Source organism: Melospiza melodia, chromosome 1, assembly GCF_035770615.1.
Source record: "Melospiza melodia melodia isolate bMelMel2 chromosome 1, bMelMel2.pri, whole genome shotgun sequence".
In the NCBI taxonomy this organism is placed as follows: domain Eukaryota; kingdom Metazoa; phylum Chordata; class Aves; order Passeriformes; family Passerellidae; genus Melospiza; species Melospiza melodia.
Window position 1 is genome coordinate 161,708,117 of NC_086194.1, and position 126,516 is coordinate 161,834,632.

Sequence of the window (126,516 nt, forward strand, 5' to 3'; positions counted from 1 at the left end):
ACCTGCAGAGTGGGTGTGCTGGTTTTGGCTGGGCTAGAGTTAATTTCCTTCACAGTAGCTGGTCTGGGGCTGTGTTCTGGATTAGTGCTGAACACAAGGTTGATCATGTAGTGATGTTTTTGTTATTGCTGAGCAGGACTTAGACAGATCCGAGGCTGTTCCTGCTTTTCCTATGGCCATGCTGGTGAGGAAGCTGGGTGTACAGGGGAGGCTGGGAGGAAACATAGCCAGGACAGGTGACCCAAACTGACCAAAAGGATATTCCAAACCGTATGCTCATGATCAGTAAATAAAGTGGAGGGAAGAAGGAGGAAGGGGGAGGTGTTTAGAGTGATGGTGTTTATTTTCCCAAATAACTGTTTTGTGTGATGGAACCATCTTCATGCTCTCCTTGAGATGGCTGAACGCCTGGCTGCCTATTGGAAACAGTGAATTAATTCTTGGTTTTACTTTGCTTATGTAATTGGCTTTTGCTTTCCTTATTAAATTGTCTCTGTCTCAATCCACAAGTTTTCTGGCTTTTACCCTTCTAATCCTCTCCCTGATGCTGCTGGTGGGGGAGTAGTGAGCAGCTGCCTGGGGCTTGGTTGCTGTCTGGGATGAAACCATGACAGTGGGTTCAGCCAGGCAGATCCATGTCACTGAAAATATTGTCACATATCACTGTCACTGAAAATACACATCATAAAAAATGTGGATCACTTGGCAACTCTGAAGTGCAGTTGGGTCTGATCTGCAGAAGGGGATGAGAGAAGTGAGTGCTAGGATAGGCAGATGCAAGGTTTAATTTCTCCTGCCTTTTAAAAAGCCATTGTGGTCTGTCACAGTAACCACAAACACCATCAGCCCTTGTGACCAGCCAGGGAGCTGCAACAGGCAGTCAGCTGCTGACTGAAGGCACCGTGTCAGACCAGCACCCAGTGAGAGCCACAGGTTCAACAGAGCAGGTGGTGTGTTAAAACCTTTAGAGATTTGAACATGCTGTGGCAGGAGAGCTGCCACCACTGGCACTGTAGTGCAGCCTGACTCAATAGTAAAAAATGTTTATGACTGAAAAAAGCCCAGAGTGAAGCTCGCTGTGCAGACATACAGGTGCAGAGCCAGGGCTGGCCAGGCTGGGCCCACTGCAGGTACTGATGTTGTAGAAATGGTGTCACAGAAGGAAATTGGAGATACAGGTCCAGAGCACAGACCCTTTTCCTGCAGGCCAGAATGGATCCTGTCGTGGCTGAGCTGCTCTGCTCCTCCTCCTCCTGCGGGGCACAGCAGCAATGGTCTGCAAGGAGCAGGTCATGGAGGGGTGGCTTCCTCGAGGGCGTCTCTGGCAGTGTGCTTCCACACTGGTGTGTTGTAGGGCAGCCTCCTTTATTTACTTCAGCCTTTACTTAGCAGCTACCACAGGTGCTTGAACACTGCCCTCAGTCCTCCACAGATCATTGGTATGCAGGGGTTAGTGAGCAGGGCCAAACCCATGTGCTGACCTGGGAAGGTGCAGAGATTTGTAAAGGAGCTGGTGGAGGCATCACCCTCAGTTTTTGCCCAAAGCTGATACACCTGTATCCAGTCATGGCCCCGTGTTTACAGACCTGGGTATCAGCAGCAGAGGGATTAAAAGCAGAATGCTTTGCTGTGAAAGAACATCCCCATCCTACAGCAGTGTGGTGGTTCCTGTGGGTCCCTTGCTGCAGCATGTCCATCACAGCTGGCAGCTGTGGAAGCCAGCTGCATGAGCTGCCTGCTGTGCATGTGTGTGTGCAGACATCAAATGTTGCACAGACATCAAAGCAGCCCCTTACATGCCCTCCTGGAGTCCAACCTTCAACCAACTTCCCCCACCTTGAACCCCTTCAAGGCTGGGCTCCTCTTGCCAAGGAATGAGTTTTATCTCAGGATAAACATGGAACGGCTCAGGGTGGCTCTGCCATTGCCCAGTGCTGGTTGGAACCAGGGGGAATTCACCACACCAGAGTTTCAGAAAAAAACCCTATCCCTGTTTTTTGGGGACAAGCTGGTTCAGGGTGGCATTGCAAAGTGGTCTCAGGTTGCAGCTGTGGTGGTGCACCCAGTCCTGGTGCTGCCAGTCTGCATGGGAGGGTGGTGAGGATTTTATTCCAGCAGTATCTCAACATCAACCTTTATGGTCAGCACATACAGATACCACAGGGGAAAGTTAACAGTGCAAATCAGCTCTGGTTGCAAAAATGGGCTGAGGCTGGGGGTGAAGGGTGCTGCACTGGGCAGTGCAGAACAAAACCTGGCAGCACTGGCTTGCAGAAGGGCCATGAGTGATTCTGTGACCCATGTGGGTTCCCACAGGTAAGTGGACATTGGGAGAATTATTGATGTGTCATCACATTATCAATGTATGCATTAAAGGATGCATTACCCTTATGAGAATAAAGAGAGAAACATTTATTCAGAACAAACTCTGGGCAGCAAACCCTCACTTGCTACACCTCACAGGATCCTGCCCATGCAGGACTCCGGCCATCCCAAGTGTGCTCCCACCATCTGACACAGAGAGGTAGGGAAGCCATGTTTGGCTGTGGCAGCCTGTGCTCTCAAACCTCAGAAACATACCCATTCCTCTTCCCTAAAAAGTGATCCAGCTGACAGATACTTCCTTAAAGAGGCAGATCTGGTGGCCTCCATGCCCGTGTCATTCCCAGTGTGCTGTGGCTCACAGTGCTGTGGGAGGTTTTGCCATCTGGGAAAGCCATGCAGTGATGATGAATGGCATCTCACCTTGAGGTCAGTGAGTCATGGTAGGCCCAAGCTTTATTTTACCACACCTCTTGTCTCTGAAAGTAGCAACTCACTGACTGAGAGCAAATGCCAGAAATAAGCTTGGCTCACTGGCCTGTGTGCTCCAGGGATGATTTAGGGGAACTGGCTTTACCCTGAGACTCTCTGGATGCTCAGAGGTGTCCTGTGGAGCCTTATCTTTCAAAAAATTCAGTAGCTCTACCCTGGGTCAGGCCTTCCTTTGTCCTTAGGCATGGGAGGCGACCCTCATGCCCCTGCCCAGTAACCTCCTGGAGACTTCCTGGTAGATCTGAGTCCTTTGAGGCACCCAACAGTGAATTCCTTTGGGATCCTTTCAGGAGAGGGATGTCACACAGACACCAATGGCACAAATGCCTCTCACCATGGAATCCTGATGTGAGCATTACCCAGGCCTGGGCTGAGCACAGGTCTAACAGCAACAGCGGCACCCGGCGATGTCTGCTCTTCTTCTCATCTTCAAAGCATTTTCTGCTGGGAATTAATCCTCATACCAGGCAGGCAAGTCTCATGACTCTCACTCCACAGAGAGGCAGAGTAAATGATGTGATGAAGGGTGAATCAGGTCACAGCTGCGATGAAATCACAGCAGTTCCTGCCTGCCCATCCCATGACCATTAGCCCTTATGTACTCATCCAGGAGGTAGCTGGCATGCAAGGAAGTGCAGAAGCCAGCCTCTCCTTTGCACAGCCTGCAGGGAGGTGCTGGGCCATGACTCAACTTTGAAAGCAGGTTCCAGTGTTAGGTGAGGTCGAGGAGTCTCTGAGTGCATCCTCCAGTGACTCACTCCAAGGGTCTGGCAGTACAAGGACACCCAGTAAAGGATGCTGAAGGGCTGAGGGAGGCAGCTCTGGGCAAGGTCAGAATGACAAACTTTTTCTTTGTTGCCTTTGAAAGTCTGAGCTTCAAATTTTAACTTTCTGGGTGGGATCTAGGCCCCTGATATTGGGGTGAGAGGGCCATTTGTGTTAGTCACTAGTGGGAACTTAAGCCAGGACACTGGCCCCAAGGGCAGTCGGCAGCTGCTGTACCTTGAGTGAGTTACCTGATCTCAGGGGAGAAGCCTGCTCCACACTGGAATGGGAGCAGTGCTGAGCAGCAGCTCCTTGGGAACCAGAGGGAGAGGAATACAGTTTCCTGGGCAAATACCTGTAAGAGGGTTTGGTGTGAAAATAAAAAACTTTTAGGAGAAGTAAAATGATGCTTCTCTGAACTTCGATTCACAGGAATGTACCCCTAAACACACGGTGATGTGCTTAGGACTGACAATAGAGAGGAGAAAGCCACAATAGTACTGGCAGTTCCCCATGCACAAAAGACAAACAGTGGGGTGTTGTCTGAGAGCCAACTTCTCTGTTTGTTGTGTGCAACGGCCAGCCCATCCTCCCTCTTCCCCGTGCTGTAGGTGGATCTGAAGGAGGCAGGAGGCTGGCAGCAAATTAATGTCACCAAACCAACTGAGAAGAGGAGCAGCCCGAGGGACTTGTATCTTGTAATTTTAGGAATTATTCCTTGCTTATAGTAAACTGTGCATGATGTAGCTGACAACAGGCTTTGGGATATGATTTCATAGAAAATATATATTTTTCCATGTGAAACAGTGTCTCCACCCCCTGCTCACTGCATTAAGCCCAGAATTTTGCAGTCAGGAGCTGTTAGTAGTGGACATTCAGTTCCACAATGCAGAGGATATGGAGTACAGAGCTGTAGTGGGCAAGAGGCCAGTGGCATCTGAACCAGTGTGGCAACAGTCCTACAGGATGCAGGTTACTCTGTGGGACAGCCACAAAGCAAGCCAAGAGCTGGATCAGCATCAGGGCCTCCCCAAGGTCCACAGCAGTGTTTGTGCTGCACTGCCAGTGCTGGGGAAAGCAGAAGGCACTGAAAGGCACTAAGCTCGAGGCTATCACACCTGCAGAGATCAAGTCAGCAGGGGGGTTGGCTTGGCCCGGCTTTGTAGTGCAGGTGAGGATTGATGTCCTAGAATAAACAATGTAATTATCCTGGGGACATCAAACAGTGGCCATGCCTTTCATCTCTTCTGTCCTCTCTCTGGCAGATCAGGGCTGTGGCTCTTACAGTAAGTCTGAAGTTTGTTCTTGGTGCTGCAGTGTTTTCTGTGGCTTTTGTGGCCCCTGTGTAACAAGCATTGCTGCCTGGTTGGCCACAGCCTCAGTGCACCCAACTTGGTGCACCCAAATTCTCAATTTTTTACCTCAACTCCTTCTGTTCTCTGGCTGCCTGTTGCAGGGAGGTGGTTAATGTCAAGTATTCCCTTTTGCAGCCTTGTTGCATCTTCATTTTCCTGTCTCTTAAAGTGACTTGGAGCCTTCTGAGGTGGAAAGATGGTGCAAACCAAGGGCAAGCCTGTTACAGAGGACAGATGTCCCTGGAAGAGAAGGTAGGAACACAGATGGAGGGAATGGAGTGTGAAATCTCCACCCTTCTGTCCCTCCAGCAGCTTGCAGAAAGCAGCTGTTTCCATCGTGTGAAGCGGCATCCCTGGGCAGGGCAGTTTCTGAAGGTGAGAGGTGGCCCCAGGCGAGGCCTGGGAAGGTGCCCGGGCATTACAGGCATGCTGCCTGCTCCAGGCCTCCATTCAACATGAAGAGGGAGAAAATCCAAAGGTAACCCCTTGCTGTTAGACCACACAGCACATTTACCCTCCCTCACAGGCTCTGGAAATAGCTGTTTCTCTCGCTGTGCAAGTGCACACTTCATGGTCATGCTGCAGAAGGTGGTGTGGGGGAAGCAGCCTAAGAAGCTGTTCCTGGCTGGCTTTGAAGGTGCCCCTTAGCTGACCTCTTGTCCCTTAGATGTTTCTACCCAGAACTACCTGTTTTACAGATCAGGTCATTTTCCATGTGTGAGAAAGTCCTCTCCTGCACCAGCAGGTGCTTCCATGAAAGCCAGAGCTTAACTGCTCAGTCTCAATGAAGACCCCACAGGAGTTTCTCTGGATGCTCACCTCTATTTCTGTAGAAAGTTCCATCCTGGGTTGCTCTGCATTTTGCTTGCCTCAACACCACCTGGGCAGTGTCAGTGGGGCACACTGAGCATCCCTGCCTGAGAGAGGAGCTCTGTGTAAAGCTGCTCTGGGGTAGCTGCATCTCGTGGGTGGCCAGGGCCCAGTGCAGCCTCAGGAGCTGGTTGCAAGGGGCAGCAGGGTGATTTGCTGTGTAAAAACCCCGTGGTTATTAGAGAGTTCCGATCCTCCACGCTGTTGGTAGGTTACACAACTTTTCCTAAACACAGCCTGTCCAGCCACATTCCTGAAGAACACATTCCTTGCCAGCAAAGCTCACCCAGAGTGTGTCCAGGAATAGCACTGCAGCTTCATGTGGGACCTCTCCCAAATACATCTTTACTTGAATGGGGCCACTTGGCCCATGTGCTTGAACTCAGACCAGGACCAGTATTGTAATTACTGGTCTTCCTGCCATTTCCTACCCAAGGCCATCTATTCTTTATCTCTCGTATCTATGACTTATAAGCACCACTATTTCAGCTTTGTTTTCTGTATCACTGCCCTGGTTATGGCTGTCCCTTGGGCAACATGGGTGCCAGTGACCAGGGACACTGGTGGAGTCACCTTCTTGAGTTCATATAGTTAAGGCTTGTTGTTGTGCAGCCAGAGGTACTAATTTCTGTCTCTGAAGCCACATAGCTGAGATTCAGCTGGCTGTTTGTAGCCACAAAGAATGCTTTGCTGGAAAAAGAGTTGCTGGCTCTCTGATTTTTATCATAAGCCTTGTGATAGCTGGCTTTCTCTTGACAGCACCAATATCTAGAGCATAGTTTTGGGGTGAGCAGCTCAGCTTTCAGTTAAATCCAGAATGCACATTTGGAGCCCTGACAATTGCAGAGAAGACACACAGTAACTTCCAAGCATGCTCCCATGACTCAGAAAATGCAAATTACCCCGTATTTTGGTTAAGAAGACAATCAAGAAGGAATATTATGTTTTTTAAGGCTGCACAGTGCTCCTAGAGTATTTGGCACTGGCAATCTCAGGGAAAGATGCCTGTTTATCAGGCCTTTTTGTTATGGAGAAGTTCAGGCATAATTTTGAGAACCAGGACTGCAGAGATTTAGGTGGCCTGGAACAGATGACAAACTCTTCCTTCGCTACTAGGCCATGCTTAGCAGGGCACAGCTTCTCAGAGGGCTACCTCTTATGCCCAGGACCTTTCAGAGGAGCAGATAGGAGCCATCATACTAGCCTGGGTCCTTTCTCTTGCTCTGCTTCTCACTGCCCACAGACAACCTTAATGCCAGCACTCCTAATCTAAATACATACAAGATATTTTTGTAATACTTTTCTCTTTTTATGAGCAATTGTAAAACGGAGCTTTTTCTTACCAGAGCTCCTGCTGAAGGCCCACTGCACATGTGAGTTTTCCCCTTCCAGTAGGTACTGAAGACATAACTTATGGGCTTTGGCTTCATCTCAAACTTGGTATTGCTCCAGTACAGGCAAAGACTTTAGGGCTCAGCAGCAACAGATTTAAATACTTATTTTGTGCTTCTCTGTGCTGTGTACAGACACAACCACAGTGGTCAAACCCTGCTTTCAACTTCCCCTTTGGTGCCCTGTGATGTTTACATGGTGTGCAGTGTTCTGCAAGCATCAGACAAACAGAAATAAAAATCAGTGTTGGTTTGCTTTTAAGGAGTAACCCCTGGAGTCAACAGCCATTCATTCCTTGTAACCCTTAACTCTCACAACATGAAGGGGCTTTACAGAAGAAATAAATAGTGTATCAACTTAGGGTCCCCATGTGTTTTCCTATGAAAGCATTAAAAATCTCAACACAGCATGAGAATGAAGCAATAAAGCATCTGGACTTTCTTGGCCAGGCACGGAGCTGAGCACGCCTGATTTTTCCACAAAGCAAGTGGATTTGCAGAGCAAAGTGCCAAGTAGTCACAGCAGTGTCACTGTTATTACAAGGATAGATTTTTCAGCACACACTGTGCTGAAATGATGATGGGTGGCTACTGCATTTTTGAGAGCTCTTTGATTTTCTGCATGCAATGGGAACTCAATTCCTAGAAGACACTGGCAAGGGGGAGGCAGTCCTGAGATAACCCAAGGGAGATACTCTGCAAGATGTTTTTCATCAGTCCAGAGCTGGTAGCTGCAAAGAAAGGGCACAATACTGATACCTGCAAAAGGAGGAATGAAATCAGACTATTTCTTTGGGTGCAAAATCTTTTCCAAGACTTAGCTGAGAAAGAGGAAGTCTTCTTCTTGTAAAATAGAAGGAAGATCTTAGTACCAGATCTATCCTTATAAATACATATCTAGTGGCTTGTTTTTTAAATTTGAAAATATCACTAAAACTGCAGGAAATAAAAAAACCCTGCTGCTTTGAGGGTCTTCCCATTCAGAAGACAAGAATTATACAGACTTGTGCAGAGTTGCTCATCTCAACACTTGATTGATGGGCAGAAGCTTTTTTTAGAGAGTATCACAGGTTCCTTTCACAAAGGCTGAGGAACAAGCCATGATAATACCTCAAGGTCACAAAAGGCCCGTTTATATTCTGCAGGGGTTGAGATGGTTGAGGTTGATGGGAAAAATTATTAATTCTGGCCATAATAAAATTGTGATACAGGACTGCAGGACTCTTAATAACTCAGCAAACTCAGTGGGTTTGTAACTTAGATGTCCAAACAGGCCACCTGCATAGCTGGAACATCGATTTTGGCTTTTATTTTGGCAAGAGCTGCTGCCCACTAAGAGCCTCTGAGCTCTGCAGAAACAGTCAGGTGCTTTACTCAGCCATTGCAAACCAATCTTAAAGGGGAGAAAAAGTTACCTGTCATTCTTTGTTGGCTCATGGTAAGATATGTGAGCTGCCACATTACAATTAAAGGCCAGTTGAGGAGAAAATTTTTTTCCTCTGATCCAAAATGCACCATCTGGCTCAGAAGAGGACTTTTCTTCTGTTTTATGATAGCCAAGGTGCAAAATGGCCTGGGTTTAACTAGTCCCTGGGCACAAGGAGAGCTGGAGGAATGCTGTGGCTCCATGCTTCTTGTGTGCACCAGCTGTAGAGTGATGGAATCAGCCTCCCACTCAATCAGATCACCTTGGTTCCATTGGAGTCAGAAGGCTGCTCTTAGGGCAGTTGTCCTGAATCAGCTCACAGGATGGAGATTCTTACATTTCAGTAACTAACTTCAAGAACAAAATTATCAGCTGAGTCTGTCCCAGCCTGCTCTTTAGGTAACAGGTTCCTGGGAGCAGGAGTAGCTTTTTTTTCAGATCTATATTCTCTAATTGGATTTCCCACCCATATTTTATCAAAAAAAGGTGAGTTCTCATAAGTTTGAATTTAGTTTTGTGGTTTTCCTGCTCTAACTCACGAGGCATTTGCCCAGGCTAGGTGGGACACAGTATCTGTATCCATCTGAGAGTTCAAAACACTCTCCTCTTCAGCTGCCAGAACAGCTAATGTGGCATCTGCAGCTGCTGTTGGCAACTTTCCCACTGATATCAGTGCAGCAGGTTTTGATCTTAAATTTGCTCTGTGTGTCCCTAAAGAATACTCTAGCTTGAAACTCTGTGGTGGTTCAAATGAGGCTTTTTGCTGATGGCTGCAGTCCCCTTCCTCCAACCCTGCTGCCTGAGGCAGAGCTGGTGGTCAAGAAAAAAGATTTCCCAGAAGATATTGTGCTATGTGTTGGAGGGTGCTGAGCACTGTGCAGTGTATGCTGACTTTTAAAGTGTGACCACTGTAAGTTCACCAGCTGGAACACAGGGAAGGGAAATACTTCTGGATCCAGGTTTAGTGATCAGCTATTCCATTGAACATGAAACTCCTGTGAGTGCTTATAGCATTCATCTTTTGGTTGAATATCCAGCAAGAATTGCAGCAAAATTAGTTTCAAGTAATACAACTGAGGCTAACTTAATGGAGAAAAAGCCTGGAAAACTTTTCTGGAAGGGGATGTGTTGCATGTATCTATATATCCATATCCATTATGGGAAGGACATTAGCTCTGGTGTGGGAGGGTAATGACAGACACATGGGTCCTGACAGAGCTCCTGTCATGTGTCTGTGGAAAGTACGAATCATCCAAGGCAGTATGCAACATAGGAGAATTAGGAAACCTTGAAGAGGTGACAGCTGATTAAACAGCTGAAGTTTTACATCTCTCTGAGCTATTTGAGATGCAAAGATACATCATAAGACAGCTACCTTAAGCTGCCTGATACCAGTTTTCCCCCCGCTGTTCCCAGGCACTGCCTTTTACCTTGTACAAAGCTGTTACTGTTTAGTCTGTGCAGAAACAGCCTTTGTCATCATATCCTCCAGCTAAATTAGATCATTGTAGCAGTGTAGACAATATACAGCCCCTCAAGCCAGAACATAAATTTATCCATTTTCCCATAAAACTAATTTCATAATGTCTTTGGAGCAAGCATCCTTGCTGTCTTTAATACAGAGCATTTCATTTGAAGAAAGAAAGGGAAGGTAAATTCAACTTAAAATCTTCAGACCCAAGATTAGCCCCAAAGCATTCATGTCATCAGAGTAGGAAGCCACCTTATCTTCTGGCGTGGTTTCACTGTAGCTGAAAGCTTAAAGAATGACTGATCCCATGAGAACATTTGATCCCTTTTCAACCTTCCCCAGTGCTGGGATTTGTGCAAGATCACAGTCAAATGTATTTCTCAGGAAAAGTCAACTGGGGATAGCACTCAACTCCCTTATCTTGATGGACCTTCAAAGCCTTTCTCCATCCCAATACTCAGCCTTATCTGGATATAAACAGATATGCTCAGTGCATCTCTGGGCCATCTTCCCCACATGGTCACACTGTACCATCATCAGCTGCTTCAGCAGAAGTCAGTGTAACACCAAAATGGCTGAAAGATTTGTAGGCAGTAAAGAAGGGACAAAATGCAAAGCACAGATGGATGCTATTCCCAGAGAGGAGGGGAGTGCCTGGGGGGGAATTTGTGCTCCATGTTGATCCTTCTTTACTGAGGTGTATGGGGTCTGGAGGGACCTTCCTGAGGGAGCCTTGGGTAAAGCCTTGAGGATTTAGATGATGTCAATTGTGCTGTGAATTTGTGAGCCGCTGCACACTGTTAGGAAAACCACAGTCCCTCTAGAAAGGGGAGCCCATTTTCTGTCCTGGCAGGGTCTGAGATATGGAGAGCAGAGGATCCTGCCTGATCTGACTAAGCCCACATAATAGGCTTCACCTCAGAGGCAGACAGTAATTGCAGTAACATGGGCTTAGTGGTGAAAGCACAGATTGCTACAGGTACACCCCAGATGTGGAGAAGGGCATTGTCTCTTCTTATTGCTCCTCACCACACAGGACTTCATTTTATAATTTAAAATTGTAGCAATTGTGATTGGCACCACAGATCAGAACCAACAGATGAAACGAAACCTGATAGTCCCTCCCTGCTTTTTAAAATAATATTCCAAAAATATCCCCCTGTTTCCCAGACATGGATATCACAAAGGGCAGAAGAGGACATCGTCTCCCAGATTTTCTCTTTCCTCCATCTGTAGCCTATGTGTTGTCTATACAATGTGCCTAAATATTTCCATCATTAACAACAGAAAGGAAAAGGAAAAGGGGCATTCTCTCAGCAGGCAAAAGGTCTGGCTGCAATATTTCCACCAGGAAAAGGCTACATTCAACTGTATGACATTTTTCATGAAGTACCTGCTTTCCAGGGAAACTCTGGGGTTAGAAACATTAAGAGGTTGCTACACTTGTGATGTTATGTCAGGATGCCCCAGGATGCAGGTTTTTTGATTCTCTGCCTTTCTGTCCTTTTCTATGGGCTGTCCTTATGAGACACCTAAAGTCATCTGTGGTGTACCAGCATAACATACCATCTCGTAACATACCATCTTTCTTCCCTGGGAGGACAACTCCAGTGCTCCCTGGGGATTTTGTTCCTAACCAGTGAAATGGCTCATACAACTGGCAGCATAAAATGCATTAACAACAGGTTCCATAATGTTTAATGGGGACACTGAAAGGTAGTCCTGGAATTATGCCTCTTCACATGGAAATCTAATTTTCTGACCAACCACCTTCATGGTTTTAATTTACTTCATCATGCTATCAGCAGCAGTCAGTCTGGTAGGAGGCTATAGGTTTTTTTCCCTTAAAAAAAGCTACACAGAGATTACATACAGGACTGGGACAAACTAACCTGATGCAAAGGACATTCAAAACAACAAAAAAATGAGCCTGCACATAAAAGTTTTAAAGGATGCAATTAATTCCTGCAAATAAACTGTATCAGTCAGACCATCGTTCTGGTTTGCTGGACTAACAGAGTGAGATGAAAACTCAAGTGTCAGACACCACATTATGGCCTAGAATGTACTTCTTGGGCTAAATTCCAAGACTAAAGTACAGTGTCAAAGGCAGGAGCTTATCCAGTAACAGGTTGGTTTGTTCTTCTGGAAAGACATTGCTTTTACCAGTGAACCAGGACATCTTTTCTCAGAAAACACTGCTGTGAACTTCAGAGACATTGTGTTATATCCAGTGCTCATCTCTCTGACATGTTGGACAAAAATACTCTATCCAGAATAATAAGGTAATTGTCTGCAATTTTGCATATTAAGCAATCTGGTCTTAAAAGCCATCAGACAGCTTATGGGAGGACTTAGCCCCTATTACAGGCAAACATGGTGAGTGTTTTAGTGGTACAGGTAGCACCAGAACTGTCCCCTCTCAAAGAAGAGATAACATTATGCCCAATACAAAATTGGCATCAATCTACTGAGACCAATTTTCTCAGTATTTAGTATTTGGAGAAGAATCCTGCTGATCCTCCATTATGTGTCCCAGATATTTTTCATTCCCTCCCAGATAAAATGCCCTGCTGATCTAATGGTAGAATTTGGCTCTCAAAGCTAGAAAGCTCCAACTGTAGCCAAAATAATATCCTAAAATAGAAAGAAAAATGAGAAAGCAGAAATGTTATTTTCCTCTTTCAAAAGTTTCAGCAGGAAGCTAGCAATGAGAAACCACTAAAATGGCTCTCTCCCAGCTACCTCTCCCAGTCTGGGCATTGCCTGAAACACTCAAAATATTCCTCATCCTAAGGTCCAAAGGCACCTTGGTTTCATGCCTTTGTCTCCAGTGTCACTGGAAACCACCTTAAGTTAATTGAGCTCAGGATTTGGTCTTTCTGTGTGAATCAGCTCTAGGGAAGCTGACAGCTACAAATCCCTGTGTTTTTGTTCTGATGAAAACAGCCTGAAGATCTAAATTTAACATTTGGTTTCACAATGCTCGTTTTTGACTGCAAGTAAAATCATCCTGGAAAAATAGCTTAGAATAGGAAGAGATATGTTTTCCGGATGCTGGAAAAGTGAATGAAGAAAAAGCAAGCACGACAAATTTATCCTCATTCACAATTTAGATTGCTCTTTAGTCTCTGCTTGGTACCTTTGGATAAATACTGTGAATAAAAATTGCACTAGTTACAGGAGAGATTCATAATTTCTGACCCCATTTCAGAGGAAGATGCAGCACATATCTGTGGTGTTTGGGTCACGGGAAACAATGCCTGCAGAGCAAATCTGTGTTGTGAATGGGTTTTTTCACATGAGGAAACCAGGCAGAATATTTTCCAAGATGAAAAAGATTCTTCTTCATGCAAATATTTATTCTGATTAATTTCTTCTTGTAGACAAATTATCCTTTTCACTTACTCTACGGTTACATTACTACACTTTAGCAATACAAAGAGATCACGGAGTGGATGTAAATATAATTTATAGATGAAGAATGGCATAAATCACCTGCACATTATGAGGCAATCTAGTCTAAATAAGACTGGGGCCTCTACAATGAAAATCTGCTCCCAAGAGTGACAAATGGCATTTTCTACTCAGCTTTTTGTATTTGAAACAATGTCTGCTTCCAAATAAGCCGGATGGATTCCAGAGGATGACCTGATCCTGCTCTTCCTAGTGCATTGTCAGCAGTTCACCGGGCTCTAGCCATGCAAATTCATGGAAGATGTTCATATGCCCTTGGAAACAGGATTTTTATTTGGGAACATCCTGAACCTTGGATGCCAGCAGCATTTTCTCAGTCTAGCATTACGGAAAAAGGCATTGCACCTATAAACTGAGAGCAGCAGAGACCTTGAGCTACTTGAGAAATTACACACAGGCTTTCATAATACAGTGCCACAGCCCCCCCAAAACAGGAGATGTGGCAAATGGACGCCCTGTGGCTCAGGGCCTGCCTGTGGTCATGTCCTGGTGATCCAGGGGGTGACAAGTGTTCCCTCTGCCTGTGCAGGTGCACATCTGCACAGACACCTTTGGGGACCTGGTTGGGAAGTGGGTGCCAAGGGCACAGGTGTGGTCCAGGCTTCTGTCCTGGTCTGAGTCCTGGGCCTCCCTTGTCCAGGGTTTTTTGGGCTGTGTCCCAGGCTGGTAGATGTTTGAGCATGAGTAATCCTCATCTTGCAATTCCTTGGAAGCAGCTGTCCCAAAACCATCTGCCCACAGATGAGGAGCAACACCACCTGTCCACCACCTCTGTGAGCACCTTCTCTCCTGGAGGAGCTCCTCCTGCATTGCCCAGCAGGGGAGCTGCTGGTGGGAGGGCTGGCACTGGGACAGATGTGCCTTGGCAGGAGCTGGGTGCGGCCGGACGAGCTGTGCTCATGGCAGAGGAATGCAGAGGAATGTGAGGCACCTCCCTGGGCTGCCAGGTTGCCTGGGCAGGCTCAGCACTGCTGCTGCACTGCCCGTGCATTGCTGTGCCTGCATGTGACAGGTGAGCAGGCAGTGTGGCATGAGGCTGCTCTCTGCACTGGTGTGGCCCATTGGAGCAGCCATGGGCTGCTGCCAAGCAGGAGGGACAGCCCATGGTCAGGTCCTTGTAGCAGTCCCACCAGCTGTCCCGCCCCCTGTTGCTCTGCTCTGACCTGCCCTCTTACATCACATTTCTGCTTTAGCTAAGTGTTTGATTCTCAAGACAAATACAGGAATAAAAATAACTCTTTTTCCATTTGCTTCTTTAGCACAATTGTGCCAATCACTTGGACCTTTGGTTCAGAGCAGACTGCAGCTTGTCTGGTCAGCCTTGTGGCTGCCTTGAATGTCAGCCTCCTAATCCTGCCTGGCTCAATCCTGGCCCTGCTCTTTGAGCTTCACTCTGCTTAGAAAGACTTAAAAGAGAATGTCTTTCTCTGTTGGGCCATGGCTCTTTCCTTGGAGGACAAATTCTTCCCACTCTGAGGACTTGGTATCTGCCTTGGAGAACCCACAGGCTCAGGCTGGAGCTCCAGGCACTGGCAGCCCCAGTCTGCCAAGGAATGCAGAATTTATAGGGCCAGGAAGTCTGGAGACACTCAGCACTGGACCTGTTGTCTTGGGTGTTTCTCAGGCCATGTTGTCTACTCCTTGTTCTAGAGCTACAGTTTGATTCCTCTGAACAATCTAAAGGGAGGCTGTTAATGAAAATTTTAAAATATAATTTGCCATGGGGGACTCCTTACAGTACAAGAATGGTTTGGATGACAGAGGCCAGCTCATCAGCAGAATTAATCAGAGCAGCATCAATTTAGCATCAGTAAGGCTTTGTTGATTTGCAGATGCAGAGGATTTGGCCCCAGTGCCTGGTCTATATTATTTTACAGCAGATAATGAATGCAGCATGCCATGCTTGCTTTTCTTACCCTTCTCGGAAATTGCAGTTTTACTGACCTGAAAGTATTTTCCCACTATTAAACTTTCAGTCAGGACATAAGTCTTTTTTAAGATGCTGAACACCACAGGATGCCCTCTCCTTGTGTGGGAACAGCTCTGCTGTACCAAGAGGAGGTGTGATCTTGACTTAGGGGATAGAGATTCCTTGTGGCACTGACTCATACACTGTAAATTTGTGCTCATTTTCACATCTTCCTCCTGATCCTCTTTTAGGCTGCGTTTCCATTACTCCTCCACCCTGGGGGAGGAATCCTCAGCCAACACAGCTCTAACCCGGAAACCACAGGGGATGAAAAGACCTTTCATAGCAATAATGATGCCATGTTCCTCTCCTCTGCAGCTGCATTTTGAAAACAAAGGATCAGGAGGCAAAGTCACCACCCACGAGCAGAATCTGCAGCTCTGCAGCCATCGGGGACTGGTGCAAACGGGCCTGATGCAGATGCCAGAGAACATACTTCCCATTGACAGCAGGGAACAACAAGAACTGAAAGTATAACCTAATCTAGGGTGAGAACAATGTCTACTTTTGCATATTTAGCAGGGATAGCCTTGGGCCATGAGCTGAGGCTTAACTTTGCCCACACCATAATTTATCTTTCATATTTTTGTAATCAGCTGTTTGGATCAATCTATTGTAACGACCATGTAATATCTGCAAAATAAGGTGGTGGATGCACTTCCAGCTTGATGCCCCTTAGTAGATACCCATGCCTGGATGCACATTCCAGCTCCAATGTCCATGAAAGATTTCCCATAAAACAGATAGGAGGACACTTGGAAGTACCTCCAGTAATTTGGTGAGTCTGTAGTTCAACACAAAGCGTAGGAAAACAGGTTGAAGGCTTTGGATTATGACTTCTTTCTACTACAGCATATTGCTAGGCCAGGTTTATCTGCATGCTCTGGGCTGAAGCACTCCTTGGGATTTGCCTTTGCAGCATGGATAGTACTTTTGAACTGGGAAAGGGTAGGTGATTGACATGAGACAGAAGGCCTGATTTCATCAAGGCTTTGGCATGCCACTTGCTGGAAAATGTATTCCAATAAGTGCAACCCAGAGTTATTAAATGTGGCACCAAAAGGTGAACAAAGTTCCTGCCAAGGAACTGCCACTCTGGGCTGGTTTGGTCTCTACTCCTACAGGCAGGCCTGATGTTAGTCATCAATAGGAAAAGGTCAGTGGGACTAGGGAGGGTCTGGCTGCACCTTTTGAAAGCTCTGGGCACACGGCAGCAGTGTAATCCTGTAAGCTTAGTATGTTAAAATACAGCTCTTCCTTCTCTTGGGCAGCCTTCAGAACATGAAGTGGAGGTCAATGATGACAGTAGTATTTTGTGGTTACTTTACGTGCCGGTGCTCACATGAGGTGGAATGGTGGAGAGCCCAGCTCAGTGTCCATATGAGACACTGAAATGCCTATGAGAAGTCTTTCTGAGCTTCCCCAGAGACTGTTTCAAACCTTGTGCTAATTGTTTTCTTCTTGACTGCTCTGAGTTCACTCCCAGAGCTGCTAGGCCTTGATAATCTCTGGATCACAGTGCTCTGTTTGGGTTTCTGTCACAGTCTCTGTGTGACCTGTCCTCTGCTAGGCAGAAACTTGCAGGGTCACATGAGGTGCCTCTGCTGGGCTGGAAATGGGGATGGGTTATTTCTTCTGAATTGAGTGGGCCCCTAAAATACGAACCTCATTTCAAATAGCATTTGATACAGATGAGTGCATTTGTCTTCTCCAACATGCAAACTAGAGACCAGCTATTTTCTGCTCAGCATGGAAACAGGAGAACTGAGACAGCAACACCCACGTCTGTGAAGGTATTTAAGCACTTGTTGGGATCCATGCATCGTGGCCAAGCTGTTTGTTGATAGTAAGACATAGTCTGGGCAGCAGGTGCCTAAATCACATTTTTCCAAAGTCCTAAGGTACAGTCTTTATCAGTAGGTCGGATTTCTCCCAAGTTCCTTGCAGGACCAATTATAGGAAAGGGTTGATGCTCCATGTGCAGGTTCCTCTGTTTATTTTCCATGGTGCCCCATCCCTGCACTTTTCCACCCCGTGTTGTGCAGGCGTCTCAGCAGAGATTGCTCTCAGCACCCTGCACCACTCGTTCCTTGTGGATGCCACAGAGGAACCACCTGTTACTCTAAATCTGGCAGTGTTTCCTCATCTTCCCTGCATCCCCATTTCAACTTCTGTAACTACATCTGTGTGACCTGTTTTCTCCTGCTATGTAGAAACTTGGGCAGTCACATGGGGATATGTGGGGTCACTCGTACTCCCCTGACCCTGTAAATGTAGAAGGGTTAGTTTATTTCCAGAAAGTATGGTTTACATATGGTTTTCCTTTCATTATTTTGGATGTCAGCTAGAAGGGTTCTGCTTGTTCCCCTCAGTAACAGCAAGTAAATAGCCGACCTGTTTAGAAAAACTTAACACTGGAGACCTGGAGAAATCCTTGGATGCAAGATGCATGCTGAACTGTGTGTGACCCTCTGTAGAGAAACATTAGCTTAATATATTAGTAATTGTTTTTTAGTGAAGATAAAAGAATATTAGAGAAAATATACAAGGCTTGAGGTCCAAGTTCCCTGTGCAGTCCATTTCCCATTGAAATCAAATGGCCAAAATGAAGAGGTCAGCAAAAGTTTGCTTGAATTCTGACTGAGGAAAACAAGGAAAGCTCTTTGCTCACTCCAGGCAGTGCTGTTATCAAGAGGATCTGGTCACAAAGACCAAGGCCAGAGTTTTCAAAGGCAGTTGCTTGATTTGCTAGCCCTGCTTAAAGCACACTGACTGGAGCTGCTTTTGGGAAGTTGTGAAAAACGGGGGATCCATGGACCCCCGTGCTAGTTCTGGGAGACTTACCCAAGGCCACAAGGCGTCTTTGAAGCCTTTGACCTATCTACTGTCAGGTCAAGCTGCAGGGCAAAAAGTAGGAATTCTGACTTGCACAAGCGCTGACGAAATTTATGCTGTTGAGCCCCCTGGGTTTCCAGCTTGGGCATCTTCACACTGTGTCCCCTTTTGTACTGAGACACACATGCAGAGGCCAAAGAATGAAGATGTCTCATGTTAGCTGTAAGATTTCAGGCTGAGCTGAGCTTACCAAGACAGGTGGTGAGTGCAGGCACCCAAGGAATCATACTTGGAAGACAAGATTGAAGGACTCCTGCAGTTCACAAATGCTACTTGGGAACCGGATAGTCGAGTACTGCCAGTTCCTAGGATCAGCTTAAAGTTAATAGAGTGGTGGCAGGTGCCCAAACATCTTTGCAATCCTACATTTGCAGAGATGTTTTCATCACAGAGCAGACAAAATAAAATGGTTTTTAAAACAACACACCCTGCAGGTCTCTGTCTTTGCCATTGAGTATATGAAATTTAAACAAAAAAAAAAATTCCCAACAAAAAAAGGGAATGAATTCATATGAATAACATAATTAGAGAAGCTTGAAAGCAGCAAGAATGTGTGAGACTTCAATGCATTTTTATCCTTATAAAATAAAACAGACACTGAGAGGATGTTATAAGAAGGCATCTCAGAAATGCTGGTGTAAAAACAGTGAAAAACCAGAGAAATTTGATTTTTTCCAGGAAGACAAGCAGGGACCTGGTTCTCCAGACCTGGGATGTAGAAATGGATGTTATGGAAATGCCATGTTTTGGCATGATCAGAAATTGCAGATTCTGGAATTCATTGAGTGTATGGAGTGCTCCATACATCCATACATCATTATGCTGAATTTGGAAAAAAGTTTCAGATGACCTCCAAGGGATGATTTTCAAATCTTCAAGCTTATTGGAGCTTGCCGCCAAGCAAGAAAGCCTTTGTTTAAGTGAAAGCATCACTAGCCCATGGGCCCAATCCACCTGCAAATCCTGCTAGTGTTTGTGTCCTTTTGGTAAGGTCCTGTTTTCCCCATGGGTCTACAAGTCCATAGTCAATACATCCTCAATTTCTATGGAAAGCAGTGTTGAAACCCCTACATCTTAGGAAAAGGAGATGGGGGCTGACTTAAGCACTCCAGCCCTGCTAGCTTTTCTTTTTTTTTTTTTTTTTTTTTTCCCTGGGGTGGTGGGGGGTGTGTGGCCTCAGTCAAAATCAATCCCATATTCCTTTCATAAGTCTTTGTGCTTATCCAGATGAATTCATTTAAGATCATAATTATATTAATTAAGAGCACTGTTTCTACAGGTGTAGTTAGTTCTTAAAGAGCAAGTAGATGCAGTAGGATTGTACAAAAGCAATCTTTGGCAATTCACAAAAGGCAGAGTTTTTTTAGGCTTTTGCAAATTCATTTAAAATGCCCTTATGGGCTTGGTATCATTGTTATTTTAATGATGTGGCATTGGAGACATGAAAGAAACAATATTTTGCCCACAATCACTCAGCAAGTCACATCCTTTCTCACTTACTGGTGATGCCACATAACTGCTCTGCTGATCCCCACTAGCAAACTAACTCTCATTTCACCATTAGTGATAACCAAGAGGGTTTCCTCAAGTTAGACTTTAGGCAAAATTCGAAGCAGGCTTTGAGCTGATTCTGCTGTGAGGCATCATCCACAGGCAAATGACATGACCAGAATGAAAAGGGGTGTGATCTACCACAGGACTGTAGGGCTAATAGCTCACAATTTGTCTGTTCAAGAATGTTTACTTCATTTCATGTCACTAAAAGAGCAAAATGCTGTCCCCTTTTAATAATAAACATTATATTTCACTAAAGAAGAAGTAAGACAAGAAGTGATGACAGAAATGCCTCTGAAAATAAGCTATTTGTTTCCTGGCAGATGCAAATCTATTCTGTCTCTCCCTGTTTCCCTGTTCAAATGCACTTGTGTGGGTCCCACCTATGCACCAGGCAGGGAGATCAAGATCTGGCTCCACAGGGATGCTTTGTACTGTCCTGAAAGCAAAACTTAATCCAGGGAGAGGATAATGCACTCTTGAGTTACTGACTCCTTCATCCTTGTCTTGCACAAACTTCCTCTCATCTCCAAGGAGTTATCTGAGTAAAGATCTCAGTATTCTCCTCCCTAGAGTTTATTATGAATTTATTAAAAAAAAATACAATCCCTTCAGCTATGAAAATTACCCTCATTTGTCTATAAATAGGCTTAACCTCTTAAACTGTGTCAGATGCTACAGATTCACCAATTTGATCTAGATCTTCAGATCTTTTCTGCTCCTACAGCTTCAGGGCAAATGACTCATGCTGTTTGCAAGTGCCTATCCCACTGAGCCTGGCAGTATCAGTGTGGCTGAAGGTTTCTACTAAAACCTGGGCAGGGATTTGCTCCTCATCAAGCTGAGCTCACCAACATACTGACGCCACAAATCAGTGTGTTGTACTTACATGAAAATCCATGCATTTGCAGTGGTCCAGCCACAAATCAGTAGAGGAAAATGTGTTCTAGAGTCAAACAAATATGATAAAGGCAAAATCCTATTGATCCATGTAATCATTTTCCCAGCTGCATTTCCCTTCACCAGTGGCAGTCCTAGGAAGATTGGTCTGCACTACCTATTACCTTACCTTTGAAATTGCTTTGGAAATCTGAAAGAGAAATGTCAAATTATTTTCAGACAATCTAAATGACTTTTATAGTTTGTTCCTGGAAATCACAGTTCCCTGAGCTGTCTGAATGTTTGGTCCTTACTCTATAAATCACTTGTTTTTAGAAGCAGAAGGGATCCAATTTCCCAGGTGTGTGCCCATTCCTACAGTTGTCCCACCCCTTCTGCTACTTTTCCCGGGGAAGAGAAAAATCTTGACATTGAAAATTAAGGGGAAAACCTCTTCTTCTAGGTGAAGGGTAATGCTTCCCTTCTGGCTATGAGGTAGCTGGGAATAGAAAGGTTGATGCAGCCAGTTTTGCCCAAGTTTCCAGAAAGTCCTGGGCCTTGGCATGTATTTGATCATACTTGTGTGCTGATTTGTGGACCAGGGAGACACATGGAAGAGCTGAATTTTATTTTATTTTATTTTATTTTATTTTATTTTATTTTATTTTATTTTATTTTATTTTATTTTATTTTATTTTATTTTATATTTTATTGTTTCATTTTGTTTCATTTTATTTCACTTCTACTTCAGTTATGAAGTTTATAGCATAAGGTGTTGCTCTTGCCTAATGAATGAGCTGGATGCTTTGGAAGTCCAGCTGATGGAGCTCTGAGGGCCATCTGCGTCCTCAGCTCCCAGTTTCTCATAAGCTCTTTGGAGTGAGGGCCTGTGTGTTTTATGTTGCCATCACAAATAACACACTCTCAGCTTGATATCCGTGATTGACTGTGCATGTCACATTTCATGCCATAAAAAACATACGCACGAGGTTGGAAGGACAAACATGCTTTTGGCTTCTCTGCCAGTTGTAGTTCAGTTTGCCTGCAACCCTTCTTCCATTGTGTGTTGCTACTTTTCCCCTGAAAAAATTTCCAGAGCCCCTGGAAGAAAAAACAGGCTCTATTTACTGACATTTGTTCCAAGTTATTATGAGCAGACAACTCTTGTAGGCTATAAACAGCATCTCTCAGCCACAAGCCTTCAGTCAGAACCTACCAAGGCCAAAGACTTCCTTCATTTAAAAAGGTCTGAATTAGCCATTAAATATCACAGCAGCTTGAAGAACATCCATAGGACCTCTCTGCTTTCCTCCTTGGTCAAGGTTTGAGCTGGCCCTCTGTTAAGTTGCTGGGAGTCTTCTCTGTTGGATGCCCTGCGTGCACACACATGGGTTAGTCCACACTGTGAATTAATTCATTAGTTAATGAATTAATTCAGCTGCAAGTTCCACTGCAAGGGAGTGCCAGGGCTGAAATGTGCCCTGAAGCACTGAGGCATTGTTGACACAGCCTGGGTGATGAGGAGCCTTTCCATGTTTCTGCACAGGATGAACTCAGGGTCAGTGGGATGAGGAGGAATCATTCTGTGCCATCTGCTCCCTCTCTGGCAAACCTCAGTGCATGGCAGGGAGTGTCCTCCCGTGGCTCACCCCCCTGTGTGTCTCCAAGGGACACAGCCCTGACAGGCTGTGGGACACTGTCATGTATGCCTGGACGCGCTGGCTTCCCATTTCACATCTGCTGATGGTCCTCATGCCAGAGGCCAAGTTTCCTTCACAGAGGCTATATTCTGCAGTGCTCAGGCTGTCTCCAAGATCCTACCCAGGGAATAGATAAACAGAACAATGTTTGAGCCTCTGGTACATTTTAATGTCATTTTCAGGGAAATATATGTGTCATAACAACACAAAGCAGGCACAGTTCCCTTGCTTTCGATCTGCCTGGTGCCAGGGTCCACGTCATTTCAGCGTTGAAACAGATCCAGCAAGATCATGGCAACTTTGCTTTCTGCAGAAGTGCCTCTTTTGCCCCTTGGTCTGTACTTGTCTCTTGTCTTCCAGCAGTGTTCCTTACTCCTGTCAGGGAATGTCACGTTCTGTTATGTTAATATCTGATTTTCATTGGAAACCCTAGGGAATTGGGCCCTTATCTCCACATACCATGCACATCAAAATAGTTTAATCAAGCCTATTAATTCCAGGGCTTGCTGCTGATCTGGATAAAACACTGCCCTTTCCCAGCACTGAAGTTTTGTAGCCAAGTTTCACATGCAGCATTCTCCATTAAGTTTGTTCTCTGCTCTTTGGGGCTGAACACATTCCCCTATGGTCTCCCAGGTCTTAAAGAGAAGTGCCAGAGTTCAGCTCTGAGGACCAGATTGATTTGGGCTGATTTTCCAGACCAGAAGCATCCCATCAGTTTGAAAATATGGACTTGAGAGCCCTTGGTGTCACTTCCTGGTGCTCTGGGTGGTCATTGCCACATCCAAATGTTGGTTCAGGGCCACTGCAGAGCCTAGGAAGGCATCCAAGAGCAGAGAGAAAACTCAAAAATGTGCCAAGACCGGGGCAAAACTCAGGGGATGTCATTACAGAGTGGCACTGGGGTATCTGAGGAGGCAGACATGCCTTTGTCCTTGTCCCAGCATGCCTGCTTTAGGGAGGGGTGGAGGGACATGGCTCATTCATCAGAGGGCAGAGCCTGGTCAAAAATAAACTTCAGAGAACTGGACATGGGAAGGTTAGATATAGGAGGATGGTTACAGGCATCTTCCTGACCAGATGAAGAAGTGGACCAGATTATTCTGCCTTTTCCCACCTCCAGCAGGGTTTTACCTCGTGGCTCACCCCTGACTCTTAAGGCAGAAGTTTCCAGCAGCTGTAGAGATGCCTTGTGTTTAAAGCAGCCACAAGACATGTGCCTGTTGGCCCAGGGCTGCTCAAGATGTGCTGCTGCTTGCTTTTCTGGGAACGGGTTCTTGCAACATGAAAGAAGTGCAGGCAAACAAAGAGCTCTGGGGAGAGAAGTGACAGGCAGCAGCTGGAGCCAGTGGGTGACTTGCAGAGTGACAGAGCAGTTGGGCTCCTCGCTACCCTGCTACTATTTTGGAAACATCAATAAACAGAAGAGGCCACATCAATCTCTCAGGGCTCCAACACAAACCCTGAGGAGCCCTGTGGACACTGGTGGCACCAGCAGCCTGAGACATCAGTTTGTCCATAAGAACTCTGCTTAATTTGGACTGTGGGCAAACTCATCGAATTTAGCCACTGAAAACATCATTAGCAGTCCACTAATTAGCAGATCTCAGCTCCTTTGCAGGTGAAACTTTGCACTGAGGAATTCATGCTCATTGTGCCATGGAGAATATGACTTCAACTTCTGCCGGGGGAGCATTCAAGCTGCTGGAAAAAAGTATGGATGTTTATGTTTTTAAAAAGGGATTGTTTTTGCTGCTGTCAATTATTAATGGCTCTCAGGTCAGGCTAAGGAACAATGCCAGGGATAAATTACCCTGTATGCTATTCAAATATGTTCTACCAATTGTTTCCTTCTCAACTACAGGATTCACCTCGCAATGAACTCCTTGGCATTTGGAAAAAGAGGACTGACAAAGAAATGAACTTGGTGTGCCCATTTATTTATGCATTGACATCTTTCCTACTTTGTCAGGTGTGTTTAATCAGAAAGAAGTAGGAAATGCATTATAATTATAAACATATTACTGCAGAAGAAAAAGGCTGCCCCTGGAAAAGACTGCATTGTTTGATAAATGGTTACAGTGAAAAAACACAGGCTTAACCTACGACTCTTTGCTGAGATCAAAGCAAAGTTGCTGCCACAGGCTCCCTGTGCAGCAGGACTCAGCTCTGGGTATGCAGCAAGGCAAGGGGAAGAAAGTTGAAAAGAAAATGCAATCTCCTCCCTTCCTTTTCTTTTTTTGCCTGAAACTTTTCCCCTAGTACTAAAAACAAAAAAAAAATTTAAAAATGACTCAACCATTAAATATTTGCTGTTAAAATTAATAGAATTAGTGAAGAACCCAGCTGTGAACACAATAACTAGGGTCATGTCCAAAGCCCCTTGTTGAAGCCATGGAGAGACATTATTTTCGACAGGTTCTGACTTGGGATCCTGGTGGGCCAAAGCAAAGATGGAGTTAGGGAATAACCCTGGGAGATTCTGGATGTTCTGCAGTCTTTCCACGTGACCTTGCCCAAACTTGCAAACATTCCTTAACAGCTGAGCCCCAGTCAGTACTGTGCTGCTGCTGTGAAAAGCAAAATCCTTCTGGGCTCTGAGAGCAGGAATGATGTAGGTAAGATGCAGAAAGGGTTTATTGCCCTTCTCAGCACTGCAAAGCTGAGCCATGGACCTGCACTTAAGTAAATATAAAAACCACCAACAGACAAACTGAAAATTGTCCAGAGGAGAGCAACAAAAATGATCAGAGGTCTAGAAAACATGACTTATGAGGAAAGATTGAAAGGGCTGGGTTTGTTTAGTCTACAGACTTTGAAACATTCTAATAAATTCTAAAGATGTAAAAAATATATCGCATCTAAAAGGGGTAATCAATTGCCCTTTATCTCTGTGGCAGAAGGTACAGCACAAAGAAGATAGTATTAAAAGCTCTGAGGCCAAAATACCTCAAGTTTGTTACTTGGGGAAGGATGAGAGCATCTCGTGGCAGATTTTCAGTGTTTTGGACAAGTACCATGAGGAACTGGGTAACTCACTGTCCCATGGAACAGGCTGGTTTCAGCCATGTGGTCCTACAGTTTCCTTGATCTAGTGACTGTGTCAGGGTACCTGAGGACAAGGCCTTGGAGATTATGAACTTTTAGAGCACTCCCTGATTTGAAAAAATGTGTCAGGTGCTCAACCTTTATAGAAGTTGCAAGAAGAAATCTTTTTAAAAAGCCTCTTTTCCATGGCTTCCATGGTTATTAAATGAAGAGCAACAAATTCCCACATTTTCATGGGGCCATCATTGCATTGTGTAGAACCTTGCTGCTCTCCCATAGGGGATTCCCATCTAGGTGAGTACTCAAATGCTTGAATATTTAGATGATCAGACCTCTGAAAAAGCATGTAAAAGTGCATCAGGTGGTGACAACCTTGCAGATCCTGCTCCAAACATTCCCTTCCTGACAATGGAGAAAGAGGTACCTTGGCCAACCCTTGCTAGGAGTGCTTTTACAATTGTAGAGCAGTGAGGATGGTATTAGGTACTGGTCCAGGTGGTGCTCAGCACCTGATCAGAAAAGCAACATCCCTTCTCCCCATCGTGCCCACCCAGAGCTGAGTATTCCATCCTGGAACTGTGTGTGCTTCTCCCCACCTGTGACTGAGCAACTTTGTTACCCCTTGTCTGTCTTGGAAAGGCTCAACACTGTGTTCTGATTTCAACCCCTCTTCTTCAAAGAGCCCCAAAAGTTTTGTCAGAGTCTGCATCAAAACTCACCACAAGACAAAAGCACATTAGAAACCAGGTTTTGAATTTAATGCCCAGCAATCCCAAATTCCTTGAATTATGGGCACGAGGCAAGAGGTTTGGGAAGGAAAGGAGCACAAGGTTGCAGCCAGAGCAGAGCTGGCCATAGCCCTTGGCATCTCCAAGTACCTCTGGGTCGAGTGGGGGCTCCCCAAGAGATGGGGGAAAGATGCTGTGCTCAATCCTGCCACAACCCTGCCTCTTTTTGCACTCCCCATTTCCTGCCCAGCTCTGCAAGGTACTGCTTGGTCCCACATGAGCACAGAGAAAATCACTAGTTATATGATATGGGAATTAAAAAAAAATCTCTTTGCTTCTAAGTGTAAACCTATGACTGAGGCAATGGTTTGCAAACATGGGATTATGGCCCCAAGTCAAGTTTTTTTTCCCCTCAGTTTTGGGTACAGTCACGAGCCTGGCAGGAATATGTGTCAGCTAAAATGCATGGCAGCAACTGGCGTCTCCTGGAGTTTGGAGCTGAGTAGGGTCACAACAGGATGGAGTTTGGGAAGGCAGCACTGCAGGGTTAGGAATAAACATCTCCCTGGGGCAGACTTTCCATAATTGGCCATGACAAGGCTTCTTTCTCCAGAGAGCTGGAGCTGGTCTGTGAGGAAGCAGGATGAATCACTGCTCCCGCTCAATTTGGCAAATGCCATGATTTCGTTCTGCTCTGCACAGGGAGGAGATGATGATATAGACTGAAGGACAGAAGATAAATCTAGCCAAAGGCTTCTGAGGTGGGAGAGGAGTTTGAGTTCCCACTCATTTTTCACAGGTTTACTCAGGCCCTTAGAAGGAAACCCTGGCAATACCCACTGGTGCAAAAACAATTCCCTTTATCAACAAAGGGAGGGAACAATGGGGACTCCTGAACACAAAGCTCATGCAAACAATAATAGCCCTTTTATTTTCCATTGTTAAACCAGCAGTTGATACTAAATACTTCCTTCCAGCCCTCTACTTTGTTAACTATTTCTGTCACTCTTCTGCTCAATTTATGGGACGGGATCTTAGTGTCTGGAGCTGGTTTTCTGCAACGTGGTGGTGACCACATGGCTGTGCAGCCTTTTGTGAAGAGGAAGTTGAGCACGGTTTCCCTCGTGCCATCCTGTATCCTTTGAAAAGTTCCACTTTTTTGTCAAATATGAAGAAAAAGGGGTGTTGTTTCTGCTGGCCTTTCTCTGGATAGTGGTCATCTGTAAAGCTCCTTGCTATCTCAGCAATCTTACCAAGCCCAGTGACCTAACAGCAGTTCACGGCCTGTTCAGTGTCTGATGATTAATCCCCTCCCTTTCAAAGTATGCACTTAGTGGCAGAACCCCACGAAAATATTGGTGGAGCAGAGCTGTTTTGCCAAGTGGCAGATTTAGACTTGCTCTTCTTGGAAAGCTGGCTTCCTGTCACTGGCTTTGTCTCATGGGCTTTTTTCCAGTGGTTTGGAGAGAGGAGAAAGGGAAAAAGAAATTGTTCCTCCCAAATACCTCTTCTCTTTTACATCCCCTTTCCTCTATGTGTCCTCTCTGCTATTCTACATTTCAGGAACTCCATCAGCAAAAGTCATCCTAACTAACTCCACTGCTATTCCTCATGCCAAAGGAGAAGAAAGATCCCTGCAAAATAAGATCCCTTGAAAAAGAAGGTGCAGACTATTTTGATTTCCATCCTGTCTTCTCCTGATTCTTCAGAGGCCAGGCAGATGGAACAAAATTCTTCCCTCACTGTGGAAGAGTGTTAGCTCAAAAAAGTCAAATCTGCTTCTTGTTGCAATATGAGAGTTCGGATCAAGCATCAGTCTTTTGCCAATTTCTAATTAGCTGATAGGAACATTAAAATTTTATTTCTTATGAGCTGACCACCACAGCGAACTCAGGCATCTGCTCCTGGGCTGGTTACAAGACTGCAGCTTGAGGCTTCCTATTCTAAACACTGCCACCACTGGAAAGGAAAGCTTGGTCAGCAATGAGCAGCAAAGGGCTGTGGCAGGCAGCTGAGTTTGCATGACAGCAAAGATCTTACTTTCCATGGAGACAGCAGCATCCCCCTTCACTTCTGAAGTCAGTACAAGAACAACTCCCACAATGGGTTCTTAAGCCATTCTTTCTCCTGTTTCCTCTTGAGATGCTGGGTGAGGCCTCCAGACTGGACTCAGCAGCACCACATGCAATATCAGCCAGGTGAACACAGTGTGAGCAAAGCTCATGGCCTTTCTGGCACAGGGTCTGGAAGGACTAATGCCGCGGGTGCCTTCAAGGTCAGGACTTTGTGTGACCCCAGGAAGACTCCCCAAGTGCTCTCTGCAGAGTGAGGTGGGCTCTTTCTGGGAAGAAAAGCACAAAATATCAAGGAAGTACCAAGAGTTGTTTAGAGAAGGTTAGAACAGGGGACACACTGGAGTGTCAGGCACCCATGGTCAAAGAGTCTGTGTGGCAGTTTCCCCTTTGGTGTCCATGTGTCAGTCTCTGGATCATAGCAGTCCAAGGAATCCAGGTCCTTGATGGCATTGTCTGAGGTGAGACACCGTCCTCCTGTGACATACAGCTTGTTCCTGATGACAGTGGCCCCATGATGCATTCGTCTGTCCTTCATGTCTGCACATTTAACAAACTTGTTGCCTTTTGTATCATAAGCAATTATTCTCCGGGTGTACCCTGAAGGCAAAGTCAGAGGTGGAAGAGACAGATGGGAATTAAGCACTTATGGCCAGACGGAATAATAATGGTATATTTCATGCTGGTCTTCAATAAAACATATTATAGCAGTACATAATTTGGAAGAATTACTATATCTAAACTAAGAAGTGATGATATGTCACAGGGATGCCTGGCTGTCTATCTTCCTTTCCTGTCTGTCCTCATCCTGTCTCGTAGCACCTTGGCAGCCAAGGCTTGATGAGTGCCATAAAGCCCACCCATCAGGCAACCAATCTATCAAACAGAGTTGGGCTTGCAGTTACCTGCATATGCCTTCAAGCATCTGAAAATATTTCTTTTTACCAAACAGACTCTTAGAGCTTCACTTGGAAATACAGAAACCAGTGGCACATGGGATGGGCCTTGTTGGGTTGGAGTTGTAGCTGTCTGCTGACTGGGGCTGGGTATGCAATAGCATGGTGCCACCAGTGCTCGCTGCACTCCTGAAGCCCTCTGCACCACATCTGTGCTGCCACCATGCCACTGAGCCACTGGGCAGCTCCTCCTCTGAGGGGTGAAATAACCTCTTATCAGCTGAGAGGCCAGTGCTGGTGAGAGGGCCACTGCACTGCAGCAGTGGGGGTGTGGAAGCCTGGTACCCAGCAGGACCTTGCCCACGTAGAAAAACATGAGTGTGGTCTGAGGTGAGGGCAATCTGCCTGATATAAGCCTGATAGTCTTGGACCTTTGGACTCAGCCCTCCCCTCTTCTCACTGCAAAGGATAGCACTGGTCTCTCCCTGAGGGGTGACACTGCCTTGAAGTCCCGTGCAGTTTGGGTTCAATCCTCTGCTTTGCTAAAGATGCTATGTGTCTCATTTTTCCTTAAAAAATTCAACACATGCTTAGTCCCAGCAGTCTGTAGTCAGGGAAGAGGCATTAAGGATTGTAGAGGGCCCAGTTATCAATGACATGATACTCTTGACTGCCACAGGCAGAGGCTGGTCCTCAGGTTGAAAAAGACACAGAGAAGTTTCCTCTTTCCAAGTGTTTCACACTGCTTTTGGGATATTTCACAGTTAACCCCAGGAGGCAGCTAAAAGACCAACCAACACCTCATAGACCTACAGCCCACCCATCCTGGCAAGCCATCCATGGCCTTGTGGTAACCCTGCTTTCCATTCTTCCAAGTGAGGAGACAGGGAGGACCAGGCTGTGAGTCAGGAGGGGACGGTCAGGACCCCCATGCTCCTGGCTTCCTCCCAAGAGCAGTAACTTCCATTGGCTTTTCCTCAGTTTTCTCCACCCAGGTACTGCTACTTGGGGTAAGAAAGTGCCTTATGGAGAATTTATCTCCACTTCAATTGCCATGAGGCTCCAGAAGAGAAGTGGGCACACTCCATGACGCTCCAGAAGAGAGTGGGCACACTCCTCCTTTCCTTCCCAAGATCCAGGTGCTTTTTGAGGGAGCACCCCAAACAGTGAGGCTGCAAAAACCCCCAGGATCTGGGCAGGGGGAGGGAGAGGGAAGGTGAAACAGAGCCCTTACCACCTACGATGATAATCTGGTCTCCAATCACAACAGCTGGTGCACAGACATTCTTCACTACTCTGGTCTCCATACGAAACCATGTATTCCTGGAGACATGGTAAACCTGGCAAAAAAATATTCACACAGCTGTTTATGTTTCATTTTAACTAACATCTGTAATGACAGAGGAACTTTGGGTTTTATTTTGCCCTAATAAATACAACCCTCTGGCTCAAACCACTGGAAATCTGAGAATGTACCCACTTTTTTTTTCCTAACATGTTCCCTTGGAAAGCATTCTGGATCCCCAAGATTGTCTGCTGAGGAGATGCTAGCACATGCACTGAAGGAGTGTCTGCCATATGAAAGCTTCTTGCAAAGCTGTTAAATCACTGTAACTAGTTCTCCCAAAGGGCAAGCTGATTCATTTCATTTTCCAGTTATCCTGTGTATTCCTTATTAGCCTTAGCAATTTCCTGGGCAAACAAACCTCAGCTTCAGCTAGCTCTGCTGGCAGCCGCTGTGTTTGCCCAGCTGCTATATTTATGCTAGCGACTGGTATGCACTCAGACTGGCAAAGGGACTTAGAGTGGTATCTAAGTCATCGATTTATGTGAGAAAAAGAGCTGTTGCCAGATGATGATCATTCAATCATCTGCATCTGGGTGACACAAACTTTTATGTTGTGTTATCTGCTTCTTAATATAGCAAGTATCACCAGGGCATCTCTCCACTAACTGATAAATACATTTCCTTCCCCCTGATAATGAAGTACCGTTATAAAGCATTGCTCATGCCCTTGTTGCCATCTTAGCTTAATGATCCTTCTTAGTTAAAGCACCTTGAACAGTGAAAAGCACTCATGGGAAAGAAACATTTCAATCTTGTTAAAGCTTCATATCTGATAAGTAAAAATGTAATGCATTTTTTCCTCCTGATAGAGTGTAACGGCTGAAAGCAGGCAGAGAGCCAGCAACATGTGGCAGGAGCCCCATTTTTAATACAGCTGTTTATCCCAAATGACTGTCAGTTTAACTTCTGGCCCTTTGATGAGTGAGTATCTAATCACCCTAATGATGGTGTTTGCGTTTGCTGTGAGCGAGCAGGTGCAGGCTGAGGCCCCGCTCAGCGCCACGTGCAAGCACTGATTTTGGTGAGATTGGCAAGGGAGCTGCTGCTGCCTGCCATGGCATCACCTGTGGCAGCCCTGGCCCTGGGGCCCACCAGTGGCACGGCTGACTGACACCCAAAGCAGCACCTCTGGGGCTGCTGCCTGAAAAACATTCAGAAGGGGAAAATGGAAGGGCTGCAATGCTTCTTGAGGCCATGGATCAACCCATCCTGCCTCTTGCTGCAACACACAATGACATTTTTTGAGTGGTTTGATTTCCTCATGAAGGTGATGGACTGCTGAATAGCTTAGAGGAAATTGCCTATGACAAGCAGGACTGACCATTACCTGGATAAGCCGAACAGGGTTTTGCATTATGTCTTCTCCCCCAAAGAGGTAAACCCTCTGATCTTTGGCAGCAACAGCAGGGTGAAGGACGGCAACAGGCATGTTTGCCATGCTCTCACAGGTGTTGTAGACACTATCATATCTTTCCACAGAATTCAGGATTTCCTGGTTTTCACCAATTCCACCGAATGATAAAATATAATTTTTATATGCCAGGCTTCTGTGGGAGTAACGTGGAATTAGCATGTGCTCAATCAACCTCCACTGATTGAGTTTGAGGGAGTAAATGTAAATATTACCACTGACCAGACTTTTCTTATTGCAAACAGGCATCCCTCCAAGCACAAAAACATTGCTGTGCAAACTCACTGCAGAGGCTTTGTAGAGGCGCATGGGAAGTTTGGCCAGGCTCAGCCATTGGTTTGTCTTCTCGTCATACAGCAGGACATCCCTTGTTGTCTGCTGGCTGTCCTTCCTGCCACCGATGATGATGAGGAACTCCTGGTTGGAGTACCTGCGAGGAACATGCACCATGGGTTTGATGTCAGGCATGTTGGTGCTGTACAAGGAGAACATCTGTCTCCAGGCTGACTCCAGGATGCTCCTGCAAGTGGGTGAGGCCTGAACGAGCGAGTCATTAGCAATGAAATGGAAGAGGAAGGTTGGATGGACATACTGAAGTCGGACCTTCTTGAACAACTCTTGGATGTAGCCTTGTCGTGCCTGGAGGTCGTGCCGGATCCAGACCATCAGTGCCTCAAAGACCTGCTCCTCCTCCCCACAGAGCTCATCATCCCCAAGGTAATCGATGAGCTCTGTGGGACAGAGCTCCTTCAGGTCCTCAGAAGAGGCCACCAGAGGAAAACATTTCAAAGCCATAGCCTTGGCTTTCTTATTCAGGCTTTGGCAGTTCAAGACTTTTGCCAGTCTGATCATGCTCAGACAGTTGTCAGGGGTCAGCTTGTCCTGGAGGTAGGTAGAGCAGGCCTCAAACAGCTTAGTGTATTGCAGCATGGATGCAGTCTCCAAGAGGCACAAGACATTCTCAGTGGATATGAGAATCTCCCCAGTGTAAACATAAAGGATAATCTGATCCAAAATATTGGCATCGATGCCCTTTAGAATGACTTTAGGCTGGTGACTCTCCCTGAAGTTGTTACAGAACATTGCCTTGAAGTATGGGCTGCTGGAAGCCAGCACATTTCGGTGACAGGGGATTTCAAAGCCCCCGGAGCAGAGGGTAACATCGGTCAGCATCCTGCTCTGCCGCAGAGCATTCAGCTGCCTCAGCAGTTCAGAGGAGAAGTCCTGGTCTTTGAAGAGAAACTCTTCAGTGGACCCCTCTTCCATAGCAAAATATGAGAGAGATGAATTCTGGACTTGGCAGAAAAAACCTCCAAATTCTTAGCAGCTTTTATTGAAAAATCCAGCTCCAAGGGAACAAATCAGGACTTTGATGTTGCTGTAAATATCCGTTCACTATTACACATAAAAATGGAACATGGTTTAAGCACAGTGGGAAAATAATAAAGAAGCCAAAAGGTCGCTAAGACCCTTTAAAACTTTCATAAAGTTATCAGATAGGTTGCAAGTCTGAGGTCAGCACTGCCTGTGTCGTTGGCAAGAAGCAAAAGCACTGAAATTATCTCACTGATTTTGGATTAAAGCTGGAGGGCTGAAGCAATTGGTTTGTCCATTTCCATCATGTTGAATAAACGCACTTAGACATTTATTCACAATTTTAAAGTATTAGCAGTTTAGTAGCTTGTGCCTCTTTCCTCTAGAGTTAGTCACTCCCAAAGAATGCAAATCTGGCAGAGCTGAACTCTGCAGCAGGACGAACAGAACCCTAGAGGCTGGGAATCTGCATTAAAAGTTATTTATTAACTCTGCTTAGCTGTGGTTTTTTTTATGTTAATCAGACACACAATGACTAAATTAAGTGCCAGGCAGAACAATATGATGAGTATCTACGGTCATGGCTTAACTGCTCAACCTGCAGTGGAACCGAAGGGTAGAAACGTTTACCTTCTGCTGTCCTTCACTGCATGCACTTACTCTCTGTCGTTTATTCTCTGCTGAGTTTTTCCACAGCTAGAGCCTGGGCAAAACCCTACGAACCCACGGGAGGTTTCTGTCGGTGGGTAGGTGATTCATAGAGGGTGGTTTCTGCCGTGTTTGTGCCGCTGCCGGGCGCGCAGGAGCGGCGGGCATTGTGTACATTCCTGCGCTAAGAATAGCGCGCAGCGCTCCGCGCTCTTATCGCATGTGACGCCGCCGCTGCCTTTTGCAATGACCTGGCTGCTTCTGAGCATGCCCGGGTGGTGTTTTTCTGGCAAATGTTTACATATAATAAATAGACACGGAGAGGAAAGTTCACTTCTAAAAGTCCTGGCTGTCCGTTTGGAAACAGTGGCAGGGCGCTGTCCTGAAGTGCCTGGGAACTGGAGAAGCCTGTAAACAGTCTGCAATGCCTCGCACCACGCTGTCACCGGCGTTCCACGGGGAAAGGCGGAGAGGGAAGGGCTTCCAGGGACTCCGGTGGGACGGACCGTGTCTCCACCCTATGGAGAGATCTGGGGAGCATCAGCCCGTTGCAGTGTGGTGGGAGATGCTGATGCACTGGGACCCCTGCATCCAGTGCTGCTCCAAGCTGGTAGCCCAGCTACCTTCACCAAGCAGAAAGTGAAGTTCACTCTTGGAGCATTTTATCTTTATGACGCTCCTTGATATTTCATATAGAAAACATCGGGTTGTGGCCTTTTGTCTAAGGACTTCAGCTCTCTGAAACCCCTAGCAAAGAATTCAGATGGCTCAAGGAAGCTCAGTGTTACAGGTGGGAGGACGGGAGCAGGTTGCTGCAGTGAGTAGCAAGCTGGAAACCAAGATTCCAGAGTGGCAATTCCCAGGATGGCACAGGGCTCCCCAGGTCACACCCCTTGATGGGGTCCCTCACTGCAGATGGCTGCACATGGACGAGCTAAGCACCTTTTGCAGGCAGTGAGGTCTAGTCAATACAACTGAGTCTGCCAAGTAATTCAGGTCACCATTATGTGCAACCTGTACTTGGGCAGGGGAACAGCTCTCCAGGCACTGCTGGGTGTCCACAGGTGCTCAGCTGCCTCACTCACGTGTAGGTGCCCATATTTAACATTCCCATGGTAGGCATCTATGATGATGAGCCTAAATCCATCTTCAGGGCTGGGACCATTCAAATGCCTTGTGCCAGGGGAGGATCCTCCAGAACCCCAGCTGGTGGCCTGTCAGGGTCTTCAGCAGGTCAAGTGTGATGTGTCCCAGCTCTATACAAAATTCCTGGGTGTTTCAAGAGAAATAGAATTGGCTGCCCTTGCCTGGGCAACTGGATTGGGCTCCTCATCTCTGCTGAGATTTCTCTCTTTGTTCTAGGGTGGGGTTGAATCCAAAATGCAATTTCTAAGCATCCCTACAACAGGGAAACACAAGGTTAAAGCAAAAGTCCTTCTCATATTTTCAAGCTTACGGGTGAGTCATGCCTGCATTTAGTCACAGCGAGGCAGACGAGAAAAAATCCTTGGGAGCCTCATGTCAGCTCCTGTGCCAGGCTGGTGTTTGCAGTCATCCATGTGTTCCTGCCCCTGTGTCCATGGTGCAGCAGATCACAGGGATGTGGGCAACCTCTTGCTCTAAAAATGGCAGCTTTGCATCATGGGCATGCTGTACATGGCCTTTCTGACGTGGTGAAGTGCCTGAAGGCAATGAAACCCCTGAAGGCCCAGCCCCATGTTAAAGGCAGGGTGGAGTCAGGCTGGTGTAGATTTTTGAAGGCTGCCCACATGGTCTGGGTGTGTGTTTGCAAAGAGGTGAGGGAGGGCAAGAGCAGGAGCCACTGGACTTGACTCTTGCAGATGAGTCACTTTGAGGGTAAACATGGCAATCTACAGCCTTTTCCCTCTTCTCAAGTAAAGAAATGACCCAAGAATGATGTTGGGGTGCTGGGGAAAGTGTACCCTCCCTCCCTACTCCCTGCCGCCGCTAACTCACCCGCTGGACATGATCTTGCTATAAATATTTAGAGTGGCATTAAAAACCCAAAGGAGAAATTTTTCTCTCTCCTTGTCCAGGGAACATTAGCTACCCAAACAAAACACCCTCTCGCTTTCTTTCTTGCTCTGTATGCATTTGCTCTTGTTGCAGTCCATTCTGATGATTGATGTAGCTTTATATCTCTCTTCTGGCTCCAGCTCCTTGCTGCCTGTTTAGTTCTGCCTCTTCCTGGCAGTGGCTGTGGATTACTCTCTTAACCCTTTAAGAAAAAAATAATGGTGTCTGACTTCATTAATGACATTGGTTTATGGGGTTGGGGAAGGCTAGGTAGAATGTTCTTGTGCTTCAGACATTGATAAATGTGACATTTATTTATAAGATCCCAGGCTCGATGGCTTTGCGCAGTTACGCAAACTCCTGCTCGCCCAGAGTACAGAGTGTGCTGTTTGCATAGCTCATTGCTTTGGGGAGGGTGGTGATGCTCCTTGCTGCATCCCCACACAGGTCCCTGCCAATTTAGAGCCAGGGCTTCTGAGCAATAAAGCTCCTGCTGCCTGCCTTACAACTCTCTTCAGTTTGTTCCCCAGAGATTATGGCTTCATATCTGCAACAAGTGGGCACATAAGCACTGCTTAGTTAGGGTTTTCTTTATAAATACACTAGAAATCACTTTTCATGCCAAAGACAATATGTCCTGTATGCCCCCCACTTTATGGAGGAGGGACGGGAGGTGGGTTATGAGCCCTGCTGAGAGGGTAGAGCTGTGTCTGCTGTGGGACAGTCTAAATTGTCAGATAAAATCAGTTTCTAAATGAGCTCTTGAGGCAAGTTTTCTAGGGAGGCATGTTATTGACTGAACCAGACCTGAGTGGTCTTTCTTTTGGGAAGACAAAATTAGTGCATTACCATGAGAGTGAGATCTTGCACAGATAATGGTCCTGTCTGAACACAAATGGGAAAGTGGCCTCATTCACAGGGTGTGTGACCCAACAGCACCTTGAGATGTGATGCTGCAGGTGCCCCATAGCCCTTGATGGGCTGGAGCTATTGGGGGTATTAAAAACTGTGACCCTCTGTAATTGCTGCTGTACAAACTCCATCTGTGGCCAATTTCTAGAAAATAGAAGCATCTACCAGAGAACAAACATGCTTTTGTAACACTATATACTCATCCTGCTCCTTCTGCTCTTTCTCCTTAAGTGTTTGGCATCATTCAGTTTTGGAATTGTGGTGATTGAACCTTTGATCTGACCCAGAGCAGCTCTTCTTATGCTTTAATGCAATAGGATGATGAAATGTCATGCACTGAGCAACAGAGTGGAAAAAAAGCTGTAATCTGACCAGCCAGCAGACAGGTGCACAGAGACTGGTGATGTCAGACAACTTTAAAACTCATATACTGATCCTATTACAATTCAGGTGAAAATGAACAAATATGGATAAAGAAAAAGGATTGCTCAAGACAGAGACTTCACTGAGCTTATTCAGTGTTATGTGCAGGATCTCAGTGACCACCAGCCCCCACAGTAATCAAGAGACAGATCATCCCTTTGCCCAAATTTTCAGTCTAAACTGACAGGGGACAGGAAAAAATATTTCTTATTATGGTCTTAATAAAACTGGGAGAGGGAATAAAATGCAGGATTAACAGTTCTAATTGTATAAAGAGACAATTACAAGCATCATAATTAATCAGATGCCATGGAGAGGATGGGAAGATGCCTCCAGCAGCAGTGGTGGCTGGTTGGGGTGACAGCTCAGCCTAGGCTGGGAGAACATCAGATTGCTCAGGGACTTGTTCAGCTGAACTTTTGAAATCTTGAAGGATGCAAATTTCACAACCTCTCTGGACAGCCTGCTTCCATATGTCTGATAGGAATTTCTTTTGCTGCAATTAGTGAATGCTGTCTCTTGCCCACAGAAAAATCTGCTTTCTTCTGCTGCTGCTACTTGCCAGCTATCTGACCTCCTTCCTATTCTTTTAAGTCCAGATATCCTTATGGTCTTTCTCTCCCATTCTTTTGTAACTATTATGTTATTAACTTTCTATTTAGCTGCTCCGCAAACATGTTTTCCCTGAGTCCTATTGCCACAGCTGTCATTCACATTGATATGATACTTAATGCTGAATTAAGGCTTATTTGAAGAATCTGGGCTTGGTTCTGATTTTGCAGGCAAGGGCAACAGGGTTCATCTATAGATACTGGTCTTGAGCCCCTGACCTAACTAATAAAGGCACGGGGAAAAGTTTTACAGCATTGGAGTCACAGAGCAACTTCCCAAGAGTCACTGTTTGCATTGTGTACAGATAGAGATATACAGCATGTAATTCAGTAATGACTTTGGCCCAGTGTACGTGGGTGTGAAGATGTGTGGGCTCCTGGCTTGCTTTCAGGCCAATCTCTAATTTAAGAGTGAAAGATTAAGATGAAAGCAATTGCACTCTTCTTTAGTCAGAATGACCTACTAGTGTTAATTAAAACAGTCTTCAGGCAAAAATAAATTTGGCTGCCAAAGTTATGTGCTTCACATTAAATAAGGACGTAGCTGGTTTAAAGAGTGCTGAGCTTCTAGAGGTTTCACAGAAACCACTCATACAGCTTTGGGCACTTTTGTTGGAATATTTTAAAACAAATCCAGCTACTTCATGTGTATTTCAGACACCCACTGGCTTTTTCTTCAAACTACATCATTTGAGAATGGGTACCTTATCTTGGTGTGAGCATACAGTGTTCTGGAGGATAAAATATCACCCTATCATTGGACACCAAAGTATCTTCATCTATCTTTTCTATGGTCTCTGGTTACAGACCCATGGCAACAGCAACAAGAAGATACTTGGATCTTACATTGCTCTGTTCTTGCTGGGTCTGAACATTAAAATCCCTGTGATGAAGACATTCAGGCATTCAGGATCTGCCCCAATATTTTTAGGTAGCTAGAAATGTTCCCAAAGAAGGATCAGGCCTTTAAAATGCCACAACATCCTACTACACCTGTGTGAGACACCAATCATTGTTCTCAACAGCCACACATCTCTCCCATCTCTCATTTATACTGCCCCATCTTATAACTGGGTGGCCAGGTGTTGCTGCTGTGACATTGATCCAAGAGGGGAGAAACAGGTCCAGTGCTTCAGAAATGCTGTTTTCAATGGGAATAGGATGGCAGCAGTCATCACACCTCAGAGGGCCTGAACGACCCTTCATCATGCAGAGCGGTGGAGCACTTCAGAGGCAGAAGGGGCCAGACAAAGAGAAACACTCATGAATCCATCTCCTTGACCTAAATTCTTCACTCTCTTCTTCTTAGTCATAAGGTTCTGTTATAGTTTTTTTCATGTACATCTTCTCTCATACGATGATAAGATCTTAGGGTAATTCAGGGAGGAGGGGAACTCCAGTGGTGTCTAATTCAAGCTCCTGCTCAAAGCAAGGTGAGCCATGAGATCAAACCAGGAAATATCCCAGGATGAAGACCATGCTCAATGTCTTCCTCTTTGGGAACACCATTTCCTGCCTGACATCCACCTCAGGAAAGACCCTCCTCTTCCCCTGTGATGCTCCTGCACCATATCCCAGGATGTGGTGCTGGTGGGGACTGCAAGTCTCTCTCCTTCATGGGATAATTTAGGACTGCTGAGAGGGCAACTCACAGATAGGGAAATCACTCTGGCCTTCCCTGTTGACAGCAGGACTTTAATCAGGGCCTGACTTAAATCATTAATTCACAGCCCTCAGGTTGTTTAAAGAGCTGTGATAATGAGCTGAGAAGAAATTACTATTTATTTTCTCTTGGCAGGACTGTAATGGCATGACATGACATTCATTGAATTTAGGAAAGAACAGGGATAATCTTCAGAATGAGAGAAAGAAAGAAAATCTATCCAGAAGAAACAATGACAGAAGATTCCTCCGCATATGCAAACACAAAGAAGTCAATTTATATCTAGTTTTTTCAACATGTCTTTATTGCTTAAGGGCATTTGGCAAGACAGCCATAACATAAACCTCATGTCCAACATTACTTGGCAACATATTTCCCAGCTGGAAAGAAAATAAATTGGATTTTTTTCTTTGTGCTAATGCCACATTTTTGGATGGTTTTTTGGAAGCTAATCAAGAGATGGCTGCTCAGCATGCCTCTTCATTCTTGATGGGCTTTCAGTGCAAAATTGCCAGCAGCAACTTTCTGAAGTCCCCAGAGGTGTCAGAGCGGACGGCTTCAGCCAAAGGCTTCTTGTACATCTGCTGGAACTTCTCCTTTATTGCTGGCAGGTCGCTCTGAGGAGACACCAAGAGCCTCTTTAGAAGAGTGGTGAATGCTTTGAGTAACCTGCCCTGCCCCTGCCAGCACCCCTGGGGTCTGATTCAAGGCCCACCACAGGAGTGGGAGTAGGAGAGGAGAACACAGGAGGTCTAAAACTCTTGGAGGACTTTGAGCTGAACATTTGAATTCGAGGTAAGCCCATGTCAGATGGTGGTGAGGGGATGCTAACTGTGAAGAAGGCCTGCATGGAAAATTATGCCAAGACTGGGAGAATCTCTGCCCAGTGGTGCTGTGCCAGCACAGCCTTGGTACTGGAGAAACTCACACAGTAATGATGTCTCAGGGGCTCCTGAGGTCATCCCCTGGTGGCAATCAGGGAAAGAGGCATGTCCCAGGAGCATGGCTAAAAAAGAGTGTTGTTCCACCCAGAGAAGTAATTTTCTGGTTACTGGTGAGAGAGAAACAAACTCCTTATCTGGAGCTGTCCTGTAAAAAAGCACCTACAGCACAGGTCTGATCTTTATCACAGTGGGTTTTAAATGTTACAATGACTGGACTGTGTCTTAATAGAGACAATACCCCGGAGCCTAATTTTTCTCACTCTGGATCATTGAGAAATATGTTTTCCTTTCATGCCTGTGAAAGGCTCCTCCTCTGTGTTGATTGAAACAGCCCTGGGGTTACAACCTACACAGCTTACAAGGAATGCTTAAAGATTGTCCTTAAATATCTCAAATGTTTTATGAAGTTTTGTGCTTCTTAAAATGACAGTTAATTCCTTTGGCTTTTTATTTCTCTTCCCTCCTCCCCATCTGTTTTTCCCAGCTGGAATCAGAGAAAATTGGCAACATATGTTTATAAGCAATTCTCAAATTGGAAACTGCTGCTTTATCATTAATTAACTAGGAATTACTTCTACACATCCTACTGGGGCCAGACCTCCCCATGGGCTGGTTTTAACCAGGTACAGTTGACTCCACTTGAAATTGCCTACATGCTTCCTGGTTTAGTTCCTTTGAAAACAGAAATAGATGCAATATTAAAATTAGAGGTGCCTGGGTACAGAAGCAGAGTGTGACCACTGATGTCACTGGGCTGAAAATGGTTTCCTGAGCACGTGATCTACCAGGACTCACTCCATACCCTCTACATTTGTGTTCTCCCAGAGCTGATGTGAGGAGTTACAGGACACAGGGTACCCTACCTCAGCCCTGGTCACAAGGATGCGAATCAAGGTCTCTTCATCAGTCCCAGCTCCTTTCATCGACTTGTGCAGAAGTGTGGCAAAGTAACCTGGGCAGTCTTTGGCACAGCTGACTAAAGAAAACAGTAAGAGGCCTCATTATACTTGTACATTTACAGTTTGTGATACAACTTCAAGCAGAATTAAATAAGTAAGAAAAGGAAACTCTAGTATTTATGCTTAGACATATGAACTGGCAGGGCTTTTATTCTGAGACTGATCCCCTATCAGTATGCAAGGAGAAATCTTGGAGTCTGAATGGGGATGCCCATTTTTCCACAAGAGATTACCAGCACTGAGTACTCAGCCATTCCACAGTGAAAACGACATGAATGAGGATGAGCATTTGTCCCCATGGGGTTCCTCTGGCCCATCCATTGTTGGAGTAGCTGCTTGTTGTATTGCACTAGATAGTTTATTTAGCCATTTGCAGCTGCTCGCTCTGCAGATCACAGGAGGAAGGTCTGTGAAAGTCTAAATCCAGATGGGTAACAGCAATACAAGTGAGGCAGGGCACAGGTTTAAGTACTGGTCAAAGCCAACCCTAGTACTAAATTGCTGTCTAGGACCCTGTACATTTTTGTGGTGGCTGGCTAGCACACTTCTCATGGTGTCCAAGCATCTGCTGAAAGTTATCACCAGCCATTGTCCCAGAGGCAGCTTGGAGGTGGCTACCCTGTGTTAGAGAGCAAAAAATTCAGCTTTTTCTGTGGAAAGGAGCTGTGGGTTGCAAGTTTTAGTTTTAAAACCAAGGAGTCCTAATCACTACTGAAAGCTGTCTCTTTTTTCCCTGGCAGATATGTTAGCTCAGTTTAGGGGTAGCTCAATGGCTGTTGCCAGGCTGTGCACAGACCCCCAGCAACCAATGTCAGGTGACAGCAAGAACTAGAAAAGAAAGGTCTTGAAATGATTGCTTTTTACCTAGAGTCAGATAAGCCTTCTCCAGATCTCCAGATGTTTCACTTTTAATGGATTCTTCTATGTCCTTCCCACACACCTATGAGAACAAAAAGGAGCCATAAAAGCTTCTGTCTGTACATGTCTTCCCACTGTCAAACCAGCATCAGATTTGGGATCCAATGGCAAAAGGTCAATCCAGATCCTTTAGAGCCTTTCCAAAGGAGTAATTTGAGGTAAATGAAGTTCTCCTCCGGCATAAGTGCTCCCAGATGCACTGTGACCCACAGGAGAAGGTCTGTGCAGCCAGGTAAGCACGGGGGTGAAGGGATGGATAATCTCCACCAGGCAGTCCCAGGTATCTGACAGCCTCTAGCCTCTAGAGCTGCAGCTTCTTCTTGAGTGACCCCTGGTCAGCAGAAACTGTTCGAGCTTTCTCTAGCCCCTCTATCAAAGGCTCTGGATGGCTCCCACATAAATAAGATAATTTTTGGAGCTTTACCAACTCTGTGAATTTCTGTTACTTATTGTCTTTGGCTTCCCAGGCAAAGTTTACAAGCACCGCGGTCGTCCCAAAGTTTTTGTATTATTCTGTAGGGAATTGGAGAAGCAAACTGTCTCTTCAAAACAGAGCTTACCCTGACTTTTGTGAACTTCAGGAACCTCAAAGACTTTTACTTTGCCCTACTTTGTGTATCAGGATGTTCCTGCACGATTCAACACTGACTTTTAGGTCAGAGCTGGGAGACTGTGTGTACGAGGCAGCAAGAGCACCATGTGAGGCTTTAGGGCTTAAGCTCTGCAAAGAACCAGCCTGGTTTAGATCTTGCCCTGTGTATCTCTCCAGCTGAAGAGAAGGGCATGTTTGCAAGATTTGGGCTCTAATCTTGGCCTACTTTGAGTGCAGCCAGGCAGGATGTGGTGGGTTGGTTTGGGCAACCTGATCTGCTTGGCTTTAGGAATCAAAAGCCAAGGTAGTTTGGCTATTGGAGCATTTAACTGAACCCCCAGGGTTTGGGCCACTCCAAGAGAGAAAGTATCGGTTTGTGACTGGGTTTGTTCTCCTGCCAGCAGCAGCCCAAACCTTGGATTAAGCTGCAAACCTTTTTGTAGCTATTGGTCCTTATTATGTTGACATTGAAACGTGGCTTTGACTTGAGCTCTTTCCATCTTCAGTGCCTAAGGCTGCAGTTTTCTGATTAACTCAGAGTCTTCCCAGGGAAGTTGAGGACTGTGAGCCAGAGGCTGGAGGGAGATCCTGAGAATGTCACTGCTGAGCTTCCCCCTTGCTGCTAGGAGAAGGACCTTGGATCTCCCATTGCTTTGACTTTCGGAGGTAATTTTCAAGCAAGATATCTCCATATCAGGTCAGGTTCAGGCCCAGGCACGAGTAAAATGTCCCTGCTGGGTGATGCAGGGAAAAGTACTAAATAGCCAGGATCCTGCTGCCTCCTTTGCCTTATGCTTGGAGACAGGGAAAGCACAGCAAAGCACCTGCACAGGCCATCTGCCCAGTGTGGGCAGAGAGAAAAAGGCTGGAGATAAACTTCTCCTCAGCCAATATGAGTGTGAGAAGTGGCGGAACAGGAGGAGATACCTTGCCAGGGTCTGTTCAGGAGAAGCAGAAGAAAAGACCAGAAAAGCAAATGCTTCCTTCAGGGCAGGAGTTTGTGAACCTGTCCCTTTGCTGCAGGAGGGGGGTACACTGTCCTGCAGCTGTGGGAAGGAGCAGACATGGTGACATTTATTTGGCTGAGTATTGTGTAGGTTGTGAAGGGGAATGGGATCTTCACTGGCAGAAGATACAGCTTCTCCTGTAAATCACCTATTTCTGTATGCTCAGGATACAGTTGTATAAATATGTTTTCCAACATTCTTAAAGCATTCAAGAAGTTATAAAATGGCAGAGAAAAGATTGTCCACTCTACATAGAATCATTTAGGTTGGAAAAGGCTCTTCAGATCATTACATGTTATTGTAGGATCTGCACCTATATGTCAGGGCCTATGCAACCCCCATTGCAGAAGATAATCTCACCTTTTCATAGGCTTGAAAAGTGGCTCTCAGCTGGCTGTAGCTTCTCTTTGCTAGGACCACATTGAAAGCCAGCTCCTCTGTTCCCCAGCGCCCTTCTCCTGCCTTCAAAAGCACATGTTATTTTCTGGAAGCACTTGTTCATACACAGTAGAGACATGAAGTCAGCCAGAACCCTTGATCCCTGCAGCTCCAGCCCATGCCCCCCTTGCTCCTCTCCTTGTGCTGCTATTGCCCCTGTGCTTGGTTTGTTTAGTCCCCCTGAGGCAGCCCTTGCTGCAGAGCAAGGGGAAAAAGGGATTTTTGCACAACCGCACTTACTTTATACAGATCTGAGGCATCTTGCTCAGCAAGCTCTGCATTGACCTGCTGGGTCTCATCTCGGGTTGCCTGCAGAAAAGGAGACAACAGTAAAAAACACCCAACCAAGCGCTGGTTTTGTTTCAGCTCACAGAAATTTGTGTATCGACGGCCCTGACAGATTTTTGGGTTGGGGTTTTGCTGCCATCTGCTGACAGGAGCCCGGGGATGGGCACGGTGTCACCCCCTGGGTCCCTGAGCCCTTCGTGCGGGGTTTGTGCCCAGCTTTATGTGCGGTGTACCCGGGCCCTAACGAGGTGGCAACGCTGCTGCCCCTGGAGCAGGGAGGGGCCCAGTACCTGCAGCGAAGGTACAGTGATGTTTTTAACAGGGCTGGATATGCCCTGGCGACTGTGAAATGTTCTCCTGACTAACCTGTGTACTCTGAGCATTCACCAACACTGCGGTCCCTGGGAGAAATTATCGATGAAAAAAAAGCAATAAATGTATTTGCCACTCCTGAAAGTTTACAGGAGGTTGGAAAAAACTGTACCTATGATTCCCAGAATGACAATCTAAACTGTGATGTATTTAGTGATGTAATTGTTATGACATTAAAGCTTCTTTTATTTATTCAGTCTTTTCATTTCCCAGGGCTGTCAGATCAGACTGACCAACACATTGCATTTCTCGATGTGTTCCTATTTTTCTTAGTTATAATGTGTCTTTATGAAGGTGTTGATTTTTTGCTTTATTTCATGAAAGGGGTTTAAAATAAAATGTATTCTAATGGAAAATATGTTCTCTTTTGATGAATGAAAAACTAACAGAACAGCAATTTCTTTCTTAGTTGTTCTGTATCTGAATTCTGAAATCCTTAGCTGAGATGGAAATAAGATTTAGTGGTTTAGGGCAAAAATTCAGAATAATGGGGCCATGACCTCGAATGAGTATTCTAGCCTTTACCATGGTATAAATTACAGTAAAACCATCCTGTTTTTTTCAAAGTATCAATATTTATAAAACTATCTGTGGTTTCATAAACAAAAATGTTACATAAACTGAAATTATACATATTAAAAAGCCATTGATATGAAGGGCTCTTATACTGAAGAATGCCTTTGTTTACTGTAATTACCTCATTATTATATTACATATCATAACAGCATTATTATAAATGCCAGACAGTACTTATTATGGTTACTCAGGGAAAAAAGGAAATGTCTCTGTCAGGCAGCTGCATTAGAGGAAAGTCCTCAGCCTCACCTCCAGCACCATGACTAATATCTTCTGTAGGGAGCCACTGGTGTCACTTTTAACATCAGACTCCAGATCCCTGTCAAACACTGGGAAGAAACAAAATCTGTGAGAGTTAAACCATTGAGAAAGGATGTAAATGAAGGCGTTTGAAAGATAAAACTACTTACAACGCTTGTAGGCCTCCTTTATGTTTACAATTTCCTAGGAAAACAAAAAAATAAATAAAGTAATAATCAAATTAATAAATAAATAAAAGATGTGTTATTAATTAGTAAGTAAATGAGCAAACAAAACACCAGCAAGTCAGCACCATGCCTGTAGTGTGTGATGTTGCTGTAATATTTTCTGAAAAATCCCATTACCCAGGACTCTTCTCCTGGGCAGCTGAGAAGCCTCACAGAAAAAAGGAAAACAATATTATCTCATTTGCTTCTCCTGTGTTTTGTTGCCTTGGAATGTAGTTGGAGATTATTTATCCAGCATGTGAATTGTTTTAACTTAATGACCAATCACAGTCAAGCTGTGTCAGTACTCTGGAAGGAGTCATGAGTTTTTCATTATTATTTTTTAGCCTTCTGTCTGTATCCTTTCTCTATTCTTTAGTATAGTTTTAGTATAGTATTCTTTAATATAATATAAAATCCTTTAATATAATATAAAATTCTTAGCCTTGTAAGAACATAGAGTCAGATTCATAATTTCCTTCCTGCCACAAGGGACCCAGAAAATATCCCAGTGTGAAGTGCAGCAACCACGGGGGTGGGAGAAGCTGTGAATTCCCAGTCCCCGTTGAGGACAGTGCTTTGAGGGGTGCCTGACTCATGCAGGTGTCCCTCTGGTTTTCCCTGCATTTAGGCAAGAGTTAACTGTTTTCTTTTTCACTAGGATCATGTTCCTGTACCTCTGAACCATCAGAGCAGTGCCAAAGCTGCCCTTTAACATGTATCTGGGGATTCTTCTCACTGGTGCTGCCTCTGTGCCATCCAAGGCAGGCAGGAGCAGGATAAAGGAAGGAATGTGAATTTTATTGGTCTTAATTAACGCTGGAGTTTCCGCACTAGTACGGCAATCTTACTGCTGCAAACACTGGCAAGAGGCATTGCAGCCACAGGAGCTGGACTGATCCCTGCTCCTCCTCGCAGGGATCCTCCTGGTGAGCTCCCAGCCCTGTGCCCAAGGCAGGTCCCACCAGGTGCTGCCCTGACCTTGTTGCTCCGAGTGCACAGGATCTCAATGAGCAGCGACTCGTCCGTCCCAGCTCCCTTCATCGCCCTCCGCAGCTCTCGGGCCTCAAACTCGCAGGGCAAGTCCAGCAAAGCCAGCACAGCCTTCTCAAAGCTCCCACTCAGGTCTCCCTTCAGGTCCTCCTCCATCTCCTGTGGGGACAGCCAGGAGGGTTACTGCAAAAGCTGAGGTGAGATTACAGGATTTCTTAATTTGTTTCAGGAAATCAAATTACTTAAAAGCTCCTTCTGTGCCAAAAAGGGACAAAACAATTTTTAAAAGGCCTTAAAATTCAGACTTTTTTTTTTTTACAAAATAAGATCCCTAAAAATTTTGGCTTTAGATTGACTGAAATGATTGTCCCATCTTCAAATAGCAGCCAATATCAGTCCAGTTATGACTGTTACTTGTGTAAACAAATGCAAAATAGTGTTTTGAAAAACTTAACAGGAGTTTAGTCTGAAATAAAATGCAGAATCTTCCTCCTTTGAAAGAGCTGCCACACAGGGCATCAAACTAAGAACCTTATCAGTCAGTTTTGGTTAAAACTGACTTCCTGGAAAAAGCAGCAGATTTCTGCAAGGTGCTTTAGTGCCAAGCAAACAGCGTTTTTACACACACATACCCACATCAACCTTAAATCAAAATTCAGCAAGACCCTGGAGGAGAGCTGGCCTGTGCATGCTGAGGATGCCAGCTGAGGGTGCATTGGAACTTCTGTCTGCAGTTAACATTTCCTGCATTGGCAAGGACAGAACACTGAATGAGAATTCCAGGTTTATTATTCTCGAGTTCCTGCTTGCACAACTGCAGGTGAACACTCAACTGCTCAAGTCAGAGGCTGCCATCTGTGCTGGAGCAGTTTCAACACACACCCCACAAAAGCTGCAAGTTCCTGGAGCAGCAGGAGGGACATGGTGGCACTTGTGCCTCCTGCCCAGGAGATTCAGGCTGCCCAGGAAGGCAGAAGGGTGGCTATGAGCTGATGTCACTGTGATGTTTCAGGGCATTTGATAATTTCTAATGCCTATATGTATTAACTCTGATTATAGAACAACATTATAGTATTTGTAGCTACCAAAATCTGTATCATGCTTGCTGTAAATTTTACATATAGAAGGCTTTCATTCATCGTCAGTGCTGTCTTATTTAGACTGATTAATAAGCAAGCAGACACTAAGAAAATACCAATTTAATAATAAAGTCTGCAGGATTCAGCAGTTTACTGAAACAATATTTTAGAAGCTTTATTTTTCATACACACAAAATCATTAAGGCAGTTTATGCCTCCTGCAGAAATCAAGTGCTCAGTGAAACTTCTGAGTTTTGCAACATGTTCTACTTCATCACTGGAAGAAATCAATTAAGCTTCTATTAAATTCTTCTATTAAACTCAATAAAAATAAAGTTGTGCGAGATCAAATAGTTTGTCTGAATTTGCATCTGGTCTAAGTGGGACTCTGACTTATAATTTCCCTTTTACATTAAATTCTTTTTCTGAATGTGCTGAAGATGAACACAAGCTGAAATATTTTCTGTTTCAGTTTTGAACTATTTTCTAGCTCTCCCAGCTTTGATTAAAATGCTTTGATCTGGTTAAGGCTGACGTCAAGAAGATTCTGAGGCCTAAAATTAAAAAAATAATCATGATTTTTGGAGATAAAATAAGTTGCTGAATCAGAAAGTAACTGGTGTCCTCCTTAAATGCACTATGCCCTTGACACTTTCAAAAGCAGAAGCCTGTAGGATGTATTTTGAGAGGCAGTGGTTTCAAAGAGAGAGGACACTTATTTCAAAATACCTTGCTATACAATTCCTTGTACTTCTGTTTTATTTGTTGTCTCTGCTCCGATGTTCGACTTGATAAGACTTCAATAATTTTTTTTTCATTGGTTCCTGAAAAAGAAGTTGTGCATAGGGATTTTATAATCAGGAATCTAATGCAGAGGAAAGAAAATGTGACCTCTAAAAAGAAAAAAAATTCCTGTACATATATCCCCAGTGGTTCCACCTTTATGATTTGTACTATCTAAGATTCTTTTGAGGATAATTTAAACTGTATTCAGCTACAATGTTCAATAAAATAAAATTTCACCATCTCATGCTGTTAATAGCAAAGAAATTGAGTTTTCTGTTTGAGAAGGGCAGACACTGCTCCTAAAATCAGGGTTATGCCAGTGCCCACAGGCTGACAGACATGTTTTTAGGGACAATGCTTGTTTGATCAGTCCCAAGGGATCAGCCACCAGATCCAGTTTGTTATGGCATGAATGCTGTGCTGGCACAACAGAGTGAGGGCAGTGGGGCGAGAGGCCAGGCAGGCAAGGATGTGTTTGCATTAGCTCACTAACCTGAAGCCTGGATCTACAGCCTGTTAAAAATTTGTTTTAATTTTGCTGAATGGAGTCAGGAAAAAGGACCTGAAACCAGCCTGAATGGTCTCAGTCTCTGCCAATACTGTTTTGCTTGGCAGAAATCAGAGTGAAGTGGGAGTGTGGGATGCCCGAAGAGATGCAGCTGCTGTGCTGCCCATCCCAGAGGGGAGCTGGACATGCAGCCCCTCTCCAGGGAAAAGACCTCACTCAGCCTTGAGTTCTGACTTATGCAATGGATTGAAAAACCTTCCGAAAGGCAGTGACCTTGCTCTTGCACTTCTGCTGCCCTCTGCCATATAAACAGGTGTTTTGCCCTAAACAGATATTCGCACTAAACAGAGCTGCTGGAAGGCATTTGTTACAGCTAAAACGAGACAGGACCACAGTGATGATACCTGGGTGTACAAAGGACACAGCAGGGCAGCTGTGGCACCAGCACAGGGGTCCTGGTGCTACCTGGAGGTATGAAGGACACAGCAGGGCAGCTGTGGCACCAGCACAGGGGTCCTGGTGTTACCTGGACGTTTGAAGGACACAGCAGGGCAGCTGCGGCACTAGCACAGGGGTTAGGGTTAGGGCTGCACTTCCACCTGAGGACCAGCAGATGGACTCGGGCATTATTTCTTCACGACAAGAAATTGAGAATGTGAGCCAGGAGAGACACATGGCCCGGATTGTGATGGGCACTGCCCAAATGCCCACAGGATGGCAGACCAAAGGCATCAAGACATTTGCCAGGTCTGCTGATGCCCACACATCCTGCTGGTGGTCACTGCCCCACACTCTCCTTGATCTCTGCCATCTCTGATGCCTTTGTGTGGCCATCTCTGGGCTTTGTGCTGTGCCTCATCTCAGGCTTTTAGGAGCAGGAACCAACAAGGGTTTCTGAGTAGCAACCAGCACAAAGGATAAAGATAACAAATTATACTGGTATTCAACAACAGCAGATATGTTTTCATCCCTTATTACCACCAGGTACATGGAGGACAACTTTAGGGCATCTTGTTCTTCCTGCTTAGATCCAAGGCAGAAGGCATGGTCCAATTTTAGAAGGAATTCTGCTCCTGTTTGATAACATTGGGTTAAACTCTCAATTAGGAGAGTCCTCTGGCAACTGTCTTGAAAGGGCTCAGTTGGTACAACAGGAACAGTTCCTAAAACTCAACACTTCACTAGCTGATTCTGGATGTCACTGCCATACCAGGAAGAAATGCTTAAATACATATTAACTGTGCAAATAACTGGAGTGAATTAATAACTTATTGATCTTGTGTGCTGCCTGGATGTTTTTCCTTTATTGAACATTGTCACCTCCATGGACCTTAGGATCCCACAAAACACTGTGCGTTCCTCACTCACACCAATGCAGTCAGGCTTACTTCAAACTGACTCAGAAAATGGTGAGGGACAGTTATTTTCAGTTAAAAATCACTGGTGAAAGTTGAAATCACTGTAAATTCCTTTCAACTGATGGAGCTGCAGTAGGCTCTGATGAAATATGGAGGTGATGATGTCCTTTACTGGTCCTTGGAGGCCTGAGAAAGGATATCTAACCATGACATTAATCTAACCTGACTAGCTGGACCCTGTGGCTGTCAAATTAGTCTTGGCAGCTTGATGTCCCTGTCACAGGGAACAAATACCGTGTTTACCCTAATGCTCTGGAGACATGCAATTATCAAATTAGATCTTACCAGCCTTTGAGGAGCAAGCTGCCTTCCCTTTCCATTTATCTTCATAGGTGTGAATGTTGTTTGAGTCAATATTTGACAGAAAGCATAAAGATTACCTAAAACTGGTTGGAACAGTTGGTTTGCCTAAATTCATGTATATGCTTTTTATAATCTTGATCTGCCCTTTGCACAAAGTCCAAAAATCTACAAAAGTCTTTCTTACCTGCTCCCTTGCAGGCACTGTGAATTTTCTTGGCATCTTGCTCTGCATCAGACCCGTGGTGGTGGCGGCGCTTGTGGGCTGACTAGAAAGACAGAGACACAGCAGAAACATGGGAAACACATGGGAAACACATGGGAAACACATGGGAAACAATTCTGCATTAGAATGACAGCAGTTTGGGCCAGGTCCGTGCTTGATCTTTGTTCACGCCATCTAAACCTTGAAATTCAGGCTGGGCTTTGCTGAAATACTCTATCTATCCCTAAGGTTCCTGGAACTGATCCACAAATTGCTGTCACCACCCAAAAACCACAGTGGTCTATACAACTTTGTCACCATATCTATATATATATGTATGTATATGTATATATATATATATATATGTATGTATATGTATATATATATATATATGTGTGTGTGTGTGTGTGTATGTATATGTGTGTACATACATATGTATATGTATGTGTATGTTACTCTACATAACATATCACCATATTAATGATCTATATGACTTATAGAATTTTGTTCTGCCAATCTGTTCTCATTCAAAGAATTTAAGGATAATAATTTCGTACTAGACATCTTTATGCCAGATCAAATATTATTGGTTTGTACCACTTTAACAACAGGCCTCTACAAACACCTTAGCAGAATCAAGACCTATCTCTGTAGTACATTTTTAAGTACTGTGAACACTCCCAATCATCTGGATAAAAACTGCTCCTGAAAACCTTTCTTGTATTGATGCATTCATGCAAACAAGATAATTGGAGATACATAATGTGATAAAGCTGGGGTTTTTTGTTGTTGCTGAGGAAGTGGGTTTTGCTTTTTTTTTTTTTTATTTTGGCAAAATAGTACATGTGGCTACCTCAAGCTAAATTTACAGGGACAGGATAATGACTCAAAGTCCACAGCCACTGCAGCAGTTTACAGCCTGACATATCAATGTAAACAGAAAACCATGCCTGCTCCTTGTGATCTGAGTTAGCTGTTAATCTCCCAAGCTGTGAGTCACAGGGGCTGCAATGCTGGTACACCCTCCACTCTGCTGCTTCTCAGAAAAGAGTAGAATTATCTGAGACCACAATGACAGCAACAATTTCAGCTCCTCTAACACAATTACTCAAATATTTTAAATGCCCAAACTCTAAAACAGTAGCAGGACAGAGGTTCTGGGCCTCTAAGTCAAGCAGCACAAGCCAGTATGCACCCCACAGACTCGGGGTCCAAGTGGGCCCTGGCAGTGCTTTGGCATTTCCATTTAAAGAGCTACACGTGGATCAGGCTGCTTGCTTTGCAGGGCTGCCAGGCACTGGCACACCACTGTTAATTCAGAGTCGTGATACTGCAGGGCATGGCAGTCTGCTTTTAAGCCCTTCTGAAAATGCCACCAGCCTGCTGAGGAGCAGAAGAGGTTAAATGGCTGATTAACCTCCTTGTCTCTGGGGGTAGCACAGGGCAGAGGCCATTCCTGAAAGACATTTGGCACAACATCATTCTGCTTGTGGAATAAAGATAATTTAGGCACATGGCTGTGGGCCATGCTCTGCCACATGCCCATCAGGCCAGAGAACAACAAGTTTTATTTACAAGCATAGATACAGCCTGAAAGTCTGTTTGTTGGTATGCTTCAAAAGTTTCAGGCTGTCACCTACTAGTTCTGGTGAAAGGGCTAAAACTCTGGTTAAAGGGGTCCTCTGTCAAAAGGCAAAGGGTCAGCTCTCAAGGAGGAAAGCTCAAATCCAGTCCCCACACTGCTTTACCAATGTGCCTTTGTGATTGACTGAAGCCATTTGGGTACCTGGCTTTTCCAGGTAGGATAGAACCCACTGCTAATGGTCGCTGAAACACAAAGCTATTTTTACAACTATAACAATTAGTGAGGTACAATAACAATGTAATAATTTCATCTTTACAGCACAAGGTAACACTTTGATTGCCCCATCACTATGACAAATGTGGCTTTTAAAGATGTAGCCTGCTGTATGCTCACACAAATTTTCCTAAACCTTTCAAACAAGATGGAAATAGTTGTATATATATAACTAATATTTTCTAGTGGAGATTTTATTTAACAGTCTTCAAATTTCCCAGGAGTTTGGGTCAAAATGGAAAGGGAAAACCACAAAGTTAGAAAGCAGATGCACTGATAACTATTCAAAATGAATTCCAGTCACAGTTTTCTATTCTGGCAGAGTGTAGGTGCTTCTCCTTCAATGGTATCATGTCCAAAGGAAATGGACTGACAGGCTGAGAGAGCTGTGCTTGGTCAGCATGGAGAAGAGAAGGCTCCAGGGAAATACCCTTACTTTGGCTCTGTACTGTAAGTGTGCCTATGGTAAATCTTGCTGTCTGTGTTAGGCAGCCAGTTCTGAAGTTGTTCTAGAGTTATTTGCAAAGCAAACCAAAAGGACCAAAGAAGCAGCTGAAAAAACAGAAAAAGGGGGAAATTTCTGTAGCACAAAATACAGAGAAAAGTGCTAATGTATCAAATGTAGATATTTAACTATTTTGTAGTTATCCAAGTGCTATTCTAATTTATAGACTCTCAGATTCCCTGTAACAAGAGCTGAGAACTATTGCTTCACATTCACTGCCTCCTGACCTGGGACAGAAGGTGCAGTGGTGAGAAGAAAAAGGCTTCATCTGGCATTGTCTCCCACTTTTCAGACCTTCAGCCTGGACAGAAACACCTGCACAAACACACAAAGGCAGGAGCTGGTTTGTCCTGTGCCTTGCCTTGCCCACCAGCTGTGCTGGGCTGTGGAAATTGCCCTTCTCATGCTGGTGCTGCCTCTGCAGCTCCCACTGCCCACTGCAGGTCATGGCCAGCCCATGGCAGGACTGGGAGAGAGTGGTTTGCTCTCTCATGCCCTGATGGATGGTCAGTTATCCCCAGGTTTAGTGAGCCCCTCACTCCTAGGTACAACTGGCACTGTAGATGTTGTGTTTGTGTGTGGCACAGGTGCAGCAGGCAGGAAATGGCACCACCAGAAACTGAAATAACATTGTAGGTGTTTGATTATTCATAAAGACATAAACACAGAAACATTTATTTTCAAGGCAAAAATCATACAGGAAGGAATGCCTGCTTCAATGTTCAGGACATGTTTGTTTTAAAGCACCAGAGGAATCTATTGAGTCAGCTCTGCTAAAGCCTCTGTCTTCAAAAATATCACTGTAAAACACTAAATGATGCACCTGGGGGATATCATTCTATTAGTCCTGTGTGAAATACCAGGGATATCTGACACTGTGGTAAGTGACTGTGAAAGCCAGCCCCTGGGTCAGCTGAGAAGCACTGGCTGAAATTCACTTCTTGCTGAGTCCCATCCTTGACCTTCCCACTGACACAGCTTCCCAATGCAAGGGAGGGAGAGCTGTGCCAGAGCTGTTTCAGAGCTGTACTCCTTACCCTGTGGATTTTGCCAGGTGGATTTTCCTGTAATTGATACATGGCAAAATCAATTGATGTTTAATACCATTTGTAACCTGTAGTAATTTTTCTTCTAAAAATATGGACAGAACCACTTTAATACAGTTATTTTTTAGAGTTAGAATTTAGATTAGATTAGATTAGATTAGATTAGATTAGATTAGATTAGATTAGTTACTGATTTAGAAGTATTCTAGCAAATTTGGTGAGAGCATGATGTGGAATCTGAAATATCAGGTGGAAAGACTGCAAACAACTTTGAAGCTAGGGTGTAAGGGAACTTGTTTTCACAAACTGGTCCAGCCCCATCCACTCATTTATTTAATTTTCTTCTCTCATTCCTCTCCTATAGTTCTATATTAATTAATGTGACCATAGTTCTGATGGTAAAAAATATTCTTTTCACTTCTAGCATAGTTGCATTTATAGCCTGTGTCAACTTGTTTTCTCTTATCCTGAATAGTTTTTTGTCTCACTCAAGTATGTTTTAGACAATAACCTGTTTCCCTTGCAGCTTTGGCTAAAATTGCCACAGATTTATTTATATTAAACTGGACAGTTTATAAAAGATCTAAGACTAACTTGCTTTGTTCTGACTTGTTTTAAAGCACACCAAGTAGTTTTTGCTACTATAATTTACATCTGACTTTAGGGAGCTGTAAGATGAGTTTATAGTTGAAGATGATCTGTAATGCTTAGAGAAGCTTTGTAGATTTTGCTTTGATGTTTCAGCATGTGGAGCCCGTATGGAGCACAAATAAACAGTTTAGCAAAGGTCAGCAAACCCAAAAGGATGTGGTGAGGCGGGAGGAACAAGAGTTCTGATGGATTCAAGGCATCAGGAGAGGCATTGGTAGGTTGCAGACACTCCTAAAAATCTAGAGCTTTCCTCAGGATGAAGACAATTAAGCTTGCAGTAGGTACGAAGTCCTCATCTGTCGGTAGCCAAGAACAGAAGTGCTGCCATGAACATGTCAGGTAGTTTCCTGTATTGCAAAAGGGAGCAAAAACAGCTCTCTGAAAACAGCTGATAATACAGCTTGAGCAATCACAGCTATTTTTGCATTTCCATGATCTCACGCAGATGCCACAGGGCTGCTCATGAGCAGGTTTAGGGAGGAGTTCTGTCAGAACAATAAAAAGGAGCAGCTGCTCAGGGTGTGGGCACCTGCTGCAGCTCTAACAGAGGGTGATGCTGATGATGTACATGGATAAATGCAGGCACAGACCCTTAAAGAAGATCACTAGGAAGAGCCAGCAGTGTGGCTGCTGACCAGAGCAAGTGAGATCAGCTCCAGTAGCTGTAGAAAAAGCTCTAAAAAGAGTTGGATTGGTACAGGTATGATGAGTGCCTGCCCCAGTCTTCATTTTTGCCAGGTACAATTTATGTGCTTTATTTAGTGGCTGTCTAACTTCAAGATTCTCTTTGGCTGCTGTTTAACAGAAATAAAATTTAAAAGTGGCAGCAGACAGAAAGGGCAGACTGACCCAGCCATGTTCTTTGGAGCATTAACTCATACACTTGAGTGGGATCAGGAATAAAATTTAGGGCAGTATTTACTTGTCTAAACATAGGTCTCTGGTGTTGTTAGAGATGTCCCAGGGTAAGCTGCCTGCTCTCAGACATCAGTGGTCTCCTGTGGGCCTGCACCCATCAACCTGGTGTGAATATCTCACATACCTGAGAGCATCACCAGTGGGCTACACAAACATGCCAGAGTTCTTCCACCCATTTTCTTCTTCTTCACATATATTTAATTATGTTCAAAAAATGCATTGGAGAAAAATGAGGTTTTAAAAAGAATGGCATAAACTAGTTCCATGTGCATCAACCTGACCTTTCTTTTCTATCAAGGAGGGGAGCACCAGCAACCTCTCTGCCTGATTTCCCTGAGATTTAGAGTTCCTGCCTGCCTGATCTTGGTTCAGCTGCTCACTGCAGCTGAAACAATTCCTGTGATGGGCACAAGCACAATGGCCCAACACTGTGTGGATTCTCTGGTGCCTTAGAAGGGTTGAGTTCATGCCTCAGTCTTTTGTTCAGGCGATTTCTAATACAGTTGCTCTGTTCTTAAGATTTACAAGACACATAACAGGCACTACTAATTTTGAGATTAGCACCTTGCTAGTAGATTAATCTAAGGTTTCTGGTGGGTTCAGATGTTTTTAGCTAGGATAACAGATATTTCCATATTGCAGCATCTTGGACTCTTTTCCATCCTGTTTGTATGGGAAGCCAAGTCCCAAACACTCCATAATGTCCCAAAGGTGAGGACAGGAATACCAGAAAAACAAGCAAACAAGTCAAAACAATTGAAAGCCCACCCTGTATAGGAAGCTACAGAAGCTGTGGAGGTTTCTCAGTTCTCACCATGCACAGCCACTGAGCCACCAGTTCAAAGAGCTTTGGGGAGTCTCCAGCTAATGAACCATCTCTCCAGCCCAGCACTGTGAGAGCTGCCAGGACTGGTCTGGGCAGAGCTTCTTACTCTTCACAGACATTTAATTATTGCTCTAGGCAATGGTTAAGTGAGCTGACATCTCAAGGTGCCTTCCAGGTCTGTGATTCCTGTCTTTAACTTTTGTGTGTATCCTTCTCTCTTCCATGGAGAAGGACATTTATTTTCTCCATGTACCAGGAAATATTCCAAACCATGTAGTCACCCTGTTAGCGTAACAAACACCAGGACCAGGGTGTGCATCTCATTGGTTAAACTGTATCTAATACACTTGGGTCGCAGAAGACAGCTTTTGGCAAATCAGCACCTACATGATTAATTTTTTATAAACACACATATACTCAAGTTTAATTATTTATCTTGGCAGAAGTCTTTAATGAGCTATAATGCAACTGGAATCCAGGGTTAACTAGACTAACAATAATGACTAGGGAAAAAAAGGGTATGTGTTCTTAGATCTTGTGGTTAAACCCTTCTAGTGCATCACATGTTGTCAGGATAACATCCTGTTATCAGAAGAAACTCTGAACTCCCACCCAGAGGAGTCTTTAAGACAACCCAAACCTCATCACTCATCTCAAGCATTTCCATCCTTGGAGAATAATAAAACACAAGAACAAACATAGGACTAGGCTGCTGCATTTGATCCTGATCTACTTCCAAAGACACACTGAAAACATGATGCTACATTTGTACTTCATCCATAGTCTGATTTACTAAAACAACATTCCCAGTTGCAAAAGGTTGACCTGCTGAGAAAGCTCAAGACCTTCAATCAGAAAGGGCAAAAAAGCAGATAAACCCCATTTCACTGCAGTGTGTGGGTAGTCCCATGAGAAAAACTTCCAAATATTACAGCTCTTTAATAAAATGGCTAAGCAAAAGAAACAAAGAGCAATTACTGGTAGGCAAGGTCAGGGCTCATCTAACTGGGAAAGGCCACTCAGGGCGAGGATATCTCGTCATTAGCAGATGATGTGTTCGCTATCTCCTATCATCCTTCCACCAAAGTAAGGGATTCTTCTGCAAGCTCTTCTTCAGTAAAGTTCAAGTTCTGGGGCTCAGTCATTCAGGTAGGAATTTCTCTGAAATGTAAAGGCTTTAACAGGTACTAACATCTAAAAGCAAACAGCTATGGCATGTTGGCAGCAGGGCTGTATCAGCAAGCACTGGGGTTTGTGCTGTGGTAATAAAAAGGTGGGGCTGACAAACACATTTTTGACAAATGAATTGCCAAAGTTCAACCTTAAGAAGTGTCCTTTTGTCTGCAAGGTTCCTTCTTCACCTGTTTTGTAAAATTCACCTCTCATTTTTTGTTTGTTTGAGCATTTTTCTCTGTCAACCACAATATGCAGCTGAAAATTTGCCAACTGCCTCTTTGCCTGCTCAGAGAATGGTATCAGTGTCTCCAAATGCCATCTGCCACCTGCCAGACAGGCTGTCACTCTCCCAGATCCTTGTGGCTGTTCTGTGTCTAACAGCTGCATGACAGCCACACACACTGTCAGCTTGCTTGGCCCTGATGCTTTGGTGCTGTCAGGATCAAAACAATTTCTATATGAATTCTATATTGGATAATACAATATGGGTAAGTTTTATGGATTAGTCAACAGCCTTTGCAATGACTCTGTTACTCTTTCCAAACTGAGAGGTGCAAACCTTATTTTCTACATCTGGGACTTAACCTGCAGTAACAACAAGATCCCAATAGAATCAGTCACAGTTACTTTTTCCTATTACAAACAAGTGGCAATAGTGAAGATAATTTCTCTGACAGTTATTTAAATTGCAAAATTAAAACCCTCTTTCTCTTACAAAGTCTCTCCTGTTTCTAGTAGCTGTTAATATACCATCTATGATTATTTTTTAATCTAATTTATTCATACTTATCACCATGACAGAGAAACCCACAATTAAGAGAAAAATGCAAGTTTGGGGTGGTTCTCTCATGGCTGAATTTGATATTGTCCAGTTTTAATGTTTTCAAAACTTTTTGTGACTGATGGAACACTTTAACAGAGTGCTTTTAAAATCTGTTAGCTACCAGGGCAGCATGCAGTGGGAATGCCAAAGCTGCAAAACTGCAGCTTTTATTTCTAGAGGGCTGAATCCAGATGTTTACATAGAGACCCCTCTGAGATGTGTGAGCCCCAGCACCTGCATGGGGCTGGCAGAGGGGCCATGGGGCTGACAAGGACCTGACTCACCTGGTGGGGCTGCTGAAGCCAAGGCAGGAAAGCATGCAGGAAATCTTCAAAGACACCATGCCTGTGGTTAGACATGAGTCATGCTTCACATCACTTCCCTTGATTACTTATCTTGCAAATGGAAGCCATACAAAATGCAAACAAATGGCTTCATTCACCACACATAAATCAAGTTTTACAAGCTGGCAATAATTCTTTGTTATGATGGGGGCAGACTCCTTTTATTTTATTGACCATATTTTACTGACTTGGATAACGATATATTTTGCCTCTTTTTTCAGCTGAAATACCAGATTTTTAACTCAAGTGTTCTTATGTCTTATTAAAAATTTGACACCTCACTAATGATGACTTTTGATGAGCTAACCTTGATGGAACTGAAGTAAATTCTTGTGTATGCCATCATGAAAGCTAACATGACTTAAGAACATCTACACAGGGCTCAAATCCATGGGCACAATCCTTGGGAACATTATGCTCAGCCTTGCATGTATTTTAAAGCTCAGTTATTTAAAGGGACAAGAACTTGAAGGGTGTTGCACCCCAGCAGGGAAGCCCCAAGATGACATGCTTCACCCCTTGGTCCCTTCATTGCTTCTAAAATACATCACTGCAAGACACTCTATCTAAACACCATCTGTACATTCACAGACACACAGAAATGCTGTTACTGTACAGACAAGCATGTTTAGTGTCCAACAAACCAACTGTGCCTATAGGACTTGGAGGTTTGTGTGTCCAATACCTTTCTACCTCATAGGAAAGAGGTGGAGGAAGTTTCAAGATACTCCTGGATCAGCTGAGTCACCTAAAGCAGCAGTTCATATGCAACAATCAATGGGCTGTCCTTGCTTCAGACACTAGTCATAATTAACAATAAAGGCAGAATCATTTTCTGAATAGTAACTGTTAAAAATTTTATATTATTTGAAAGTAGCAAAGTTCTTGCTTAAAGTAAGTAGTTAGAGTTGTGGGGCTACAAACTGAACTTTATCTGAACCATATGGCTCTGTTGTGTAAGTCAAAGATGGATTACAGAGAAATCCAGAGCTAATAATCTCATAATTAAGAGCAATAAAGATAGATTGTAGTGAAATGTGAACAACCAGAACATTAGTAATAGAATAGACAAAGTTAGCAGCTTAAATATTACTTAAAAATTGGTGGCTAGAGCAGACAGCCCATTGATTGTGGTAATGAACTGTGACAACCATACTCCAAAGTGGGATACAGAACTGACCAAAACCCCCACCAAAACCACCTCAGGGCATGTGAAGATGACCATGTAGCAACCATCTGGTAACCAAACAGTGAACCAATATTGAGGGAGAAGACTCCTAATATTACCATTGGTCTGGAGTGTTGCATGAGGGATGGGGAGTTTAGATTGTGAGAGTTTACTTGCCAAGGGGTTTCCTTGATCAGGGCCCCTCTTTTGAGGCACCTAAGCTTGAGCTACCAGATATCACAACTGATTTGTGCCAATAACCCACCTAATGAAGATGAGAGTCTAGTGAAAAAAACTTCTTTAATAGCAACAACAGAACTTGGTAGAGTATATAAAAACTAGAGAGTTAAAATTAAACTCTAAAACCCCAAACTCTAAACTTAGAGTCCAGATACTTTGCATTTTTAATGTATTTGTAAAACATAACTGTTTGACCTATTTACATCATGTAAAACATAAATGTAGCAACTCTGATATTTCAGATGGGTTCTGGTTTTTTTTTGCCACAAATGCGTCGTAATTTTTTTCATGGGTAGCCACTTGTTAGCACCTACTACAGCAGCACTCACATTCTCAGATCTAAAAGGAACAGCAAATATCCTGGATAGCAAGAGACTGTGGAAATGAAAAGAATCTGCCAGAGACCCTCCCCAGTGGGGGGTAGCTAAACAAGAAGTTATTTCTGTCTTCTGCTGACTGTGGGCTTATGGCCAGGGCCTGAACAAGAATCGCCTGTCCCTGAGCACTGCTCTGCCAGGGGAGGCAACAAAGAGCAATTGTGGAGCTTTGTGATGAGATAATAAAATCATGCTGTGGTAATACTTGTACTAGGGAAACATTTCTACAAGGACAGTAATGTTTATAGGCAACAGAGAAGTCCTTGTGAGTTTTGTGAGCTTATGCCCCAGAGGGCTCCTTGGGCAGATATGTTCTCCAGGTAATACTTACTTTTTGACCTTCAAGTTGTCAAACCATATGGCCCACAACAACCTGCCATCCCCTTATACTATAGAGTCCTCCCTGGAAGAAGGTTTAGTCTGCTTTGCAATGACAAGATGAAAGGCAAGGGTGTTGCAGAGAATCTCAACAAATTTGAATTAAAACCAAAGAAGTCACCCAAGCCCAAGGTTAATTAAACTCACAAACACCATGGAATCACGCATAAGCAATCTTCATGGATTTTTGAGAGACAGAAGATTTAAAAATATTTACACGATTTCATGTAAGTAAAAATCAATCAGGCTTCTCAAATCATAGAATGAAAGCCATTGTTGCTATTCCCAAATTGTCCCCAAAGCATCTTCCTTATAGCAGAGCAGCTATTGAGATTTCCAGGTGGATTGACTCTATTTGTGTTAATATTAAGGACATCAGATAAGCTTGAGACAAGACTGCAAACTAATTAAGAAAATAATTAAGAGACTTTAAATTGCAAAGGATGTGCAGCTGAAAACATTGATTGGAGGAAAAAAGTTCTGAACTGAGTTCAGAGAGCAAAAAGCAGATGAAAATATGCAGATTTGGAGTTGTAATGTCACATCAGGTGCAGCTCTTAATTGGGAGCTCCGTTTCCAAGAGAAAGGTACACTTTAGGGTTAGTTGGAAAATTGTTCTGAAAGCATTTTTTTCAGCAACATTTGATACTTTTGTTCAAAGTAACATGTTCAGGAAGGTATGAATTTTGATGAAAGCTCAATTTTAAAATGAGACATTCTGACAGAGCTGAAAAGTTAAATTTTAACATCCACATAATGGAAGCTTTTCACTGGAGAATGGTTAGCTTTCAATGAGAACTCCATTTAAAAACGATAGTTAAAAGAAAGTTTTAAAACCTAAACTCATTTAACCAAATAAAATACCTCATTTGACAACGATGATTCATTTTATATTTCTCCCAGCAGAAGCTATTAAATAAAAATTTAACTCCTGAAATTTCAAAGCGGATAAAATTCTGTTTATGTATTATTCAACAGAATGAAACAAGCCATTTTTACCCAGCTCTCTAGCACCAGCATTGACCACAAAAGAGAAGCTGCCTCTGTGCATTGCAGAGCCTCCCAAAGCCACCATAAGCCACAGCAACAGGTGCTGCAGCAGCACAGTGCCCCTTACATCCTCCACAAAAGAAGTTCTTACTGGCTCATCTGCTGACAAACTGGCAGCCCCTATGGCTGGTTTCCGAATATCCTCTGCGAGTTTGTAAGTCTGGCTCTGGAGGTTCAGAAAACACAATGTATGAGACACTCAGGAGCCTGTGGTTACAAAACATGACATTAGGAGAAACAGCAAACTGCAGCTGGAAAGCTCTGGCAAGAACTTCTATTTTATTTCCTGCTCTTCCAGAAGCAGTTCTCCGACACAGATGCAGCCATTTCTCCAAGATTACCTGTAACTTTCTAGGAACAACAGAGAGATGCAATTCCCAGATGAGTCTGGACTGAATGATGGGATTCTCTTCCAGCATGGGATCACCCCAGTTCCCACTGTAGCCTGCAGCACAGCTGTGGGGTCCTGCACCCACATCCAAACCACCCAATCCAGCATGGAGCCCACTCACACACCCGCTACAGCTGCCTGAGCTGCAGTGCTGTGATCACCCCTGCCACGGATACACCCCCTCTGGACAGTCACAATGTGAATGGAATATGTTTGCCCTGCACTGCATTCCATGTGAAAGGCTCTCCAGGACCCCAGGAGGTGCCTGCCCTATGATGTGTGTGTGTCCTGTGCAGCAGGAGCCTCCTTGGCTGTGTCTCCTGGGCACAGCTGGAACTGCTGGACACAGGCAGTGCTGCTGATCTGCTCACTCCTCTCCCCTTAGCAAACAGCCAGACTGCAAAAAGATGGTGTGGAAATGGGACCAACATCCCACCCACAGGGAGGAAAAAAGCTCCCTGGATCTGTAGCTGGAGCTTTATGCAAATGGGGTGTATGCAGGCTATGGGATGCCTTGCTCACTCTGCCAAACATCCTGGGGAGCTGATCCAAAAGCTTCAGAACCTTGGCATGTCTCCAGGCCTTGCTGAATTTGGATTTAAGAAATAGTTACACGATAATATAAACCTTACAGAAACTCACTTTGGCCTGTATCAGCAGGCAGGCTGTCTTCTATAGCTACATACTGCAAAACTGCATGGATTCTGCATTCAAGGAGAAAATGCACTGCTGAATAAATATTGCTTTTATCCACTAGTTTCAAAATTGGAGCTAAGACCCCCATCTTCCTCAGCACAAGCTACTTAACTTGCAGAGGAACTAATAATTCAGAGCTGTCACACAAAAGTTCTTGACAATAATGTAATTTTGATATTAAATGTCTTCATGCAGACAAATGTTACCAAAAATTGTCTCCGTCAAACCTCATACAGTAATTTGATGCAGCAAATGCCCACACTGGATTTTAATTGGGCCCTTCTGTAAATACTACACTTTAAAATTACTCCTGTCCCTATTGTTCTGTGAGAAACACCCAAATTTTGAAAGTATTGGCCTTTGAGACAGGAAGTTTTTAATATTTCTTTAGGGAATTATTTTAGTGTTCAGAATGTTCCAACACAAATTTGCTAAACTAACTAAAATTAGTTTTTCCAGGACATCCTGTGCATAATTTCTTTTTCTCAAAATGAAAGTGCTGCCCTGTTTAAGACACAAGGAGCTTTAAAGCACTCAGGACTTGTGTGTGGCAGTAATAATTTCATTATTCATGTACTGTTACGAAGCAATGTAACCAGCTGCATACCAGTTTCCCCCACAAAGTAGATTTTGAGTTTAAATCTTCACTTGCAGCTGTATTAATGCCATATAAAGTGAAAATTTACAAAAATAAAACCAGGAAATCATTGCATTCTTGACAATCCAAATTAAGTAACTACTTACATGTGAACTGCCCATTTTTGCTTAGCCTGAATGTGGAAGGTGCAACTCCTCTACTCTTCGATAAAACAAGCATGCAGTTGGAAAAGCTAAATACTACCTAAACCTGGGTTAATCAATAACTTCAGACATTATTTAAATTCTAGTCATTGCAAGGTGGGGTGTACTCATCATTACATGGTGGCTTTATTGTCTCCACTATCTAATATCACATCCTGTTGTGTCATGGAGCTGACTGCTTTCTCCAAGGAAAATCAGGATTTCACAATGTAAGCCTCAATATCATACATACTGATTTATCCAATTGTTATTACAATGATTTAAAGCATAAAAAACATTGAAGCACCCAACACAAGGTTTCCAAACAGAAAGATGCCTTCTTTGAAGGGTTTATATCAAATCTTACAGAATTTAATGGTATTTAATATGCCACTGAGGACCCTCAGCTCCTACAAAATATTTTGAACAGAATCTCACTGCTTAATATGGTTTATGTGATCAAGTTTTGGTAGTCAGGGGATTTCAGGGGTGTCTTTTGTGAAAAGAGACCAGGGGTTGCCCCATGCTGGACAGAGCCAGGGCCAGCTGACTCGAAAATGAACCTTCCCCAGACCAAAGTTGAGCCCCACCAATGATGCTGGTGGTGCCTCTGTGATAATATATTTAACAAATGGCAAAAATCACTGGGCAGAAGCTGTGAGAGAGGAATGAGAAAACTGAGAAGGAAACAGCCCTGAAGACACCCAGGTGAGTGGAGAAGGAGGAGCAGGAGGTGCTCCAGGTGCTCTTGCAGAGATTCCCCGGCAGCCCATGGTGAGGCAGCTGTGCCCCTGAGACCATGGAGGTCCATGGGGGAGCAGAGATGTTCCTGCAGCCCATGGAGGTCTGTGAGGGAGCAGAGATGTTCCTGCAGCCCATGGATGCCTGTTGGGGAGCAGAGATGTTCCTGCAGCCCATGGAGATCCATGGGGGAACAGAGATGCCCCTGCAGCCCATGGAGGTCTGTGAGGGAGCAGAGATGTTCCTGCAGCCCATGGAGATCCATGGAGGAGCAGAGATGTTCCTGCAGCCCATGGAGATCCATGGAGGAGCAGAGATGTTCCTGCAGCCCATGGATGCCTGTTGGGGAGCAGAGATGTTCCTGCAGCCCATGGAGATCCATGGGGGAACAGAGATGTTCCTGCAGCCCATGGATGTCCATGGAGGAGCAGAGATGTTCCTGCAGCCCATGGGGGTCCATGGGGGAGCAGAGATGTTCCTGCAGCCCATGGATGTCCATGGAGGAGCAGAGATGTTCCTGCAGCCCATGGAGGGCCATGAGGGAGCAGAGATGTTCCTGCAGCCCATGGATGTCCATGGAGGAGCAGAGATGTTCCTGCAGCCCATGGAGGGCCATGAGGGAGCAGAGATGTTCCTGCAGCCCATGGATGTCCATGGAGGAGCAGAGATGTTCCTGCAGACCATGGGGGACCCCACATGGGAGCAGGTGGATATGCTCTGGGGAAGCTGCAGTCATGGGGCTGGAGCAGGCTCCTGGCAGGAATGACAGCCTGTGGAGTGGAGCCCATGCAGACACAGGTTTTCTGCAGGACCTGAGATGCTGAGGAGGAAGCAGCAGCAGAGACAAAGGATTATGGACTGACTGAAACCACCACTGCCCATGCCCTGCACCACTCAGGGAAAGGAGTTCACCAGCTGGGGGTGAAGGAGGTTGAGCCTAAGAAGGAGGATGAGGTCAAGAAGATGTTTTTAGTTTTGTCTTTGCTTCTCACTATCCTACTCTATTTACAATTGTCAATAAAGTAAATTAATTTCCCAAAGTCAGGCCTGTTTTGCCCATGACAGTAATTGGTGAATATGTCACTGTCTTTATCTCAACCCATGAGCTTTTTTTTCCCTATTCCTTCCCCTTTGTTCTTTTGAGATGGGGAGTGGCAGGGTAGCTTGGTGGACCTTTGACAGCTAGCCAAGGTCCTCCTTTAAACCTTAGGTAAGATACCCAGAGAAAAATAAGAAACCAAACCAAATATATTTGGATTTATAGCCATTCAGGGGGAGGAAATCTATGTGATTCTGTAAAAGGCATAAGAAAATCATTGTTACTTAAAACACAGTAATGATTCTAGATTTTAAGTAGATTGATAAGTGCAATGACCTCAGTACCATTCAAACACACTGAAAAAAATCAGCTTTGATAATGGTGCTCAAACACAAGTAATGCAAAAATAGAATGTGATTATTAAAAAATTTATCCAGAATTCAATGATTTGTGGTAACATACCATCTCAAATGCATCAACAAGGCCTTTAATGATTTGGGAACTACCCACTTCTTTCAGAATATTTATGGGAATAAAGGCATCCCAACTGATATGAAAGAAAATACTATAGTCAGAGGGAAAGCAACTGCAGGGTTTGTCTGGAAAGTGAGCAGGGGGGTCAGGGAGCACTCATAAGCTCCAACACAGACTGGCATTCCTACTGCTTTCACTGATTGTGAATAAAACACAGCAGTCCAGAAGGTGCAACTAATGAAGGATTTAGAACAAGCAGCTGATTGTGCCCTACAATACCATGCTGTGCAGGCAAATGCTCTGTCTGAACATGTAAGTAGGCTATCAGTAGCAAAACTATGGGTTACTCTCACTGATCAGTTTGGTTGGCTTAGCTTATGTTACGGGGGTTTAAAAGCTTGTGCAGTTAACAAGAATTAAGGATTGTATGGTACTTTTCAGCTTTGTAAGTAACAGGATGGACTCCCTGCAGAAGACCTGAGGACCATACTCCTGTGGGTGACACACCCCAGGCCATGACACAGGGGCACTCTGAGAATTCAGAAAGGTGAAAAGGAGATGAAATATTATTCCAGGCAGGAAACACCACCCTGCAGTGTGGAACTGGACTGGCAACCCTGCTACACTGGAGATCATTGCTGGTGACCCCCAAGCTAGTCTTTGCTCTAAAGGGAACCACAGAAGTGTTTACAGCTGGTGGGTCTTAACTGAGGCTAAATGGAAGAGGCAATGAAAATCTTCAGTCTACTGAAGCAAGTGAAATAGTGGAGTACTGAAGTGGTCACAGATAAGAACTAATTGAAGCTGAGTTTTTTGTAGAGGATTTGTGGTAGCAGTGTGCCCTCATGGATGGGCAGTGGGTGCTTTGTCTGTCTGCAAGAAGATGCAGAACTTTCACTGGAGAAGGTATCTGGATTTCTGTGTGACAGAGAAGTACAGCTTGTGGATTACACCAACAGAATGGAAACCTTCACCAGCCTTGACCACAGTGTTGGTTGGTATGAGCTGTGAAATGGCTTTTACAGTGGTACTGGTGCCTGGCACTCCTGTTCAACTCTGCAGAACTCTGGGGAACCTGTGTGAGACTGAGAATTTTCAGAAAGGCAAGCACAAAAATTCTGAACAGTATTTAGAGATTTATTCAGATAAGTCAAAATGGGCACAGGGTTGACCAGAGACTGATCATGCACTATCAGGGACCAAGAGATTCTCAAATGTTCACCAAGACATTCAGCAAAAGAGAAAAGCTGCTGGGAGAACTGATGCTTTCATATGTTCCCTCTGAAGAGGTACTTAAGGGCTTGAAAACTGCAGTTGAAGTGCTAAATAAAAAATTCAGCCTATCAACAAATTTGGCTAAAACCAGGCATACACAATGAAATTGTCTCCAGTGTCCTTGAAGGAAGTCAGTGGATAAACATTTCTAAGGAAAAATTCCCTGGTAACTATGTAATCTTCAGATCTGATCAACAGTTGCCAATTTGAGTGAGTGGATCAGGGGTACTGCACAAATCACTCATGAGAAAGAGACAAAAACCATCTTGGAGAGCAAATGCTCTTCACATGTTGGTGAAGGTTCACATCTTGACCATGAGCTGGTCAGGCCAGCCAGGACCAGAAGGAATGTGAGCAGGAGATCTCAGAGCAGCAGAGAGAGCTGCACTGATGCAGCTCAGCTCCCTCTTTCAGAGAACTGCATTTTACTGGCAGGTCCCCACCAGCCCATCAAGTTTGCTGAGCACACTGGAAATCAATTTCTGTCTCAGGAAAAACAGGAGGTGACTAGAGGATGCCAAAATGTTACTTCTGTTTTTAAACAAGGAAGAACTGGTTGAAAATCCAGAAAGTGAAATGGAGTTATCTTGTAGCAAGAACAAAGAATGAAAGACTTGCAATAAGGAAAAAAGCAGACTTTAGAAAAGTCAGTGAACAAAAAGGTATTGCCTCTTGAGATGGTAATCTTGAGAATCAAGGCTGATGAGAATAACTGGAAGCAAATGTATTAAATGTCAAGATGCAAAATTTTCTCTACAGGAAGAAACAATAAGAGGTATAGTATGAAAAATGCTTATCAGTAAGATTATTCCTGCAAAATTAGTGCCTTTAAGTAAGCAGTTGTGTGCACTAACCTGACTAGGATTAAAAAAACCAAAAAGAGAATAGTTATTATATACAGTCAGTGACACAGGTCTATTAAGAACAAACTAGGGGCAGAAATCTCTGAACCAGGGTTGATTTCACATGAACACTAATTCAGGTCAAGGAAACACAGGTCATAAAAAACTGGAGAAGGCTACACATAGTGCCCATGTTCCAGGATAAGTTGTTGCAACTGCCTCAAGAGTCAGCTGGAGAAACTGTAAACTGCAAAACATCCTACACATAACATTATCTATCTATCTATCTATCTATCTATCTATCTATCTATCTATCTATCTGTCTGTCTGTCTGTCTGTCTGTCTGTCATCTATCTATCTCCGTCCTGAGGAGCAGAGCTGGGAGGGAGTGCATGTGGTTGTAATGACAGGCTAGGGTTTGAAAAAACAATCAGCAGTGTGATCCTCAATGCTCACTTTATTTCACATACATGATTTACACCAATGTGATTATAACTTTGAAGACCTCAACTGAAGTTGCAAGAGTTCAGACTTTTATCTATGACCTTCATTTAGGAAGCGAATTTGAATCAATGATCAGCAAATTCTCAAACTCATTAATACACACAGAATAATTTTGCTGTATGGTACCCTTTCTGGTGCTAAATTAAAGTCCTGTTAAAAGTCAAGTACTTTCACTGTTCACTTCTAATCACAGGTCTGCTCAGTTATGCTGCCTTTTTGAAGATCTACTCTGTGTCAATAATTTCTTTGTAATTGTCTTGCTTTTTCTTCTCTTTTGCCAATCCTGTAACTGAAAGTCCGAGGCAGATGACAGAAATATTATTATATATTAATTATATTAATAGACTAGGAATACTTCCTTAATTACTGTTATTTTGAGCATCTGAATTTTCAGGTTGTGGATTCTCACATCTGTGTCTTACTGAAAATATTATTCAGGTGCCTCTAACCAGAAAATTTACCTGAGAACCATCCAAGAAAAAATTGCCCTGCCCTACTTAGAGGTATATCTTAACTGCTGGTATCAAAAGCAAACAGACAGTACCAGCCAAGGACTCGTACCATCTGGTTTATGTGACAATGGGCAAGGTAAACAACATTTTTTATTAATGTCCTTTCACAGCTTATTTATAAACCATTGTGGGGTGTGACAGAGAAGGGCTCTTAAGAAACCCAACAAATGGCATTAAAAAGAATTGAGGGATGAGGTCAGATTTGCAGGCTGTGGCTGTTCCTGGACTGAATTCCATTGGTAACATGAGCAGGAGGCCTTACTGTAGATTCTGGAAGTTGTGTGAGCTGCTCCTCACTGCAGGGAACCCTGTGCTGGCACTGTGGGGCACATCCTGGGGCTGAGGTTTGTGTCTCTGCAGTTACATGCCAGTGGGATCCTGAAGCTGCCAGTGATGCTGAAGAAGGAGAACTGGGTCTGTAGTTCTCCAGGGATTTACTTAAACATAACTTAATTTACTCATAACATAATTTACTCAAACATAACAGAGCACTGAGTTTCCTTCTGCTGCTACTGGTCCCCTTTCAGCTGTCACCACTGCTCCAAGGTCATTACTGAGAATGCAGCAAACAGCCTTGAAAAATAAACAGCATAAAGGACCAGGGCCTCACATGCCTTTTTTTCCCCTTCTTATACATAAAATTATTCACTAAAATGTTGTATAGTGTAAAAAATAGAGACCCCTTCCCACATCAGTAATTCTCCAACAGTAAGAAAATGCTTGGCACTGATTTTGACACAGGTAAAATTTCCAACAACTCAGAAGCACCTAGATCCTCAGGTCAGGAGGGGCACCTGCGGCTGTTTTACTTGAAGCAGTGTCTTTGGTGACACTCCACCTGCTGGGGACCCCGCACAGGGAGCGCACACTGTGTACACATCCCGGGTACACACAGGATGGGATGCTCCGGGCACTCAGGGCTGCACGCTCCAGCGCCTGCTGTGCACAGCTGTGGAGCCCAGGGCCATGGCTCAACGCAGAGATCTCCTTCATTCAGCCCATCCCATCCCATCCCATCCCATCCCATCCCATCCCATCCCATCCCATCCCATCCCACCCCACACTGGGGCAGTCTGCCCAAGGGAGGCGGTGGAGTCACCGTCCCCGGAGGTGTTTAAAGAAAGACTGGATGTGGTACTCAGTGCCATGATCTATTTGACATAGTGGCGTTCGGCCACAGGTTGGACTCGATGATCCTGGCGGTCTTTCCAACCGAGCTGATGCTGTCACTCCCTGCCGGGGAGTGAATCCCCGTTTGTGCCGCTGCAGCCGCCCCGCTCTGAGCGGCCCCTCGCGTCTGCCCGGGCGCATCCCGAGCGGCAGCAGGCGGACGCTGCTGTTAAACCCAACCAGGCAGGCGGCGGAGGCATTTCGGGCTTGGCTCTGTTCCCGGTTCGTGCCACCCGCGGTCGGTGAGCGACAGCCCTGCCGAGGCACCGGCGCCGCGCCCCGAGGCTCCCATCCCATCCCGTCCCGCGCCGGCCGCGGGGAGCGCCCGCCCCGCCCGCGGAACTGCGTGCGCGGCGCTTCCGGGGCGGTTCGGGCAGCGGCGCCGGGCGGGAGGCGGCGGGCGGAGGGCAGGGCAGGGCGGCGCGGCGCAGGGCGGCCCCGGCCGCAGCGGCTCCTTCCCGGGCCGGAGCGCCTCCCGGCGGCGGGGCCCGCGGCCCGGCCTGCTCGCCATGAACATCGACGTGGAGTTCCACATCCGCCACAACTACCCCTGGGCCCGGCTGCCCGCCAGCGTCAGGCAGGTGCGGCTGCCCGGCTGCCGGCCCGGGGAGCGGCGGGGGGACACGGGGCACTCGGCCCTGCCTGTCCCGGGACAGGGCGGGCGGGCCCGCGGAGCGTGTGGAGCGCTCTGTGGGACAGGGGGGTTTGGGGTGTGCACAGCCCCTCTGTGGGGAAAGGGGCTCTGGGTGTGTGCGACGTGTCTGTGGGGAGAAGGGAATGACACAACGGTGTGTGCTGTGTGTGAGAGGCGGGGACTGTGCGTGTGTGTGGGGGGCCTCAGTGAGGAGAGGGGTGCATCGGGGTGCCGCGGGGTCCCGGAGGGAGATGTGGGGTCCCGCTCAGCCACCTTGGTGCAGGTGTCAAACAGCCGGGTCAGGTGTCCCCTATGTCACCCCCGAATGGGGCAGCCGGACCGGGACAGGCGCCTTAGGAGTCTTGTGCAGCCCCGTGTTTCGGTAGGCAGAGAATTGTTTGCTGCAGGTGGCTCATGGAAAAGAAAACCTCATGAAATTTTGATTGCCTGGGTTTAATGGGCCTCTGATAGCAAAGAGGAGGTATTGTGTCAAGTTGAGGGGAGGTTCTCGTTCCAAAGTCTTACACTGCTTTGAAGCAGATGCTGTTGAACAATTCATGCTCTTGCACAGGGGAACGATGGAGAGGATGAGTAGTTGCTGCAGGCCACAAGTAATGCAGTTGCTTGAGTTTGAGATTCCAGGAGCAGTAAGAGGAGAATAAATGATAATTTTTCTTTACCTGTCCAGCTGAGTGCCATATTGTTGGCTTTGTGATTCAGGATAGAAAATATGCCAGTATTTTTCGCATTATTTACTTAAATGTAACTTCTGGAATACTGTTTTACCTGGTTTATTGTTAGTATAGTCCTTAATATTTTTGTCCTTTGAGCAAACACTTGGCTCCCTCTTTTGATATTTAATCAATTCCAGACCCTGTCTCTGATATCAAGTGTTGCTTTTCTAATTCCTGATTCTGCAGTTTGTATGCAGCTTTCTTGTTTATCCCATATGTGCAGGAAAGTACCTTTTTGTCAAAGGATATCTTTTAATGTAAGTTTCAATGAGGGAACCAGGAGAAGCAATAGAAAAACCAGACAACCCAGATCACTTGTTGCAGATGCAGAGTAGAAGAGTAATTTGGGGAATATTGAGGGGATAGTTCTTGAAATAAGGCATCTGAAGCATGAACCAAAGTTCTCTTTTTATCTTCTTTCATGATAGTCATGTAATGTGCTGTGCTTGTTCCTTAATCTCGTGACCCAGGATCACTTGATAGTTTTAACTTCCGCAAAGCTGCAACTTGAGCTGTTTCACCTTTTTTTTTTTGGTGTTAAATGTTTCTTAGGTGCAGTAAATAAAGCTTCACATCATTCACCATGCTTGTTTGTGCTGCACTAATTCTGGGTAATTTCTCAAGGCTGAATGACACTAAATGCTGGTAAATGTTTGATGCATCATGTCTGATTTGAAAATCAGATGCTCGCTTTTTATCAGAGTGGTACTAGGAAAAATAATCTGAAAATGATTGCTGAAATATGCATCCTGTGTAGAGACCTATTTAAAGGTGTTTTTGAACTCACAGAGAGACTAAAGATAGTGTCATGTTGAACTGGGGGGCTCCCTGAGCAATGACAACTGCCTGCATGTGTTTCCTCATAAGACACTTTGCAGTGGTTTAACTGCAGGGTGGGGGTTGTGCAAGTCAGTTAAAAGGCCTTTATGTTTTCAAGGGTCTTGGGAACTCCCAGAGGGAATATGAGAGGCAGGTTGTGCTCTACAGCATCCGCAATCAGCTGCGCTACCGGAATAACTTAGGTGAGTAAAGAAGCAGAGTGATTCTGAGTCCTGCCCCACTCTTCTGTGTGGAAGCTTGTCTCTGCTGTAAAACTGCCAGAGCAAATCCAGTTCAAAGGTCCTTCCTTCCTTGAAAATAAATGCTTCTAAATAATAAAAGGATGAAAAATCCTGACTTTTGAGTCCATTTGACAACTTCTCTAGCAAAGCACTCCTGAAGGTTACAGAGTTGGCAGGTGGAACTGAATTCCTACTGTACTTCTGCTGCCATTTTCCTAGAAATTAGGAGAGGGTTTGGTAGTTAAGCCTGTCACTAGGTTAGATGCAGACAGTTATCCTGACTCACAGGAGCTTTTGGCTACGACTTGTTTGCAGACTTTCAATTTAGTTCACATTGACTGAATGCATTTTTCTTCCCAAAGCAAATAATTAAAAGATAATTTTCTACAAGCTGCATGAGTTCTGTCTCAATGGGCCACTTCCTGGTGACCTTTTAAATAAATCTGCTCCTTAAAGTCTCTGAGGCTGCTTGTATCATGTGTAGAAATCCTTGGATGCTGAATTCCTTGCTCCACTACTTTATTTAACTTGTAGTTTTCTGTCAATTGCCATTATGCTATTTTTAACCCTTTGTTGTAACACTTTTTTAAAAAGTTGAACATCATAGAACATTGTAACTTTTTCTCCCCCTGTAGTTAAGCATGTCAAGAAAGATGAACGTAAATATTATGAAGATCTGTTAAAATACAGTCGAGACCATCTCATGTTGTACCCGTATCATTTGTCTGACATCATGGTCAAAGGTCTGAGGGTAACACCATTTTCCTATTACACAGGGATAATGGAGGTGAGTGCAGAGCTGTGGTGGGAGGGTGTTGTTCTCCATCTGAAGGTGTTGGTAATGGCCCAGTAAAGCATACAAGGCACTGTATGCTTTTTTTGGTTTTCTGTAGGCCTGCCAAGAAGTAAAGAAACAGTAAAGAAAGTTTGTAGGGAACTGCTTTTACCTGCAGTGTTTTCCCTTCTGCCCCATTAACCTTTCAGGAGCTGAACTTTTGTCATATTGAGCTGGGGTGGGACTTATTCTCAGACCAGTCTTTCCCTTTTGATGTTTGAGATTTGAGTCTTCACTTAAAACTGTAAAAGAAACACCTCATTTCAACCATATTGGAAACTTTTTGAGAAGCCTGAAGCAGATCTGTTGTTATGAGAACAAGGATGGTTCTGTTTTCTGTCAGCACTCTGGCAACCTTCAGTTTTGTTGGATATTTGAAGTGCTTTTATTCTATTTTGTATATAATGATTGCAGACATAATGGATTAGTTGTTTGTTTATTTTGTTATTACTGTTGGCAATTCTGTGTGCTGGTTTGTTTTTGTGGAGAGATACAGGATTTTGTTTGTTAGTCTTTCAAGCCAACATTTTTCTTTGCAAAGCTTACATTAAACAGAAATCTCACATTTTATGTATTCAACTTACTGTGTAACGATTAATCAAGTAATTATCAAGTTTGATAAGGTAACTGACTTTAATAGATCTACTTTAATTTTATTTCATTCTTAAAGTAAAAGCAACAGGCAGAATTTTGGACCTGCTTCTCTGAAACTATGACTTTCTTCTTGCAACTTAGAAGTTTTATTTTCTTTTTAAGGATATAATGAACAGTGAAAAAAGCTATGATTCCTTACCCAACTTCACTGCTGCTGACTGTAAGTATTACCCAGATGAATTACTGCTTTCAGTGAGTTAGAAATAAGGAGCTTCTGAAGATGGATTTGCAGGCATCTGTTTGCTTTAATATGAGTATGTGAATGAAGGTGTAAAAACATTTAAATAGTGATATTAAGTGTGCCTTTCATATAGAGGTCTGTCAGTACAGGGCAGGAATTGGGCTGGTTTGAGTGCACATGGGCGTGGTACAAAACCTTGCCTCTGTCCTTGCTTGTCCATTGCTACTTGCCTGCATTTCCTGTTGATGTATATCAGCAAACTGAGCTGCTGGTCCTTTCCTAGTGTGCCTTTCTTGGTATGTGTTGGGCTGAAGGCTTTAGCAGGCCCCTGAGAGGCTGCTGACACTCCTGAATTGGCATCAGTGTGGATGATGTACCAGAAAAGAGAGGCAAGGGGATCTGGTGTTTTATGACACTCTGGATGTGCCAGATATTTTATCTATTACAGTTGGGTATGGGATGAGGAGCTTAGGAAAGGAAAAACCTTGAACATCTGGAGGAGAACAGAGTAACATCAGTAGCCTACTCAGAAGTCTTACAGAGCAAAATGTAAACTGATGGCACAGGGATGTTATTAACCTGCCACTGAAATGTTTTCTATAGTTAACTCATAATTCCTTGCCTTTGGTATGCATTCATAAAGTTATTTTTAAGGATATTGTGTAGTCAGGTGAGGAGTAGCCTGCAGCTTTTGGAAACAGCTGGTTTTAGTTTTAGAAGGATATTTTCAGTTAATTATTAGTTAGCCTTTGTGTAATTTTCACAGCAGGGAAACAGATGAACAACTTTCCTTACCACCATTTTGCTTGTTGGAAATCTAGTGTTAGTCAGGAGTTTGAAGAAAGAGGTGGTTTTGCTGTTTTTATTTGATTTCTGCTGCCCCCCAGCAATTCTCTTATCTTTACACAGCTGCAGATCAGTGACTGCAGTGTAATTGACTTAAATTTCCTTAATTACATTTTTTCATAAATGGTAGTGTTGAACTAGAAGTTGGAGTTAAAGTTAATTCTGAGACAGAATATGGTTAAAACTAAAGAACAATTTTTTACTATCTGTTCGTGGTTCCTTAATGGTTGAAGGCTAGAGATTATGGAATTAAATTTTGTTTCAGTTTAACTCAACTATATCTCAATCATATTCCTTAGAAGACTTGGTGGCCTTTTGTGTCTCTAGTTCTTAGAGTTCTAATCCAGTGCATGGATGGCATGGGCTTTGTTAAAGGATAGAGAAACTATCACTAATTATCTGAAGTTGTTGATGGGAGTAAAGGAGGAAAGGAGTTGGGTTATGACCTGCTACCCTGTGACTTGAGTGATAGGGTATTTCTTTTTTCTTTTTTTTCCCTTAATCTTTACACAGTGAAGGAATTGGGATGGACTATGGAATGAATTTAGCTCCTATAACTGTCCTTTTATTTTGGGTAAGAGTAACTAAAAAGGTTATTTAAGAAGAAGGTCTGATTCTTTGAAGAATGTTTAATATATCTTCAGTTTAATCCTGTCTTAAGATACATAAAACCTTACTTATTTTTCAGGTCTAAGACTTCTTGGCATAGGAAGAAACCAGTATATTGATCTAATGAACCAATGCAGGTCTTCAAAAGTAAGTTTGTCTTTCATTTTCCCTCCCTTTCCTTTACCCTTCTGTCCCCCTACCCCATATTATTTCATAGGAAATGAAGAATGGAATAATTTTCTGGCCCTGATCAGTTTAATAGTGTGGCTAATTGAATGTGATGTAGTGTATTGTTAATTTTATTATGTTTCCTGAAGTTAATAAAGAGCTTTTTGGTTTAAATTAAAGTATAGTAAAGGAAAATATATTAATTACTACTTTTAAAATTTTGTTAATCTTATAGTTTTGGAGCTGTACTTTATGGTACCAGATAACTAATGTCTCCTGGCCACTATAAGCAGGGACAGCTACTGATTCTGAAAGAATGATTCCATTTTTCTATGTGTGCCATTGAGTTCACAGTTTATTTTGGACCAGTGATCCATCTAGGTGTGAATTCTTGCAGTGTGTTTTTCTCTAAGGCAATGTAATGAGTGCACAGACATCCCTGGATGTGAGCAGCACGTGTGGAAAGCACTCTGATGGTTCATAGAAGTAGAGCCTTTAGTTTCAACAGTTCCTTCCTTTCTTCAGGACACTCAGAAGTGCTCTTGCAGTAGCTCCATGGTCCTTTAACTGAAAGTGAGCTTACCAAAATGTGCAGCTGATAGTGAACCAAAAAGTAATAACTGTGCAATGAAAGAGAAGCTATTTAGCTCTATAAATAAACACTATCCTCCAGTTTTTTCTTTCATGGATTGACATTCACTGTATTTTTTTTAGCTCTGTGCTTATTGAGAATGTTGTACTTTGTTCCTTAAAGTAAATTAAATATGTTCCTAAATTGTGTTTTTTGAAATAATGGAATTTCTTTAAAATACCATCTTTCTATACTTGCGTTCTTTTACCTGTTCAAATAGTTTAAATTTGGACTTGATCCTACTACAATGGAATAATGTGGATTTTAATTAGCAACACCTACAGTATGGATGAGCTTATGGGAAGATTTAACAATATCAAATGGAAATATTTTTTTTCCTTTTTGTTTCCATGTGATCTGAGAGAAGAGAGAAACTTGCTAAATGACAGTGCTAATAACATGTGTCTCCAGTCTGTAAATATATTGCACTTAAAAATGGATCTTTGTACAGATCAGTTTTTATAAAGGTAAATGAATGTCTGTGCATGTGAAGTGCTCTTTATTACTCTCTCAAATGGACTGTACCACTGCAGAAATTTTTCAGAAGGAAAACTGCCCATGATCTGTTGCCTGTGAAGCCCGTGGAGATCGCTATAGAGGCGTGGTGGGTCGTGCAGGCTGGGTACATCACTGAGGACGACATCAAGGTAGTGTGTGTGGATTGCTTCTCTAAATCTGGGTGAATGCTGATAGTCCCTGAAAGCAGGGGCTTGCTCTCACGTGAAATACACAAAGATTGTGTTACAAATTTGCAGCAACTCTCTTATGAGTATCTTAGAGATTGTAATTAAAGGAAATTGTTATGTTTCCTTTGACATGCTCTGCCCTCTCTCCCCTATGTGTCTTCTGCACTATGTGCAGTGTAGAGGTGATTTTGTATCAACCAGTCTGTTGTAACTTATGCGCATGATCATATGATTTGTAGGGAACAAGCAACAAAGTATGTTTTCTTAAATTTCATGTTGAAGCCCTGACAGGTCAGCTTTGACCGAATCTTCAGCTTCACTGTAATCAGTATCAGAATGACAGTGGATTTGATACATATTTTCTTTGTTTCTGTTCTTTGTGTCTGCTTAGTTTTTCATTGTTTGCATATAAAAAGCTTGTGAGATGAGTTACTGTTTCATCCTCATTCTGCTTTCATTTCTCACAGGTGGTTTTTTTACAGTCACTTGATCTGGATTTATTCTCTTCTCTAGAAGTTTTTTGTTTAAATTAGAACATATTTAAAGCATTGATGGAATCTCTTTTTTGAAATATCTTAGGCTGCTCATATTTGGACATCCCAGCAGCCCAGGGTAGTTAATTTGAAGCCAGTTACTTTGATATTGTAATGGGCCTCTTTCTAGAATGATTCCAGTTGTGTGGCTGAACACTGTTTGGAAGTTTTAAAGAGCAAATCTTTTATACTGTGGAGTTTGCTTGCCAAATTCTTGTGCAATTAATTTCCTTTCCTAGAGCATACATAATTTTGTGTGGGAACAAGCTAAAAAATGTAGAGACTTTGAACAGGAACTGCAGTAAATTCTTCAGTATAAATATTTTGGCTAGGAAAGTGGGTTACTCCCTGTACTCTTACATTACTTGTGACTGATTTGAGCCTTAAGTGTTTGGGAGTATTTTGAATGGCATTAAGTTTCACAGACTCATTCCTACAAGAAACTAATATGATGTTTTTTAACCTAGATTTGTACTACATCAGAGAAGTCTGCTATTGATAAGATAATTGATTCAGGTCCTCAACTTGCTGGTTCCTTAGACTTCAATGTTGTTCACAGTAAGTTTTAATGAACATTTCTGATTTTAGATCTTGCTTAGTAAATTCTAGTAGTGTCTGGAAAATAGGAGAATTGATGTGTTTTAATTTGTATCCCTGCTACCAGGTGTGTGACTTCTGGTCTGAGTAGCCAAACAATGCCAGCATCTTCAGCTGGCAAAGCCAATTGAAGATAAAAACCCCACTTCTTGACAGTACAGTGATGATGGTGAAAACTAAGTTAACATTTAGGCAGAGATTTGCTTATGTTTTTCAAATTGAACTTCTTGAATTTGTGGTCATTTTGCTGTGCTGTCCTGGAAGTACTTGCAGAGTTCCAAGTGTGCTGCATCAGGCTGCAAGTGAGGAACCCTGGTTTAGGGTGACACCTGGCTGGTATCAGGTGTGGTTTATTGATCTGTGCATTGCAAATAAATATTCTAATGGGGAGGCTGTTAGGAAAAATTACTTTAAAATTTGAATTGGCTGGTGGGGAAGCCTGCTTTTTATCTTCAGTGTTTTGAAAAATGCTTTTTTTTCTTTTTTTTTCTAAAATGTCCTTTTATTTAAAAAGGTTTGTATAACAAAGGATTTATTTACCTTGATGTACCAATATCTGATGACAGCTGTATTGCAGGTAAGTAAATATTTCATGTTATTATACTTATGTTTTCTCAGTCTCCTTTCAATCGTGCTGTAATTCTCTGTCTTGGAAACTGCTTGTCTGTATACATCTTGTTCCCAAACAAAACATTTGAGCTATGAAACTCTTCACTGACTAAATGTTTTCAATCCTATTAAAACATTGTTTTTATTGTATATAGCATTTATTTCAGCTTGAATTCTTAGGTTGTATTGAATATGTATTTAGGTAAGATGAGATTCTTTTATGGGAGTCATGGCATGAATTAATAAGTACCCTCTTCCTTCTGAAAAGGAAGAATAGCACAGAGAATGGTAGCTACCTTGCCAAACATACATGGGTTTTTGACTTCTTTCTAGACAGATGTAAGGTTTAATAGATACCAGTTCTATTATTCATGGGTATTGTCACCTCAGTTAGTCACAGACTGTGCCTGGGGACTGTGGAGGAGCTTAGATTAGCACAGCATGTGTGCTGCCCTTTGAGCAGCTTGTTATGCTGTGAGAGGTCTCAGGGGTTTCTGAAGTCACTATAATCTGCAAAGGCATAAGTTGTTTGGAACTTGGTCATGCACAAGTACCTGGCATTGCTGTGTAGAGATCATTTAAGTGAAAGTCCTCTAAATACAAGAGACTTACTGCTTAGATAATTGCTCTGGAGGTCTCAGTTCTGGAGTATGTGGGTACAACAACACCTACGTTTTGTTGTACTCCAGTCACAGTTGTGATTTAATCTCCATCCACATTTTAAAATAATTTTATGGGCTGGACACTGGAAATGATCTGTAGTTGATGAGCTGGAAAGTGCAAGGCTATGATGGAAGGTAGTGTGGCTTTAGTTTCTGTAAGAAAACATGTTGACAAGCATTACTTTGTTAAGGAGTGGGGAAATTTTAAATACCTCATATGCTGTCTTCAGATTTTTATTTTTTGTGCCTGAGAAATTCTCAAAATTGCAGATGCCATGAAAACTAAAGTGTAAACTAATTTTTTCTGTTTTAGTACAGTTTCAGTTCAATAAACTAAGTTACCAGATTGTAATTTTGAAAGTAAATCTTATTTCAGTGCCACCACTTGAAGGTTTTGTGATGAACAGAGTGCAAGGTGATTACTTTGAAACACTACTGTACAAGATATTTGTTTCAATAGATGAACATACTAATGTGGCAGAGGTAAGTAAAACTTAAACCTATGTCTGGGAGAGAGGAATATTTAAAAATGGCCCAAAGCACACTGCTCAAAATACTGAGAGATACTGGTTGATATACAGTGATTTTGTTTACACATACCGCCAGGCTTAAGATGCAACCTGTAGCTTCTATAGTGCTTTGATCTTGAAGGAATACCTTCAGTTCAGTGAAACAATTGCATTAGCTGGAATGAATTTATACAGAGTTGACTAAAGTAGGCTTTTATGTTAGTTAGAACTGGAACAAAGTCTGTTTTGCTAATGTGAGAAAAGTTCAAGTAATTTTTTCTTTGGCAGTGAAAGCACACAGGGTGTTGGCTTAAAATAGGAATGTGGCTTTTGCATAAGCATAGTTTGAGTATGAGAAATATGTTTTCATAAGATCTCAAAACTTGCTGAATACATATCTGAAAAATACCCATTAAATATATCCAGGGTTTGTTTTCCTCATTGCCTGTCTTCTGACATACATGACTAACTTAAAATGATATATACAAGGTTAGCCTAGAAATTACTAAGTGGAAGATAGCCTCATATTTCTTCTGCATGCTTTCAAGTGGGACTGTTATGAGGCTTCATGCTCTTTTTTCATCATCTTTGATGCAGACAAAATTGTTTCTACTAGTAAAGGCTGGGTTTAGAAATAAAACTAATAGAAAGATGCCAAATCCCACAAATAGTGATTTCCTGCCCTGTCAATACTGTATTGCTGACTCAACTTCTTGTCTTTTTTTATTTTTAAGCTGGCAAACGTGCTAGAGATTGACTTATCTTTAGTAAAGGTATGTATGTACAATACATATGTTTAACTGGATACAGGAAGTTCACTGTTTGCAGCCCTGGTTTCCCAGAGCAGTTCCTTATTCTGTGTGTGTGTGTTCTGCAGAATGCTGTGTCCATGTATTGTCGGTTAGGCTTTGCTCATAAAAAAGGCCAAGTAATAAACCTGGATAATCTTCATCCATCATGGAAGAATGTTCCTTCTGTAAACAGACTGAAGTAAGTGTCTTTACTCTTTCTGAGGCTTATTTTCTCATTGAAGGGAAAACTTAGAACATCTGTTTTTAAAGCTGTTGGTTGCTTTCTAAGATTTCTGGAATAACAAATCTCACTTGGCTTTCTAATGTGTATAATGACAAGAATACATGATCCTCATGTTAAGCTGAGGGTGAGGAATGGTAATTCAGCCTGTAAGTTCAGAGTGCTCCATTTGGTGCTGTTACTTAGTGCTGGCTTTTTGACCTTTAGGTACCTAGTTGCTCACTTTTCCTGCAGATGAATGTATTTATTTTAGACTCCTGAGATCAGAAATAACAGCTGTCAGTGTGCCATTATAGAGGCTGTGGCTCTTGGCACTGCTAGCAGTGAATATGTGCATGGAGTTGCTTGTTTGCAGGACCCATTGCAGTTCTGTCAGTGACACTCTCACCTAAGTGTGCATCTGTATCACTTCCCAGGCAAGTGCTGTTAATACCAATCAACAGAGTTCTCCAAGTTGAAATGCCAAGTTGCATTAATTAAGAATTGCTGGGTGCTTTTAGTTCAATATCTGCTAAGCCATTTAAAACTACTGCTCTGCCTGTTCTCTTTAATGCTTTTTCAGATTGTGAGAACAAAGTGGATTAGATTTTTTTCCATTGAATTGCTCAATGATGGTGGTTTGATTTTTAAGATCTTTTCACAGTCTGATATTTTCAGCCCCCCAATAAGCCTTTCTTCTGAAACTGAAGCAGGACCCTGAGGGATATTAAACTTGACTGATTTAGGGCTTGGACATTGAAAGGCATGTGTTGAGTCTGCCTGTGCATGGACTACTAGCACTGGAAGGCAGAGATACTTCTCTGGTGCTACAGTGACCAATAGATGTGGATTTTAATTCAAATTTAATAGGAGTACTTTGGATCCTCAAAAGATGCTGCTTTCATGGGACAGCGGGGAAAACAGAAGTCCTATACAGGAAGCTGGGTCATCAGCCACAGATACAGATACCAACAGTCAAGATGATCCAGGTTAGCTCTAACAGTAAATTTTAATACATTTGGATCAATTATTTTTATATTTATAGAGTGATGTAGGCTGTAAAGAGGTCTAGAAACAAGTGCAACACAGATTATGTAGATCCTTTTGTCACATGGACTACTCAGTGGGGGAGGTGGTGTCTACTTCTTGGTTTAAGAGTTTTCAGCTAAATAACTTCTTTCTGAAGATGAGACTGATCTGTATTGTGGTATAAACTTGACACAAAGATACCAACTTCTGAATTATACTAATCAGTAGTTTAGTAGTAATAAGGGAATTTTGGTTTGCTTTGTATAGTGATAACTAACTTTTTCCTTTTTTTTTTTTCTTTGTTATTAGATTTGATTAAATTTAATGGTGCTATTTTTAAATAAAACAAATGTGATAATCTACTTCTTTTTTGTTTTCTATTAGCTGAAACAGCCAGTGTGAGCAGCCTGAACCTGTCCAGTGGACACACAAAGCGCATTGCCTTCCTGTTTGATTCTACTCTCACTGCCTTTTTAATGATGGGAAATCTCTCACCAGTATGTCCAAATTATTTGATGTATTATGCCAAGAATAAATATGTAAAACTTTAAATTACTTTGACATCAATATAATACTGCTTTATTTTAAAAAATAAATACTAAAAAAATCTTCTGTATCATTTGTTAAGGGGTAATTTTGTTTAGTACAACTTCTACTTGTCCATTCTGTTCTCAAAGAAGACAGTTTTGTTTTGTTGTTTCAGAACTTGAAAAGTCATGCAGTCACTATGTTTGAAGTTGGGAAACTATCAGATGAGAGTCTTGACAGCTTCTTGGTGGAGCTGGAAAAGGTAAATTGTTACATGTTTGACAAAGTGCTTTTTCAGCGCTTGAAGTGTTAAAGAGGCCAACTTCACCTTCTAAAGATAATTCTAGAAGGACAACTGTAGAATCATGTAGAAGTTCTATTAATTGCTGTATCATTTCATACCAGTCAGGATGACTGGACACTTCTGTCCTTTACCTAAAGAGTGAGTCATGGTTCTGATCTGTCTTTGTGTACTTTTTGACCATTCCACTAGCGTGGCCAAGACCTGCTTTTCATTTAATACTTGCTGTAGATCACCTTTGCATAAAACCTGCAGGGTTATTAGTCAGTTACAAAGCTTTAGGATGCTAATTTGTTCAACTTTCCTTCAGTGATTGATCCTTATGTGAACAAGCTGCCAGTTGCATTTGTTTTGTTTCTTGTTTAGGTTCAGAGCACAGGGGAGGGGGAAGCACAGCGGTACTTTGACCATGCCCTAACTCTGAGGAACACGATCCTGTTCCTGTTTGTTTGTTTCTTGTTTAGGTTCAGAGCACAGGGGAGGGGGAAGCACAGCGATACTTTGACCATGCCCTAATGCTGAGGAGCCCAATCCTGTTCCTGTTTGTTTGTGTTTAGGTTCAGAGCACAGGGGAGGGGGAAGCACAGCGATACTTTGACCACGCCCTAACTCTGAGGAACACGATCCTGTTCCTGCGGCACAATAAAGACCTGGGGGCGCAGGCTGTGCAGCCTGATCAACCAAACAATGGTACTGTCAGCACCTCTGGAAACGCTAAATTGGTTTACTTACCTGCCATGGACACAGCTTTCTGCCCTTGCTGCTCTTGTAGCAGTCAGTGTCATACTTGTTTAAAAATATTTTGAAATATTTTTCATCATCCTTTGAGCCTGTTACTGGGTTTGCTTGTTTAATGACAGATTTGATTGCCAAGGCTTGCACTGAAGATCCACAGCAACAGATTAAAGGGTAATAAAGGCAAGACAAGCTGAACTTGAGAAAGAAATTGTTTCAAATCACATGCTTCTGAAAGCCATATAGAAGAGTCAGCTGTTCTGTCAAAGAAACATTTTTCAGGCTATGAAAATGAATGTATTCTTCTAATGGCGATAGTTTTTTAGGTCTTGCTTTTAAAACTTAGATAATTTTCTCAGTATCTCTGTGTTTATTTCCCATGTTCAGTTAGTTGGTGAGGAACTAATTCAGTGTCAGACAGCCTTGTATACCTAGAATTGCTAAAATTTTGTACAGATTTATTAAAATTAGCGCAATTGTTTAAAACTTCATTGTGGGAAATGCTGTATTCATGGCTTAGCAGAGAATAGAAAATCTGAAATCATAGTTTCTCTTTGTGTGTTCCATTTTAAATGATAATTTAAGAATCTTGTGTTTTGAACCTAGGGTTCCCCTTGGACCTGTTACGATGTGAGAGTTTGCTTGGTTTGGATCCAGCTACCTGCAGCAGAGTTCTCAACAAAAATTACACTCTGCTGGTTTCCATGGCACCACTCACCAATGAAATTCGACCTATTAGCAGCTGTACACCCCAGGTGAAAAAATCTGTCAGATGTCCCTTATAAAGTGACAAAATTATTAACATGAAGAATATCACTGTAAATAATCTAATAAAAAATATTAAGTTGAGGAAAAATATGAATATTTAGTAAATTAACTCTGTTTAACTTACTAAGAGATTTTCTGTTCAAGTTAGAGTCAGTGACAGGTATTTTGTTCTTGAATTTAGAATCACAGAAAATACATTACTGTCAGCTTTCTGTGAAGACTCTTGTGTCACTGGACTAAGTACCCAGAATGTAGTTAGTGGAGAGTAATACATTTGTATTTCAGTGCTCAAAAACTAAATTTGTATTTCTTTTAAACTGTTTCTTCTTAAATTAAATCTGTATGAATGATGGTTGCAATCTGAACTTATTTATAATTTCTTGAATGATCTCTTCAGCATATTGGGCCAGCAATACCAGAAGTCAGTTCAGTTTGGTTCAAGCTGTACATATACCATATAACTGGACAAGGACCACCCTCCCTGTTGCTCTCTAAAGGAACACGCCTTCGAAAACTCCCAGATGTTTTTCAGGTAGTCTGTGTGTGGATTTACTCTCCCTTCCTTCTCCAAGTGTTTCAAAGATATCCTGGATGCTATTTAGAGATAACAGGTGAAGTCAGAGGTACAGTTCATTGGAGATGACGTTCCTTTTCTAGCAGCAAGTTTTATGCAGCATCTTGATTTGTTTTCTTTTAAAGTTCTGATAAAGGATTGCTACTTGTATCTCTCCCTTTGTCAGAATGTGACTCCAGTATATTTAATGCCACCCCTTTCAAGTTAAGTGTAAAATGTGGCACTGCTGTCCTAATAATAGAGGTTTGTTAGCCCATCCACAGAGTGTTAGAAAAATGTAGAAGAGCTGTGTAAAAAGATGGAGACCTAGTATATTGTGCTTTTTTCCTAGCATTGTGCAAGAAACATCACTTCTACATACAATTCTGCCTGTTTTAGAAGTTGGCTAACATGATCACTTCCAGTTTGTCCAGACCTGTGCTGGAGACTTGGGAGTTATTGGCTGTAATTGTCCCTACAATGTAAATAACAGAATAATTTAATAAAGGTTGCATTAGGTTGGAAAAAAGGTCTTCGTAGCCCCATAGCCTGACTTGTAGAGTGTCTGGAAGCAGGGAGAAGCAGCACATTATGTAATACTTCCTTTTAAGACCCTTCCACTCTCCTGCATTTTCTGGTCTTGATCTCCCTGGCTGCATGTGATTCTCTGTACACAGATATTGTGACTGGAATTGTTGGCTCTGCACTGATGAGTTGATTTCCTCAATTCCTTCCAGCCTGGAATCCACCTAACTTTTTATCATCCATTCAGTGCTTTGGCAGGGAGTCCCACAAAACAGCACAGGTGATCAACTTCTGCCTGAAAGATCTCAGATGCTGCCTTCTCCCATTCTGAGATACTAATAAAGACAAATGTAGCACAGAGGAGCACTGCTGGGTATTCTCTATACTGGACAAATGTAGATGGAAGTGGCTATGACAGCTTCTGAACTTGCCTGAACCAAAAATTCCTTGCATCTATTGGCTTTGCTTTGGAATGCTGTGGGCATTTAGCAGTGTTTGGGTCTTGCTGTTCACATCAGAAATTTTAAAATAGTATTGTTTAATTTTATAATTGCAGAGGCCTCTAAAGTTTTCATCTCACTTTTTTCATCCTGTAGATATATGAGGAACTAAATGTTTTAGAAAGGTTTGGAAACATTCAGAGAAGGGGGTTCATTCTTTGGTGTACCTATATCAGCAGTCCTCTCTAGCACTTGGATTTGTAGATTCCTCTCAAACCTTTCATGTGTCCCTTTCCTTTATGATTTCAAAAATTTTTAGATTACCTGTATTTCTAGGATTTACTGTAAGATCACATAGGATTAAGTGAATCAAGTCTTCTAGAGCAGAAAGCATTTTGTAAGGCCATTGGTGATGACCTTGATTGAAACCCTGGTTTGTCTTTAGTTTAAACTGCCTGTACATGTAGGGACTGTGCACTTCTGTTAGTAAAGAAGCATTCAGTGTGGTAGCCTTGGGAAACTTCAGAATACTGCATGAGTTTCAGTGTGCTGACAGGACAGGTTTTCTTGAACTAAATGATCTCCCAGTTTGCATTTTTTTTTCCTCTATGGGAATATGAGTGCTTCTCTCCTGCCGCTGTTCTGTAACATCATTTTCTTAGGGAATTGTCAAGATATTTCTGGAAATCTTACAGAGTTGCAGTGGAATTCAATCTTGAAAACTGAGAAACTAGGAAGTTATTTGTGGTTTTGTCTTCCTGTTCCCCACCCTGTCCTTGATAGATATTTTGGGGATTGATTTATCTTTGTTCTTTGCTGATAGTGTTAGTTTATCCAGCTTATAGTTTGCTTTTAAATTTATGTGGGATTATATTAATCTCCTATTTGCCAGAAGGGTGCTGCAATGGCCACATGCATTACAGGATTTGGTGACAGATACTTCCTGTCCAAAATTTTAACTTTGAGGTTGGCAAACCTCAAGATCTCAAAGGTCTTTACCAAGAATACAAACATGAGTGATCCTTGGTTACAAGTATAGCACTGTAGAGCTGTAATTACCTATAATAGCCTCCTAGTTGTAATGATATGCTAATGCCTAGCTCTAATATTTCACTTTGTGTGCTTGGATAATTCATTACTTCTGCACACTCTCTTAATTTCTCTCTTCCAGGGTTATGATCGCTTGCTAATAACATCTTGGGGTCACGACCCAGGAGTAGTTCCTACTTCAAATGTGCTCACAATGCTGAATGATGCTTTAACTCATTCTGCTGTTCTAATTCAGGTACAGAGTGCTCTGTATAAATGATGAAAATCTGCATAATTTTTTGAGTTAACCTGTTCTGTGGTAGAGGATATTGACTATGTAGAAGAGCTGCACTTTTGCCAGGAGCTGAAAGTATGTTTAACTTTTGTAGGCAGTGCTGCTGTGATTCAGTGGTGGTCAAGACACAGGTTTTGCCCTGAATTCACACTATGTATGTGTTATTTTGGGCAAGCATAATGAGTTTTGGTAGCTAAAGTAGGGAAGATAGTAAACTGGGATGAAAGTGAAGGGTCCACAAGGGTTTTAGACAGCAGTGACTGCTATTATGAACTGTTATTTAAGAAATACAGCTTTTCAGACTGCTTGGTATTTGGCTCTTACAGTAAAGTATGAACAAAACATGCTGTTTATCACAAACTGCAGAATAAGTTGGGTTTTTCTATTTGGAAGAATTAAAATTGTTTCCTCATCAGTTTCTTTGATTCAGCTGAACTCTCAGAATTAATCATTTAAATAAATAGATGTTTAATATAGTAACAAACATAAAATTACATGTTCTCAAAGGCCAGCTTGTAAGTGGCCTGTTACAGCTGAAAAATGTTCTGTATGCAGGAGTGGGAAGTCCCTTTTGCTCCAGAAGTGCTCAGCCTTTAGAAAATATTTTTATAGCCAGTATTTGGAGAGAAAAATTATTCCTCTTCAGTGAAACTTGTCCTCACTGTGTTTACCACATGCATTTTAAGGGCAAAGGTGGGGTACTTCAATTATTTCAGCTGAGCAAGGTGTTTAATGCATAAATACCTCCAATGGTTTGTTTCATCAGCTTGGGTGCTACTCCTTAAAAGGGAGCACAGTAGGACTGAGCTAAGCTGATGAGTATTTTTTTTGTTCCTAATTTAATTTCTTGTTGTTCAGGGTCATGGCATGCATGGAATGGGAGAAACAATGCACATACCTTTCCCTTTTGATGAAGCTGAGCAACAGGGAGGTAATGGATCATCTTCTGTGTAATTTCTACACTACTTTACACATCTGTTGCACATCACCTTGTGCAATAAGGTTGCAATAATCCTTCTCAAACAATTTTGTTGATCTTATGAGTCATATGAGAAAATGGAAAGTTTTAAATGGTTGACAAGTCTGTTCTGAGCTTAGACATATGACCTTCCCCTTTCTATCTTCTCTGACCTAATTAGAATGTGTTTTCTGGCCTCTCTTATCTCCTAATACAGGTGTAAAGAATTATTAACTAGCATATTTATTAACTGCAGAAGTAATTCTTTTATAAGTAATATTGTATTGAGCATTTCTTAACTGTAAGACAGGTGAGGCCAAAAGTGAACAAACTTACCTTGATTATTAGCATCAGAAACCTACTATGGTGTTTTTCTCCTCAGGAAAAGCTTTGCTAGCAAAATCTATTCCTTTAAAGTCTGCCTAGCTCAACTGATTTTGAAAGGCAGGAATTAACAAGTTCTCATTACTCCTTGGTGAAAAGGAGAGAAGCTTTTTATAGTTGAGGCTATAACCTCTCCAAGTGAGAGCAGTCATAAAAGTATGAATTTCCAGGTACAAAATACAAAATTATTTAGGCTACCACTTAGAAAAGTCTGGGCCAAGTAGAAATAAAACTAACTTCCTAATTTAGTTTTTACTAGGTTCAAAATTTGTTACTATTATATTTGCTCTCTCTGATATGTCTGGTTCTTCATCTACAATGAAGTTGGAAGAAACCCTGAAGTTAGAATCTCTCAAGTTTTGACATGAACAACTCAGTGTTGAAATTTCTTATTAAGCTCTAATGCTGTATTCTAATTCTTCAGAATTTCAGTCATGTGAGGCATTTATCTTGCATTGCATCTGCCATAAAAGCCTCTGGCACTGAAAGAGCTGGACACCTGATTCCTAGCTGAACCTTGCCATGTTTGCTGTGAATGTGTCTGTGTAGGAGAGAGATTATCTTTTATTTGTATTTTTCTTTCTCCTTGGCTCTCTTACTGTACTATAAAATACCACTTCATGCTTGGTGTTATCCCATATCTAACAATGGGATCACTAAGATGGAGCAGGAAAAAGCAGGAAAGCAAGCAGGAAAAATCCAAGTCAAAAACTTACCCTGGCCTAGAGAGGAACCTCGTGGTTGTGGGGAGGCCTCTTTAAAAGTACACTGGAATATGTTTTGTTTCCTCCTCAGACTTCTCTCGTGTGAACATGGGCATTCATACAGCTTTAAAAATACTGAGAAACAAAGTGGACTTGCAGCATTTTTGTGGCTATGTCACAATGTTGAATCCTTCAAGTCAACATGCTAACAGAAAGCTGAGTGATGCTTCTGATGGAAGAGGTTGGTTACCAATAATTGTCTTTTTTATCTGTGTCCCCTAAATTTCACATACAATCACTTGAGCAAAGGATTAAATTCTTTGATTTGTGACTCTACAAAATACTATCCAACACAGATAGGAACTAGTTTTGAGTGTAAATCTATTGGTAGTAGGCTTACTTCCTAATTCTTCTTTAAGACTGGCTCAGAAATACCAAATACAGATTGATAAATGACTGAACTATAGCAGTCAATAAAGGGAAGAAATACTCTTTTAAATATAGAAAATAAATTGTGACATTTTTATATGCCAGAGCTTAAACTTTCATAAGTGCTGAGGATCCTTAAATAGCTCTTCATTCCAAAATGAGTCCATCCCTGTGTTTCTCCCTGGCCCTTCTTCCAGTTTTATAGCTTTATAGAGCTTGGGTAAAGGTAACTAAGCTTCTATTCATGTGCATGTTTATGTAAGAATTACTTTGCCTTTAGGAGAGACTGAACTGGCATCAGGATCTGATGTAAATGGGAGCACAGAATCATTTGAGATGGTAATAGAAGAACCCTCAATGGATTCTGCAGTCAAGCAAAGCCTTGAAGGTAAAAACATGGCAAATGGCTTGTACTAAATATTACCTTGTTTTTAAGGATCTAAATTCAATGTTTGATTATTCTCTGGGACAAATCCCATGTGAAATTCCTCTTCAGATTCCTTAAATAATGAGCAGTTCAGTAGATGAGCTGTCTTTAAAAAGCATGAGCTGTCTAGTGGATCCAAATCTAATATTTTTGACCCCAGAATGAGTTTTCTTGCTTTCTTTTTCTTACACTTTGGTTATCTCTTGTTCTTTCTGTAGTACCCACAACTGAACTGGAATGGGTTCCCCTGGAATTATGCTTTGGCATTCCACTTTTCAGTTCTGAGTTGAATCAGAAAGTCTGCAGAAAAATTGCCACTCATGGATTATGTAGAAAAGAAAGGTGAGCTGTAATTTATTGGTTGCAGGTTTAAACAGATGGTGTGTCTGGAGCTTCTGCAAAAAGAGATACTACAACTCAATGACTATAAACCAGAACTGAGCTATGTTTATAGAGTAGCTAATTCTGATGTGTAAGGGAGGTTTTTTTGGCTCATAGATATGTACAACTAGTCTTCACTTGTGGTAAGATTAAGATTAGGCTTTCATTTATAGTTTCTGTAAAGCAAAAATTAATTCTTTGTTGCAAACTGTGTGAAAGCAGATCAGGAAAAAGTAAATTGGGGTGCCTTCCTACTCATATTCCTTTCCTAGCCTAGCACAGGTTTTTTTTCCTCCTCCTAACTGTTCTAGAGTGGGGGAGGAGAGATTGCTGGTAATGCTTTGATATAAAATGCATTTAACTCTTATGGAAATTTTCTTTACTGTTGGTATCATGGCTTAGTCATTGCTTAGGATCCACCTATCTAATGCTTTTTACTGCAGCTTTTCTTTATGAAAGATTATTCTTTCAACAATGGGATTTTGGGGTTTGTCTGTTTTGTTTTGTGGGAGGGGGGGGTTGGTGGGGGTTTTTGTGGATTTTTTTGTGGCTTTTTTTTCCCTCTAAGGCACAGTTCTGGAAATCAAAAGTAAGGATGCTTGAAAATAAGGCTTAAGGCTATTATTGTAGTAGTTGACCTGCTTTTAGCAGTGTGTCAGTAATAAACTTCTTAAAAGTCATGTTACCAGACTGACCTAGATAAGAATGAGTCTAGTATTTTATTTATTTTACATAAAATAATATTTTTCAATTGCAATAGTTTAATTTTATTCAGTGTAAATGGTATGGAAAACAGCTTTTACCTGACTAGACTCAAAGCAGATGAGTCAAACACCTCTTCAGTGATGACAACATTATCAAGCTTTATGTGAGAAAGCTTTTGTCACATGATGTTAGATACTGCTGGAGTTATTTGTAAGCAAGTTATTACAGGGCTAGTTCACTGGTAAAAAATTGTGTACCTTGACCATAGCTTATTTTCTTTTGTTTTTTACAGCCTTCAAAAACTCCTACATTCCAGTAGAAAGCTGTCTCTTCAGGTCCTTAATTTTGTTCATTCATTCCAGGTAAGGAGCAATAATGCAGATGTTAATTGTTCTGTATGACCTATCATCCTTTCTGCCCTCCTACTTGCCTTTCTTGGGTGTATGAAAACATACATGGTTTGTTTTATTTGCCTTTTCTTTAAATGGTAATTGTATTAAGCACTCAAGACCTACTTGAAGGACAAAGGAAGTACTTCTCTATCCCTTTTTAGCCTAATTTAATACTTGTCTCAACTCTGTGGTTGCTTCCACTGTGTTATTATTTTAATTGTTTTTTATGCACTTGCTCAGCAAACTTGTCTTTCACTTCTTCTGTTGTAACACAGCCTACTTTGCTGGTTATGTGGTGACTGCTTGGATATGTTGGAGAGATTGACTGCAAACCAGGGAAATGCTAAATTTATCTGCCTCTCAAATCAATGTTTCTGTATAAAAATAAAATATATTAACATAGATTTCATGCCAGTTACTTTTGTACTTGTCCTCAGATCCTCTAGATCTTAGTGTTCAATGAGTATAAATATGTAAAACTACAGATTCTGGAAGGACTTTTTAGGCGTGTAGGTAGGAAATAGGGATCTTGTGTAGTAAGCAAAGAGGAATGTCAGGTCTGCAGCCTGCTCTAATTCTGCATGGGAGCAAGCCATGTCTGACATGGAATCTGCTGAGGTGCTCTGTCTTGTGACACTTTTCTCTAAAACTCTGTTTTCAGTAAGATAATGAATTTGCAGGTTACTTAACCAGGTAGTGTTATGGATGCTGTCATCCTGAAATTGTTTCCTGATGAGAATGTTAGAGATTCCCAGTAGGTTTGAAGCCCTGAAACCAACTGTCAGTCTCAAGTGGCTCCTGTCCAAATGTGTTAGATGTTATCTCTGAGATACCCTTTCTAGATGATGTCCATAGAAAGGGAAAAAAAAGGTGCTGCTGTGAGTTTTAATATGAGAAAACCAAACTTCTGGGAAATGATTCCCCTCAGCATATGGTCAAGTAATTTCCTCCCAATGTGTGTATCCATCTTAGCATGGTACAGGTAAATAGCAGTCTGATAGATGTCCTGAAGATTTTAGAGTTTTTCATTCATTTTTTTTCTAGGTCTTCAGTTGTAAGTCTCAAGCTTCTCTGAAGGTTTCTTGGAAACCAAATCTTGAATGCAAAGACGCAGCTGAGGCATCTGTATACTTCATTTTGTTTATTCTGTTTTTACTTCCATAATTATTTGGTATTCACTGGACTGTAGTAACACACTTCAGAAACTCAAAGTGTATTTGCAGATTAGATTAACCTGTGATATTCTTTGTTTTTAAGACACAGTTTTTTGTTTTGCTTTTAGGAAGGAATCTCATCGCTGGATCAGCTCCATGATGCTGGCTCTTCAAGTTCACTTCTGCAGCCAATTTCTGCAGACATGGGTGTTCCTCTTCCTGCCAAGAATCTCATGTTCAAGGAAGGTGTTTTATCTGAATGGAATGGATGGGCCCCTTCCTCAGTTCTTTTCAACCACACCTAGGGAACAGGTCAAATAGAGGTTCTTGTGCATTCATCACTAAATGCCTTTCTTCTATTATGGTTAATTCCTAGTGCCAACCACTAAGAAGTGTATGCTGCTGCTGCAGCATAACCCATGTAAAAATAGTGTTACAAAATGTGTTGTGTTGCAGTACTGGGGAAGTACTTAAACTGTCTAGAACTTGTTACTCATTACTGCATATCTTGCTGCAACAGAGAGCTTTTTAGCTGTCAGCACTATTTTTATCTTGAGACAATCTTTCTTTTATAACTAAACATGCCCTTTCTAGGCTTTCTGATGATTGTTAAATTTCTATGCTGTCACCACAAAATTGCAATAGTAGTTTTCTATGTTCGTTACTCAGACATAAATTCTGTTTAGTTTTGTACTGTATTACTGAAATTTTTTCTGTATAAAGGTAAGAGATTTGGCTCTTCCTCTGAGAGCTCAGTGATACCAACTGATTAAATAAAAATATCATGATGATATGGGGCGTTAAGGATTGTTGAATTCTGTAGTTCAGCAAAATGGTGGGGCCTTGACAAATCAGTACAATGGAAGGAGGAGGCTGAGTTAGTGCAGACTCAGTGTCCTGCTGGTGACCTGAGGCCACTTTGAAGATGAGTGGTGCACTCCCATCTCTGTCAGGTGGAGGTATGGAATTGTGGAAGATCTGAGGTGGTTATCTCTCTTTGCAGAGTTCTTAATGATAATGGATTCATCCTCCTCTTGGTGTGAAATCAGGAGTGTCTGAAATTTGATACCACTGGCAGACTTCAGCTGTAATTTGAACTTGGTGATGATTCCTGTGGGAAATTCCTGTTGTCATAAAGTGAGTTTAAGGTAGATAACTAGTTCTGTCCTGTTGATTAATGTTTGAAAGAACAGAGCTCTTGATTTTTCACATCAGTTGTTAACAAAGGAAGATAAGAGCAGAGGATGTGAAGACAGAAAATTCAGTGAATCTGTGTTCCTTGAACTATTATCTCTTGATCATGAAAAAAGTTAACAGTAAGCTTTTTCATCTAAAATCATGTTCTGGCTCTATTTGTAGGGGATGACTTTATGTAGCATGACTTTGTTTATATTAGGTATTAACAACTTTTTGCCAGCTTAAAAAGGTCTGTTCCGTCAAGCACACAAGGAGGACGAGCGATGTGGTTTGTGAAGACTTCTCTGCTAGCTCCCTTCTTTACTAGAACTGCCTTGTTTTAAATAGTCACAACTCAAAACAAGACTTAATCATCCTTTCCTTACTATCCTGCAATACACAGTGAGTCAAGGATCTGTGGCAAAGATGGTGCTGAACAGCAGCAAGGTGAAAAATGGCAACATTTGGGTTTGTATCCTGTCCTGCATTAAAAAAGCATGTCAAAAACTTGAAGAGGACAAATGTACAAATGTATAGGATAATGCAGTGACTTAATTTACTTAATTTACAACTGTGAAGATCCCATTCTTTTTCACTGGCTTTGTGTACATTCCTGAAGTGTAAGCATAGAACTTGTGCTCTAAGAAACTGGAAATCTGTAGTACTTCAGTTTGCTCAGTGCTGCTTTCTTACATCAGTTTTGTTCTGGAATTTTACCAGCAACAGCTGAACTTAGCATTCTGCATACATCACAGTTACATCACCCATATAAAGTTGATTATTTACACTACTGTGACTTTCTGTACTGGACATACATACTCTCTATAGTGGTTTTTAAGTTGCCTTATTTCCTCCAAAGTAAATTGAAGAGGAATTGGATGTCAATCTGCTATAAATGGCTGAGAAAACCTTTACTGTGAGAACTGTTACATGGAGATGAAGCCAAGACCTGGCACTGCAGAGGCATTCAGCAGTAGTGATGGCTTACACTTCCAGGGCTATAGATGTTACTTTAAGTGCTACTGTGAGCTGCAGTAGGTGAGCTAGTTTGCTGTATTGTATTAAATTTTGCCATGCACTATCCATACTAGTATGTAAAGTGAAGATAGTGCAAGTTGTATGAAAGTTTAAAAATAGATGAAAACTTACTGTTCTGACTGCATATTCTTCAGTGTTGCTAAGTGAAGGATATTGTCCTTTGTTACTAGGTTGTCTAAAGTAAAGTTTCTCAATAAAAGTAGTCTGCTCCTCAGAGTTGGTTAATACTCATAAATCTTACAGTTAATGGTGAGAATTCCAGATGTGTTGCAGTTTGTTAGAACTCAAGCCACTCTTACTTAGGGGCTTCAACACTAGTTTAGGAGCTTAAATATTCAAATCTGCATATCTGAAGTTTACTGAATAAATTGTAACCAAAGAAGTCTGTTGAAATTCCTGAAACTCTAGTACAGCAACAGTGATTGGGATGGTCAAGAGGCTTCAAACTATGTGACTTTTGTTTTGAATATGGTGTAAAAACCCAACAGGTCTCAAAGATCTTCATACCAAAAGAATCTATTTTATATTGTATTGCAAATAAAGACAAATTAAATCAATTTCTTTTCTTCAGGTAGTTTTATTGACTGGGGGAAAAAAATCACATGCATTACACATTGTAAAGCTGTTTTAAGTTTCTATTTCAGCAAGATTTTTAGCTTGAAGAAGACAGTTTGGCTTTGTGCTCTGGCACAACCCAAGCAGTATTGAAGCTAGATGGATATACCTGAAGATGTTCAGGAGCCAGCTAAGAAGTGTGTTACGTTTGTTTTCAGGTTTTTTTGATCATGATTTATTGCACTTTTTTCCTTCATTGTTCTCAGATTTTCCCTTACTTTCTTGTTCAGTGTTTCAAATGGTTTGTATTTTGGAAGTTTGAAGTACAACTGTAACTGAATACAGTTGTGCTCTTCTGGTGTGACATTGTTAATATTATACATTGAATTGTATAAAGTCTGTGTTCAATTAAATTATTGACACATGTAACAAATGTTTACAAATAAACTGTGGTGTAGGTCAAACCATGTGCAGAATCCTTCTCATGCAGCAGTTTTGTTCTTGGGCAGAGTCATGTCCCTCTGTCATTGCCGTGCTCAAGCCCTCCATGTCATTAAACCACCACCAAATGTCATTCACCTTCTCTCCCCAGTACACCTGCAGTTCTGCAGAGATGCAGTTTCCCCAGTGCAAACCCTCTGTTCTGGTGTCATCTTTCCCAGCTGTGTTACTTGTCCTTCCCCTTCTCCTCAGAGGTTGAGAGCATTGTGCATGCTGCACCTCCTCCAGCCACACCTAAACCTGTAATTTTGCATGCTGGGTATTTGAAAGTATTTGTGCCTTACCTGTTTGCTTTGGCTAAAGACATTTTTGACTAGGAACTTGAAAGAAATGAGACAAAAATTGTTTATGTGAGGTAGTGCAGGCTGAGGATTAATTTAGCAGTATAACTGCAATGATCTGATGTCAGTGTGAAAAATAGAGACCTAGATGATGAAAGAAGTCAAATAATCTGTGTTTAAACCTTCCTTTATTCTAGCCTGGATTTTCTGAGAATGTGTATGTAACTATCTTTTTATATATTTTTCCCCTTCACCATTTGTTCCATTCCATGACTTCCAATGTGTGTCTGTCTTTGTGATAGACCTCAAGGCTCCTTTTGGACCACAAAGAAATGCATCTGGTGTTTTTGTGCAGCACTTGAAGCTAATGTTAATCCTTCCCTCAATTCCCTGGAACAAAGCCAAGCTTCTTAATGCTTCTTGGAAATGGCTTTGGGGGACTTTGATAATCAAGATTGCTTTTTTAGGAGCTACTTGGTCAAAAAATGCCTTTTGGAAATGGTCCTTCTGTTGAGGGCAGGCTGGGGCTGGGCAGGGTGTAGGAATGGCCTGGAGACATGAAGTCCTTGAGGGTCTGCTGAGCTCAGGGTACACAGAGAGCTGAGTGAGTGAGGTGGCACAGTGGCCTTGGGCTGTGCCAGTCTCTGCCCTCAGCTGCACAGGTGCTAGGGCTTGGGGCAGCACATCCCTCCTCCTGTGCACACCCTTGTCCTTGATCCTGCAGAGCTGCACAGAAGTGAATCAAAAGTATCACCCTGATACAGGGTGGCATTGGTTTGTGACAGCTTTAATATATTGTTATATTCAACTGGGAAAAAATGGAAATGAGAAGAAACTAATGGTGATGAGGGGGAAAGAATAATCGACTAGAAAAAGTGTTGGGAAAAGGGTGGAAACATCTTTCTGACTTAAGTCCTAGAGCTTGCTCTTAACAGAATAAAGAAGTGGAAATGCATCTCTTAATTACCGGTGTTCAGGGACCCTTCCCTGCCAAAAAAAAAAAAAAAAAAAAAAAAAGAGAAGGGAAAGAAGTTAGAGGCAGAAAGGCAGAAATGAGAAGTGCAAAGGTTGTGAGCAGAGTGAGAAGTAGGGAGTAGAAATAGAACTGGAAAGTACTCTTGACAACTTATTTTTTCAGCTTTCTGAGCTTCAAATAATCAGCATTAATTGGCCTTGATTGTATGTTCACGAGATGCATTTTAAAAAGCGTTGAAAACGTGTATGAAGTATTACTCCAGTCATTTGTGAATTAATTCTGATTGAGTAGCTGTTGTACTCTGAAGGCATCTGCTTGTTTTACTGCACCACAGCGTGAGTGATGTAGGACAACCAGAACGGGTTTCTAGACACACAAATGTCCTGTAGGTGTCAGCACTTCTCTTGCTATTTTCCTGATTTGCAGCAACAGGAGTGACAGGAAAAAACAGTGGATTGGGTTTTTTTGGTTGGTTGGTTTTTTTAAATTAAAAGTAGTCTAGTGGATAGTCTTTGCTACTGAACACTGTTGAAGCAAAGTTTTATATAATTAACAGGAACTAACAGGCAGAGCTCTCCTTACTGGATAAAGAGGCTTCAGAAAATTGACTTGGTTAAAATGTTACTTGCAGAATATCATATAGCTGTTTATAAAACTGTCTAAATAATAGGACTAAGCCTTTGGTAAATATTGAAACAAATGACACTCACCAGTTGTAATGTGCTCTGCCATATGTGACAGCATCTCTGAGGTTAAGCATTAGCTCCAGGTTGTCAGAGTTCTGACTTCTGAAGCAGTCATGAACATGGAATGAGACACAGGACTTACATGCAGCTGGTTCACATTCATGTTTGTTCATGTGCTGTAAATCCAGCAAGGGCAGCCTTGCACCAACCCAGCCCTCCTGGGGCACTGGAGTCCAGCTCTGAAGGGTGACAGCAGCGAGTGAATGTGTGTGACTCAGGTGTCTGAGCACCATGGGGAACTGGGGTCTGACACACCTTGGAAGCAGGAGGAGAAATGTGGTTTAGCCCTGTGCTGTTTACAGAAGATTTATTTCATAATCATGGTTGGGAGGAGTGAAGAGTTAATTTGAACCATCTTTTTAATGCATAGGAAGAAAATAGGCATGGAGCGCTCTCTCTCTTGGACTTGGAACTCTGAGCAACCTGGCAGGTCTGATGATATTAGCAAAGCCATTTGATTCAGAAGGAGATTTGGGATTTGTGTTCAGAAGACTGCTGAAGTTCAGTTTTGTAGCATTCCATGCTTTTCTTGCTCTACATTGAGCCTGGTTAGAAATTTGTCTAGGTTGTCTCTGTATTTCTGACCTCATGAATTACTAAAGAGCTCCTTTCCCTGACACTTGTTTTCAAGGCAGTCCAAGAAAGTATTAATAGCTGAATTTCCATAAGGATGTTTCTAAATATTGGTTTCTTTGGCTAAGGAGTGTGATTTTGTTGGCTCATGTTCTTCATTCGACCAACACTTCTTGCCCTCTTCCTGGAGAGCTGATGTCACAACTATGCAGAATATGTTCTGAGAGGACTGAGGGGATATCAGTGACAAAACTGAAGGTTTATCCATGGTAGCACATGTGATAATATTTCAGAAGGGGGAATTATTCTGCATTTTTATCTCTAATCTTCAGCACAGATGCATCTGAGATCCATCATTGAACAGATGGCAGGATCTGTAATTCAAGCATTGAGTGCCTCCAGGATGCCTGTACCGGAGGTGAAGGTGCCATGACGTGTGAGTGAAGCCAGATAAAACAGAGACAGTTCCTCTGGACAAGATGGTCTGGAGATTATCTTTTTACTGGAGCTTATGCATTGAAATAATCAATTTATCTCTGTCAAGCCTACTGATTGAGTTGGTGAAGCCAACAGCTCCTGAGGGGGTCACTAAACCTGTTTTCAGTGAGGTGAGCTGGGGAAAGACAACCAGCCCTGTGCAAAGCCAGCAGCAGTGAGGAGCTTGGTCTTGGCTACAAAACAAACCCATGGGGCTGCATAAATACATGAAGTGCCCAAGCCAACTTTTACAAGCAGTGCTGCACAGAAAATGCTGACTTGCTAAAAGGGAAGAACTACATGGGCCTGAGATGCCAGGATGTGTGCAATGCATCCTTTTGATTGATGATCATCCCCTGATGATCAGACTTAGTCCCTGCTCTGAATCAGGTGTGCCATTACTCTGAAGTAATATCATCTTCTTTGCTGTAACTATTATAATTCATATAAATAGCTGCATATTATGCAATAAAACTCTGAAGCCAGAAATTAGAAAAAAAATCAGCACGCCACATAGGACATTATTTATAGTCCTGGCTCTGAGTTGGGTAGCACAGCTGCTTTGTTTATCAAGGGGGAAATTGAGCTACTGCTTTCTTAGCATGGAGAACAAACTGTTAGTTTTTTCATAAACTGAATTTTAACTCCCAGCCAGTGGGACCAGTGTGCTGCTGATAGCAGAAGAGCACAAATTGCTGCCTGATAGCAAACAGCAGGCAGGACTTCTCCAGTCCTACAGAGAGCAGCCTTGCATTTAAAAAATAAGACTAATCTGTTAGAGAAGTGTTGTTGCATCTGATTCTCTTAGGGTAACAGTCAAGAGCACCTATCCAGAGGTTCTGATTTTTAGAAAAACATTTTTTTTTCTCTAAACACAACTTCTGCCTTCCTATTTCTCTATTCATGACTGAATCTCCATCTGCAGAGAGTGGATGAGCCTGGTGTGGAAGTTTAAACTTCTGACTGCAGCTCCTGGCTTGGCTTTGATTCCCCTTGCTTTTCCTTCACCTTTACAAGTGTCCCAGGGCTGAGGTGGCCCCTGCTGGGTGTGTGCCTGCAGCAGAGCTCCCTGCCTGCCCCCAGGACCTGGCAGGGGTGGTGGCTGTGCCTGGCAGCCTGAGCTGTGTCCCCCGCCCCGCCCAAATGCCTCTGTCAGCAATGACAAGCCCATGGTGTTCAGAGTCCAGCTGCCAACAGCTGTGAGTGCCTGTTCCCATGGGGGAACACCATCACTCCCTGTGTGCTAAAAGGGACCCCTGGACCATGTCAGCAGAGTCCCACCCCTTGGAACATCCCACAGCAGGATTCCAGGATTCCCAGGGCTGGGTTCCCTGCTGCCTGTGGCAGTGGGGTGGGGCTTGGCTGGCCCACAAACCCAAGCTGGGGCCACAGCCTCAGGGATTGCCTGAAGAAATTTGCAGACAGCTGTCCCCTAGTTTTGCTTTTCTTTTTTGTGGGTCAAGTATTATTTTGTGGGGTGAGGGAAGGAGAGAGATGGGAAGAAATGATTCTTAGTGCAAGGATCTTATTAGGAAAACAACCCAAGAATTTTTGTTGCTCCTAATAGATTTCCATTTGCTTGAGTAGAGAACAGCTCAGGTGGATTTCTTAAAATATTTAGATGATAAGTGTAGTTTGATTAAATGCTATGTGGTCTGTGAAGCTTTGCCATGACGGAAAAAATCTCCCCTTGTGAGATCAATTAGTCTGTACTGAGATCACTTAGCAGCACTGGTGAGATGATTCAATAAAGGAGCCCAGCCTGGGGTACCTCTGGGCTCTTAGCAGGGTTGCAGAAAGGAGGCATAGAAATATATGGTACAATGCAACTGAGGAGACCCTCAGGAACTGTACTGCTGCTGCATTCGGTGCTGGGACTGTAGGACCAGCACTGCTTTTCAGATGTTTCCACTCCATTTCATCTGTCCCTGCTGTCAAGCCCATGCCTTGCTCTGTGTAGGTATTCCAGCACACAACAGCTCTTTGGCAAGGGCTTTTCCCCACAGCAGAGCTGTGTCTGTCAGCTGAGGCTCCTGCTGTGCCTCACTCCTCCCCTCCCTGTCCCACTCACAGGGGGTCTGACAAGAGCAGATGGAGAGCAAATGTGTCCCAAACTGCTCCTGAGCACCTCAGAAAGGAACCATGGCTGGAAGGACAGCTGAGGCCCCTGGGGTGTTCAAAAGCTAGCAGAGAGGACTCACAGAATTGCAGTGTCTCTGTAAGAAAAGCTGTCTCCTAAAGGTGTGCACTGAGAACAGAGGCTTCCAGAGCTGCAGAGCTTATGTAGCCATTACATTTCAAAAGAGTGCTCTGTGCACTAAAACAATTAAAGGACTGATGTTGTCAGAAGCCTTGCAAAGCACTAGAAGGGGGGTTATATGCATGGAAAAAATGAAGCAAGCTTATTTTTAAGTCTGTGGACCCTTTTAAATTGTTGTATTTGTGTCTCTGAAATAAATCTTCCCAATCATAATCACTATAAAGCTTTAATTTTTCTGTTGCAGGGAATTGAGTGGCATCTCAGGAAAAGGGTAATTATTCTTGAAAGAGGAGACATCATTCTGAAATAGGGTTATTTTTAAGCTGGGATTAGGTGTCCCCATGGGGTGTTACACTGTCATACCTGAGCCACTGCTCACTCTACTGGAGCACTGCTTGCCCCTTCCTCTGTCCTCATGTCTTCTTACAGGTCTCAAATACTTAAATTTTGCTTTGTCAAACTGCCTATCCAACTTTACATGCAAATGAAGGGAAAAATGACAGAGAATGTTCAAGTGCTTCATAGAAGTCATCAGATGAGCTTACCTATCAAGGGTGTTTTTAATCTCATGCACGTCTGGTAAAGACTGTAGCTGTCCTCCAGGGTCAGGCTTGGCTTAGGAAAAAAAGAAAAAAAGATTTTGCAGAACCAGGCTCCTACCTACAAACTAGTTTGGACTTTTGCAGGTAAACACAATGAAATGTATTGACATATGGGATACAACCACCTCCTCTGTCTCCCATATTGTGTTCCTCAGTAAATGTCTGCCCCAGGGAGCTCTGCAGAGGTTGGACACTCTGCAATTTGCTCCCTGTGCAAAGCTGCTCCCTGGAGACCCCTCTCAATGCAGAGACTGATCTCAGCCTGATTTAAGGGATCTTTAAGAATGAGGCTTCAGCTCCTGGGCTCACCTGGTTGTGAGTGAAAGCAATGGAGAGCCTGAAATTGAAACCATCCAGAGTTTGGGGGCAATAGCTTCATGGATAGCATGGTCACAGGTGACTTTTGGGGTTGAGATGTGCAAGGGTTGAGATGTAGCATGTTTGTGTTCCTGTTCCTTCAGTTTTTGTCATCTTTTCTCCTAAAAAATGTTTGAAAGAGGAGAGAGAAAATGGTGCATGACACTGAAGTGATACTGGAGATCATGTCCCACCTGGGAATATTTCTGGGGGTTTTGGCTTTTTCTAGCAGCTCCAGTGAGCCAGTTTGATGTCTTCACTTCTCTGACACCCAACACATGCACACAGCAGGGAGATGGAGAGGTTTCCTCTTGGGTTTCATTGAACTCCCAGAGGAATTTGTGTCTCCTCATTCTGAGCATGGTTGTGGTATATATTTAAAATGTTCACTGTGAGGATATATATCTATCATCTCCTTGCCATGATCCTGTAACCAGATATCTAATGGTCTCCTGGCTTCAAAAGTCATTCCCAGGAAAGTGCTTAAATTATCTGGCACTATAAAGCAATTATAGCCTTAGCACATTTTACCTTGACAAAATGGTCAAAATGTGCATTTGGGGAATGTTGTGCAATTTTAACCAGCCCTGATGTGGATGACTGGCACTGGTGTTTTATGCTGGGGGTGAATTAATTTTCTTTGCTGACTTATTTTGCTCTGCAGAAAAATGAAAACGTTGTCCCCAGAGTGGATTTACTTTTTCATGCAGTGGGTAGGGGGATGTTGTGGTGCTGCCTTTGGAAACATTAGGCTGGAGAAAAGGAGACTCAGGGGTGACCTTATCACTCTCTACAATTTCCTGAAATGTGGATGTAGTTGGGTGGGGATTGCTCTTTTTCTCCAGGCAGCACTGACAGAACCAGAGGACACAGTCTTAAGCTGCACCAAGGGAAATATAGGTTGGATATTAGGAAAATGTTTTTACAGAAAGAGTGATGAAGTTCTGTTCTGCCCAGGGAGGTGGTGGAGCCACCATTCCTGGATATGTTTGAAAAAGACTGGATGTGGCACTGGGTGCCACGGTTTAATTGAGGTGTTAGGGCATGGGTTGGACTCAGTGATGTTGAAGGTTTCTTCCAGCCCAGTGATTCCATTAGGGACAGCCAGCCTGTGGCTGCAGTGACCTTGCATCCTGTTGTTGAGCTGCTCCTGTGTTTCCTGACTGATAAACCATCCCAAACCTCTGGATGCACAGCAAGCACAGCCCTTTGCAGGTGCTGCCTCACTGTGCACCTGAGCTGCAAGGCTCTGTCAGTGTCCTGCACACCCAGTTATGGTTGTGGGAGGGAATGCAGAAGTCTTGGTTACCATTCATTACCCTCATCTTTCTGCATCTGTATCGTGTTAATGGTGAGCTACAGTGGCATGAAAGAAAAGAACCAAATAGTTGGCTTTGGGTATTTAGAAACTGGAGGAGTTTGTTGATGTCTGTCTGTGGGATGTCCCCAGTCTCACATGTACAGAGCAGGAAGCATGCTCTGGAATTTCACAGCACTGCCTGTAGCTGTCTGTGCCCAGCCCTGATCTGGATGCTCACATTTCTGCAGGTAATGAGTACAGGCACCAGGATCCCAGCAGGCTTTTTATCTCCTTCTCCAAACACATCTAAATTCCCATGTAATTATGAAGCCATCATGCTAATTACAGCTGTGGGAAAAGGTTGTCCCAGTCTGCCAACAGTTCCTGTGTAGTGCTGAGGCCCAGGTCTGGCTTGGGAAGAATTAATTTCACTGTATTTAGTCATGTTAGCAGTTCTGGGCTATATTATTGCAACAGCACAGACACCCCTTGTTAACTCATTGTACAGAGTGTGTCACACCTGGGCTGAGGGCCTCAGGGCTCAGTGATAAGGTCAGTGATAAGTGGTAAATCTGTGATGTGGGGAGCAGGCTTGGCACAGGGATTACAGTTTTGAGGGAAGGAAAGGATACTCAAACCAAATGAAAATGGATGAAGGTCTTCTGTGGTTTGGGATATCTTATTAATATTTAGAAATAGAGCTCCTAGCTCCAAAAGTTACAGAACAATGCTGTATATCAAGGAATTTTGCTGCAGGGTTATCTTTGCTCTAAGTAGAACAGAAGACAATGACTGTGACTGCATTGTGCCTTTTTATTTTTAAATAAAAATAGTTAGGGCAACAATGACTTTGCTATAAGCAATATATATCTTCTTATTAATAATTTTTAAAAAAAGCTTCATCCACAAAGGTGGAATTTTTAAGGAGTTATAACAAGGTCAGAGAGATCTTCCACCTGCTAGTGTGATGTTTGCATGGTACCTGCAGAAGTGTGTTGCTGTTCTGGAATTGATGGAGACCTTTTCCCGTTGACTTGCCCCTTCCCTGGGCTGCTGCCAGGGCTCTTGCCAGGGCTGGAGTCAGCAGGAGGTCAGCTCTGGGTGAATGGTGGGAGATGGGCCAGGAGGGGTTCAGGCTTTGCCCTGCCTCTGTGCTGGGCTGTGTCTAAAAAGCACCAAGTCCCAAAGGAATGCATTTGCTGTAGATTTGCAGACTTGGCTGAACTTTTAACCTAAATTGTCCAGAAAGCTGCTGGAAGGTTGTTCTGCATCCTGCAGGGCAGACACAGCCTTGTCTTTGGTGTGAAGAGCTCCCATGTAATGATGCCTGCTGCTACTGAAACCTGGGGGCCCAGTGGATATTTCTGGAAAGCTGGTAGGGAATCTGTGTGTGTATCTGTGCACTGTGTGAATACAGTGCCACACTTGTGTTCCTTTCTTCTGTGCTTTCTTTCCCTTCCTGATGTGTCCCCCTGCCAAGTGCCTCAGGAGGAAATGCTCCCAGGTGAGTCTGGTGTGAAATGCAGAAAAGCCTCTGACCTCATCAGCCTGCCAGAGACCTCCCAAGGGACACACATTGTCTGTTTCTCTCTGGTGCTGTTAAGGGAGAGATCTCAAATATATAAATTCACAGCAAGAAATCATCTTTGTCCCACTTGATAAGCTGATTAAAACTCCTACACTGAAAAGCAAAGAAAAAAAGAGGTGTTAATGAATAGAGCTAATTAAAATTTGGTCGGAGCTAATTAAAATCTAAATCTGGTAACACTGTGGAAAAAGGACAACTTTCTGTTCTAGGTTCTGCCTCATTTCAAGGTAGATGATTCTCATGAAGTTACTAAAATTGTCCAAAGTTGTTGTTGTTCTACGTGTTATCAGACATGCAGCATTTGCATGTCCAGCCAGCATGAAACTTCCCAACCTGAAAAAAGTTTAAAATATTTTAAAAACCCCTTTATGTTAAGGGATTTTTGTCTTTGACTCTAAAATGAGCAGTATATGCTCACATCATGGGCAGCAAGTAGGTTTTCTAAAACACAAAGATGAGAATCAAACATAGTTACATAGCTCCAGGAGGAAACACCAAAGTCCTTTTTATCTGTGGCACCAATTATGCTGCAAGACAACTTTCTGAAATTTTCAGCAATAAAAACCAGTTAATTGTATTGCAAATGGCAAATACTATAAAACATAATTCACAGTCCAGATGCTTCTTTTCTTAACTTCAAAGAATACAAGTTATTTTAAGAAAAGGAGAAGTGTCTTTTGAAGGTAACCTTCTCTTCCCCACATTCATCAGAACTTTCTCTCACAAATTCTTTAAATACTTTTCACAGTCAATTAAAATTATTATTATAACAATTTATTACAGTTCAGCAGCAAAACACAAGTGGGCATTTGACCAAGTGGGACTGGAATGGCATGAAATGTGCCATTATGCTTGGAAGAAACAAGTGAAAATTTGCAAATATGTCTGTGTGATATTCCGAAAATGGCAGCTTAATCCTTTGAACTTTTGAATGGATTTGGTTGGAAGCACTCAGGAAGGCAGCAAGGAGATTACCAAAACTGACCTGGGGCTGTCCAGGATGAATGTGAATGCTCAAAGCCCAAAGCAGATCTGGAACACTTGTCTGAACATGGGACTGAGGCTACATTGATGAACTGAGGCTACATTGATGAACAGTATTTTGTCATTGTATTTTGAAAGTTTACCACAGTGTCTGCAGATGTCAGCTGAGCTTCATGACATTTTGCTGTCATATTTAATACTTACTTTCTTACCATCATTTTTTAGACTTCCTAGTGTGATTTTGTGAACCAGCTGCCCTCCACTCAACTTGATATTTTTATCAGACCATCCTGATGGGAGAATAATGGGAAATAAAACTCACCCAAATATGTATGAAGCATAGTCATAGTATAACAATTTATATATTTAAAACCTATTAGACTGTTGTAGACAGGGACTTGGTATGGCTTGTATGTTTATTTTATGCACAGGAACATTAACTGGTATTAGTTGTTTTAGCAGCTCTGGATGGAGTTGCACCTCTGAGAAGGTAATGCAGAAAGCATTGGAGGGTTTAGTATCTGCCCGCTAAAAGGGTTTTATTTAAGTGACTGTCTTCCCTGGCACTTTATCCCTGCCTAACTCCTGCTGCCCTGATGCTGGTGTTGTAGTTCTCTACAAAGTATTCAAGATTGGTAGAGGGTGCTGGGATTTCTGTAAATGGATTTCAGTTATCTGTTCTGAAGAGGTTGAAAAGGCACTGAATTAGACCGTGGAAGAGCTGTTCTTAGTTTTGCAGATCATTTGAGCGTGACACTCACTTTTTCCAAAAAAGGAAAGAACCTGAGATGAATATTAACTGAATAAGGCAGTTTTTGTATTTTGAACAAAGAAAATTTAAAATGTAAAAAATCCAAATGTTTTTAAGTTAGACACAAACTTTTCAATCTTTAGAAATTTATTGATTTGCGATTGCAAACTTATCTTATGCTTTGTTATGTGTTTGAAGCAGACACTCAGTGCTGAAAACCCAGAAATATGCTTGTGAACCTGAATTGCAGTCAGTGGTCTCTTGGCAGCAGTGATACTTTTATATTTGCTGCCCCTGAGTGTGATGGTGTTCACAGGGGTCTCAGGATGAGGGAAGAGACAAGGATCTGACTCCATGTTTCAAAAGGCTTGATTTATTAATTCATTATATATATCATATTAAAACTATACTAAAAGAATAGAAAAAAGGATTTCATCAGAAGGCTAGCTAAGAATAGAAAAAGAATTAACAACAAAGGCTTGTGACTGACTGGCCAAGACAGTCGGGACAGCTGGACTGTGATTGGCCATTAATTAGAAACAACCACATGAGACCAATCACAGATTCACCTGTTGCATTCCACAGCAGCTGATAACCATGGTTTACATTTTGTTCCTGAGGCCTGTCAGCTTCTCAGGAGAAAAAATCCTAAGGAAAGGATTTTCATAAAACATGTCTGTGACACCTGAGTGCTGAGGTGAGGAAGGCCATTTTCAGGTTTTCTGTGTGTATTTAACTACGTGCACAAGGTGTCTTGAGTGGTGATGTTGGGAGGAAATTCACCACGATGGCTCTGCTAAAGCTGAGCTGAGGCTGTGCTGTCACTGAGGGCTCAGCCCTGGGAAACTGCACCTAAACCATCCCCTCCTGGGCTGCCAGGCTGGTTCAGGGGGTTTCATGCCATGGTTTCATGCAGCTCTCCAGGGCTCAGGTGCCATCAGCAGGGAGAGATGGCAGGGTGTGTCTGGCAGGGGGCACAGGAGGCAGCCAGGAGGATTTCCTGCTGGGATGGGGCTGCTCTTTCCCTTCCCCTGCACAGGCAGGGACTGAGACTGCTCCTCTGAGATGAAATGTCCTGTTTGGGGTATCCCATCAGGGGGATGCCATGTGCAGTTTCCTGGCTCTTGCTCTGAGCTCAGTTCAGCCCTCACCTGCCACAAACAGCAGCAAATCTGCAGTGAGCCTGGGCTGCTGCCTGCCTTGGGCAAAGCCAAGGGGAAACCAACTTCTCTAGTGGGTTTTGGAGCAAAACACAGAAACATTTTATTGGCCAAGTGTAGCCATGATATTTTCTGAAAAATCCTTTCCTTAGCATTTTTTCTCCTGAGAAGCTGGGAGGCCTCAGGAACAAAATGTGAACAATGGTTATCTGCTGTGGAATGCAACAGGTGCAGCTGTGATTGGTCTCATGTGGTTGTTTTTAATTAATGGCCAATCACAGTCAGCTGGCTTGGACACTCTGCTCAGTCACAAGACTTTATAATTCCATTCCATTCCTTGCTAGCCTTCTGATGAAATCCTTTCTTCTATTATTTTAGTATAGTTTTAATATATCATTTTCTTTTAATATAATATATACAATAAAATAATAAATTGGCCTTCTGAAATATGGAGTCAAAATTCTCATCTCTTCCCTCATCCTGGGACCCCTGCAAACACCATCACAGCCAAGATGTTTGTGACCTCTTGCTAGTGTTGTCTTTTATGCTCTTTGGGTTTTTTTAGTGTCCTCAGGTGAGAAACAGGAGTGGATGGGACAGCATCACATACGTGCATTATCTGGTTTATGTCTTAACTGTGATTCCTTCCTGCAAAGCTCCCCACCTTGGGATTTATGGCTGAAAAAAATTTTTAAGAAAAATTCAGAAGACAGTCTGTGCTTAGGAGTATCAGAAGTTTCATTTCTGAGTGCATGCTGTGAGCCCTGGGAAACAAAAATCATTTCAAGGACTTCCTTTGATCATATTTTATTTATTCTGAAATAGGTAGAATTCTACTTCTGCAGCCTGTCATCTCAAACTCTGAAGATTGGAATAGCTTTGCAGATTCTTGGCCAGATATTGAGGAAGAGAGAAAGAGATCCAGCAGCCATGCCTTATATATTTTCTGCTGGGCTGCATCCCTCTCCCAGGTGTCCTCCACAGGCCTGGATTTTGGCAGCTCTTTGGGATGAACACAGGCAGTAGGACAAAAAATTAATTGTCTGTGTTCTGCTGCTCAAATTTATCTCGAGATTTCACAGTCACTTGATTAAAAAATTTGCAAACCAATCTTCAGTTCTGTGCAAGGAATAGGATGGCAGAAAGATTCATGCCTGCACCAAGCTCTAATTTGTTTTTATCACTCGCTTCAAAGAATAGAGATAAGTGGTATTTTCTAGAGAAATGGATTTGATCTTTTCCTGCATCAGGTATAAACCAAAAGTAAACAGAAAATTGATGAAAAATTTTTATCTAAGAAAGGAAAAAAAAAAATCTTACATTAATATCAAACTATGTAATTACAGAGGGATGTTATGCTTTATGATCATCCCTGAAAGAATCATCATAGTTTTTAAAACTTCAGGCTGAAGGGTCACCCCATGTCTTTCCTGATGCAAACAAGCCAGTTAAAACTGCAGACCAGAGCTGAGACTCTCTATTTAAATGACTTTATTTGACAAATAATTTGCCTGTTGAAAAAAAATCAAATGAAACAGGCTTCTTTTGCTGAACTACCTGCAGATTTAATCTAAATATATGCCATTGTGACATATTTTCCCTTTTGATGGGAAAAACCCCAAACCAACAGAACCATGCTAAATCAGGTGTTTGATTTAATTCCAAACTGACCAAGGTAAAATTCTTCACTTTACCAGCAGAACCAAACTGCTCCTCTCCTTTTGGTCAAGAGCACAAGAGGAGACAGCTGGAGGCTGCTGTGTGTACCTGGGGATGGCAAAGTGCTGCACCGAGGCTTAGCTCAGCCAGGTTTATCTGTTGCAGGGATGCAAAGGACAAAGAGGTTTTAACTCTGTTTAATGCCTCAGTTTTCATGGCCTGCTGAGCAGCAGTGCTGTGTCTGTGTGGCTGATGCCTGAAACAATATTACTTCAGAAGAAGTGAATATCTGGATAAAAATAGAGCAGAAGTGAAGGGATGTCCTAATTACAGCAGTCCCCACAAGCCTCTCAGGACTGACTCATCAGCTTCACCATCACATCATATTATGGATGACATTGTGGTGGTCAAAGTTCCTTTTGTTCAGAGGAAAAGATCAGAGATCTATACCATTAAAATGGAGTGAAGTGAAGTGAAAAACTTGATTATTTCCTAATTGTGCCAAATGCAGGATTGCTGAAACACTCCAAAGCCAGTATGGTTACACAATAGTTCACCAGGAGCAACCCACCTGACCTGATCTGTGACAGGAAAAGAGGTGAAGTGTCCAAAGTGTCTTGGCTTTCAATGGACCAGATTAGTTCTGAAAATGCCACACAAATTCCTGCATTGGGTAGTTTCAATACAACTGGCTCAGTGTACCTTGGAATGGCTCTTTGGCAGAGAGCATTTCTAAACAGACTCACAAAATGCACAATGTCCTGCCTTTCTGGCAAATATTTGGTTAAATTGGATGGTTTTGGGAGTGTGCCCTGAACTGCTGTTGTTGACATTAAGGATTTGTCATTGCAAGTTAGAGGACAAAATGATGGGAAGGTTTGAAATTGTCAGATCACAGAGAGGTCTGGGTTGGAAGGGGCCTTAAAGATCATCCAGTTCCAGACCTCTGCCGCAGGCAGGGACACCACAAGATCCCCACACCTGCCCCTAGTGCTGGCTGAAGCTGTTTTATCCCACTGTCAGCCAAAATGAGAATTTTATTCCTGCTGTATTCTTGAATTAGGGTAACCCCCCCCCCCACAAATATTGTTTAATTTGCTACTGCAGTATAACGAGACAGATAACAGAAATACAAGGTCTGGCTTTGCTCCTCTGACCTGTATCTATAGGGACCTTTGTAGTCCCGAGTTACTCAGGCATCTGCTGCCAAGATTCAAGCCTGAATTTGTCTTATGAATCTGCTGGAGCTTTTAAAACCACAAGAGAGCCAGTAACAGAGGCTGAAGTAAATCTGGAAAGAGAACTGGGCAGGCAGTGGCTCAAGGTTTTCCAAGCCAGGGGTTTGCTTTATGGGAACAGCCTGTAGTTAAATACATCTGCAGAAATACATCTGCTAGTAAAGGGGGAATTGAATTGTGCAATGGGGAAGCTCCAGCAATGTGGGAACTGCTATCAGGAAAAATAAAGATGGGTATATCATTCTTACAGGCAAGTTGGTTTTGAGGGTAGCTGACTTGAAACTAAAATGGAAAACACTGATGCCATCCTGTGGTGGTGTTCACAGGGGTCCCAGGATGAGGGAAGAGATAAGAAATTTGACTGTATGTTTTAGAAGTTTGATTTATTATTTTATTATATATATTATATTAAAAGAATTGTATATTAAAGCTATACTAAAAGAATAGAAGAAAGGATTTCATCAGAAGACTAGCAAGGAATAGAAAGGAATGGAAAATGATAACAAGATCTTGTGACTGAGAGACTGAGACAGCTGGACTTTGATTGGCCATTAATTAAAAACAACCACATGAGACCAATCACAGATGCACCTGTTGCATTCCACAGCAGCAGATAACCATTGTTTCCATTTTGTTCCTGAGGCCTCTCAGTTTCTCAGGAGAAAAAAATCTTAACAAAAGGATTTTTCATAAAACATGTCTGTGACACCTTCCCTCAAAGTCTCACATTTGCTCTGCCCTCAGCCCTGGCTGCCATCGTGTTCTCTGCTGCCATCACTCCTCCCTGGGCCCTGGGGTGATCCTGTGGCAGCCCAGCATCTGAGGAGTGGCTTTGGCACAGATCCAGGATTTGATTATTTTATATTTTGGTCTATTTGGAGATGGTGTTTGTCTGCCGGCCCTGAGACTCAGCTCAGCTGAGGGCAGGGAGCAGCTGCAGGTTCTGCCCTGGCTCACAGAGCCCTCCCTGTGCCACAGCAGGGGAGGAGATTGTTTATATAATGCAGGAGAACAAGGTCAGGAGACACCAAGACTCATGTTTTGTGTTTACTGTCAGGCACTAGAAAAGATTGTCCAGAGAAATGGTGGCTGCCCCATCCCTGAAGTGTTCAAGGCCAGGCTGGATGGGCTTTGAGCCACCTGTTCTAGGGGAAGGTACCACTATCAATGGCAGGGAGCTGAAACTAGATGATCTCTAATTCCCTTCCAACCCAAACAATTCTATAACTGGTAACTGGCTTTTCCAGCCTCTGAGAAGTGGGTATTTGGCTCCTGAATATACAAAATGAACAGATAAAGATATGACATGATTTGCAGCCTGTGGTCAGAGCTCTGTGTGTCCCTGATGCTGCAGCTGAGTTTCTGTGGCTGTGGTGGAAATGGATCTCTGAGGAATGGGAGCTCTGCTGCTGCAGCTTTTGAGGGGAAAGGGACAGAGCAGGAGGCCTTTGGGCTCTGCTTGCAAGGGTTCTTTACCAGGAAAGAGAGAAATTAAGTGACAAAGGATTTTGGTTATCCTTTGCAAAAAAGCATCAAGCTTTCTTCCCTGCACTTCTGTTCTGTTTTGGGTGAAAACGTAGTGGCAGTTAAATGAGCTTTGCTAAATCTTTCATAAACCACACTAGCTGTGGAGAGAGCAGAGGAGTTAAAATAAACTCTGGTGTTTTCCCTGAAGACTTTCTTGCAGAGACTCCTACAGATACCAAGGTCTGCAAGTCTAAAACTCCTAAATGCAGTTGCTCATCTTTGCATTCAGAAATTCCTGCAAGTGGCTCTTTTCAGAGAAATCTCACAGATCCTGAATTTTCCTCTATTCCATCTGCAGTCATTTTCCCCCAAACCAGTTCCATCTGAAGTTCATTTTGTTAAATTTTCTCCATCTTTAAAAAAATGTGGGTTTTTTTTTTGTGTGTGTGTATATGTAAACATTTCTAGGTGCACAGTTCTTTTCATGAAGGATCAGCTGGTTATTTTAAAAAGAACCACACAGAGAAGAAGCAGGCTTTTGGGTACAGCTATAAATTTCTTAAATATTCCCATTTCCTGGGTTAAGTGGTTTGATAAACTACCCTTGGATACAGAACCCTGTATGAGAGCAAAGCAGCTCGGTATTTTACAGAGATTTTGCAAAAAAGCAAAGGCTGTATATGTTCAAATCTGGTGTAATTTATATTGCAGGTGACAGAGTGGCATTTCCAATTTTCACAGCTTCACAGTGCTGCTTGGATATGTTTTGTACTAATTAAATTTTCTTACATCTGAAATTTCTGTTATCTCTTAATTATAATATTATCTAAATTCATATTGAAAAGTGTGGCTTATCAGCCTACACAGTACCTTTCACAAAACTGAATTAAATGTCTTGAAAAAAACAAATTTAATTCACATTTATTGAGATGAATGACAAAAGAGCTTATCTCCTCTCTCTCAGCTTTTTCTTATTTATATTCCTAGATGCTTATTTTATCTGGCCTTCAGGTCCCCAGTATAGTGGATTTTTCCTGTTTAAAATAGAACTATCCCTTTACAGGCAAACAAATGTTTTTCCAAATGAGAAAGAGAAGTATTTGCCTTTTTGCCTTACTCACCAGAGCTGGTGCTGTGAGGAGGTTGGGCTGGTTTTGTGTTGATCCTGGCAGTGTTACTGTGTTCGGTAACTGGGCATTTCTGCTATGACTTATGGCACTTCACAATATCAAATATTATCCCTAACTTAATTATCTGCAGAATAGCTGTCACGAAGCGATGCAGCTTTTTGTGCCTCCTTGTTTAACCAGGGCTATAATTTTTGCAGCATGTGTTTGGTCTGGGAAGACAATTTAATGGAGAAATATTTCCTCCCATTTACAGATCAAACCCTCCCAATAAACAATGATTCAAATCGCAGGGAGCTCAGGGAGATGCCTCATCTCACATATAATTTTTTCTTTGCTGGGTCATGGGTGATTTGAGGCAGTAGCCACATTTTCCTGTCTCGGTCAGATGGAGCTCAGTGGAATGTTGGCTTGAACATCTCATAGAGTGATATAAAATGAGCATAGAACTGGTTTGTATAAAAAGCATAATCTACTTTTACCTTTACTTTTCATTTTTACTGTCTTTTTAATATGGTATGAAGCACTGATCTTAATGAAGATGCCAAACTTGCACTGTGAGATCACCTCATTCTGCAATGAGATTGTGTACTTGGTGTTTGGAGAGGGATGTGTATCTATATTCAAGCTCCTTTTAACCCTTGGTTTGGGTTTAAAACTCTTAATTAAAGCTCTGGGACTTTAAAACTCTTAATTAAGGTTCTGGGACCAAAATGCTCCTGTCTATTCTTTGAACTCTCAGCAGGGAGAAGATGCTGCCACAAAGAGAACTTGGGCCCACGTTTCAGCCAGCTCTGTTCAGGTGATTAAAGATCATCTTCACCAACTTAGAGAACAAAATCATGCAGGGTGTGAATGAGCAGAGTCTGGTTACTGCAATTATCCCAATTAAGGCTCAGGGTGCCTTGGGGCAGGTTTTGGGTAATGCCAAGCAGAGGGGCAGTCTGTGTCCCTCTGGCCCCACTGTCCTTGGATCACAGCCTGGGCTCTCTGGCCCTTGCTGGCACCTCCAGGGCTTCAGCAGGGCCCTGCTGGGTTCCTGCCTGGGGGAACACTGATGCTTCTGGCATTTCTAATGCTTCTGATTCCTTCAGCACCTCACTGTGGAGCTCTGGGCTGCCTCATTCGTTCTCTAAAGTGGGAGTTGGGTGCTCAGAGCTCAATCTGTGCCACCATACCCACCTCCTGTTCTCCTGAGCTCATTTTTTCCCCAGGTTGTCATTTTGTCAGTCAGTTTCATACTTGAGTGATATGAAAAGCAAAGTCAATGAAGAGAAGCCATGCCTGAGGGTCTGTTTGTATGGCAGTGCACTCACTGAAGCAGGCCCTGTTTGCTCAGGTTTTTGATTTTTTGGGGGCAGGAACTATTCCTCTCTATAGGTCTGAATTGGTGTTAAGGTGGTGGCACTCAAATTTTGAGTGGGGTCTTTAAGGAGTTGTCACTCTTGCTAAAACTCAGACACTGAAGCACTTAGCAGTTGCTGAGGCTTTCAGGGAGATGTAAAATGCTTGTGTTTGGCCAACATCAGCATCTTTCTGAGAAAGAGTTTTGTGTGACCAAGGAAAAAGGTATGAAGTGCAAACATGGAGCCAGGAGGAACCCACCAGGGGCAAGGCTGGTGAGATCCACAAGGATGACTGCTGGGTGATGTTTACCAGCCTCACTATCTCTTCTGTGTCCTGATAAGGAAAGTGGGTTCCCAGAGTCAGAGAAACCCCCATCCTGGTTTTGCATATTCAATTCTGAATTCCTGACTGTGTAAATATACATTTGACAAAAGCACAAGGAAAATTCTCATAACAGTGGCACTGAAATAACAAGATACTTCCTCAAATTTAGCACCTTGTTCAATATTGACTCACCTGTGTCACAACACACAATACAGCGGTGTTGACACACCAAAAACTTGGCAGAATTTCATGTTATAGCCCAAATTTTTATTTCTACCTGGCCTACCTTTTGATACTTACTATGCCTGAAAATTTTACAATAATTGTGTCATAGTCTCTGATCAGTCTTAGGACTGATTTGCATGACGTGAGAACATTAAAAACTGCAGATCACCTGGAATGGAGTCCCCCAGTGGATAAGATTTGGAGTTATTCCTTGATTTCTCAGCCTGTAGGTGGTTTTGGTGGTTTGGACATGTGGATGGGTTTTGCTTTGCAGTCAAATCATACTAGAGGTGGAGAGGAATATTTAAGAAAAGGCTGAGATTCTTGGGTGTTGTTATTCCAACAGCTCAGGCAATAAAAAAAAAAAAAAAAAAAAAAAAAAAAAACCAAATACAAACCCAAATCCAATAGAAAATGCAAAAGGAGATTACGATGAGAAAATAATTTTGAAATTAAGATAAACGCAGTCATGGAAATACTTGTGAAAAATGGTAGTATTGATCCTACCTGTGTAATGACCTTGCACCCTACCCACTAGGTAAAAAAAACGCTTCCAACTTGTTCCTTTGATATCAGAAACTGTGACATTTGTCCATCATTCTCTTTAACTAGTTAACTCTGAATTAAGCTAGTATTGACTAAGTGGTTTGCAAGACCTAATGAGAGCTGAACACCCTCTGGGATACCTAAATCAGGGCCAGGTTATCAGATATTCAGAAGTGCCAGTGTGGCTAATTGTGAGGGTATTTGCCATGCCCCAAAGTTAACACAATCATTTGGAAAGCTTGTTTGGAGAGATGCTCAAGAGGCAAAGTTGGTGTTTCCTGGCCCAGGACAGTCAGTATCTTCAGACACCAGTACCTGGTGGGGTCTTTGCCTCCTTATAAAATCAAACAAGGGAGACAGTTGCACACTGGTAAGTGGAGCCACACATGAAGAGTCTTTATCAACAGTATTGGGAAATATTTTTGGGGCTCTAAATTACAGTGTTTGGGTGACTGGGCATTTTAGGGACTGTAGTGCTTGTACTCCAGCCTGCTCTTCAGACAGCCCTCTCTGCAGCTGGCCCTCTGCTGTATTTTGGTTTCTGGAGCTGCTCTGCAAGGATTCAGGAGGAGAGAGCTGATACCTCTTGCTGCTGTGAACTCTTGTTTAGGACCTGCAGGCAGCTTTGAATTTGAGCCACATGAAGACATCACCATTCTGGCCTCATCCTGGCTTGAGGCATCACAGAAGAAAATTAAATAAGGACATAATATGAAAACTGCTTTACAAATTATACCACTAGTATTTTGAAGGCAAAGCAATGCAGATAAAATACACGGAGCAATTCCAAATCCATTAGCAGTGGATGTGCTTAGAAACCCTATGCCTATTATGGAAATTTGTGGGCAGATGTCCATAAATTGATAAAAATGCATTCTCTAAGCAATGCTCACAAAGCTGAGGCTGGAAAAATAATGGGGAAGCTGTGCAAGGCATCAGCAATAACTATTCTCCATAGCTATACACAAAGAGAAAAAAATATAAAGCTGGTAAAAACAGAATTAATGTCAATCTAACTTTACAAGGGGAAGTGAATGTCTCACAAATGCCTGTAGAAAAAATTAAATCTGTTTAATGCATGATCTAGGAAATTTTAAAAAATCATGGGATATAATCAGAGGCTTGGTCTGAATCCCACCCAAGTGAAAAGCATTTCAAAGGTTTGGCTCTCTTTGCCTTATCAAGCCTGTGCCATAAAATTAAGCTAAACAAATAAAGAAGCATGTGATGTTACAGATGCAGTAACTACCTTGTCTTGCAGAAGGGGAGAAAGTATACAGATAATTATATGGACATTGTTACCTTAAAGTAACTTGTAGGGAATTGGGTTCAGGATCAGCTGAGGACAGTAACATGATAAATTTTGGAAAGGGGGATGGAAGATTACTGTGAGTAGCGCTGTGTGAGGTTTTAAAGCACAGAACACATCCTCATGCCTAAAACCAAGCCACTGAGGCTTGGAAGCTTGCCTAGAGGTGGGATTTGAACTATGGACACTGCTGAAAAATTTCTGTATAAAGTTGCTTCTGTGGAAGTGAAAAAAACCAACCCAAACAGACTTCAGCTGACGTATGGGCAGGAAAATGTCACCCACAGGATTTCAGATTAAATTTAAATGAATAAGCTTGTTGTGGATTAAATAAACCAACAGAGCATATCTTTATGAAATACTAAGAAGTGCACATATTAAAAACTTTCCTTTTCTAGGGCAATATATCTGAGGAAGGAAGCAAACCAACTTTACCATATTTTTAATTACAGTTTTGAACATACAACAGTTTGAATGGTTTATACAGAATTGTTTCACAGAGGGAACACAAAACATCTATAACTTGGCTGCAGGGGAAGCTGTAAGTATATAAATGTGGAGAATTTTATTGGATTCACATGGGCAAAAGAAATTCCAATCTCTTCATACTATATATAAAAGTGAGAAATGGATGCAAATGAAGCAGAGATGTCTCTTTGTATGTTACCTTCAGTAGGAAGTGCTCATTTAAACCGTTGGGGAATCCAGGTACAAGTCTTTTTAAGCTGCTTTTGATTTTACTGCGTAAGACTAAGTGAAGGACATGGCTGGAGCTCTGCCTGTGGAGCAGGAGGATAAATGTCAGTGGTCACACTGCAGAACAGGTCAGTCTGGTGTGTATTTGTGTGATGTTGTTTCTGCTTGACACCAGAATCAAACACTGCAGAGTTCCTGGGAAGTGCCGGCCAATGTGGTGTGGGGACCTTGCTGGTAGTCAGACAAGGGTGGCCTGAGGTTTGAGCTCGAGGGGGAGCAGGAGCTACTCCCTTCATGGTGTTAATAATTAGCTATGTCTTCTATACCTTTGAGTGTAATCTCAGTACCACATGACTGGGAAGGACTTTCCACGCTGGGCCAAGGCTGCCAATGTTAAGTCTGAAGCTGACAGGAGAACTCAGGGGGTTACTTTGCTATCCAGGGATTCTATCCATGTCCTCACCTGCATTGGCCTGACAGGAGAACTCAGGAGGTTCCCTTGCTATCCAGGGATTCTATCCATGTCCACACCTGCATGAGCTCCCTATAATGTGCTAGGCCAGCTGAGTCTCAAAATGTTCCTTCACTTCCACTGACCAAAGGATTCTGGGTGACCGTTTCATGCATCAACATTTAGTCTGCAGACACATGCAGTTAGGAGAGATGAATATCTTTGTCATCCATATCAAGTGGATTATGACCTAGAAAACTGTGTGACTTCCAGCACTACTCCCTTCTCAGAAGAACGAGGAGAGGAAACAGAAGAAAAGTAAGAAATCTGACAGCAGGTTCAAATTCCTCCTTTTATGTTAGAGTTGGCTTGTGCCTGATTGTCTTAGCTTTGCAGCTTTTTTATTAGGCTAGTGGGTAAGAAGGGAAATGGATTGTTTCAAAATGGGGTAAGCTGATAATGGAAGTAAAATGAAAGAGAGCCTTCTCCCAATTCAGCTGCTACAGACAAAGAAAATCCATCTCTGGGGGGTTTGGCCCCCTTGTCAGGGTTTCTCAGGAGGGTGCCCTGCTCCATTTCCCAGCAGATATTCCTCTTGCTGCTGTCTCTACTAACTAGTTCAGAGAAAAGCAGGGAAGTCTTGGATTCCAGGAGACCTCATGCCTGAGTAAATTCCAGCACAAGCTGTTTCAGGAGAGGATGTCACAGGCTGATGCTTTGCCCAGGCTGTGGTTGGCCAGGGATGGGCTGCAGCCTCCCTGGAATGCTCCAGGCTTCACACCAGCTTTGGTTAGGCAGCATAAATTTTTATCTGTGTGCCTCAGGGGGTTCCTGTTCTGAAAGCAGAGAAAAAGGGGCCATCAAACTTTTATGGCAGGGAGTAGTTAATTTACATGAGAACCCTTCTTCCATTTCAGAGCATGGAAAATGTTTTTATAGTAGCTGTGCATGATGTCTATTTCAATTCTTCTACATCAATAACCATCTTTTCAGGACTGAATTTATTCATGAAAACTCAGCAAATTTTTCCAAGAAGCATGAGCTGCTGGTCATGATGATCTATTAATTGTGCATTTTAAAAAAACAGCTGTTCTTTAAAAACTGACTGTATTTGAGAACCTTGCACTCTGTGCTCTGAATGGAGTTGCTTTATCCTTAATTTCTTCTGGAATCTCAATGTGCCATGGTCATGTGCTAAGCAGCAGCAGCTGAATGGCTGCATCTGTTCCACACTGTAGCTGTGTCTTAAGCAAAACACTTCAGTGAGAAACTGTGAGCAAGGTTTCCTGCTCATCTTTGCCATTCCACTCATGATTTTAGAGGCCCTAATGTACCCCCCTCATTTGTCTTTTTCAAGCATCAGTGTCCAAGCTGTAACTTAGAAGGCACACCATGCCCTTTCCTCTGTCCCCTGAAAATTTCTATTGTCTTCTTTTGGGAAAACTGCACAGAATGTTAGACTCAGAGTATAAAACTAGGTGTTTGGAGTGGCATAATCCTTTTTGTCTCAAAGTGAAGAAATGATGGATGCTTCATCCACAAAAAGGACTCTCAGACATGGCCACTGCATGAATAAAATGTCCTTGGAATTAAATATTCTCAATGAACCTCTTAATTTTTCTTTCTTCCTTCCCCCTTTCTTTCTGAAGAAACTCTGCCAGCTTTGCATCTGCCTGGGTGGAGTTCTTTTCCTCACTGCCTGTTTTCCTCATTGCCTGTTTTCCTATTTCTGTCCTGTGCTCTACCCAGGCTTATTCTCCTCAGCATTTCAGTGCACTCATTGCACTGCCCAAACCCTCCCTTGCAGGTGTAATGGCCCTGTTCAAACTAATGATAACCATATAGTGAGAACCAGCCACACCCTGTGGCTGCTCTCAGCTGAACTCTCCGCCCAATTGCTTCTCAGAGGTTTGGGATATTGGTGGGTAAACATTTCTGAGTCACAGTGTTTCTGCAGGACAGCTGCCTGGGGAGCAGGAAGGTCCCAGGTTTATGTAATCCCTCAGCCAGGGAGGTCCCTCCAAAGAGCTGTGCATTGCTGGAGATGGATTCAGGCAGGTTTGCTTTCATCTTTCATCTTTCCCCCCACTACTGAAACACAGCAAAGTTTTCCATGTTTAACCATTGGATGGATGTTGGGGGGGAACAAAAGGCAATGTGTTCTTACTGAGTCATTAGTGTCAATTAACCCCAACCCAAATCCCACTGTCTGAGGACAGCAGGAGCTCCACTGTGGATTTCCAGTGGTGTCAATCATTATTTCTCATTGCAAAGGCTGTGCGACAAGATACCCTGTTATTTCTGTGAGGGTGTATTATCCCTAAGATAGCAGCAGACTAAAAGCTTGGTTTGGACACAATTTTTCTCTTCCTTCCTGCAGACCTTCACTACAGCCACTGCTTTTCAGGTCACAATTGTGTTCTTCAGCCTCCTCTGCCCCCATGGTGTCCAAGCAGATCAGACAGACCTCACTGGGCTCCTGTGTGACCCCCTCCAGGGCACTGAAGTGTGCCTCACTTCACTTTCATTTATTTAATTTCCAAACCAAAGGAAACCAAACTAAATTACTGTCATGGTAGTTCTGAGCATGTGTCTCTACACAGAGATGAATGCAGTTGAATTTGTCCACTTGAAATATTAATTCAGAGTAACTCCCCTGTGCCCCCTGTGCCCCCTGTGCCCCCTGTGCAATAGAGCCATCAGTGTCTCCCACAGAGCCAAGATGAATCTTGGCATCTTTCAGGAAATTAGAGAAATAAAAGTACCTGGAGTGAGATTAAGGTCATTTGGCCTCAAAAAGACCCTCTCCATTCATGCTGAGCAGAAGCACAGCTCTGCTGGCCTCTCTGCACAGGCACATTGGAAAGCCCCCTGAAGTGCTGAATTGAGGACAGCTGATCCCTGATGGGTGTCTGTCAACATGAGAGATGATTCTCCCACCTTAAGATGTGTCAATTCCCTAAATGTGAAGGAAACAACATCAATTTTGTAAGATAATGATCAGTGGCAGCTGTAGTGTCCACTGAACTAACGGTGCCCCAGAAAACTTCCCAAAATAATTATGAAGTGAAAGAGCTCTGCACCACGAAAGACAAATTTTCTTGAATGTGGGAGCTGGACAGGTTGAGATTACCCAGACTAGATTGGAATGACTTTCAAAAAAATTTTGAAATCCATCTTTTGTTTTATTTAATTCAGTTTTCTGAACTGAGCCCTGCAGCATTCATTGCCTACCAAAAACGAGTGGGTCACACTCAGTCCTCCTGAAGTGCTGAATCACAACCAGACTGGAGCTGTATGACACAGGCATCTAGTGCCATCAGAGATGCCATGGAGGGCAGCCACCCACAAGGGTTGGTACGTGTAACACAGGATCCCTGACACCTGCCTGTTTCTGGAGCAGGGAAGGGAGACCAAACAGGACATCCTGAGGCAACACAGGTGGCACTGGCTGCCCCTGTTGAGCTGCTCTGCTTCCTTTGCACCCTTATTTCAGAGTCTGGGTCCTCTCCTGTTTCCAGTTGCTGTCCTGATAAGCATCCACCTAAACATACCTGGAGCCTTCCTCAGAAAGCTGCTGGAACTGCTTTGTCAGGATAAACAAATAATTGGGAAAGAAATGAAGAAACTGCTCACCTGGCACCTTCACAGGCCACACAAGGGAACATGTGAGTGGAGAAAAAGTGCTTGAGCTGGTTTCATCTGGTTCTGAGCCACCCTGATGGCTCTGCCTTCCCTGCTGTCCTTTCTCCTATTCCCAACTGCACGATGGCTCTCCCTCCTTTCCTCCTGGCTCCAGACTCTCTGGTTCCTCCTGGAAGACAGTTCCAAATTGTCCACTCCTTCCTGGTGGATAAACTGTCTCAGAGGAGAGTTGCTATAGCTGGTGTAACATATGCATCAGAAAGATGGTTGAGAGCAAAAAGGGGACTGGTAAATGGGAATACTGTCCTCATCCCTTCCCAGCAGCAAAGAGGGGTTAAATTGACTCAGATTGCCATATGAAAACCCATCAATGATGAATGTCTACACTATGGGATATGAACGGGTCCCTGTGAGTTTTCCTTAGCACTCAGAGCATCTGTGTGAGTAGTCAAGTGCTAAAATAGCCATAAGCCCTAAAAAAATAAATTAAGAAAATGCTAACAAAGGTTGAAACCTTTACTGTTTCTCTCTATCATAATCTGTTTTTAACTAAGATAGAGAGCAGCTCCTGTTTGGAGAGACATGAATTAACCTTCCTGGTGTAAGACATTCCTCTTGCCAAATAATCAGCCTTTTCTTCCACATCTACTCCTTAATGCCACTCTTTGGCAACACTTGGATATGGATTGCCAAGCTACTGCACTGAGTAACAAAATGACTACATATGCAACTGATGCAGATGCAACATATGCACTGACTGCTCAGTGAGACAGGTCCCCTCTTTTTGTGCTAATTTTGTTAATTACAGCAGTTTCTTTATTCTTTAATTTCATGCATTTTTTAATACATGGGAGGTGTTTATTTTTGCAGAAGCATGGAACACGGTGTGTATATATATATGTTTTTATATGAGACATGAAATGATGAGCTGGGTAACACCCTGTGTATTTGTTCAGCAGGCTGATGTTCAGTTAGTTTAATTAGGTTAAGCCAGACATTGACTAAACTATGCCTTGTGCTTTGTCCCAAAGTCTACACTTGTATCACCTCAAGAACTAATGGAAATATTGCATTGGCTGTGTTCCTGTGAGACTGTAGAACATCATTTGCCATATGAATAATTTTAAAATGTTATAGTATGCCTGCAAATGCCCCAGGGAAATAGGAAACCAGAATGTTTCCCATACAGCAGCTGCATAAGCTGTAATTCAGAGAAAATGTATGACCAATACCTCTACAGCAAGTTGATTTTATCCTCAACCCATGCTGTAAATCCTGATATGCTCCACACACCATCCCTAGAATACAGGATCACAGGATGGGATCACAGGAGAACTGAGCAAGGGCCTCTGGGTGGGCTCCAGTTCAACCTCCTGCTCAGAGGAGAGGGACCCTGAGAGCTGCTCAGGGCTTGGTCCAACCTGGCTTTGAAAATCTGCCAGGACAGAGATCACACAGACTCTCTGAGCAGGTTGTTCTAATGCTGAGCTGTACTAATAATTGAGATTTTTTTTTCTTTTTTGTTTGTTTTTGGGATTTTTTTTTTTTGTTATATCTGGGACATACAGGGAGCAATAACTTTGAACCCTGGGAAGACCTAAACTAAACAAAATATTTCTTATGCCTATCCACTCCACCAGTCTCTGATATCTTGGAGTTAAACTGCCAAGATTCTGTTGATTTTGTTGGGATATTTGTACACTGGGGAGAAAAGTCTGAGCTGGTAAATCTGGAGGGAGGGTCTCTGCATGCAGAGAAGGAGCAGAAGTTGTGTTAATGCAGCAAATACCTGGACCACAGGAAGCCCTGTGAAAGGATATATACTTCATAACCCTCCAAAAACCCCATTTTGGAATTGTTGCACCCCAGAACATCAGGCTGTTGTGCCTCTGGAGCTGTTTTATGAGCCTGAACACTGGCTGAGCCAGAGCTGATCCCACCCAACTGCAGCAGCATGGTAGGAGGAGGAAAAAATGTCTCTGTAAAAGAGCACAATGAGCCAAACCCACAGACTTTTGCTAGGCTTCAGTAAGCAGCTAAGAGCACTTTTACACTTCAGTGCTTTGGGAAAGCTTATCTACAATAACCATCCTGAGTATAATTCAGTGTTTGAACAGCCTCACCCTGCCCTGGCGGATCTCTGGGTGGGTTAGTCATAAACACAGGCAGAATCCCTATGGCAGCCAAAGGATGAACACTGGAGTGTCTGGCATGTGTGGGATGAGGTGCTGAAGGCCAGCTTGACAGCAGACAACAGGAAGGTGTAGGAGATGGAAGGAAAAAAGCCCAGGTAATGTCTTTTCTTGGCAGTGAAAATGTCAGACATCTGCAGTTAGAAAAAATAAGGTTTAGGAATACCTAGAGACCTAGAATTTCAACATTAAGATGCTTGCATGAGTGTTTCATTTAAGTCAGCAAGTTTCATATTATTTTTTTCCTTGTTTGAAAATTTTCAAGGGAAGATCATGAATTCTGCTGAACTACAGATGGGAGGAGATGAATGTCTCTGGCAAGCATAATTTCTCGCGTCTTTGGATCTTTTCTATCTTGTCCACTGTTTTCTAGAATTTTAGTGTCCTCAGGATCACTCTGGTTCACCCTTGGTGTGCATTGACCAGCAGTGCAAGTTAAGAGAACAGAAATCCCTTGGAGCACCCTGGTCCAGGGCTGTGGGGCTTGAATGTGTAAGAGTGGTTTCTGTGTCTGCATCAGCTGGCTTAACATAGCTGGTATCTCTCCCTGCAGTTTTGTGATTCTGCCCTGAAGAAATACTCAGAAACATCACTGCTGTGTTTCATAGGTGGATATATAGGTAGATACATGTATGCATCAGTTTATCCATTGAGATAAACTTTTCATTGCTTTTCATTGCAGTAGGATGCATCTAAAGGCAAAATATGACACCTAAATCTTTCAATACTCAGGTGCACCAGCTGGAAATAATCTTACTTTAGTGAAATTGATCTAATTCATGAGCTGAGGATTAGCTCTAGTTTTAAGTCCTTGTTTTTCATAAGGAAAAGTTACTGGCTTTTTGCTGAAAGAGAACAGAGGAATATGTGGGTGTTTGTGTCTTTGCGAATATGCAAATATATATATGCATCTATCCATGTTTATTCATATGTTTCTATATTTCTGTTAACAGTAAG

At 42.9% G+C, this 126,516-nt stretch overlaps 3 protein-coding genes and 1 long non-coding RNA gene across 6 annotated transcripts; 2 read left to right on the forward strand and 2 right to left on the reverse strand.

The window, feature by feature from the left end:
- Positions 1 to 5,067: 5,067 nt before the first annotated feature.
- LOC134430628 (uncharacterized) lies at positions 5,068 to 42,508 on the forward strand. The gene is made up of 3 exons (XR_010030865.1): positions 5,068 to 5,186; positions 39,813 to 40,472; positions 41,447 to 42,508. It is a non-coding gene; the product is annotated as an uncharacterized LOC134430628 (long non-coding RNA).
- Positions 27,248 to 34,253, reverse strand: KLHL38 (kelch like family member 38). 2 transcript variants are annotated; one of them, XM_063173788.1, is made up of 4 exons: positions 34,044 to 34,253; positions 31,986 to 33,464; positions 30,545 to 30,650; positions 27,248 to 29,014 (listed from the first exon to the last, which is right to left on the reverse strand). In XM_063173788.1, the coding sequence occupies exons 2-4, from the start codon at positions 33,333 to 33,335 to the stop codon at positions 28,728 to 28,730; spliced, it is 1,743 nt and encodes a 580-aa protein (XP_063029858.1). In that variant the 5' UTR covers positions 33,336 to 33,464; positions 34,044 to 34,253; the 3' UTR covers positions 27,248 to 28,727. The 2 variants fall into 2 exon arrangements, with proteins under 2 accessions (XP_063029858.1, XP_063029852.1); XM_063173782.1 differs by having other exon boundaries at positions 34,014 to 34,253.
- On the reverse strand, positions 39,959 to 64,780 carry ANXA13 (annexin A13). Its single transcript, XM_063178419.1, has 12 exons — positions 64,719 to 64,780; positions 62,979 to 63,053; positions 51,510 to 51,591; positions 49,040 to 49,134; positions 47,220 to 47,390; positions 46,182 to 46,215; positions 46,021 to 46,100; positions 44,776 to 44,844; positions 44,458 to 44,559; positions 42,445 to 42,520; positions 41,485 to 41,597; positions 39,959 to 40,294 (listed from the first exon to the last, which is right to left on the reverse strand). Exons 1-12 carry the CDS (start codon positions 64,731 to 64,733, stop codon positions 40,175 to 40,177), a joined length of 1,032 nt encoding a protein of 343 aa, XP_063034489.1. The 5' UTR covers positions 64,734 to 64,780; the 3' UTR covers positions 39,959 to 40,174.
- Positions 64,781 to 71,764: 6,984 nt separating this feature from the next.
- FAM91A1 (family with sequence similarity 91 member A1) lies at positions 71,765 to 97,241 on the forward strand. Of its 2 annotated transcripts, XM_063173800.1 has the most exons (24): positions 71,765 to 71,892; positions 73,617 to 73,701; positions 74,376 to 74,527; positions 75,332 to 75,389; positions 76,945 to 77,012; positions 78,198 to 78,311; positions 79,351 to 79,441; positions 79,995 to 80,057; positions 81,128 to 81,234; positions 81,995 to 82,033; positions 82,138 to 82,250; positions 83,142 to 83,260; positions 83,685 to 83,797; positions 84,004 to 84,090; positions 84,687 to 84,819; positions 85,471 to 85,619; positions 86,030 to 86,164; positions 88,322 to 88,435; positions 89,333 to 89,405; positions 90,612 to 90,761; positions 91,230 to 91,337; positions 91,595 to 91,718; positions 92,755 to 92,824; positions 94,137 to 97,241. In XM_063173800.1, the coding sequence occupies exons 1-24, from the start codon at positions 71,821 to 71,823 to the stop codon at positions 94,311 to 94,313; spliced, it is 2,514 nt and encodes an 837-aa protein (XP_063029870.1). In that variant the 5' UTR covers positions 71,765 to 71,820; the 3' UTR covers positions 94,314 to 97,241. The 2 variants fall into 2 exon arrangements, with proteins under 2 accessions (XP_063029870.1, XP_063029879.1); XM_063173809.1 differs by lacking the exon at positions 88,322 to 88,435.
- The last annotated feature ends 29,275 nt before the right edge of the window (positions 97,242 to 126,516 follow it).

Coding starts and splice junctions, on each gene's coding strand:
- KLHL38 (XM_063173788.1), bottom strand. CDS start 33,335: ATGGAAGAGGGGTCCACTGAAGAGTTTCTCTTCAAAGACCAGGACTTC. Junction 30,651..31,985: donor ACCCTGTTCGGCTTATCCAG/GTAATGGTCAGT, acceptor TTTTTTTGCCAG/GTTTACCATGTCTCCAGGAA. Junction 29,015..30,544: donor CCAGATTATCATCGTAGGTG/GTAAGGGCTCTG, acceptor CTTTGCCTTCAG/GGTACACCCGGAGAATAATT.
- ANXA13 (XM_063178419.1), bottom strand. Junction 46,216..47,219: donor TGTGCACTCGGAGCAACAAG/GTCAGGGCAGCA, acceptor TTGTTTTCCTAG/GAAATTGTAAACATAAAGGA. Junction 46,101..46,181: donor AAAGGAGGCCTACAAGCGTT/GTAAGTAGTTTT, acceptor GTTTCTTCCCAG/TGTTTGACAGGGATCTGGAG.
- FAM91A1 (XM_063173800.1), top strand. CDS start 71,821: ATGAACATCGACGTGGAGTTCCACATCCGCCACAACTACCCCTGGGCC. Junction 82,251..83,141: donor CCTTCTGTAAACAGACTGAA/GTAAGTGTCTTT, acceptor CAAATTTAATAG/GAGTACTTTGGATCCTCAAA. Junction 86,165..88,321: donor AACTCCCAGATGTTTTTCAG/GTAGTCTGTGTG, acceptor TCTCTCTTCCAG/GGTTATGATCGCTTGCTAAT.